Source organism: Onychomys torridus, chromosome 7, assembly GCF_903995425.1.
Source record: "Onychomys torridus chromosome 7, mOncTor1.1, whole genome shotgun sequence".
NCBI classification, from domain to species: Eukaryota; Metazoa; Chordata; class Mammalia; order Rodentia; family Cricetidae; genus Onychomys; species Onychomys torridus.
This window is the reverse complement of record NC_050449.1, coordinates 65,844,925-65,963,079: the sequence shown is the minus strand read 5'-3', so window position 1 is coordinate 65,963,079 and position 118,155 is coordinate 65,844,925. Positions and strand designations below refer to the sequence as shown.

Here is a 118,155-nt window from a genome sequence, read left to right as displayed (position 1 = left end):
CTCACACTGACTAGTGCTGACATTGGAAGGAAGAAGAATGAATGAATGAATGAATGAACGAATGAATGAATGAATGGAAATATCCTGAGAATTGTTTGTTGAAACTATAAAAACTCTTCATTCCTCCCGTATGGCAGATTGTCTTTTGTTATTTTATTTTTCCCTTTGCCCTGGAAACAATTGCTCTTGATTATTGACTACTCATATCAATAGAATGAAAGACAAAGGCGTGTGATCATCTCAACATGGCGGAGAAAGCATTTAGTAAGATTTCTGATGGTGAAAATGAAGCAAAGCAGGAATGCAGTTCATCATTTTAAAAAGCGCCACATCTGATAAGTCAGCATCACACTGAACGCAGCAAAAAGCTGAAAGCTTTCTCAGTGAAGCCTGGAACTGATAGGGATGCGGCTTTCACATCTCATGCAAAACAGAACCGGAAGTGCAAGCCAGAGCAGTCAGGAAAATGGGAAAGAAAGCATCCACGTTGGAAAATAAGAAGTCATGCTGTCACTGCTGTAATTGATGAGAACTCTCAGAACCCCACCAAAGTCCTACAGAACTGATACAGTCAGCAACATTGCCAAGAGTGAACTATCTGGAAAAGAAATAAGAAAAGCAGTCCCATTTGCATCATCTACAAGATATCCAGCTTTAAATTTAACCAATAAGGTGAAAAGGTGTCTACAAAAACATTGATGATTGTTAAGAATATGCATGAAAACATGGAAAGACAATATTCATGTGTTCATGGGTTGGCAATATTATTAACATTCATACCACTCCAAGTGATCTACAAATTCAATGAGATCTCTATCAAAATACCAGCTACATTCTTCTCAGAGCTAGAAACAATCGCTAAAAATTGTATGGCATCCCAGAACACCTCCGAATAATAAAAGCAATCTGGAGCCAAAATAAAGAAGCCATTGCACTATCTGATTTCAAAATACACTTACTATAAGATATGGAAATTGCACTGGGCGGCGGTGGAGTACACTTTTAATCCCAGCACTGGGGAGGCAGAACCAGGTGGATCTCTGTGAGTTCGAGGCAAGCCTGGGCTACAAATCGAGATCCAGGACAGGCACCAAAATTACACAGAGAAACCCTGTCTTCAAAAACCAAGAAAACAAAAAAGGTATGGAAATTGCGGCAGTGTGGTACTGGTGTACAAACACGATAGCCCACACACCTGCCACCGCAGATCTTCAGCAAAGGGGTTAGGGATGTACACTTTAAGAAGGGCAGTCTCTTCAAGCTGTGTGCTGGAAGAACTGGGTATCTAATCTACATGGAGAAGAATATAATTAGGTGCCTATCTCATCACACGTAAAAATCACTTTAAAAACGTTTTAAAGACTTAGAGTTGGGCTTGGGGATTTAGCTCAGTGGTAGAGTGCTTGCCTAGCAAGCGCAAGGCCCTGGGTTCAATCCTCAGCTCAAAAAACAAACAAACAAACAAAAAAGACTTAAAGACCTAAGTAAACGGAACTACCAGGAAAAACAAGAAGTGAACATTTCAGGACATTGGAATGATTAAGAATTATTTTGGATAAGACCCCATAGTCACAGACACCAAAAGCGAAACGACACAAATGAAATTCTTTATCAAGCTAAAACACTTTCCGTGTGGCGGAGTAGGAGAAAACACCTTCAGGTTCTACACTAGACAGAGGGCCAATATACAGCATGAACCGTACTAAACAGCAAAAATAAGAGCAATAAAAAACCAGAATAAATAATTATGTAGAACTAAATAGATACTTCTCAAAAGAAGATATGCAAATGTCCAGTGGGTACATGGAAAACCATGTAAGACCTCCAGTTACTATAGGCATGCAGGGCTGGTCAGTGGGTATTAGTATAGACAGGAGAAATGGGCTCTGGTATTCTGTGGCACAGAGTGATCATAAGCAAATGTCAGTGTGCTGTATATTTAAAATAAAAACGAAATGAAACAACCTAAAAGATGGGGCTGGAGTGATGTTTGGTGATTCAGGGAACTGGTTGCTCTTTCAGAGGACCCAGGTTCAATTCCCAGCACTCTACATGGAGGCTCACAACCGTCTTTAACAGTTCCAAGGGATCCAATGCCATCTTCTGTCCTCTGTGGGCATTAGTCACACATGTGATACACATACAACCATGCAGGCAAAATACACATATGCATAAAAACATTAATAAAAATTTAAAAATTGAGTGTTTTCATCACAAGAGAACAAGGAGTCCTCCTGGAGACAAATGTGTGCCCTGCTTTGAATGGTATACAATGCATACAAATGTTGAAGCACCATGTGGTACCCCATAAATCAAATCAGTTTTATGTGTTCAATAAATTAAAGCCAAGTGTGGTGGCTCATGCTTGAAATCCTATCACCCAGGAGGCCAAGGCAGAAAGATCACAAGTTCAAGGCTGGCTTCAACTACATTGTGAGTGTGAGGCACTGGCTACACACACACACACACACACACACACACATACAAAATAAACACATACATCAGTTATTTAAAAGAGCTGTTGGGTTTCAGTTTGTCTAGTCTTTTTTCCTTCTGTGAACGGGGTGTTGATGTCTACAATAGTTCATGTCTTACCAAAATGCTGCATCTTGAACATTTTTTTTTATGCACTTAGGATCCATTTGCACATCTCTTTTGTTTATATTTTTTAATAAATATGTCCATGTTGCATTTTGATATTGAGCTGTAAAATTTGGTTCATTTTACATGTATTTTTTAGAAGTCCTTTGCCCAGCTTGTAGGAAGGCTTTTTGTTTTTCAAATAGTGTTTCTTAAAGAAGAAAAGTTTAAAACATGGCCCACATGACCTAGTCTTTGCCTGAGCTTCCTTCTAGAATCACACAGTTTTAGTTTTGCATGTAGGCCTCTGCTTCCTTTGAGATGATTTTTTGTGTGTGGTATGAGGTGAGGGCTCAATTCTTTAGCCAAGGAAGGAGGTCGATGAATACAGGCAATAGGTAACCAGCCCAACTCCATTTCCCAAGGACAAAAGACCACCCATTCTTCAGAGAACCGTTTTTAAATGCTGCTCAATAATCAACTGGCAACAGATACACATATCTATGTCTGAACTATCTCTCCCTTCACATTGATTTAAATGCCTGTCTATGCCAGTCCTACACTGCATTGATTTCTGAAATCTTGTAGTAAGTCAGGAAATCAGGCAGTATGATTCGCCCCTCCCCCCAGTTTTGCTCTTCTTTGCGACATTTTATTTTCTTATTTTTGTTTGTTGTCTTGTTTGCTATTTTATTTATTTTTGTTTTGTTTTGTTTTGTTTTGTTTTTTGAGACAGGTTTCTCTGTGTAGCTTTGTGACTTCCTGGATCCCGCTCTGTAGACCAGGCTGGCCTCGAACTCACAAAGATCCGCCTGCCTCTGCTTCCCGAGTGCTGGGATTAAAGGCGTGCGCCATCAACGCCCGTTTGTTTGCTATTTTAAATGTTCTTTATTTTCTTCTACATTTTAAGATCAGTTTGCCTACGAGTACAAATAGCCTACTAGACTCTTCATGGGAACTTTGTTGACTCTAGTTTTAATTTGGGGAGTATTGCCATCTGAACAGCTAACGCTCCCCATTCATAACGTGGTTTATAACTCCACAGTGTCGCTCACTAATTTCTCCTGACAGGGGTTTAAGGTTTTCAGTGTGATGACCTTATTCCTTCATTGATTCCTAAATATTTTATTCTTCAAATGCTATTGTGAACGGGAAGGGTTTCTTAATTTCATTATTAAATTGTCACGTTGGAAAACAAATAGATAAATACATTAAAAACTAAAAGTCGGGGCAGACAGACGGCTCAGCTGTTCAAAGCACTTTGCCACCAAGCCTGATGACCGAAGTTTGAGCCTTGGGATCCACGCAGTGAAAAGATATAACCAGTTCCTCCAAGTTGCCCTCTGACCTTCACAGGCTTGCTGAGCCTCACAGGTATGCCGCATACACATTTACCCACATGGAAGGACCATTAGAATGACCTTATATTCTGTGGCCTTACACACACATGCCTCATGCCCACCCCCACCTCCCCACCCCCTGTGGAAGGACTGTTAGAATGACCTTATATTCTGTGGTCGAGCTAACCTTGCTTCTTGCTCATATTTTTGTTTTGTTTTTCATAGATTCCCTAGGGCTCTTTCAAAGATGAAAGACAGTTAAGGTTCTTCTGGGAGAAAACAAACAAACAAACAAACAAAAACCCCTCTCTATTACAGTGTCAACTAACAGCTTGGAAAAAAAAACCTCTAAACAAAAACAACAAAACCAACCGGGAGTCTCACGTAGCCCAGGCTGGCCTAGAAGGAGGATGAGCTTTGATCCTCCTGCCTCACCTCCCATGTGCTGGAACGACAGGTATGTATACACTTCTGGTTTATGTACAGTGCTGGAGGTTGAACCTGCTAGACAGATGCATCCAACTGAGCTACATTATCAACCCTGAGTTTAATCTTTGTTATATGCTGAGATTCTGTTTTAGAAATAATTTGAATACAAAAATCTATTTTCCCATTTGTTTCCTTGTTTTTGAGGAAACATCTCTCAGTGTGGCCTTAGTAGACCTGGAACTCACTGTGTAACCCAGGCTGGCCCCAAACTGACAGAGATTTACCCACCCCTTCCTCCTGAGGGCTGGGATTATTAAAGGAGTTTTACCTGCCTGTCCTTTCATCTTGAAGATGAAGAGAAAAACTGGTCTCAGAACCCCTGAGTGAGTTTGATCTGTGGTTTGAAATAAACAATACCAAAGCAAAATAAAGTAAGACGTAAGTATACAAAGAAGGAAATGAACCAAATAGTGCTGTCTTGTTCCCATGAAGCGTTTCATTCTCCTTCTGAGTATTAATTCACGGCAAAGACAACTATTCAGAGGTAAGCAAATTGACAGAAGAGAATAATGTAGCTTCCTTGTTGGAAAAACATTGGAAAGGGTAAAAGGCTGCATAATTATACTGTTAGGAAAGGTCACATGGACAGACACCACACAGGTCAGGCCAAGAAGCTGTGTAACGCAAGTGTTATTCCCAACTGGCTTCCCAGGCTCCCGAGGATAGTCTTAGTAGTGCCCCAGCCTTTGGATTTCTTTGATGTTAAGGTCAGCAAGCCTTGGAATCCCCACCAAGCCCTCATGCTCATTCATAGATGGCAGTGGTAATACTGAGACTCTCTGCCACCCATCCATGGCCCTGCTGCTTATTTGTAGATGGCTGTGGGGTTGTGTTATTGAGGCAGAAGGCACACAGTTCTTCATTTCTCTGGGATAAATGGCCAGGACTACAATCACTGAATTGTATCTCCATGCACGTTCTGTTTGTTGAGAAGCTGCCTGGCTGTTTTCCAGAGGGGCTCCTTCACGCTACCTCCCACCGTGCTATTCCCACTAGCAGTGGGGGGAGGGGAAGGGGTCTGTCATGGGCATTTTTTAGCTGTTCTGATCAGGCACACTGTAATGCTTTATTGTGGTTGGAATCTGCAGTTCCCTGACAATGAACGGTGCAGAGCACACGTCATCCATGTATGTGTCTCTCGAGTGAAATGGATCTTTATATGGATATGACAAGGCTGCGGCCTCATGAATTCACAGCAGCGACAGCTGCTTATTTAAGAATGAGTCCGTAAACTTTTAATCATGTTTGGGGAAGCTTATTAGCTGAGGTGGGCTGCTGGAGGAGAGGAAGCCGTTTTCTTTAGTGATGTAGCCACCGCTGAGTTACTCCTACTCGGGTGGGTAGTTCCACACCCACGCCACTGTGGGTGGTTCTGGTTAAACCCAGCAGGTCAAAACCAAAAAACAAGACAAGGAGGGGGGGATGGGGCTGCTGGAGAGGGAGGAGGGCGGGAGGACCGAGGGATGTGACCAGAATGCCTTATAGACATGCACTAAAATATTGAAGAATAAAATGAGGAGAAAACAAAACCAAAACCCCAAAGTGTCTCCTTACGTGTTTTGTCCATTTCTGGTTAGACATGTTGCTGACACTTGAGTATTCTTTACACATTTTAGGCGCGGGTACTCGGGGGGGGGGGGGGGGGTGGGGGGAGGACACTGGGATGACACGAGGTCTGAAAATTACTCTCCCTGGTTGTCGTTTCTTCCTCTTAAGATAGTCCTAAGAATAAAAAGGTTGAATTGTAATGAGATTAGGCTAATTTTCCCATCCTGGGGAAAACTTTGGGTGACAGATCTAAGAACTCTTTGGTCTATCCTACATGCTGAAGGGTTTCTCCTGTTTCTCCTAAAAGTCTTTTAGACGGTGCTTCATATCTAAGTATGTGAGCCATTCTGACTGAATTTGCAGACTTTGTGAATCGGAGGCCAAGGTTCATTGTGTAAACCTTGGGTGTTCATGTGTCCCACCACTATTTAAAGGGCTGATAATTCGTTCATTGAACTGGCTTTGCACATTAGTCAGAACCTTGAGGGATATATTTGTGTGGGTCTATATAGCTGGGTATTCTCTTCTTTCCTCTTAATCTAGATGACTACCACACAGCAATGCCATGATGTCTTCACTAATGGTTGTTTTCACTAATCCAGCCCTTCTTTCCACATAATTTCAGAAGAATCTTACCTGCTTCTAAAACATGTCTTACTAATAAGGACCGGGTACACCTGCACACAAATCCTCAGAGGATGGATGTGGTGGGTATTGTATTTCCTGAAATATTGTGTGTTCCCTGAAATAAACAAATCTGGGGGCAGAGAACAGACAGCCACTAGAACAAAGCCAAAAATGGTGGCCAGAAAATGGGACGAGTAAGCTATAGCAGAAGTTGGGTGGTAGTGGTACATGCCTTTCATCCCAGCACTTGGGAGGCAGAGCTATCGGATCTTTGTGAGTTCAAGGCCACTTTAGATACAGGTAAGCATGGTGACCACGCCTTTAATCCCAGAAACCCAACCTTTAATCCCAGGGAGTGGGGGCAGAAAGAGAAAGGTGTATAAGGCTGAGGACCAGGAACTAAAAGAGTAAAGCATGTAGTTAGTTAAGCATTTGGTTGGTTAAACATTCAGGCTTTGGAGCAACACAGTTCAGCTGAGATTCATGTGGAGGAGGACTCAGAAGCTTCCAGCCTGAGGAAACAGGATCACCTGAGGAACTAGCAAGGTGAGATAGCCATGGCTTGTTCTGCTTCTCTGATCTTCCAGCAATCACCCCAATAACTGGCCTCGGGTTTGATTTTATTAATAAGACTCTTTAAGATTCATACCACAGATGGATAAGGATCAGGTACACCTGCACTCAAATCCTCAGAGGATGGATAAGGACGGGGTACACCTGCACACAGATCCCAGGAGGATGGATAAGGACCAGGTACACCTGCACACAGATCCCTGGAGGATGGATAAGGACCAGGTACACCTGCACACAGACCCCAGGAGGATGGATAAGGACCAGGTACACCTGCACACAGACCCAGGAGGATGGATAAGGATCAGGTACACCTGCACACAGACCCCTGGAGGATGGATAAGGACCGGGTACACCTGCACACAGATCCCTGGAGGATGGATAAGGACCAGGTACACCTGCTCACAGACCCCAGGAGGATCGAGTACATCTTCACGGGGACCCTTGGAGGATGGACTGGGTTACCTCTTCAAGTCAGGGATTGCAAACTTGCTTGTCATTCTTCAGCATTTTCTAATTTTTATCCCCTAAGTTCTATATATACTTTGTTGGGATTCCACGTATTTTTTCCTGTGGTTGTAAATAAAACTTTATTTTTTTAAATTTTTAAAATTTTTAAATGTTTACATGTTCTTTTTTGGAGCATAAAAATAGCTAATTTGTTGATATTACAAAACTTTATTGATCTCACATATTAGCACTTGAGGGGATAAAGATACCCGTGTATGCATCCCACCAACAATGGTACCTACCATTAAGTAAACTTTTAATTTTTGTTATGCTAAAATGTTTTTTAAAAAGTATCCCATTGTGTTTTCAAATTTTAAAAGGTCTTATAATTAAAAACAAACAAACAAACAAACAAAACCCTTGAGCCAGAAATTGAGGTAAATGCTGAAAGATCAGAGAGACAAAGGAGCCAGCCACAGCCACGATTTACCTCCAGGACACCTCAGCCTGAAAAGGCCTCAACTGATAGGCCTCTAGACAAATAAGCTTTCTCAGCCAAAAAGGCTTCTGCTGAAAAGCCTCTAGTTCCTGTCTCCTCACACCTTATATACTTTTCTTCGCCCAGCCATTACTTCCTAGGATTAAAGACATGTGTGCTTCCCAGTACTGGGATTAAAGGTGTGTGCCACCACTGCCTGGCTCTATTTCTCTCCTAGACTGAGTCAATCTCATGTAGTCCAGGGTGGCTTTGAACTCACAGAAATCCAGACAGATCTCTGCCTCCCAAGTGTTAGGATTAAACACAATATATCACCACAACCACTGCCTGGCCTCTATGTTTAACCTAGTGGCTTGTTCTGTTTTCTGCTCTTCAGGCAAAATTTATTAGGGTACACCACACTATTGTCCTTTTAAAATTTCATACTTTATGGATAAACACATTATTATTCATGCCATTTTTACATAGAAAATATGTTAGTTCCCATGTTTCTTTAAGAAACCTGGCTGGGCGGTGGTGGCGCAGGCCTGTAATCCCAGCACTTGGGAGGCAGAGGCAGGTGGATCTCTGTGAGTTCGAGACCAGCCTGGTCTACAGAGATAGTCCAGGACAGGCTCCAAAGCTACAGAGAAACCCTGTCTCGAAAAACCAAAAAAAAAAAAAAAAAAAAAAAAAACAAGAAAAGAAAAAGAAACCTCTGTATGTGCCTGAGTGTGTGTCTGTGTACCATGTGCATGCCCGGCTTATGCAGACAAGAAGAGGACATTGGGTCCTCTGGAACTGGAGTTACAAATAGTTGTGAGCCACCACATGGGTGCCAAGAACTGAACCCAGGCCCTCTGGAAGAGCAGCCAGGGCTCTTCAATGCTGAGTCATCTCTCCAGCCTCAAGATTTTCTTTACTTTTAATTATGTGTATGTGTCTGTCTGTGGCCCACAGATCAGAGGTGCCTGGCACTGAACCTTCTTCCCAGTGTTACCAGCTTGGCTATGGCAAAGACTGAAAAAAAAAAAAAAAAAATGGGTTTGGAATAAGAGCCACTCCTCACCACAGAAACCTTTAGTAAGAGGGGAAAGATTTCTACCGTCTGAAGAGAAACCAGAGGGAAACTGGGAAGTTCTTATAGGGCTTCTGAAACTTTTTCTTACGCTTGAATTAATCTTTCTTGGGGAAAAAGCTGGTTTTATGAAATACATTAAGATTACTCCAAGCTGGGCGGTGGTGGCACAAGCCTTTAATCCCAGCACTGGGGAGGCAGAGGCAGGTGGATCTCCGTGAGTTCAAGGCCAGCCTGGGCTACAGAGAGAGATCCAAGACAGGCACCAAAACTACACAGAGAAACCCTGTCTCGAAAAACAAAACAAAACAAAACAAAAAACAAAAACAAAAACAAAAAAAGATTACCCCAGGAGGACATGGAATGACCTGTTTCTTCCTGTGCTTATGGAGTCTTTATCTTCATTATGTTTTACTGCATACATAGTTTACTTTGGCACAGGTTGTCTGACTAACTGGAGACCTGGTCTTTTCCTTACAACCCACACTCATCCTATACCAAATTCCCGTATCTGTGGGAGCTTATTGAAGGATTTCTTCCCACCCCACTTATCTTCTGTTCGGGTATTACTTCTAAGTAAGTGAGCATGCCTCTATATATCTAAGCATTGGTAAGTGAGCATGCCTCTATATATCTAAGCATTGGTAAGTGAGCATGCCCTGTATATCTAAGCATTGGTAAGTGAGCATGCCCTGTATATCTTCCTCTCCTCTCATATCTCATGAGACAATGAGGAATTTCTCATTAACTCCCCCCCCCCTTTTCCCTTTTTAATTTTTTGAGACATTACCTCACCCTGTAACCCTGGACGGCTTGGAACTCACTATGCAGACAAGGCTGGACTCGATCTCATAGAGATCCACCTGCATCTGCCTCTGGAGCAGCTAGAATTAAAAGTGTGAGCCACCACTCTTGGCCTAGCTTAATATTTAATCAACTCAAATCAAAGAAACAGTCTTTGAAATGTCCTACTCTGCCCATGATTATAGTCATGTTCACAGGAGATGAAAGTATAATCTCTAACAGCAAAAGCTGTAAAAGCGCAGACAGTGGACAAGCACTTGAACGCCTGATGTCAGCAGAACTGGTGGCATAGACTTTATTTAGATTATTTACTTAAGACCTCTAACTTAACCAAATCTTTTGTCGTTTTTTTATGGTTCCCTCCAAGGGATGAGTGGTGATTATGTTTTGTGCAGCAAATGGGGCTTCTCTAATTGCTCTGCCACTCTGGGTCATCAGGACGGGCTAGGACGAGCTCACGTGCTTTGAATTACTCTGGGAGTATGCATTCAAGTAAGTGAACCTCGGCACCTTCTCCAGATGGGTGTGTGAAAATGCAAAGTCGCCTTTGTCTAGAACTGTTCTTTTACATACAAAAGATTAGCCATACCGCTGTCCTTGAGAAAGAGAAGATGTTAAGATGGGAATGCCAGAGAAAAGAATCTTGTTTTTAACAATGGGGTCAGAATACATGAACTCTTTGTCTGAAGATCTGCTGTTTGGGATTTGTTATTGCTTTTAATTGTGGTGATGGGTGTTGCTTGTTTTTTTGTTTTGGCTTTTTTTGTTTTGTTTTGTTTTGTTTTGTTTTGTTTTGTTTTGTTTTGTTTTTTGAGACAGAATTTCTGTGTGTAGCTTTTGGAGCTTGTCCTAGAACTCACTCTGTAGACTAGGCTGGCCTTGAACTCACAGAGATCCACCTGCTTCTGCCTCCCAAGTGCTGGGATTAAAGGCATGCACCACCACCACGTTTTTGTTTTTGTTTTTGTTTGTTTGTTTGTTTGTTTGTTTTTTAAGACAGAGTCTCATGTAGCCCAGGCTGGTCTTGAACTAACTGTAGCTAATCTTGAACTACTGATTCTTCTGGATGCAACTTCCAAGCGCTGGGATTGAGACATGAATAAACCACTCCTGTCTTGTGTAGTGCTGGGGATGGAACCCAAGGCTTTTTGCTTGTTAGGCAAGTACTTTCCCAAGTGAGCCATGCCCCCAGTCCTAGATCTATCACCGAGTGGACTGTTTCCCATGTCCTTACCACCATGGTGCCACTGTAGATAATCCCAGTATCCACCCGAAGTCCTATTGTCCTGTGTCATCCTGTGTTCTGTGGGTTATTTTTATAAAACATATAACTAGACTACATTTTGAAATTCATTTGTCAATCTTTGTATTTCAAAAATAATTTTCAATCTTCATTTCTTTTGAGTGTTCATGTCTTAAATTTCCCCACCACAATCATACTGTTTTCTATTTTATTTGCTTCTATTTGTCTATTGGCTTGTTCATTGTTGTTTTAATTGCTTGAGATTTACTTTTTCTTCTTTTACTGATATCAAGTTACTGAGCTATACATGATTGAAAAACTAAAGTCAGCTGGGCAGCGGTGGTACACACCTTTAATCCTGGCACTTGAGAGGCAGAGGCAGGTGGATCTCTGAGTTCCAGGCCGGCCTGGTCTACTGAATGAGTTCCAGGAGAGCCAGGGCTACTCAGGGAAACTCTGTCTCTAAAAGAAAAATAAAAAATAAAAAGAAGGAAAACCAGAATCAGTCACTATTTCCTCCTTTTACATTATTTTAGGTTGGTTTGGGTGTTTTTGTTTTTTGTTTGTTTGTGAGTTTGTTTTCATGAGGATGAATGTCTTGCCTTCATTTATACATACATGCATATGTGTGTCTGGTGACATCAGAGGGCAGAAGATAGCATCAGATCCCTGGAGCTGGAGTTACGAGTGGTTGTGAGCTGCCGTGTGGGAACTTGGTTCTCTGGAGGAGCAGCCCATGAGCCTCACTGCTGATCATCTCTCCAGCCCTTCCCTGTAGCCTCTTAACAATGGAAGACCCGGTTGCTGTTTAAGCCCACACCAGGCTATTCTTTTCCTGTCCCTCTCCTCCCTCACCTCTCTCTCTTCCTCCAACTTGTGAATAAGACATAAACTACTGTCCAGTGTCATGCCTGCCTGTCTGTGGCCATGCTCCCCCCTCCCCCTGCCCCCCATGATGGTCATGGACTCACCCTCTAAAACTGTTAAGCAAGTCCCCAAACACATGCTTTCTTTTATGCATAGCCTTGGTCATGATGTTTCTTCACAGCACAGAAAAGCAACTAAGACCTAAGTTATAGTAGGTAAATACTGGTAAGAGGGCCTTGGCGAAGTCACTCTTAGAATTGTGAAGGGAACAGGATTTGGGGCTGGGAGAGATGGTGGGGATGGGTAGTTGTTTGATGTTTCAGTTCCCCATGGTGGAAAGCATTTTGGAGATTGGTCACACCACAGGAATGTGGTTAGTACTACTAAATTCTATACTCAAGTGATCAAGATGGCATGGGTATCAATCGTTACTTATTTTTAAATGTTGAGCATAACAATTAACCTTTTAGAGGGGTAGGAAAGGGTTTCAGTTGGAAGAGATGTGTCCATTTGTTGTCCTTTATCCCTTTGCTGCATCTGGAATGACATTCTAGAAGGAAGGCAAAATACGAAGTGCAGAAGTTCACAGGCTTAATTTTTATTTCCTTAGAGATCATACCCAACTACAATGTGTGAAGAAAAGAGTAGGATCAGAAAACCCTGATGACAATGGGGACCTACTTCAGGGACAGCCAAATTTGAATATACAAGGAGGAGGGTCAGTTAGGATATATTGGAATCAGGTAAATTGGCCATATGGCCTTTAAGAATATTTTCAAATTAATTTTTTATGTATCACGGATACCTCACCCACAACCCAATTAGTATCCAATATCGCCCAAGCAATAGGTTTCAAATATGACAAAGGAAATTTGGGAAAGGAGGGGACATGACATGAAATTGCCAGCCACATAGAAGAAACCAAGCAAACTGATCCCTTCTCGAAAGAGGGCTCTACATGTGTCTCACTTGGCAGAGTGCTTACCTAATATGCATGAAGTCCTGGGTTCCATGAAAAACTGGGTTTTGTGGATCACACCTGTAACTCCAGCATTTGGGAAGTGGAGGTGGGAAGGTCAGAAACTCAAGGTCATCTTCAGCTACACAAACCCACTTTGGAATACACAGGTTCTGCCATGTAATATTTGTGATAACCCTCATATATGTGTGTGTGTATGTATTTATATATATATATATATATATATATATATATATATATATATCACACACATACAATTTATATATTATACACACATACTATGTATTATATATTATTTATAATATGTGATATATACAACCATTTCCTTGGAAAGCCTTAATAATTTTCAAAATTAGCTAATTCAAACAGAGTGAGAAAACACTTCAAACTGTACCTGGTTGGTGTGCTCTGATGCTCCTGTCCTGCCTGGAGTGGTCAGTTCTGAGTGGATGACGCTTGGTTAGAACCAAAGACACGTGTGGCATCTGTCTTTGGTTGAGATGAGAATGTACGGTTCCCATTTTGTCGTATCTATCTTCTCAGTTACTATGATGAAGTGGATCTACACTTGACCAGCAGGAACCAGGATTCACTCAACAGCTTGACTTTGGCTCTTACCTTAACATGGATGAGAAACAGATATAAATTCTGTATTTTGAAATTTAGGGTTGTAGAACAAAACATCACAAATTCAGTAACTATGTTTGTGTTGAGTTTATTCTTATTGCCAAATGACAAACAAAATTGTCATGATCATTGAGTTTGCATCAATCCAGACTTGGTGCTTACTTATTCATGAATGCTACATGGAGTTTTCCCCCCAACTCATAAAAGATGTATAAGCCTGCAAGCTGGAACATACTGAAAAGTTTTTTAAATATTTAGTAATCGAATGGCAAGTTTTCAAATTGTGCTGGAAAATTAAAGTCATCTTTCTTGTTTCCTGTAACAAGCCTGCATTAGAATTTTGAAGTGGTTTTTTTGTTTATGTTTTTGGAATCTTTCCTTTCATGAGGCTATGCATCTAGATTCAAGTACAGTGAAACTTCACTAGAGTTTCACCTTCCTCTGATTTCCTTAGCCCAAACGATCTATTCAGTCACTCTTTAATTTCTGTTTTTAAAGAACCCAATCAGGGCTGGAGAGATGGTTTACTGGTTAAAAGTGCACACTGCTCTCCTTGTGAGTTCCAGTCCACAGCTGGCAGCTAGCTTACAACCTTCCGATAACTCCAGCTCTGGAGAATCTGAATCCTTCTGGACTCTGCTGGGCACCTGCACTCAATGCACACATCCCCTACACACATATATACACATTTAAAAATAGTAAAAATACTTTAAAAACATGCACCCGACCATTTGGATAGTTGTTGGCCCCTTGAAGACAGTTCAGAGCTTTAAGCACGTCCTGGTCAGAGCCTTAATGCTGGTTCTCGGCATGGCTGATAGCAAGAACTAGTAAAGAGAACTAGTTAATTTTGGATGTCAACTTTATTACCCATGAGGTACCAAGAACCTTGGCTACACATTATTTCTGACTGAGTCTATGAGAGTGTGTCTGGATGTGATCTGCATTTGGATTAGAACAAGGAGAGCAGGTAGTTTTAAGCCCCATCCAGTGAAGGCATGAACAGAAGAAACTGAATAAGAAAATGTTCTCCCTCATGTTTTCCTCATCTCAGACCAGACTGGAAATTTCTCCTTAGCTCCCTGGTTCTCATCGTTCAGACATACACTGCATCATTGCCTCTTGGGGTTTCCCAACTTGCGGATTACAAATTTTACACTTGTCTACCAATTATTTCTAGTTTCTCAGTGTATGTATGTATATGTATATGTATATGTATATGTATATGTATATGTATGTATGTATGTATGACTGGGTGTATGTATGACTGGATGTATGTATGACTGGATATATGTATGACTGGATGGATGGATGTCTGGATGGATGGATGGATGGATGGATGGATGGATGGATTGTTGGATGGATGTATGACTGGATGGATGGATGGATGGATGGATGGATGGACGGATGGATGACTGGATGGATGGATGGATGAATGGATGGGTGGATGAATGGATGGATGGATGGATGATGGATGGATGGATGGATGGATGGATGGATGACTGGATGGATGGATGGATGAATGGATGGGTGGATGAATGGATGGATGGATGGATGATGGATGGATGGATGGATGAAGTTGTGGTAAGATGGAAAGGAAAGAAGAGCAGTAGATGACAATAAGCACTATATTCATGGTACCATCAGGAATATAAAATCAAACAGGGACACTAGGTGTAGTTTGTGGTAGATTATTTGTCTAACATGCACTGGACCAGGTCCTGGGTTCAAGCCCAAGCACTAAAAAACGTTTTCATTGTGATACTAATATAAGGATAAACATATGGACCAAGGAAATGAATTGTAAGTTCAGAAGTAAGCCATATATCTTTGATTATTTTCAATTTTCAAATTGTGGTTAAATACATATAACACAAATTCACCATTTTGAGGTATAAAGTCCACAACATTTGTTGTTGTTAAACTTTCATAAGATTTATCTATAGAATTCCTTTTATCTTTGCAAAGCTGAACCTTAATACCCTTTAAACAATAATTCCAGAGGCTGGGAGATGACTTAGTGGGTCTAGCAAGTGTCTTCTGTGCTAACATGAGGAACTGAGTTTAGATCCCCAGAACAGACGTGAAAAGCCAGGCACAGTGGTGCCTGCCTGTACCCTCAGGGTGTAACCACAGGGGTGTGTGTGTGTGTGTGTGTGTGTGTGTAGACAGGCAGATCGTAGAGGCTCATTGATCAGTCAATCTGTAGTTTCAGTAAGTGATACTGTCTCAAGACAGATGGTGGAAATGTGATGAAGGAAAAGCATGTGACACCAGCCTCTGGCTTCCTCACTTGGCTGCACGGGTAAGTGAACACACACATACACACACGTATTAATTACAAAAAAATTAATGTTCCTTGCTGTTCTTTTTCCAAAGCTCCTTGACACCACTATCTCACACATTCCCTCTATGAATTTTAATACTATGTTCCTCATACACACAGACTCATAGAATATTTGTATCTTTGTGACTGATGTCTTAATTACTATCCTTTTGTTGCCAAGAGACACCAAGACCAAGGCTGCTTATAAAAGCAAGCATTTAATTGCAGGCTTGCTTACAGTTTCAGAGATAGCCCATAATCATCATGGTGGGGAGCATGGTGGCGGGCAGGCAGGCATGGCATGATATTGGAGCAGTAGCTAAGAGCTTATGTACTGATTCGCAGGCAGAGAGAGATAGAGAGGGAGACAGACAGAGACACTCTAGGCCTAGTGTGGGCGTGACAGACTCCCAAGGCCACACCTCCTAATCCTTCCTAAACAGTTCCACAACTGGGAACCAAATATTCAAATATATGAGCCTATGGAAACCATTTCTCTCTCTCTCTCTTTCTTCCTCCCTCCATCCCTCCCTCCCTTCCTCCTCTCCTTCTTTCTCTTTTTCTTTCTTTGAGACAGGGTTTCTCTGTGTAGCAAACAGCCTGACCTGTCCTGGAACTCACCCTGTAGACCAGGCTGGCCTGGAACTCACAGAGATCCGCCTGCCTCTGTCTCGCAGGTGCTGGGGTTAAAGGTGTGACCGCCACATGGGCTGCATGGGCGCCATTTTCATTCAGATCACCGCACTGACTTATTTCACTGAGCTTTCAAAGCAAGTGCCTTTTCCTGCTGACATCTCCCTAGCCCAAGAGTTCTTTCTTTTAAAGGCTCAATAATATACCACTGTATTTATGTCCACATTTTTATCCGTTCATCTGTCAGTGGGCATGTAGGTCTCCGCCATGTCTTCTCTACTGTGAATAGTGTTGCAATGAACTTGGGAGTGAAGTTAGTTCTAAGACGTGGCTTTGATTGCTTTGTGTGTATGCTCAGAAGTGAGTGTTGGGTCACATGGCGGTTATGTTTTTGATGTGTTTTGAAGAAGTGCCATACTGTCTTCCATAAAGGCTGTGGAATGTTCACATCCAACAGTGTACAAAGAACCCTTTTTCATTTCTCTACAACTTTGTTGGTGCTTACCCCTCTCCCAACAGATGTGAGGAGCTACCTCATGTGGCTTTGACTTGCATTTCCCTGATAATATCTTACTTGTATTTCCTGTTGCATTGATAAAGACTCTGACAAAAAACTTCAGGGCTAGAGAGATGGCTCAGAGGTTAAGAGCACTGACTGTTCTTCCAGAGGTCCTGAGTTCAATTCCCAGCACCCACATTGTGGCTCACAACCATCTGTAATGAGATCTGGTGCCCTCTTCTGTATACTAAATAAATAAATTAAAAAAAAAACAACTACTACCCCCACAATTCAAGGTTACATGTGGTGGGTATTGTGTTCCCTGAAATATTGTGTGTTCCCTGAAATAAACATATCTGGGGTCAGAGAACAGACAGCCACTAGAACAAAGCCAAAAATGGTGGCTAGAAAATGGGAAGAGTAAGCCATAACAGAAGTTGGGCGGCGGTGGTAGCACACGCCTTTAATCCCAGCACTTGGGAGGCAGAGCCAGCGGGATCTCTGAGTTCAAGGCCACTTTAGAAACAGCTAAGCATGGTGACCCATGTCTTTAATCCCAGGGAGTGGGGGCAGAAAGAGAAAGGTGTATAAGGCGTGAGGACCAGGAACTAAAGGAGAAAAGCATGTAGTTAGTTAAGCATTTGGTTGGTTAAACATTCAGGCTTTGGAGCAGCACAGTTCAGCTGAGAGCCATTGGGATGAGGACACAGAAGCTTCCAGTCTGAGGAAACAGGATCAGCTGAGGAACTGGTGAGGTGAGGAAACTGTGGCTTGTTCTGCTTCTCTGATCTTCCAGCGTTCACTCCAATAACTGGCCTCAGGTTTGATTTTATTAATAAGTACCTTTAAGATTCATGCTACAGTTACAGTAAATCATTTTAGTTTAGTCAAGATGGCAGTTAGTCCTATTTCAACCATAGTCAATAGCAGAAAGCTGTGAATTAATGCACACATGCTTGTGCTCAGCTGGTTTCCTCCAATCATATAGTGCAAGATCCATTATCCAGGGAATGGTGTCACCCACAGTGGGCAAGACATTCCACCAATCAAGACCACCCACAGACACAGGCCAACCAAACCTAGACAATCTCTTATTGACTCCCTTTCCCCATGATTCTCGACTGTCTCAAGTTGACAAACTAACCATCACAGCCAGTGATATTGAGTATCTTTTCATTTACCTACTGATCAATCAGATGTCTTTGTTGACAACTTTCTACTCAGTTCTTTTGTGTAATTTTTGGTCACAGGGGCTGAAGAGATGGTTCAGCAGTTAAGAACACTTGGTGCTCTTCCAAAGAACCCAGGTTTGATTCTTAGCACCCACATGGGAGTTCACAGTTCTAACTCCAGTTCCAGGGATACAGTGCCTGCCCTCTTCTGACCTCAGTGAGCCCGGCATTTATGCAGTACACAGACACATGCAGGCAAAGTACCCATACATATAAAACAAAAAAATAATTTTAATTTTCAGTTAATAGTATTAGTGCTCCACTATTGAGTTGCATCAACTTTTTGGCTACTTTTTTTTGTTGTTGTTGTTGTTGTTTTTTGGTCTTTTTCTTTCTTTCTTTCTTTTTTTTTTTCGAGACAGGGTTTCTCTGTGTAGTTTTGGTGCCTGTCCTGGATCTCGCTCTGTAGACCAGGCTGGCCTCGAACTCACAGAGAGCTGCCTGGCTCTGCTTGGGATTAAAGGCGTGTGCCACCACTTCCCGGTACGGGTGTCATTTTCATTTCACTGTTTCCTGTGCTGTTTAGATTTTCAGTCTGATGTCATTTCACTTTTTGTTGTCTGTGCTTTTGGTATCATACCCAAGAAATCACTGTCAAAAACCATGTGAAGAAACTTTTTGCCTTACATCGTCTACTTTAATAGTTTCGGATCTTGTATTCATGTTTTTGAATATTTTATTCTCTGAATATTTCTTACAATGTATTTTGATAATAGCCACTCCCAACTTCTCCCTCATCCACCTACTGCCCTACCTCTATCTGAGCAACAACTTTGTGTCTTTTTAAAATGTAAAACCCATTAACTCCAATTTATGCTGTCCACATTATTCTGGTTGTGGGGCCACCTACTGGAGTGTGTTTGATTTGCTAGGGCATACACCCTTGAAAACAGACACTCTCAAAGAAGCCATCACTCTCAATGAGGTGTGGGAGCTTGCACACTGTGAGGTCAGGTCCAGAGTCATGCCTTTGCACGTGGGTATCCAATCTTCCAAGCACAGTTTACTGAAGAGACAATCTTCCCTCTTGTGTATTCTTGGGGGAAGATCAGCTAACTGTATATGGCATGTTTATTTTTGAGTTCTCATTACACAAGTATTTTGACTGCTGTAATACTTTCTAAACTTAGGGAGTATAATGCTTCTAGCATTGTTCTTGCCCCAAACTGCCTTGACTACTCAGTGATGTTTGTGGTTCTATAGATTTTTTTAATGACATTGAACTATTTGTTTTTAATGTCACTGTGATTTGGCTAGGGATTTCATTAAATCTGTTTGGGGGGGCATAAAGATTTTGACAGCCATTAACTATTGGCGAACATAGGATACCTTTCCAGTTATTTGTATTTGTAGGCTGCAGATGTAGGCCAGTGACTCCAAAATGTCACTTACTGTATGGTATTACCAAATACCCAGAAGAGAAAACAGCTCTATAGCATGGATACTAGTGGTTTCCAAGACTGAGGGAAGTGGGCAACGGGGAGAAGTTGCTTAGTTGGCAAGAGTTTTACTTTGGCTAGAAAGGTTGGGAACTATATAGAGGCAGGGTTGCACAACCTAGTAAACACACTAAGTGCTATTTCCATGTTTCCATTGCTCACCTTAAAATGCTTAATTTCCTGTTATATGTTTTTACCCTAAAAAATTGTAATGGATTTTTTTGTTTTTTAAAATTAAAAACACAGCCAGGAAGTGGTGGTGCATGCCTTTAATCCCCAGCACTCGGGGAGAGACAGGAGGATCTCTGAGTTCTAGGCCAGCCTGTCCTACAGATTGAGTTCCAGGACAGCCAGGGCAACACAGAGAAATCCCATCTCAAAGAACAAACAAACAGTAACAACCATAAAAAAAATAAAACTCTGTATGTGTAAGTGTGTGCAAGTGAGTTTAAGTGCTCTTGGAGGTAAGAGACACAGGATTCCTTGGAGCTGGAGTTAACAGGCAGCTGTAAGCCACCCAACATGAGTGCCAGAAACAGAACTCAGGTCCTCTGCAGGGGCAGAGCACATGCTTGACCATTAAGCAAGCCATTTCTTCAGCCTCCGCCTTAACAAGTTTTGAATGCCACTCATGTTGTTGAGAGATGGCGCTGAGCTTGCAGAGTTTGCATAGGCACTGCCCCCCCAAGAATAGTGATGTGTCATTGTCAAGATTATTGCTTCACCGCTCCTGGTTCATTACCTCAGAGTGATGAAGGAGCACACCTACCTACCTGTCATAATCAAATGCCCACACATCGTTCAAGGGAGCTGGGGAGGCAAGCACTCTGATGTCTTTTTTGCATTCATGTACATAGATAGGCCTCGCATGACTCATAGGTCAAAAAAATTACTCAACAGAAGTCTTTCCCTCCAAAGTGATGAATGTGTACACCTGTCCAACTATTTCAGAGGACCCTTTTTGATACTTAGCACCCTCATCATGTAGCTTACTTACCACCTGTAAATTCCAGATCTATTGATCTGATGCCCCTCTTCTGGCCTCTGGGGGAGCTCACACACACACACACACACATACACACACACACACACACACACACACACACACACACACACTTCTTTTTCTGAATTTTAGAAATTGGCGTTTCATTTTCCAGCTGAAAAGGCACTGGTGTTGTAATAATCTAGTAAAGAAAGGTGTTTGTAATCCCTTTGTATAGCCTGTAGCATACATATACCTGCTTTATAGTTAATACAAGGAAATAGTCTTGAAGTAACAAGTGTGGTATGGGTGTGTGCATGTGTGGGAGGCCAAAGGGCCTTTCAACTGAGCTCAGAGCTTTCTGATTTGGCTAGTCCACCTAGCCAGCTAACTCTGGGGATCCCATCTCTGGCACTCCATCCTGAGAGCTGGAATTCCAGGCTGCGACCATGCCCACCCTGTATTTATGCAGCTGTTGGAACTCTGTACTCTGGTCCCCATCCTCAGGCATCAGATGCTTTCCCATGGAGCCCCAGAGGAACAGAAATAATCATGTTAACCACAAAAATAACTATTTAATGGATGGCAATAAAAGTGTAGTATGTTAAAATTTCAACAAGTTATAGAAAATTGGATCTTTAAATGACATACTTTATTTCCTAAGTGTACAATTATATGCTAACCTCACCCCCCGAGGTAAAGTCCTCAATTGCTATCAAAAGGAGTACCACCAGGCCCTTTTCTTGAAGACCTGCTGCTGCTGTTTTGTAGTCTCACCCTGGAGTCAGGCTGGCCTGGAACTTGATCCTCCTGTATCGGAAAACTAGGTTATAAGGCCTGTGCTACCATGCATGGCTGGTTAAATCTTTGATTTCGTACATATAACTACTGAAGAATGATAAACAAAACTGAATTAATCACCAATAAGTTATCTGAAAAATAAAAGCTCCTTAATCTTTAGTGCTAATAACTGTAGGTGTGGTTTGAAACACCAGCTTTGAACTGGTCATTTGGCCAACTGCCTGGTGCATCGGTTTCTTCTTTTGGGTGTATAGCCAAGGTAACATAGCTCATTAGTTTCTTTTAACAAATGTCTAGAATAATTCTTTACATTTCCATGGGATAAGAATTGGAGAGAGGCCGGGAGGTGGTGGCACATGCCTTTAATCCCAGCACTCAGGAGTCAGAGCCAGGCGGATCTCTGTGAGTTCGAGGCCAGCCTGGGCTACAGAGTGAGATCCAGGAAAAAGGCACAAAGCTACACAGAGAAATCCTGTCTCAAAAATAAATAAATAAATAAATAATTGGAGATGGTTCATCAAGTAGACAGGCTTGCCGCACAAGCCTGGTGACCTGAGTTTATCTCCAGAACCTACATAAAGGTAGAGAGATTTGAGTTTTCCTCTGACTACCACATACCCACCAGCACATTGACATGCCCCAACCCTGCATCATGCACACAATAAATATTTTATTTTATATTCACAGGGTGAAAACCTTACATGGTCTTCCCTAAAACAATGAATGTTTGAATGGATGCAAAGGGGAAGAAATAACACAAGTTATTCAGTTTTAATATAAATTAAAAAGAAAATCCCACAAAACAATGTAATGCTTCTTAATGCCATTGCACTGTACCTACAAGGCAAATGGACCTTCTGAGGTAAAGTCACTTGAGTGCATCACTAGTCTTTTTTAATATCTTCTTTTTTAAAGATTTTATTTATTATTATGTATACAGTGTTCTGCCTGCATGTATCCCTGCCGGCCAGAAGAGGGCAGCAGATCTCATTACAGATGGTTGTGAGCCACCATGTGGGTGCTGGGAATTGAACTCAGAACCTCTGGAAGAGCAGCCAGTGCTCTTAACCCGTGAGTCATCTCTCCAGCCCCAAACTCAGAGCAGGTATATGCGAACTTATGGCTTGCACGCACCCAGTGTCTTCCTATGTAAAGGTTAGACTGGGTCTCCACTGCTGTTTTCATGCTATGGGCCACCAGTCTGCTTCTCGACTGCTCACCACCCCTCCAAGGCTTGCTCTGTGTATCTGAATTGTTAGTTCCTGACTGGGAAGGAGGGGAGAAGGTTGTGTAAGAATGTACAGCATTTGTCTTACCAAGTACAAAACTTATTTCACTGCCTTCCTTCCCTGGCTGCTTTACTTTCTCAAGGAAGCACCTAAGAGTCCAGCACCAGTGCCTTCGCATCTAGGGCCAGCCCGAACAGTTCACTCTTCAGTGACTTTGACTCCCACTGCTCTAAAGGTATAATGGGACGGAAGTACAAGCTCTACAAGACTCAAGGGGTTGGGTAATTTGGAGCCTTACTTTGGTTCTAAGTGTCTTGTATACTAGAGTTATACAGCATAGGGATACAGATTAGACAAGAAAACCAAGTGCTACTGAGAAAGTGGTCTTCATATAGAGGAACTGCCTTCTACGGCCTGGCTCTGCTAAAGGTTATATAGTCCCAAAGTAATTCCCTGGAGCAGATTTGTGTTACAACTTGCCTGGGAAGCAGGAAAGAAAAGAGCAGCTCTCTTCAAATATTCAAGAAAACAATTCTATTATATGTTTTTCTTATTTAACCTCTTTTAAGTTGGTGAGAAGACAATGTATAATAATATTGTTTCTATTGATGTGAAAGAATTAATCTCAGAGGTTCAGAGCACTGGCTGCTCTTCCCAAGGACCTGGGTTCAATTCTCACCACCCACATGGCAGCTCACAACTTTCTGTAACTCCTGTTCCAGGGGATGATCATATAAACATAAATACAAAATACAAATAAATAAATTATTTAACAACAACAAAAAAAGAATTACTCTCTGTAATTATTGGCAGTACGTCCCTTGTATTTTCAGTTCTCAATCTGTGTCAGTAGTGTGTGGAATGGAGCTTGCTGTACATAGAACTACCGCATATGGTGCATGTAACAGCGCCAAAGACAGACTGACCAAGCAGGGATCTGAAAATAAAATGATCCAAAGACAGGTTTTTATTGCAAATATTTACTCAAAAAACTACTATATACAACAGAATTTTAATAGGCGTTGAAAACATTTAACATTCAGTGAAACAGTTTAAGAATTCAAAGCACATTTTAAGAAGTAAAAATGCAGCATTTAAAATAAAAAATTATTAGTACTTCAAAGCAAATTACTGTTTGTTATATTCATTTCTATATCTGAAAAATCAATTTATTAGCTGACTTAGGGATAAATTAGGCTAATTTTCACAACCATTTAAAAAAAATCTGCTTTAGGGTCCAATTTGAATTTTCTACTTTTATAATTAAGTTCCTTAAACATGGTCGAGTACATGCAGAGGCATGTTCTCAGTTCAATGCTTTTCACCTACTCTCTACCATACTTTGGTTTGGCTTCCAGACCATTTTTATGGGTCTACTGCTAAAAATCATTCAAACAATATTAAAAGCATAGTAGCTACAAGAGTTTCAATAACGGATTTCTATTTTATACAACTAGCCCATGGAGGCAGGGTGGGGTTCTGCACAGCTTATACACTGACTAAAAGCACAAATATAAACTTATATTTTCATAATTTCACTTTCACTGAAAGTTTTAGATAGGTAAGCTGACAGCCTGGCCGGCTAACACTTGTATGGAGGTGCACAGATTCTAGAATTCTGTTTGCATGCTTCTGACAGACTGGAATGTTATAGTAAATCCAAACTTAAGTTTATATTCATCCAAATTCTCAACAGGTCAATTTAGCACTCTAGGCATGCTTCATTACCAGGATCAAATTAAAAAGTAAAGCCTTCATTGACAGTAACAATTGATCGGCAGTTTAAAGGTGTTTTCAAAAAATGCATGGTTTCAAATCTCTTCCTTTAAGTTTATTAAAGAGAATATACAAGTGATAAGGATTTTAAGTTCAGGACTAATGAAAGTTTGAAAAGTCTGATTAACATAGCTAATATTCTTGTAATAATTTCATACTGGTGTACAAGATTTCTTCAAAAAGTGCTAAGAGACCTTTGGATGGCAAACTCAGTTTTCGCTAAAGTTCTGTTGTGGTTTTTAAAAACTTAAGAAATCCATATTAACCATGCTATTACTGGCAAACTGACTTAATAAGATTGAACATACAGGTGGAGTGTATGCAGGACCTCCCTCAGTTCTCCCACTGCTGACCTCTACCACGGCACTACTGAGCTCACCGGATAGCACTGCTCTAAGTGCTTTCTGTTGGGAACTAAACTTGGAATGACTACATCACTTCAGATTCTTTCTTCCCTGTCTCCAGGTCTACTGCTGTCTCTGCTCCACTTCCTCCAGGACTGCCACCTGTTAGATCAGACACCATGTCACTGGCACTGGCTGAAGAATCATCACCCTTGTGAAGAATCTCTGTGGCCTCATGCTCAAGTAGTTCTGACGGTGTCAGAGGTTCCAAGCGAACACTGCCTTGCTCACTAGCATCAGAACTCACAGGTTCAGGTTCATCTCTTTGCCTCAGAAACTCATCAATGCTGATGTCCCTTGACGTTAACTGCAAATCCTGACCAGTCTCTGAAGAAAACTCAGCGGCAGGGGAGTCATGCTCTTTATTCTGATCACATGAATCTGTACTTTCTGAATGCTGGTGCACCTTTAGCTCCAGTTCCTGACAGGTGTGCTGTGTCTGTTCTTCCTTTCCCATATTATTATCTGCTCCAACATCTGAATCGTGACTGAAGATGTTCTTTGCCCTGCTTTCATTTTCTGTGTCTGAAACGGTTACGTTCCCTTCACAGTTTGCTGCTGCTGGAGTTTCACATACACTTGCATCACGCCCAACGTCTTCTTCTGATGAAGGAGCTTTATCTTGCTTACTGAAAAACAAAAGCATTTATTATCCATTCATAAAACAATGTAATTCAAAACACAGGCATACTCTAAGAAGTAAAACAAGTTAAAGAGGCTTGCCTGCCCAAAAAGATACAGCCCTGAGCCCTGGCTATTCTCTTATAACTTGGGAGAGAGCTGTTTGCTAGCAAAACTGTAAGAAATGCTGAAGGCACAAATCAAAAGGCACTTGGAACCTGAGTGCCTACTTTGTCATTGCTGTGACTGCTGTTGTCTGCTCAAAGCTCTGCGTCTGTCAAATTTAAATGTTCCCTAATAGTAAGTAAAAGTACCTAACATAATGGATCTACAGAAAAGTTAATTTCTTTTGTTTTATACGCTCTGTGCTTTCCTATATAAAATCAAATGTCTTTCCTATATAAAAACAGCACTCACCAACATTCCCCTGATTTTTGATAACCTCATATACTTGAAAACATGCAAAGCATACATATATGCATGAGTACATATCTATCTACATACACATTTAGGAATGTTTTCTCTGACCTTGGTGTGAAAATTGGAATAATTCAATGACTCCTAAAGTGGTAGATACAACTTTGTGATAAGGAAGATTGTTGTGGAATATTAGTTGAAGATGTCTTACATTTGTTTATGCTGTGGAACATTTGTTTGATGATGAAAGGATGTGTTGCATTCTTTCATGTTGCATTTGTTTAACTCTGTGAAGCTGTGTTACTTTGCCTGTCTAAAACACCTAATGGTCTAAGAAAGTGCTGAATGGTCAACAGTCAGGCAGGAGACAGGATAGGTGGGGCTGGCAGGCAGAGAGAATAAAATAGAGAAGAAATCTGGGAAAAAAGATTGAGAAGAAAAAGAAGAGAAGGAGAGGAGGATATCAGGGAACAGCTACTCAGCTACATAGCAAGCCACACAGTAAGAAGTAAAGAAAAGTATACAAAAATAGAGAAAGATAAAAGCCCAGAGGCAAAAGATAGATGTGATAATTTAAGTTAAGGAAAGCTGGCAAGAAACAAGCCAAGCTAAGGCCAGGCATTCATAAGTAAGAATAAGCCTCTGCACATGACTTACTTGGGAGCTGGGTGGTGGGCCCCCAGAGAGTAAAGAGTAAAAAAACAACCAACTACAGATGATTGCTTTAACAAAAATAAATTAGCACATATTCCTTTCTATAGAATTTACTCTTTCTCCATGTGTGTGAGGCTCTCAGGTGCCATCTACTATGAAACCATTGAGTATATCGCCAATTTCTTTGCAGTTTACTTTGTTTTATTGATCTGCATTCTGACTGACCTTGGGGGAATTCTGTTAGTTTCCAAACCATGCCCCACTGAGATTTTCTACTGAACATTGATTAAAGGAAAAATTCCTTTGAAAAATGTCTACCACGAAAGCTAGCTTAGTAAACATCTGCTTGTCTTCACGAACGTCTCATTTGTGTTGCTACTGTGAAGGATTTTTTTGTCCATACATCATGCAATTACATGTTATTAGTCTCTCAGAAAGATTTTGATTTTTACATCCAACCATCTTAATTAAAACCCAATTACCCGCTCTGAGCTCATTTTCTTATGTTTACTAGTCACAGATAAAAACCTACCCCTTTTCTCCTTTCATATTTGTAAAATTAATTTTTTGCTCAGCTCATATTGGACAGAGTAGAATTCATAGAAAATCTGAGTAATATACAGATGGTACACTTATTTCCTGACTGCTCAGAGCTCTAGGACAAAGGTGTAAGGAGGCTAGATTATCTTACTAGTGAGGACTTTACTCAATATTTATTTTTGGGAGGGAGGAAGATTATTCTCAACAAGTAACCCACTATAAAATATAAAGACAGACATGAGAAACTTACGTAATTTAACTGTCTAACCTCATAATCTGTAGTATCCTATGACTGTTTTCATTTAACAGAGGCAATTCTTTAACAGACATACTATTTAAACATTAACATTTTACTTACAATAAACAGTTTAAGAACTTAAAATTTATAAAATATCACTGACATATTTTAAAGATTTTAAAATCATGAATCTTGTTAAGTTTGAAATTTAAATTAAGTCATTATTAAAGCAGTATCATATACAAAAATTCAAATAGCTCTGCCAGTTGCCAGTGAAATGTAATTTAGGCCAAGTATTCATTTATTTTAGTAAACTGGATCAAGAGACTTACTGGTCTCTTATTCTTACCCTTCAGAATGTGATGCTCCTGCTTCTCCTTCAGCTGTACTATGTCTTGCTGTTTCCTGAAACAATAACACTTTTACATTCATGGTTAAACTTAAGTATTATTATAATAATACTAAACATCCTGGACAGGAGGAACTTATGTGTATAAGCTAGTAACCTAAAAGAACAGGAAATGACCTTTCTGATCTTAATTGTACACTAGAATAATTCTTGTAATATATAATAGGCATTTGTTTTTTCAAATCTGTAACAATTTCAGTGTACCAAAAAAGTTTTGAATCAAAGTCAAGAAGCCGAACCTAACTTTACTGAGAGCTACTTCTCAGCTAAATGTGGTGACTTACATCTTTAATCCCAGCTCTTGGGAGGCAGAAGCAGGTGGATCTCTGTGAGTTCGAGGCCAGCCTGGTCTACAGAGTGAGTTCCAGGACACTAAAGACTATATTGGGAAACGCAGCCTATTTCCCTCACCAAGTTTTCCAAATGTGGACCATCGTTTCTTGAGCAGAAAACTAGTTGAAATCTGAATATAAATAACAAGAAGATGCCCCTAGCATCTTACATAAAATTCTGATACTTACTGAGAAAAAACACCTTTGAAATTTTTACTACAAATTTAAGAATTATGATAAAAATATGATAATCTTCTTCTGTCAAGCCAAAATTGAAGAAATTCTTTGTTTATTTCAGATGCTGAGGAAGCAATACTAAAAACCTCTGTATACTAGAAGCCACTCAGCATTCTCTAACAACCACCCTTCCCAAGCACATATGCTGGGTGGAGTGTACTAAGAACTTGAAATTTAGTTTCATTTAGCCCACAGGTGAGAGATCACAAATGACATCTGTACAAATGAGAACTAACTGCAGAAACACAAAGTCCAAGTGATACAGCAAGTGACGGAGGTAAGTCTAGGTCTTGGTCTTGTAAACCCACAGCAGACTGTGACAAGAGTAATGGTCTAACTACTCACACACAAGTAAGTCCTTATTCTCCCCCAGTTCTGCAAAAATTGGAGCAAAGAAATAACAGATCTTCACTCACAACAAACAACATAGCAAACATGAATTTCAGCCAAGTTTTCAAGGATGGAAAGTGGCTGAAGTGGAAGAGACGTAGGGTGGGAGCGGTGACAAGGCGTCCGCAGCAGGACAGTGCAAAAAGCGAGTCCCTTTGCATGGAGGGCCTAAGACACATTTTCTTTTAGAGAAATGTGCTATAACGATGAGCTCGTAAAAGGGAAAAATGAAGCACAGGACTGATGGGAGTCCAGCTGCTCCTTCTCCAGCGCACACAAAAGGTAGTGACTCCTTTTCTTACCACAGAGACCAACAGTCAGCTCTCAACTACCTAGTCAAGACTAGTGAGTACAAGAAACAGCCAAGGCCAGCATGAGGGACCGAGAAAACAAACAAACAAACAAACAAAAGAAAGATCTGGATTTCTCCTTAGAGAAAATAATCAGTCCCAAAGAAACATTTTTTCATAAAGACTATGGGGAAAATCTCTTCAGAGACTCCCTCAGCTCAGCACAGCACACCTCACTTTACTACAACGAAGTCTAAGCAATATCCATGCACATGTGAAGGTTGTGTGCACACAAATCCAAGAGGCAAACTCGCATTAAAATTTGTATCAGCGGGTCTAAGTGTGATTCACACACCCTCAGGGAATCCAGGTCACTTGTTAGGAAGTAAGTGAAGTTACAACTCTTAGTAGAACACCAGAGCAGTGGGGGCTAAAAGTGCTGGCACTACACCACGAAGCAGGACAAACACCCAAACTGTCCCAGAAGTCACTGTATTCTCCATCACCACACACACAAGCAGAACTTACTATTATTACTGCTGAGGATGAACCCATGGCTATGTGCACTGTAAAGTGGAGGTTGGTGCTCTACTGAGCGGCACCTCAGAGTCTTAGGGTTCAATCTCTGAACTCATGTCTTGTTAATGTTCTGTGCATATGTTTAAATAAAGCACCAGGGTCTAAGACTGAGTTGTGAACTGAACACAGACGTTTCTCCCCATAGATATCACTTTTGTTATAAATGAAAGCCAACCTATACATATTTTGATATTCAGTAGATATTTTCATAGTAAAGTGTGTTTGTCATACAAAGGGAAAAAAATCACGTATTTACTGCTAGCAATTAAAAAAAAAAAAAAAAAAGCAAAGACCTCCTCCTTGTGGCAAACTCCTTTGCATGTCAGCTAAACTTAGTGTCAGTGTCAAGGAATGAGACTGACATTATACAGTGTAACACATCAACATTCTGAAAGTCTAACTTGGTGAACCAACAATCAGCAGCACAAAATTTACTCACAGATAAATTCAAAATATAATATAGGATATCTGGGTTCCAAATAGCAGAGTTCTTAGAACAACCTACACCTGACTCCATGAATGACAAGTGGTTTTAGGAATTAAGAAAGATAGGTTGCTGTAGTGCTGGAGACACGAAAGACCACATAAGGGACAATCCTCACAGGCCTTAAGACCAGGATGGTAATTAGTAGGATAATGACTCCTACTGTGTGGCAGACCAGCAGTAAATGGAGAAGTCCACTGACTACACCCCATATTGTATCACAATAAAGCCATCTTGAGAGGGAACCTACTTTTTGGGCCCGAGCTATTCTGAAGAACTAAATCAAGGGACAATCACAAGCCAAGGTAAGGGGACACTGCCACAGAGAAGAGGATGGACATGCTAAGCAGTTTAGGCATCAGGGAACTCATGTTAGGAAGGGACAAAGGTCAGTGACCCACCCCCCCATACAACAAATTCGGGAACCTGCAATTACTGGGGAGGTGACAGTCCTCCACCTGCAGTTGGCAGATTGCTCAGACTCTAGAGATGCCTCCTTGCTATGTGAGGTCTGATCTATCAAGAACGAGAAACTCATGGCCTCCCTTCCCCTCCCCAGGTGGCACCTCCGTAGGCTCTGAGACTGTTGGGCTCCCTTAGATCTCTTCAGCACAGCAGATCAGTTTGATTGTTTCCTCTACTCTTTGATGCCCTGGAGAGAATTCCATGGAATTCCTTACCCATGGGCACACATGCTGTAAAATCTCTGGAGCAAGTAAGAAAGAGCCTTCCTAGCTTTCAGTCCACAAAGCTAAGCTGTAGCCAGCAGTGGTTCTTAGTACACAAAGAGAGGACGCTTCCAAGGGGAATGAAGCACTGGGCAACACTGCCTCAGGACAGAATACAGAAAAGAGAAGGCACTCCAGAGCCACACCACAGCTAGTCTCCAGTGTCAGAGGACCCAGAAAGAAACTGGCCTTCTTTTCCTGCATTCTACTGTTCTTTTTCATTCTTCTTTCAGTCACCCAATTGTATTTACATCTTTGTTTTATTTTGTGCTCTTTTTGCTTTTTCTTTACATTCATTCTTTCATCTTTTTCTTCTTTTTATTTAAGCCTACCGCTTCTTTTATTTTCCTTTTACCTGTCCATTTTTTATTTATCCCTTTACTTGCCTGATTTTTATTTCGTTTGTTTGTTTATTTATTTATATTTTTATTTATTTTTTGCCAGAGCTGAGGACCGAACCCAGGACCTTGCACTTGCTAGGCAAGCGTTCTACCACTGAGCTAAATCCCCAACCCCGTTTGTTTATTCTTATTAACCAACTATAATTTCTAAGTTCAAGGCCTATTTAATACTATTTCTATGATTTTATTTCATTGTTTATTTGTGTACATGTGCATGCATGTGTGTACCATGATGTATGTGTTGAAGTCTGAGGACAATTTGCAGGTCTGACCCATGGATTAAACTCAGGTCATTTGGGCTTGGTGGCAAGAGCCTCTACTTCCTAAGCTACCTTGCTGGCCTGTGCCATTTATTTTCTACCAGCTACTGGCGGCACAGCAGTGGCTCTAATCGATTTAGATTGTACTTGCAGGCCTGGCTGTTTGCTTCTAAGGCAGTCTGTTTTCTTCTCCTGGAAGAGTACGGCACACTGAGCCCGCCCTCAAAGAGAAGGTTGCCTGCTTCTAAGTAAACCTGGGGAAGACATCCACCCATCCCAATGCACACACAAGCCACAACTCAGAGACAGAAATGTTAAAAAGGCAGCACTAGAAATGAAAAACATGATAAACTAAGAAACACAATGCAACTTATCACAAATAGTAGATCAAGCAGAGGGAAGAATAGCAGGGATGGAAAACAAGACTGAGGAAATACTGAATTCAGTATCATTAAAGGAGAAAATGAACAAACAAAAAAGATAACAAGCTTTATCACAAATTTCAGTAACTCTGGGACATGAACAAGAGACCAAACCTAAGAATCCATAGGTTAGCAATAACTGAAATATAAATAAAAGACAGAAAAACCTGTTTTTATAAAATGAATTTATAGCAGGAAAATCTCCAAATGGAATAAAAGATACATTCAAGTACAAGTTTAGAATCCCAACAAACAAGACCAGAAAAAAAATCTCTTTGTCACATTATAGTTGAAATGCCTAGGCTACAAAACACATAATATTAAATGGCTACTAAAAGAAAAACCAACTAACAAAGTCAAACATATAAGAACAAAGTCATACCTTTCAGTAGGAACCCTGAAGGCTGGGAAAGCATGAGATATTATGCCAAACCCTGAGAATAAATAACTGGTAGCAAAGTTACTGCATAAGATTCATGGGTAAAACAAGAGCCTCCAAGAAATTCCCACGCTCAGCAGTTACAGGTGCGTGCTGCTCTTGGAGAAGACTGGAGTTCTGATCGCTGCACCCACAATGAGTGGCTCTTAAATGCCTCTAAGCAGCTCCAGGGATTCTCAATCTGCCTCCTGGCCTCTGTGGGTGCCCCCACATATGGGTACACACAGACACAAACACACAGAAACAAAATTCTCAATCTGCCTCCTGGCCTCTGTGGAGGCCCACACACATGAGTACACACAGACACAAACACACATAAATAAAAGAAAACTTAACAAAAGATTCAACATGCATATATTATTTAAGCATATTTAAGTAATCCGATTCCTGTATTTCCAAAGTGGCTTCCTTGACACCAAAGCAGGGAAATCAAATAAAATTTATGAGTTTGATGATTTCTTTATTCTAGTTAAATATGAATACTAACAGGGAAGAATAAATGGATGATGCTATTGGTACTGGATTCATAGTTTCTTCATGTTTAGACTTCACATGTTTGGAAAGGAGAGGAACAAAGCCTGTTGCCCTTAAAGGGACTGACTGAAGCTAGCTATGGGAAAGAAGAAAAAAACCCACCCTCAAGACCTCAAGACTCAAGAGTTCATTTAAGAACTCATGCCAATCCCTGCCACCCACCACCAGGCTAACAAAGGTGGTAGGTACTGCTAGAAACAAGTAATAGAATATAGACAGACACTCCAGGAGGCTCAATTTCCCAGAAGCCAAGAGCTGAGTATGTGAGCAAAGAAACTCTACAGCAATGTAACTCTTGCCCTCCACGCCAGGACTTACTAATAAATAAATCTAGTGTGGCCTTACAGTCATCAGCAACGAGGAGAACTCAAATTGAGGCCACTCCTTGACTAGAAGGACCCAGGTCTGAATAAACCGCCTAAAACAGAAAAAAGACATGCAATACACAGACTGTCTTCTTCAGTCCTAAACAGAATGTCTTTCAACCAACTATGTAACTGAAAAACAAGGGGAGGGCGCACTATCAGGAAATGAAGAACTAGACTCCGCACAATCCAGATACAGGATTAGCAGAGGGACAAATTCTACTTGGGTGCGTGAGCACATTCCTGGAGGAAGGTATGTATGAGGAAACATGTGGAGGCAGGAGTCAACATCAAGGGTTTTCCTCAGATGTTCTCTACTGTACTTTTTGAGACGAGGTCTTTCTTTGTGACCTGGAGCTTACTGAGGAGGCACAAAGCAAGTCCCAGGGACCTTACTGTCCCTACCTGCATGGAGCTGAGATTAGAAGTATGTGCCACTATGACTGGCTCTTTATGTGGCTGTGGGTTAGACTAATTCTCATGCAAGCCTGACAACCACTACCAGGTGAACTAGCTTCCCAGTACTTCAGACAGAAAATTATATTCATTCGAGATTTTTAAAAATTTTTTAGTGCATGAATATTTTGCCTGCATGTATATGTATACTGACCACATGCAGGCTTATTATCCAGAGAGGTCAGATATTTGTAAGCTACAAGGTGGATGCTGGGCAACAAACCCAGATTTTCTGCAAGAGCAGTAAGTACTTTTAAGCACTGAGCTATCTCTTCATTCACCGCCACCCCCTATATTTATGTGTATAGGTATTTTGCCTGATTGAATGTGTACTACATGCATACCTGGTACCCACAGAGGCCAGAAGAGGATATCGGATTCCCTAAAACTAGAGTCACAGATGTGGCTGCTGGAAACTGAACCTGGGTCCTCTCCAAGAGCAGCAAATACTCTTAACAAGAGCTGGGCCATCTCTCCAGCCCCGAAAAGTTTAAATCCCTACAACGAATGGGTTAAATGCTTCAGCTGCAAAGGGTTCAGCACGCATGAGCAGACTGTGAATTTCAGTAGAGAATCATGAATGACAATGAGAAAACACTCAAATCAAACACTAACAGTTTTTATAGCTGAAAGTGCACTGATGGGCTCGTCAGATTATGGCACAACTGAAAACTCAGTTGCACGATGGTGGGTGGTCAGGACACAGAGAATGTCCAAACTGGAAAACAAAATGAAAAGAAGAATGAGCTGGGTAGGGGAAAGCAGAACAAGGCTTTTAAGAGTAGAGACTAACATCAAATGGCTTTAATAGATACAAAACTGGAAGCTAGTAGGTAAGGGACAGTCAAAAAAATACCAGTTAGCCTAAATGCCAAAAATAATTGAAGATACACATCAGCCATAAATAAGCAAATGCATCAAACAGACTCTGGCACATCAGATTCTAACAGGTGACAAGTGAAGATAAAATGTTGAGGCAAACAAAAGAAAAATGACAAATTACATATACGGAAATGATCAGACATCTTGTCAAGAAACAGGAGGTAACAAATTCTTTAAACATTTTCTTCAGAAAATGACAGAACTCTCCATTCAGAAATCTATACCCAACAAAAATATCTTCCAAAATGAAAACTTTTCTATAAACAAAAACAGCAAAAAGCTGTATGACATGAGATGTATGAAAGAAAGGTCTTCAAGTCAAAGAGAGAAACAAAAAGGTTTACGAAGAAATGGAAAACATTAGAAATGGTAAAATAAAGAAAAACATAAACTGATTTTTCAGTTTTCAATAACTCTAAAAGATTAATCACGTAAAGCACAAAATTTCATTCTTTGTATTTACGGCGTATAAAAATGTAAAACATGACAACAGAGGGTCAATTTTACTATGAGGAGCAAAGAAGAAACATCAGAGTACCCCCCAGATTCATTAAAAAGACAATCAGAAACACCACAAGTAACACTGTATTCAACACTGTTCAGTATCTTAGCTAAAAAAATGTACCGATCCCTTGAAAACCGCAATACAGAAAGTCACTCAAGAAGTCAATTTAAAAATCTGTCCAATAAAGAAACATATTTGTAGCAAAAACCTTTTAAGCCAAAGAACATTTTTTATGGTTTAAAAAAAAAATGTTGTTCAAACAAATCTTAAACCTGACTTTCTTCCTTCTACTCATACAGAGGCAAAATCATTAAAGGATTAAAAACAAACCACCCCTAAAAAAAGCAAAGGCTAACTCAAAACTGCCTTTAGATGATCAGGAAGATCCAGACTGTCTTGTCTAGCAAGTGATGCTTACATGATGATTCTAGTCTTCTATCCATACTAAAAACATAATATACACGCAAGATACTTTTTTTTCAATATATATTTATGCTTTAATTTAATATCATTTATAGGTGCACAAGATACTTTTATTCTAAAAATGTTTTACCTGCTATTGCCGATTTAAATGTCCCAAAATATTAAGTTAGCTGGAAATATTAATTTCTCATGGTGTCAAATGCCTAAGGTTTTCCTGATGTTGGGATTTCATACAAATTTATCACCTTCACTCAATAGTAAAACTAAGCAATAGACAAAATCAAAATATATGATCTCTTTGTCAAAACAGAAACACCTTACAATTTACTTTAATGAGACTTCTTAGTCTCAATTATTTTATCCTACTAACAGTAATAATTGTTACTGATATTCATTTGCAGTTGAAATTTTTGAAAAATCGTGGCAACAATTCTTTCAAATAAAAAAATTATGAAGTTATGAAATAAAACAAACTTTACCTTAGACACAGATTCTTGTCCCTTAGTGGGAGCTTCAGTTTTTAATCTTAAAAACAAAATAAGTATTGATTATTTTATATTATACTTACAATTAGAAAGTATGAAATAGATTTTTGGCATGCTTAATTAAAATGTAAATCTAAAGCAATGTACAGTCTATAGTAGACCTGAATAACACTGTAAGTACTTAATGTAAAAATAAAGTCCTGAGAACCAATAAGAGGCTGAATTGGTGTGCATAGTAGATGAATGGCATGTACTTCAGGACAAGACCCTGGCTCAGGGGGAGAGTGCTCGCCAACTCACGTGCGAGGCCCTCTGGTGTGATCCCCAGAACTAGAAGAAAGGCATGTAGTTCCTTCCTCTCTAGGAACAACAGAATTTAAGAAATGGTTTCTTTGCTAAGTATAGTTACGAAAAAAAAGAAAACATTAGTAAAACAATTTCTGAGAAATATTCTAAGAATGAAAAGCAAGCAAAGACCTGTATGCAAAATTTGCACTAGTGTTTATAGATCTTAGGGCATAAAAATAGGGATGATTTTTATCTATTACAATACTCAATGTGGCAAACCTACTGCAAAATATATTATAACAACTTATTCTGAAGGCAGTAAAAAAAAAAAAAAAAAAAACAAAGAAAAAAAGAATTTTAAGGGTAAATCCTCATAAAAATCGTCATTCAAAACACATTTTCAAAATTCTTGACTGCTAAAAATTTTAATTATAACATTCTAATTTTAACAAAGACACGTGATATCTCTATCATCTCTAAAAAAATCAACTTATTGGAAGGCAGAGGCAAGCAGATCTTTGTGAGTTCAAGGCCAGCCTGATCTACAGAGCAAGTTCCAGGACAACCAGTGCTATACAGAGAAACCATGTTTGAAAAAAACAAACAAAAAAAGTAAGTTTTTCTAAAGGACCTTTGTTTTAGAAACTCTGAGGACACTGAATTTGATTTTAAATTGCATGAGTAGGGTACCTACCTGACCTGAAATACATTATGAAGAGTTAAGTGATTTGTAATTTTATAAAGACTAACTAGTTATATATAATGAATAATATACTTAACATAAAGCTATTATGACAAACTTCATGTGTAAAAATGAAGGTATCTAATAGAACTATCAATTACCCTAATAGCCTTTTCCATGGTTAATCAATGACACATGGAGTTAGCATACACCATCCTTTGTAAGGCTACAACTGAACAACCAGGTATATGCAGATGGGTATAGCTAAGTGCTAAATAATCTGCCTCACATACACAAATCTCTGCACTTAATCCATAGTCCTACCACACACACACACACAAAAAAAAACACAAACAAAAAAACAAAAAACAAACAAACAAACAAAAAAAAAAAAAACAGAGCGAGACAGAAAGCTGTAATTGTTTCCCTAGACATTAGTAATGAAGTATCGAAATTACGAGATTACTTATCTATATTATACTTAATAGATAAAATTGTAACAAAATGGATATTGAATGTTTTTTAGAAAGTGTATTATTTAGAAGTATATTATAACAATTTATAATTAGTTCAAAATTGAAAAAATAAAATTTGAACAAAAAAACGAGAAACTTAAATTTCTATTTTTTTGGGTTAAGATTATTTAATTGTTTTAAATATTTAAACGTTAGCAACAACATGCATAGATATTATGTAAACTATATAGTACAACTTCATTGTTTTAATGAAGTACATAGGAGAATTTAAAAAGCTTTAATACTATGTATAAGAAAATAAAACAGTTGCCTGAGAAAGCAAAAAAATTATATTTATGAAATTTTGAAATTAAATTTGTCTATTGCAATTAATTTCCATTTCTAAGCATTTAAACATCTTGAATTCAGTCTGAAAAACTGCAACAAACCACTCAGAAAATATTTAAAAGTACTAAGATTTTTTTTTCCCAATTGTACTCCACTATTGAAAATGCTAGCAAATCCTACTGTTAACCACACTGACATGTCTCTAGCATTTCACTGGGTCAGGTGAGTCCTCTCAATACCTCTGAAACACGAGGCTGGTGAAAGACCTTCGCTATTCATTTTACTAGCTACGACGAGACTAAGAGGTCAGAATACAAGAAGTTACTGAGATAACTAGCACTAAGAGGCTTATTACCTCAATGCTACTTTGTGCCTTTACCATACTCGTAGACTATAGGACAAAACTGACAATGATTAGGATTCAGAAAGCCAACTCTAAAATAAATTAGAAATGTACACTGTAAATTTCATCAATATGAACTTGTCAATGAAAAGCACACTATGATTTTACAACAAAAGCATACTTTAAGATTCATAAACTTAAATACATACTACTACATTATTCACACTTATAGAAAAAGAACTGTACCTAAATTAAATATATTAAAGATACTTGCTGAAATAGCTGTAATTTGAGATATAGTCATTTTCCTAAGCTCAAAGTTCGGAGCTAACGACCTGCTACTAGGCAGTTACATGGCTCAGCTGTGAATGTGTACTATGATTTTATAGAATGTAGAACAAACATTAAGATTTCACTACAAGGAACAGAAGCGTTGATTTCAACATCAGTAACCAGATTTGCAAAGTAATTTTTATTCTCCATGGAAACCCACTGAAATAGATTTGTGATACATTTCTACAGGTTAACCCCCTTTCTTTGTTTTCTGCAGAGCATGTGCTCAACACAAGGCTACACATGAAGGGAATATTCTGGTTCAATTATAGTATTGTGCTCCTCTGAGATTTATTCATACTATAAACATGCCAGGAGGCAAGGGAGGGCCTACAAGGACAAGAACCCTCAGGTTCATTTTAGGTGGGCCACACTGTTTCTAATAACGTTTAAAAACCCACGACTTCTACACTAGTTTTATAAAATGTAAATTTCAATGTAAGGATTTTTGTTAAAAGAGGGGTGTGGAGATGGTTCAATGAGGAAGATGTTTCTGCCCACGAATGAGGGAAATGAACTCAGATTTCCAGCACTATGATAAAAGCAAAGAAACACACATCAGTAGTGAAGTGAAGCACGTCAGACAGTCAGGACTAAATAGGACAGCATCAGACTATGGATGGAGAGCAAAACAGCAAGAACATCTTTCTGACCATTTTCTCTGAGATGTGTCAACAAACTGATGTATGAACTAGATGCTTGCACTAGACATTTACCATATTGTGCATAAACCTGTGTGTTCTGGTCCCAAGAAACAGTCTCTCCTTGAGAGGTCATTGTCAAGGAAATCTACTGAAACAAATACTTAGAAAACTGAAGTATTAGAAAAGAAACATCTGTGTCTATACTGGCTTCTTCTTCTTCTTCTTCTTCTTCTTCTTTTTTTTTTTTTTGGTGGAGCTGAGGATCGAACCCAGGGCCTTGCGCTATCCCCAACCCCTTATAGGGCTTCTTAAAGGACCAAGACACTAGGATCAGTAGACAGGAAAGGGGCAGCAAAGAGCATAATGAAACTTGGTTCTTTAGGAGGAACAGAAGTTAGCAAAGCAGAAGACCAACCCAAAAGAGAGGAAGCAAAAAGATTAAAAAAAAAAAAAAAAAAAAAAAAAACCATGAAACAAGCTAGCAGTGACAGAACCGAACCAGTAGAGACTCGTCTCACAGAAACATGGGACAAAACACAAATAAAACAGCAGTCAAAAGACAAAATCCAGCAGAGGCTACTCACTTCAGGGAAGACCATGACGGTTAAGTGTCCATACTAAAACTAAAACTTCAGGACACAATAAGTAAATTGGAAACAACAGAATTTAAGTCTGCCAGACAGAGGTATAGGAGGAAAAAGAAATACAACCTTGGACTAATCAGAACAATGACAGAGGCATTCACTAAGATAAGAAATTCAGGCGGGGCGGTGGTGGCACATGCCTTTAACCCCAGCACTCGGGAGGCAGAGGCAGGCGGATCTCTGTGAGTTGGAGGCCAGCCTGGTCTACAGAGTAAGATCCAGGAAAGGTACAAAGCTACACAGAGAAACCCTGACTCAAAATACCAAAAAGAAAAAGAGAAAAAAAGAAATTCAGAGGATATGAGCCATTTCTGCAGAAGATAAATTCAGTTTGGGGCACAGAGAAGTTGTGATGCCTGCAGAACATCCATGTGCAACCATCAATCACTCCCAACATTATTTCTATCCAGGTAACTTCAAAATCAACATCCAGAGCAAGATGCCTCTATTTTTCTTAGTTTTCCAATCAGCTAATAATTCAATTAAAAAAATACAGGCTATTCCCCTGGAGTCCTAAGATTTCACGATACAACTGCCTTAATCTCACAGATGAAAAGAATCTGAGGCCTGAATGCTAAGCTGGAAGCCACAAAGGCAAGTTAAACACACAGAGCTGCACACCCCACTCCTACTGCACTGTTACCAGCAATCCCGCCCTCTTCCTGATAATCAGGCTCTTAGGACCATGCCAGGAAAAAGGAAAAGATAATTTCTCTGCCTCAGAATGTCTTCAACCCTAAAACATGAGTGTGGCTGTCAGATTAATCTTGCCAAAAGACTGACTCCATGTGATCTTGCTCTGTTTTGTTGACATGCATCTGAAACGCTGTCCTCAACCTGGGGGATACATTAATGTCCCAGTGCTATAAATGCGTCACTTGTCGCCTGTCCTTCTGTTGAAAGAGAAGCTGGGTCTGTCTTATCCAGTTGCTTGGGTAATAAACCAAAACAGAAGAAATACACCTGGAATCATAGGTACAACCAAATAAACAACAGTACTTAATAGTTTTAATTCTGAAGCAGTCAGTCAAAACTGAAATGAGATTATCTACTTCGAAGTCACATGACCAATGGCAAACTATTTGGCCAGTTTTCTATAAGCTCAGGATAATGAGAGCACTTAACAATTTCTCAGAATGAATGAATAAATAAATGCAAAATACTTAAAAGACTCCCTTGCATGCCTAATGCCATCAATAAATGCTACCTATTATTACTGCCATGGAGAAATTCTAAAACGACTTTTCTGGTTCAGAGCCTGCATGTACTACTAGGGCTACTTTATCTCCACTGACTGATTCTTCTGCCATGTTCCCAACACACCTCAAACACACTGGGCATTCATTTTGACTGATATTCCTTAGGACTAGCCTTATTTTCTCTAGTACAAAGTGATCTATCTATTCTCAACATGAGGGTTTGATCTGATCATCTAAAGTTAGACCAGCACCTCAGCTATCCAGTATGCAGGGAACATGGTCAGTGGTGGGACACTTTCTCTGGTATGTGCTGGGCTGAGGCTACTGCTCAGTAGTAGAGACATGGCTCTGGTACTTGGCTGGAAAACAGTTGCAGAAGTAGCCAGCATGTTCCAAACTCTAGGTTTGACTCCCAGCACAGAAATAAATACATGTCAAGGAGCAGAAATATCATTCTGGATATACTTTTTTAAAGTAAGTGACATAAGGAACAAACAAAACAAAATGTGCACAAAAATGTAAAAAATTAAGATCACCACTGTAGGCACAGCTAATTCCAGGGCATAGCTCCAAATTATTTTACCCACTGTTGATATCCCATTTATCATCTATAACAAAGCCTCTACCAGGAGGCTGAAAGAAAGGTATTGACCTCAGAATCAATGGTAGAGATTGGTACAGACTGTCTAAAACAGACTGACTACAAGGAAGTTAATTTATCTTTCCATCTCACTTGGTATCTCACTCTTCCCTGCTTATCACAGGATGCCATGGCAGAAAACTAAGCTGCAGAAACCATTTTATGTTCATGCATGTTTCACACTATTTCATGCAAAGCCCATATGCATTATATCTACTCTGATAAGGAAACATAGCTTGAGTTCCTGAAGATTTGGTTTGAGATCTTAATGACTGAGATCCAGGAGGAAGATCTTCCAGTATCTCCAATCAGTCACCACACAGAGGTTCACAGAAGAGAAGAGCCCCAAATGACCTCACAGACAAGTCTGGTTTGCATTCCCCCCCACCACCACTAATTTAAATACATGAAATGAATATAACATTTAACTCTACAACTTGGATTATGACCAGAGTCAGAAATTTCTGACCTCTAACTGGGGTTAGAAATTAACAAGAAATAATGGACTAGCTCCTTACATATTATTTAACACTCATAGATTCAGTAAGAGTGTTTTTTAACCAAAACAGTATTTTCAAGTGTAAGGCTTAAAGAAAAAGGTTGCCTCCACCAATAAAAGTTTATTTACTATTCCCACACATGAAAAATGATGATAACTGATTTAGTTGACAATAATATAACAAAATGGCATTTCACTTTGGGTTCTTTCTGATGTAGTATTATACAAAAATCATATACTGTGACTTATATGTGGTATAAAATATTTGAGTAATTATGAAATCAGCTGACCATGTGTCCCTGTGAGGACATGGATTCATTGCAGACTTCCTGTTTACTGTTCTGGCTCCCTTTTTCTTTTCTTTTTTTTTGTTTTTCGAGACAGGGCTTCTCTGTGTAGCTTTGCGCCTTTCCTGGAACTCACTTGATAGCCCAGGCTGGCCTCGAACTCACAGAGATCCGCCTGCCTCTGACTCCCGAGTGCTGGGATTAAAGGCGTGCGCCATCACCACCCGGCTTGCCTTTCTCTATATTACCTTTGGTGCCACAGACCACACCCTTCAGTTATGTTTCCAATTCCAATTCCTGACACAGTCTTGTGGGTCATTAGCAACAGTGTCACGAGTATACAGGAAATCACCTATATCAAACCATGAAAGAGCTACTGAGTACCATTGGTGCTAAGTATAAAACTCAGTACTTAGTAATTCTGAAACCAGAGAAAGGAATTGAAGAAAAGTCAGTTTTTAATTTTCATTCCTTCCTCATAGTCTTTATATGAGGGGTTAATAAAGTATAATAAACATATTTGTATCTGAAAATGCATCTTACATCAACCTAATTTGAAGAAGCTAGAGCAGCCTTCTCACAGCGGTAAGACAGCAGGCTTTATACTTAGCACAGACTTAGTAACCATGCTCAGAACTAAGCAAGTCCTGAAAACTATTTCAAAAGGTACTTTGTAGGATATTTTATTCACTAAACTAGATTCTCTTTACAAGCTTGAGTTATAGATAATATTTTACTACAGGTTCTTCTGCTGTGAAGAAGGCTAAAAGTCTTTCTTTCTTCCTTTCTTTCTTTTTCTATTTTTGAGAAAGAATCTCACTATGCAGTCCTGGCTTGCCTGGAACTCGCTCTGTAGACCAGACTGGTCTCAAACTCAGCAATCTGTCTGCCTCTGCCTCTTGAGTACTGGGATTAAAGGCATGCACCACCACACCAGGTAAGAGACTCATCTTTCTGTTCTTAACATTTTTAGGAGGACAAGCATCTCAGAAAACAAAACAATAGTTAACTTCAGTTCTGTTTTATAGTGAGTCTATATAGGCACACTGGAGAACACAGGAGGAAGAAACAGAGAAAAGGGAAACAGCAACTTCATACCTAAGTTCAGCATGAACTAACACTGGAGAAACACGTACTACTTTCCAAAATTACTTCAGTGCTACAAAAGAAAGAACATTACTGCTAACTAGTACAATAAATGTATTTTATAAAACTGGGTTGTATAAACAGAATTTTGAAAATGCCTACTTGAAGTCAATTAATAAAAAGGTTGTCTGTAAGAAGAAAATGTCAGTTTAAAAGGACTGTTGTCTTTCTAAGCAGAGGGCTCTGTACTAGACTTCAATAAGGCAATGTGGCTCCATAGTCTTCAGACAAAGCAGGCAAAATCACACTCTATTCTGGTGTTAGAAAATTTCATAATATTTAATTAAAGCACTATGATACCATTCACCAGTAGTTGAGAAGAACATATTGCAAGACTGAACTGTAAGTCAAAACTGTAAATAACTACAGTACAGATGGACTGTCACTAAAACTCTCAACCATAAGATTCCACAGATAGCAGTCGCCAAGGTCTCGTCATCAAGAAATAATGGCAACAGCAGAAGAAACAGCTGGAACAGCAGCAGGAGCAGAAGCAGAGACAGCAGCAGCAGAGGTGGCAGTGGCAGCAATGTACATTTACTAAGGGCCTAGTTTCTCCAGACTGTGCCAAATAATGGAAATGTTTAAGCAAATTATTTGAATTAGTAACCCACAGATTTCCACACATTGTTATAGCTGTCCTACAAAGAATTACTGTTGTTTCAAGTGATGAGAAACCTGAAGATTGCAAGGGTTACATTTTACTGGAGCCACAGCCTATTTAACTGGGACCCAAGCCTGTATCTTTCTATCTCAGCAGACACTCCTTTCATTAGCACCATCCGTCACAGTGGTGTGCATCAACAGATTCTCAGTGTGGAAGACCGAAATCACTAGGTCTCCTATTTCAGTCAAAGCCTCTCCAAGTAGTCAAATACCAAGTTGGTAAGAGTAAGGCTGAAGGACCTCAAAAATCACAAGTGCCTGAATGTATGAGATGGGCTATATAAAGTATTAAGTTACAATGCAGTATAATTTAGTGGAAGACTGTGATAAAATTTTAAAAGATAGTATTATCAAAATGAACCTTGGATATTCATAAATATTCCCTCAAAATATAATGTAGTGCACTTAAATACCAGAATCTGATGGTGTGGCTGACACATTCTGCAACATTAACTCTGTGCACAGGTAAGAAAAGAGAAGTAACAGCAATGTTTTGTGAAATGATATGGGCTAGAATGAAAAAATGAGTTGAAAATCAGGGTGATTATAATTCAGTAAAATGTGCTAATGTCACAACAATAACAATCACACAGTCACTTTCACACTGTCTCCTGTACACTATGCACTTTCAGAGACCATCAGGATATACTAATTCCTTGAAATCCCTCAGCCTTTGAACATAGCCTCTTTTGTGATTTACATTTTAAGAATGAGTAATTGGGGCAGAGAGGCCAGGTAACCTAACTAGAGACACTCATACCTAGTAAACAAGGCAAGAATTCCAAACTGCAACCTACTACAAAGCCTACACTCCTACATCATAGAATGTGTCTGATGGTCTGAGAAAGTTTAATATGGAGCTGGGCACCAATTCTGGAAGCCATTTAGGGAGGAAGCAGAACTTTATAAAGTTAAAAAAAAAAAAAAATTAAAGAAACTTCTTAACAGATGATGTAAAGTCTAGAAATAATAACAGTCTCAAATAGTTACTAAGGTAACCACACTCTGGAATAACAGCATCCTTTGTGCCTACAATCAGAGGCAGAATTAGCTAATAATTGCTCTGCCTCTGTTATGTACTACTTTGATTTTATAAATGAGGATATTATTTTTCCTGATATAAGTGGGAAAGTGCACATGTACTTAATTATACACTATACCTTATGTGATTCAGGAACATTTTCTAGGAATCCTGAGCCAACTATTTATACAAATTATTTTTTAGATCCATTTAAGAAAAATTATAAATCTATATATTAGGATTTTACATGACTTATTAGTTTTTAACATCTAGAGACTAATGTCAAATAAATATTGAAGGAAAAGTGGGCCAATATTCTTTAAGACATTCACTATAGAATTAAAAACAATACATTAATTAATCTTTTCTCACCTCTTTTCTCTTTCATTTCTTTTTGAGACAAGGTCTCACTATGTAGCCCTGGAACTCAACAGAGATCTACTTGCTTCTGTTTCCCAAGTACTGGTACTAAGGATATGTGCCATCACACCAAGCTAATTTTAACCTACATTTCCTTGATTTATCTGACTCTAGGCTGATTTTCCCCCAGATCACGTATAATTATGGACATTAGTTATACGGTTCACATATGGAGCCAGTCACCTTTTATAAATATATAAGAGGATACTTTTTGTAAGAATACATGTAGTATTGAACTGATCAAAGACTAAAATGAGCATTTAATTTCTCAACATCAAGCATCCTGTTACTATTTTTGGGAAGAGGGATATATCGGATTCTGAATTCAACTCCTCTTAAGGAAAAAAAAAAAGACATGTAGGCATAACCAAGTTAGTGCCCAGACCTTATACTTCCTCACTCACTTTGTGTCTTTACTCAAATATTGTCTCTCAGTGGGGTCTTTTCTGATTATCAAAACTAAAATGGCACCCCCTTCCAAATCCCACTTCATATTTCCTTTATCCTCTTTACCCTATTTCACTTTTCTTCCTAATACTAAGGACATTCTAGCAGGTTGTTTATTTTACTTTTTAATTGCCTGTTTTTACCACTAAAGTGTAAACTCCATGAGAGCAGCAACTCCAGTCTCTGTTTCTAGCACACAGAAAATAACCAGGCATAAAGTACATATTCAATAAACATTTTATGAATGAATAAATGAAGTATAAGAGATAGGATGCTGTTCCAGAAACATTAAGAATTCAAAACTAGGGGGCTGGAGAGATGGCTCAGAGGTTAGGAGCACTTCCAGAGGCCCTGAGTTCAATTCCCATCAACCATATGGGGGTTCACAACCATCTGTAGTAAGATCTGGTGCCCTCTTCTGGCCTGCAGTCATACATGCTGTATACGCATTAAATAAATAAATCTTAAAAAAAAAAAAAAAAGAATTAAAAACTATAAAAATCGGGGTTGGGGATTTAGCTCAGTGGTAGAGCACTTGCCTAGCAAGCACAAGGCCCTGGGTTTGTCCTCAGCTCTGGCAAAAAAAAACCCAAAAACTATACAAATCTAAGAGTGGCAATGGATTCAGTGTACAAACTATGTTTTATTCAGCAGTAACTACAAAGCACATAGGCATGAGATGGCTTTATGTGACCAGTATATAAACTACTTTTTAAAACTTAACAGTAAAGTCTGGTTAGAGTTAAGGAGCTGACTAGTACTAAACAAATTTATTAACTGCCTATAAAGTTTTATGTTGCTTTAAAGCATTTTTTTTAAAGTTACATTTGTCAGAACTTTGCGAGAAAAATGTAGCAGAGTATTATGGCCATGCCTGTAATCCCAGCACTTGGAAGGCTGAGGCAGGACCATGAGTTCCAATAAACTACATAGCAAAACTGTCTCATTTAAAATTGGGAAAAATGGGAAGAAAAAGAAAAAATGCAGATAAAGTGAACTTGGTGCACATTATAAAAACCAGTTCTGTGAAAGAGGAGATAATATGCAATACTCAACCAAGATCAAGGAAGAACAGATTCTCTAGTCTGAAAATGAGAGACAAATTATTGTTATATGAAAACAAGCCATTTTTTTTCTGGTCAATTTTTTTTAAAAAATTATAAAGTAATAAAGACTAGTGTATCAAATCCACTACAAAACACCAAACTGTTGCTAGGGATTTTAGAAATGCTTTCCTGTATAGTATAAAATTGTTCAGAAGTTTAACTCTAATATGGAATTCACCTCTTTACTGTTAACTGAAAGGAAACAGAAAACAGAAATGCCGCTCTAAAAGCACATATAAGGCTCTGCTGTTGGGGTGGGTAAATACATATTCTTAAAATGCAAGAAAAATAGGCCTTCAACTATAAATTCAGAGCCTGCTGATTCTACCTGTTAAGACCACAAAAAGCACTTCATTTGTTTCCAAAATCCACCAAATCAGTGCTGCAAGAACAGAGGCCTTTTAGTTGGGCTGATGGGAACACAAATGTACTACATGGATATACTCTCAGTAGACATGTCAATCAACCAGACTCCTATACAGCAGTTAATGCTCTTAATTTGCAGGATAAAATTTAGTTTTATTTGAAATTATTCATTAGGAAATAATTTCTGAGACTAATATAAGATTTATTAAAATAATAGATCAAAACAATTGATTTGAACTCAATGTAACTAAGATAAAAGTTACAAGGTTAAGTAGGAAGAAGCTCATGGATACTAGTTACACTGTATAAATAGTATTACTTTTACCCAAAGGGATATGATGTTAATGACTCAGCAGAGATTTCTTATCAATTAAATGTTACTTTAAAACTTGTTTTTATAATCTTCAAGAAGTCTCACCAGTTTGTTACACCCTAAAACTCACAATTACTTAGATTAATTACCCTCAAATAGGGAAGAGGACATAGTGGTCTAAGCAACCCCTTAATTAAAAAGCTACAAACAAGCAGCCTCCATGAACTTTTGAAGTTCCGGACAAAAGGAAACAAACATTCAAGTATTAGAGAATAGAAAGACAGACATCAATAAATTCAGAGAACAGAAAATCAAGCTATCAGAACTAACTTAAATTTTAAAAAAGAATCTGAGAATTATATTAAAATTACATATTAATATGGGACAATAGATTTTCAGTGTTAGTAAAAATAACTGCAATTTTAGAACATGTCACTGAGAAATGTTGTCTGAGGAGTAGACACAGCCATTATCTCCCAGCAACCAAGGTGTCTCAGTGTCCTGGACTGCCTGCCTTTGTGCTAGAGGAACATGTAAGGGCAGCAGCCCAAATGACCAAATTTTAATTTGGTTATCAAAGCATTAATTTGATGGGCTTTTCTTGTTCACAAATGGCCCACAAGATTAAGATTGAGAGCCAAAGCCATCAATGGAGCCATGCTCAATTTGGTGGGCTTTGAGGCTGCCTCTGGCCAAATCAGCCTCAGCCCGATGGGAGGCCAGAACCTAGAGCAGGTCCTACAGTAAGTTCATTCTCATTCCTGGGAACGAGAACAGGTAGCACTTGTGTCCACTGAAGGGGACACTGTCCAGATACACCCTGGACATATTTTGAAATCTCGGGGCTGCTTCTGCATCTGAAAAATAAGAAAAACAGCACAATGACAGACAACAAATGAGGGAAAGACAACAACCATCTGGCTAAAAACTCAAGGCATAAGGTATGAAGAAAGCAGACAAAATAAAAAGCTATATTATTTGGAATACATTATTCTGGAGGCAAGTACAGCAGAGAAAACACAAATTATTTTAAGCAAAGAAAAGAGCACATTAACAACAGTTATTTTTAGAGATCCAACTGGAGGATAAAGGTATGTTAAGCCATGTGAATCTGACACAAGGTAAGGCAGAACAAGAATTTGGATGCCTGCAAAAGCTGGGAAGAGCTGAGTAACGAGCACTGGTGTCGTGGGCTGTGTAACTGCCTGTGTGATAAACATCTCAGAACTGTGAACTTGGGAAATTCCAACCTCTCTTGCACCAGGTCATGAGCTCCATAGAGCAGGAACCAATTTCAACAAGCAGCTTAAAATAAAAACCAAAAACCTTCAGTGTTCTTTCACTCCTGTTAAAGGCACACTTAGAATGCAATTGTGCTAAACTCCACCAAAGAAAAACACACTTAATAAAAATTACACTTACTCAGAAAGATGTTCAGAAGTTGGGATACAAACAGAAACTGAAATCAGAAGAAAAGTTTCACATTTACAAGAGTATATGAACAATGATCAGTGAAATCAAATTACTTAGTAATGAGCCCCTATTTTAGCTGACCAAAATAGTAACAAATACAAAATATCAGAAATAGTAGATATGTAAACGTACCTTTCTCTATTAGAACTTGGCAAGTATGAGTTTCATGTTGACTTAAGTGTGTAGCCATATTATCTAAGCCAGAAACATCAGTTAGGAAATCACAATTAAGGCACACTAGAGAAATGCCCCTATTAAAAAAAAAATAGCAATAAAATAAAAGGTTTTATTTTTTATGAAACCATACACAGGTTCAATACTATTTCCATTTTTTGTCATAACTTACATTTTGTTATATAAATTTGATATAACCTTTAGAAAATGGCATAGCCACATCCAAATTACAAAGTTATTTATTTATATGAAGTACACATGTTTAAAATATAGAGACAAGGATTAGTGCTAGAGTACAGGCCTAGAATGCCCAGTACCACCTCTTCCCCCCAAAAGGATTTGTTTTAGGAACATTCACCTTTTGTATCAGCTGAAAGAAGCTACCAATAGGTAGTCATGGCTCCGCTAAGAGCTTGCATTAATATAGTTAAGCCATACTGTTGCTTTGCCTTGAAAAGTGAGGATATAGCATTCATTCACTTAATACACACTGAATAAGGCTCTTTTATATACTATACCACTAGGTGTTATGCATATATAATAGTGAACAAAAAACAAGTGTAGTTCATGTTCTAATAGAATTTACAATCTAGGGTTCCATTTAGTCAAAGATAAAATTAGAAAAACAATGCAAAGGCGCTAAAAATGGATGACATGACAGTCACTCTCAAATGCGGGCTATGCATTAACGTTCTCACTACAAATGGTGCTATCTTCACTTAATACTGAATTAACTAAAGCAGCTAATAAAACACTGGAGTATGCATGCCTAAATATCTTTTCATGGCAGCATCATTAACTAGCCCACCTGCCTATCTGCCGAAGTCATTAATGAAATGTGTGATAATTATAAATATTTAATGTCTAAACAAATTTCTTCATTTGAGAAAGCATGGGGGGTTTGAAGTGTTACATTTGGGTATTTATAATAGAGAAAGTTGGTATGCTGAAGGTAAAGAAAATCTAGGCACAGAAAAAGTAAGACAATACTCAGTAGGTCAAACTAGAGAAGACTAACGTTGGTTCCTAATGACTTTCTCTTATTAGTTCTGGTTGTAAGTCTTCTGCTTTGAGAGGACTGTAAGGTTCTTTTTGGTTTATTGAGACAGAGTTCCTCTGTGTAACACAGTCTTGGCTGTCTTGGAACTTACTCTGTAGACCAGGTCTGCCTCTACCTCCTGAGTGCTGGGACTAAAGGAATGCGCAACCATGCCCAGTCAACTGTGAGATTCTTTAGAATCTCTTTAATAAATTATTTTTGCTTAGGTAAAAAAGCAATGATCATGCAATGTGATCATTATTATTGTCAGTTAAACAACAAAGCATGCTTATTTGAAGTTTGTTACAGCATAATGTTTTATAATGAAAAACTAGCCAGGTGTGGGGGTGCACACCTTCAGTCCTGTCACTCAGGAGGCAGAGGCAGTCAGATGTGAGTTTGGGGCCAACCAGGTCTACAGAGTGAATTCCAGGACAGCCAGGGCCACACAGAGGGAAAAAGGTATGTTAAGCCATATGAATCTGACACAAGATAAGGCAGAACAAGAATTTGGACACCTGTGAAAACAAAGAAAAAAACTTTAAAGTTAAAAAGTGAAGCTAGGGGTAGGAGGCAGGAGAGACAGCTCAGCAGAGCTACTCTCTGGAGGACCTGGATTCAATCCCAGCACCCATATGGAGGCTCACAACCACCTGTCAAGCCAGTTTCAGAGGAGCAGAAACCATCTTCTGGTCTCTGCAAGTACCAAGTATGAACATGGTGCATAGAAATATATGAGGGTAAAACATCCATATACATTATAAAATATATTATTTTTTTGAATGTGAAAATAGGTCATACTATCTCCCCTGAAATTCTAACATACTGTGTATTCCACCAAAAGGCTGCACTGATAAAACAAACTAAAAGTCCCCAAATTAGTTCTTCCTGACTGGTCTCTTTTAATGTCATTTCACCTGACATTGAGGCTCCAAATAGTCTCTGACTCTGCTTTCCTAAAATATTTACTGTGAAGCACTTCATAATATCAGTAGTGTATAGCTGGTTATAGACATGTTAGCTCATCTAAATTTTACAACGTGAATAACTAGATTCTATAATTACCATCTCTTTAGCTAGCTGATAGGGGTCAGAATTAGATTTTAAATAAAGGCCATATTCAGTGCATTAATTCATATGATGACAGCCCCAAGCTACATGGTTCCAACTCACCTCTTATACAGTTGAACTCAACTTCCTTCAGTATTTGAGTAAGAAAAGTAAGAAGACTATGTATTGATGTAAAGCATTCCACTGCTTTAAAATTACTAAAAATTGAAGGGGGTTGATGAGATAGTTTAGCAAGGAAGAGCATTTGCCATGCAAAGCTGATGACCTAAAGTCAACCCCTGGAACCCACAACAGAAGGAGAAAACTAACTTCTGAAAGTTGTCCTCTGACCTCTACATATGTGCTATAGTATTTGTGCATGCAAACACACACAATAATACATAAAATTAAAAAAAAAACTCTTGTATTATTTAATTTCCTATATAGCTTTTTTTTTTTTCTTGTGGTTTTTTGAGACAGGGTTTCTTTGTATATCCTTGGTTGTCCTGGAACTCACTCTGTAGACCAAGCTGGCCTAGAACTCACAGAGATCCACCTGCCTCTGCCCCCGAGTGCTGGAATTAAAGGTGTGCACCACCATCACTGTGCTCAAACTTTCCTACGTATCTTAGCTGACTCTGCAATATTCAACTATTGGAAAGCTTTATTTTTGTTCTCATCATACAATGCAAATGTCCTTCATCTGGTCCCCATCTGTCACTACTAGAACTTACCATGAGTACTATGACATTCCTCTGATCTAATGATAGTAACACAACCCTGAGACATCTGGTCACAAGCACTGACATTGGGTTAATTAGAAAGATATAGCAAACCACAATGACAAAGCACTTTGTATCTATTAGAATGCTTGTAATATCAATTCTGGCCTTTTGGCTAATATCAACTACAGAATGCCTATAATAAAAAAATTAAGTAACAAGTGCTAGGAATGATAGAGAAAATTGTAACTCTTACACAGTACTAGTGAGTATGTAAAATAATGAAACTATGATGAAAACAGTCTACCAGTTTCTAGAAGGCTTACCAGGGAATGAGAATGTAACCAAGCAAACCTAATCCTAATTACACACAAAAGAGAAATGGGTGTTTGTGAAACCTTATACAAAAGTGTTCAGAGCAACATATCTATAATGACCTCAAAATACAAAACTAACCAAATGAATAATATGGTTATTCTATGCTATATCCATAAAATTAAATAAAATACTACCCATCAATTTAAGTAAGTACTGCTATATTCTACACCATGGATGAACCTTGATAGGCAGTCACTAATGACCACCCCTTTATTTACAAAATACCCAGAATGGACTAGTTTATACCAACACAAAGTACATTTACAGTTGCTTGGGGATGGGCAGAACTGAAAGGAAATTGGAATGATTACTAACAAATGGGATTACTTTTTAAGTACTAAAAATGTACACATATTAACTCTGATGACTGATAAACAACATACTAAAATTTATTAAGATTAACTTGTTAAACACATGAAGAATATGGCATGTGTAATGCTTAATCTTGATTATTAATCTGAAAGGTTTAAAAACAGCCAGGTGGATCTCTGAGAGTTTGAGGCCAGCCTGGCCTACAGAATGAGTTCCAGGACAGGAACCAAAAGTACACAGAGAAACCCTGTCTTGGAAAACCAAAAAGAAAAAGAAAAAAAGAAAAAGAAAGAAAGAAAGAAAGAAAAACGAACAAACAAACTAACTAACTAACTTCCAGCATTTCTGTGAGGGAGTTTCTAGGTTAGGTGAACTGGGACGACCCACTTCTAAATATAGGTATATCATCCCACAGGTTGGATCTTGGACAGAATAAAAAAGAAGGAGCCAAGTGGTAGTACTCATCAGACTCTGCTTCCTGACTGCAGACATAATATAACTAGTCACCCCACCTCCCCATGACAGATTGTACCTTCAAATTGATCCAAAACTAAACCCTTCCTTCTTTAAGGTGTTGCAGGTGTTAATATCATAGCAACAAGAAAGTACCTAATACAGTATGTGAATTCTAGCTTTAGAAAGTTATCACATAAGGCAAAAATTATACAATCAATCATTGTACCACAGAAAGACTTTACAGAAGTCACTCATTTACCTGAGATTTTCTGAATGCTTCTTAAATATACAAAACCTTTTACTTGGACGGTTACTATGAAAGCTGGAAAGACAAAAAATGATTACAATACTTTTACTGGACAGAAAGCCACACTGATTTATAAATACATTTAAAGCCTATACTTTTAAACAAAATAGCATGATGAGAATACCACTTTCATTTGTGCTTAAGTCACTATCGCCCCCTTCCTCAAGATGGGACCTCGACACACTGGTCTTGAATTTATGGGCCAAGGGCGCTTCCTCCTTTGACCTCTGAGTAACTGGAACTGAAGGTGTGTACCACCATGTGTGACTACATCCTTTGTTTCACTTTGAATTTGTACTTTAGTTTATGTCTATGGACATTTGGCCTATAGGTATGTTTGTAAGGTATGTGTGTGCCTGCTGGCCATGGAGGGCACTGAATCTCCTGGAAAGGAAGGCACAGAAGGTTGTAACTGCTGCATGGATCCTGGGAACAGAATCCTAGCATTCTGAAAGAGCAGTGAGTGCTCCTAACTGCTGAGACGTCTGCCCAATCATGTGGGTGACATCCTTGTGTTTTCTCTATTGACATCTATTCTCACTAATCATATTCCCAATCAATACCTCATTGTTACAGAAAAAGGGAAATAAAAAAAGTACAGATCATTCAACTAAATTTTTATCTATTAAACACTGAAAACAATTTTAAGTTTCTGCTAATGATATATTTTCACTATAATATGAATGATTACCAGTAATAATTTACCACTTTGAAGTCTTAGCATGCTTATACAGATGGAAGGGTATTCAAATGAATTTCAAAAAATTTAAAAGATACAGAAGTAATAACTACTTGAACTTAAGGCTACTGTTTATATTTTTAAAGTCAAACATTTCAATAGATGCCTTTGAGATTACCAAGAGCAGTTTAAAAAACAAAATGAAAATAAGGACTTCTAAGTTAAAATGATGCCTCTTTTCCACATAGAACAGAAAAGGTTACTAACTACACTTTTAGCCCCGTGATCACAGGTCTTATAGGTCCTTTAACTCTGTCTGTACTAGAAGCCAGGACTGGTTTAGCACAGTTATTTCTAAAAGTGAAGTCACACACAACAGTACCAATATCACCTGAGTACTTATCTAGAAATGTAAACTCTCAGGTTACCCACAAACCTACTGAATTAATCTCTGGCAGTGGGGGCTTTAACAAAGTTTGATTATAATGCACACCCAGGCAAATGGTTATATATAAAACAGGCTATGTATACAGAAAAATAACTATTCTGGCTAGCTGCAAACTTGGGAAATATTCTTCAAAGATTTCATATTCTCAGGAGAGTTCAAATTTCTTCAATTTGAGTAAAAGTATTAGTAAAGAATTTACATGTATCTGTATGATGGTATCACAAAAACAGCTTTTTTTATATCAGTAAGTTGAGAAGGATCAAAATTATTAGGAAAAATTTGCATATGATTGTTCCTTTGAGGAACTAGTCTAAGATTTTATCTGATTCATAAAATACATGAATCAAATATTATCTTAAAAATAAAATTCAAAAGTTATCTTTCTTCAGCTACAAATACCATTTTTGTTTTATTACCTATTAGGAAAGTGAGATTAAATTACACTTTAAGGTCTTTAAGGTCTTTCAGGTGGCTTTCAAATATGCCTACAATTTGCACCATTAAAATATTGATAACAATTTTTAAGTTATCTGACCCCCAGCTATAAATAATTTATATTACCCCTCTCTGTATTATCTAGATTTAAAACAAATTCCACAATTTTGTATATTAATAAAAAAGGGGGGAAAGTCAGATGTGGTGACACACACCTGTAATTCTAGTACTTGGGAGGCTAAAACAACAGAATTTTAAGTTCAAGGCCCATGTGGGCTATACAGTAAAACACCTGCCTTAAATAAAAAAAATTAAAATTAAAAATTTTTTTTTAAAAAGGAAAATGTGCTGAGAAAGAAAGAAATCAAGCACAGGAATAACAGTCTTAAAGAAACTAACAAAAATCTTGGAATAACCGTAACAAAAAAACTGAAAGACCTCTCCAATGAAAACTTTGAAACACATAAGCAGTTGAGGAAGAAACCTGGAGATGGAAAGACTTTCCATGCTAATGAATTGGAAAAATTAATATTGCGAAGTGGCCATTTTACCAAAAGCAACATACAGATTCAATGCAATCCCAATAAAAATTCCAAAACCATTCTTCAGAGAAATTAAAAAAAAAAAAATCTTACGATACATTTGGAAACACAAATAACCTCAGAGAGTCAACTAATGCTGAACAAAAATAGAAAGGCTGACTGTATCACTACACCCTCACCCATGTTCTTGTGTACAACCTTAGTACACTCCTAATACATCCATGCATGTGTGTGTGCATACATACACATACAATTAAAATGTTCTATTATGAAATAAGACTGGTATGAATGACACATACATTTCAGAACTGAACATAATATAAAGAAAGGGGAAGGAGAAGAGATTCGAAGTTATGTTGTCCTTTATAACAATGAACATGACTAAAGAGGAAATGGGAAGATAAAACAGGACTGAAACTAATGGCCCTGATCAGAACAGTGACAACAGAGCTAGGCAGAGACTGAGCACCACAGGCTCATGGGTACTCAAAGGAGTGAAGCACGGGCAGGTGTTCAAATGCTTCTAGTGGGTGAGAAAGAGGACATCAACGCGGATGCCAGCACTGGGGCTGTATACGACAGGGCACAGGAGGCCAGGCTGGTCACCAAGGACAGAGAACTGGGAAAAGTACTGAAGCCACCTTTAAGGTAGGATGACATCTGAAAGCAATATCTGGCAATAATAAAAAAGCAACAAGAAAGCCAGGCTATGACTTAAAACATGAATTTTATCCAAAAAATCTCCGAACAGTATCATTTTGGATAAGCAATATATCAGGTTTATTTATATGGGGACAACCATGACTGTTCTTTAAAAATAAAAATCCATGGTGCTTCTTTCTCTTCAGAGGACCCAGGTTAAGTTCCCAGTGCCCATAAAGGCAGTTCACAACTGCCTATAACGCTAGTTCCAGACACCCTCTCTGGTAACCACAGGCACCATATACAAGTGGCATACACTCACAAAGACAAACACACATATGCATAAATAAAAACACAATCTTAAAAGACATATACTTAAAAAAAAATCTCCCCAGGAAGAAGACTGGGTTCAATAACAGGAATACCAAGTGCAGCTCCTGAGAACTCATCTCTCGGAGCACAAATGACAGGTGCAGAGTGGACACACTATGGGAAAGAATGCCGAGAGTGAGTGCATCATGACATTCACTGACTGGAGGGAGCACAGCACACTTTAGAGACGGACGCATGGCTGACAAGTAAAGGACTGTAGACAAAGATGTCAGGGAACAAACCCAATGCAGTTCTAGCAGCACTGGAAGTTCCCAAGTCTCTGACTGCTTGGAGGAGGACAGTCACAAGAGTACATGGATTTGTCAGTTAAACATACTTAAAACATTTAACTTATGTTTGAAAATAACCATTTTAAACATTTTCAGGGAATTCATACAGTAATTTCTTGATTTGCTTTGGTATAACAGAAAAGACTACTAGGCTTCTAATACAGACAATTTGTTTTCAAAACAAAAGGTTCTTCAATTGTAATTATAATATGCAAAACACTGACTGAACTCATCTTACCTCATCATATGATTTACATAGGCTTTGCTACAGCTAGTGTTGTATCTGCAAAAACTACAGTGGACATATGTAGGAAAATGGTTTGCAAAATCTTTTATTTCAGAACAACACTCAATACACTCGTGAACACCTCGACGTAACCTTGTGGAGACATAAAAAAGATATTTTAAAACAAAAATAGTCAGACAAGGCTATTACTAAACATAAAATTGCTATACTGAGTTTAAACTGGGAGTGTCTATCAGGAGTACAGCATTACCTTAAGTTCCTCAGTGCTGTATTCACTTGGCTTTTTCTATTACTATTAGCCACTGTGCTCTGTCTCTTCTGTGTGTTACAGACTTTTGACTTGTTCTTAGATTTACTTCCATTAGGCTTGCTCTCATTAGGTTTACTGGAGTCAGATGCCACTGTATTTGGTGTACTTGTATTCAATTTAGCAGGAGTTTTAGAAGTTACATTTTCAGTCCTGGTAGGGGAGAGCTGGAGGGTAGAAGTGCTTGCGCTGAAGAAAGGTGTAGTTGAAGGTCCTGACTGAAGAGGTCCAACTGAAGCCCGAATAGTAACCTACAAAAATGAAGACACTGTTTACTTAAAAAAATTAACCACCATATAAAATAAACTAAATCTCAAGTAGTTTTTAAAAAGCACAGATAACTAACTAGGTTTAGTCATCTATTTGCTGTAAATATTCAACCAGTTAAATGAATTCAATTCACTTAAATTATCTATTCATATATTTCAAATTATAATCAGTTGTATGTTAACATATTAATTATAAGATTAATACAAATTGTAGGACCTGAAGACCACATTTCATTGCTATTTTTATGCTCTGATGTACAAACTAAAAGTAATTTCCAAACACAAGAACCCAAAACTCAAGCAATAAAGACTGAAAAGAGTAACTCTAGAAAGGCCTGCTACTCTTTGAATCATGAGTATCAAACACATATCGGCTTGTTCTTTCTGGATCACACTGCCTAGGATTTATGCAAGTGGTTTTATCAATTCATTAAACTGTAAGGAAAAATATAACATTTAAAATTCTTTAAAAGAACTAATAAGGCTTATTATTTCCTGTTCAGAAACATATTCTGTTACATCTGTTAGTTGACAATGAAAATGCATTCATCTACCAACATTTTCATTAATCATTTGACTATACTCTGCTCACATCTGAGGGACAGCCAATGACGTAAGTCCTATTAACACATGCTTGTGTGATGTGTCAGAACAATAGACCAAGAATCAAAAGACCTGAAGTTAAGTCTGCCTTCCTAACTCTATGACCTTGCAAAAGTAACTGAATCTTAAGCCTTTTCACATCTGTCACATAGGGTGATACTGGCTTTATGTATATCATTTACTGCTGTATGAATTAAGTAATAAAATATATGAAAAAGTACACCTAGAATTAGGTAATTCTAAGGTGCTAGAAAAACATTTAGTATCATTAATATTATTACTATTAAGATGGAAAGAAATGAGAGGACTGCACTGCTTACATTAGTATTCTGCATGTGTAGTCCCAGCATGAAATGAATGAACTGCAGGGAAGGATGCTGGCTAGCTCCTCTTGCTCTAAGTCTTCAGAGCATGGCTTTATATTATTTAGTCAATTCAAATAAAAGACATACCCACATTCAAAGGTAAGTACCCAAAGGCAAATATAAATGTTTTGGGGATTGTTTCACTTTGGATTATCCATGCCTCTGTTTTCCCTCCACTGGAGCAAATATTCAAGAGCTGACTGTATATAAAGAAGTCAGAGAAAACAGATGTATATAAGGCAAAAGGGGAACAGTAAATTACAATCATCAATTTACAGTCAGACAAGTGTTTGTTCACAATGCTGTCCAGCAGCAGAATTTGCGTCTTTGAGAGCAGACTCAGCAATAACAACTTCAACAAACATCTGAGAACCTGTAGCATTAGGCACTCTAAAAGATGCTGGAGATACAAAGATAAATGAAAGAGTATGATTCCTGATCAAATGCCTTGGTGTACAGCTATTAAAACTAATACAAATACTACTAACTAGAAAAGCTCAAATAGCCATACAGTATTGAAATACCCCACTGATCAAGGGAGTTTATTCAGCTGCACTTTTTATGAAGGAATACTCCCACCACTGAACTCAAAATAATGGCTGGATGTTTTTCTAAGTATAAAAGCAGTAAAATGTAAAATTAGTCTTAATAAAAATCAGAAGTCATTTTTCTAACATAAATTTTGTTAGTCATTTTGTTCCATAAATAAAACTAGGCAGGAGTTAGTTTTCAGTATACAAATGAATTAATGCCACACATTTGAACATACTTTTGTTCCAGGGGGAAGTCCTTCTAGCTGCTTAGGTTTTACAAATGTTCGGTGATGTTGCGTCTTGTGATCCATTTTCTCCTTGCATGTCAAAAACTGTAATCTGCATTTGGTACAACGATGTATTCCCTTTTTCTATTAGAAAAAAAGAAAATAGTTTCTATAGCCACAAATTCTGTTCTGAAACTCTTAGTTTTAATGATACTTTACTACAATAAATAATATCAAAGAATCATCTCATTTCCAACTGGATCTCAAGAGTATCTGTTACACAGTAATCAAAAATGAGGGTTGAAGAAATGGCTCAGTGCTTAAAAGCACTGGCTGCTTTTCTAGAAGTCATGGGTTTGATTGCTAGCACCCAAATGGTGGCCAGCAACTGTCTGTTAACTCCAGTTCCAGGGGACCCAACACCCTTTATGGCCTCTGCATGTGGTGCATAAACATATATGAGAGCAAAACACTGATACATATAAAATAAAAATAAATAAATCTTTAAAACAAAATTATGAAAGTTGTATAAACAGGTTCTGATGAGAATCCTAGTCAGGTGTGGTGGGGAACACCTTTAATCCCAACACTCAGAAGGCAGAGGCAGGTGGATCACTGAGATTGAGGCCAACCTGGTTTACATAGTGAGTCCTAGGACAGCCAGAACTACATAGTGAAATGCTGTCTCAAAAACAAACAAACAAACAAACAACTACAACACCCCAAAGGGAGAATCTTAAAAATTGTGATATGAAATGTCTTTTAGTCATAAGCCAAACATTTAAAGATCTGACACTGTAAAAATTAGTTATTCTATGTTTTTATGTAGAAAAATGTTATTTGGAGGCTGGAGAGATAACTCAGCAGTTAAGTGCTCATACTGCTCTTCCAGGGGACCCAAGTTCAATTCCTACCATGTGCACATAACCCACACACATACATCATTTTTTAAATGTTATTTTTAAATTTTTGCTATTTCCCATTGGTCTGTTTGTAGATAAAATTACCTCTCTAAAAACCAAATAAATTTAACTGGCCATTTCTAAGAAATGAAAGCAGTGTTATTCAATAAACTTCCTGCAGTAAGAAAATATTCTGTGGCTGTGCTGTCCACAATGATTACCATTAGTCACCCATGATTATTGAGTAAAAAGAAGTGGTAATATTAAATGTCTGGGGAAAATGGCAAAACTCTGATCTGCTTATTGCACACTGTATAATTGTACCAAATTAGCACTCCAGAACTAGGTAAAGTGTTTGAGCAAATACGATTAAAAGCCTTATAATGAAATAAGAGATTTCTTTATATCTATTCTCCTTTTAAAAATTAAAACCCAAAGATGAAATAGAGTATCAAGAATAGTGTCTCTGTTTATGAAGATTCAATAATAGCTATTCCTCAAATAAAGAATCCAGTAGTCAGGTAAATTGGAGAATGATACATACTATACTTTTTTTTTTTAAGTTCTGAAAAATCCGGTTTTAAAAGACAAAACTCTTCAATTTTGAAAACCTGGCATTTGTCAAAGTTACCAGTTCCTCAATACGTGAGGATAAACCAATGGAACAATGTTGAGAAAACTCTAGAATAGAAGAACTTGCTGGGACTTTTCAAAGATGTGTAGAATCTCAGCCACAACACAGCTGTACCAAAATTTACTGGAAAATTCGACTTTTATATTCTCTACCAAATAAAAACACAAGTTAATTTCATGCTTTATCTAACTGAACCTGACAGACAAGGAAATAAATAACAATGGGAAATATGTGGTGTGCAGACTTAATCAAGTACAAACACACTGAGCTTTGTAGTGAGCTGGCAAAACCGAACCACACCATCAGATCCAGTGTAGACACAGGTTTCTGATTCCAACAAAGGCACTGTGCTAAAGACAGGTTTCAGTGTTGCAGCAACATTTTTAGCTCAAAGGATGGTTTAATTGTTCCAGGAAAAGAACCACTAAGCATCACATCAGAAATCCAAGGAAGGATCCAACAACTACTAAGAGTTCCAGAAACTAAAGCTACAAGTCATTCGGGAAAGAAGCCATGCTCTGGTACTTCAAATACTGGCTGAGCACTTCTTTCCTCTGACATGTGACTATGAAACATTACTCTAGGTCAATAATGACAACATGTCTTATAATAGCAGGGCTCTGGGCAGTGGGGGACCCAAGACAAAGAGGAAACAAGATTAAGAGTTCTCTATCTTGAGACTTTCTCAATCTAACTCATTTTTCTCCTCCTCTTGAGAGTGCACTTCAAAATCATTCCCATGTCTACCGAGACCCTGTGGTAGCCAATCTTTCCTGTATTCCATTTGCCTTCTGTTCTGTCTCAATTGTAGACTTCCTATTTCTTGTTATCTTTGAGACTCATCACTATTGATATGCCAAGAATCACTAGAAAAGAAGCAAGGAAAGTAGTAGAAGTTTTACAAATGATTCTGTACACACTCTAAATCCCCTGTATATGTGGAACAACTTCAATCCCTTTGAAGAACAAATTTAATATTCTGAGTGATAATCAGGTAACTTGAAAAAATAAGAATTATTAAACTCACCTGATGCTTCATGTAATGATGCATATAGGGGGTGGCAATTTTAATAACTTTGAGGCAGAATGGACAGAGCAAATTCTTAGTGTTTTCATGCGATGTTCTAAAATGAGATTCTACATCAGAAAATAATGATGATCTGTAATTGCAAACCTAGGAATAAAAGTGTTATGTTAAAATAGAAAATTTGTAACCAATGTGCAACTATAAAGTAACAATGATGAATCTTTTTTTTTCCCCCAAGACAGTTTCTCTGTGTAGTTTTGGTGCCTGTCCTGAATCTCGTTCTGTAGACCAGACTAGCCTCGAACTCACAGAGATCCGCCTGGCTCTGCCTCCTGAATGCTAGGATTAAAGACGTGTGCCACCACCATCCAGCAATGATGGATCATTTGTTAAATTATGTACTTACTAAGTATCTAGCTCTGATGCCTATGCATGCAAGAAGCACACTAATGAAGGCACCAAAAAGCAGAAAAAGGTAACCCTTCAGAGCTCAAGACTGCTTCCCAAAATAATAGGTAACTTCTTTTTATCAGATCATTCTCTATTGCCCTATTTATCTTCAATTTTGAAGCTCTGAAACCTTCTGGAGGTTTGAGTTCCATAAAATACTTTATCTCTACATAAAACAGCACTCGCCATCAGATTATAAATACAGCCTCCAAGCTGTGACAGTGGCAATTCATCTTTCTCTTGCCTTACTATTCCTTCAAATTCTGAAGAAATACTTGTCCCAAGCACTTGACAGAGCTCTGTATAACTAAGCATTTGCACACTGGTCATATGGGTGCATTATTCCCTCTAGAGAAAGGTAAATCCACATTTATTTTTCTGGCAGGGTTCCTCTCTTTCTAGTGCTTAGGAGCAAACAGCAGCCTCTGGCTAAATCTAGTTCACTATTTTCCCCTCATATAATATATGAGTTATGCCAAGAAACTTTACTTGAGTAATAAGTAGGAGGGACTTTAATTTTAGCTACCACTTTTACCTAAATGGCAAAAAAGACCAATATCTTTCACCACACATGAAAGTTATATAAAATTCAAAACTCAGAATCCCGAGAGCTCTGTGGGAACACGAACACATCCATCCCTTCTCTCACTCCCGTTGCTGCCTTGCCACCAGGGGAGTTGACTGGCTGTGCCAGAGACTGCACTCCCTCTAAAACTATATGTTTACCATAAGAACAAATTCTAATAATTTATCTAATGCCTACAAATCTTGACACCAAAACAACAAACAGTTAATAACATTGTAAAACATGGATTACCTGGCAGATGTATGGCATTTCACCAGGTTTATGATTATCCTTCATATGTTGTAAAAGAATCTGTTCAGTTTCAAACGATAGCTCACAGATTTTACAAATGGCTATAAATAGGAGGAAGAAAGTTATTACAATACTTTAATACATAAATAGAAAGGTTCATTCTGGATATCAGTATCAACAAGTGTATCAGCAGAAGCAACAGTCAGAAGTCGTGAGCAGCACACACACACACAGCTCAAAGCAATTCCTCTAATTCCTCGTCTAGCACTACCACAAATGCATGGTCATCATTCTATTGTCTCAGTACCAAACAACCCGCCTGAATTCAGGTAGCTATACCAAGACACGCAGCTGCGATTTGAACGGAAGCGGTTGGAGTAAGTTAACTTTTTCAATTTTGCCCCCCAAATTCAAAGTCTATTCTTATTTCTATTCAAAGTCTTGGTCTTATTTCTGTAACAATGTTCTCCAGATCTGCTCAGCTTCAACAGTCGAAGCAGGAACACTGGACACTGAACCGCAGCTGAAACTTACTGGAAAAGTCAAGGAGCGTGTGCGTGCTCTCAATGTGGCACTGCAGCTGGAAAGGGGTGGGGAACTGGCGGTAGCAGTGCTGGCAAGTGGTGTGCTTCTCCCAGCTCTCACTGCTCTGCTTCTCAAGTTCTAAATGGTGTTTCATGTGGTTCATAAACCTGGGAAGAGTGTCAACAGGTGCAAAGATCCAAATTAAAACACGCAAAGACAATCCCAAACCCCACAATAAACAGTCTAGTCTTCAATATCTCTAAAAAAGTGCATGTTTTAAATAATGACCTAAAGTGGCTAAGTAGACATCTTTTTTCATCTTTGTTTTCAAATTTCAAGTTTAAGTTGACTGTTTTTAGATAAAAGAACAGGGTTCTTTGCCATGTGAAGTACTATTAACATTGTAAAATTTAATACTGGAAGAGAATCCTATCAGCAAGAGCAGCTATTCTTGGGAAAAGTCCTTTAAGACCTTGAAGATACACAATGAATTCCAGCTACTAGTATTTTTACTTGTGTCTATCTTTTTTTTCCCTGTGGAGCTGAGGATCGAACCCAGGGAGCGCTCTATCACTGAGCTAAATCCCCAACCCCATGTCTCTGTTTTTAAATGCATTTAATAGCAGTTTTAATGCCCACAATTACAAGAACTTTTCATTTTATTTACTGACACTGTACACTGTTAGCATAAACTTTACTTTGCAGACTGTACCCTTTGGAAGGCAAGCTCCACTTTTCAGTTTTACGCTTTGCTATTTCAACATCCCTACAAGGCCTCTGATGAGCAGAACCCTCAGCTCAATATGATTTCAATGGGAATACCAACTTAAAAGAACTTACCGAAGCTTTTGGCTGAATTAGAAAGTAATATCACTTGATCAAATAATTTTTAGACTGGGTCAACTATTAATAACATTATTCAGTTGGAGGCTCAAAGGAAATGATCATGAAACTATATGATAATGTTATCAATCCAGAGAACAGCCGTCATGAAGGCTGTGACATCTATCTCTTTTTCCTATCTCTAAAGAACGTCTCTTCAAAGCAGGTTGTAATACACTTTTTGAAATATCCTCTTTCCTTTGGTTTTAATACTAGCTTTACAAAGACCTACAGAAAACCCTAATCTTGATTAATTATTTACATGTAGGCAAATACCACCAGCCAGTAAACTTTCAGCTCACACCTTGAAGCTAAATGTACTAAAGTATATTTATATAAAGTAATGCATTAACTAGCTGGTTAATTTCTCTTAATGTTTACATAAGACCTAATTGGAATGCATAGTTCTCGATCAATGTATGGGAACAGGGGAAAAAGGCAAACTTCTTACAATGACCTGTTTTTAGTGACACCCAATAGGAGACAAAACAGTAATGGAAAACTGTAATAACAAGTCAGGACAGAAATTTTGATGTGTTTCTCACCATTATAGAAATTATAAACAACTACAAGGCCACAGGCATGGTGACACATACCTATCCTAGCACTTGGGAGCCAAAAGGCAGATCTCTGTGAGTTTTGGGCCCGCCAGGGCAACATAGCAAGCTTTTATCTCAAAAATAAAAGCAAAATAACAAAAAGCCCAGATTTTAGAGAGAAAAATTGGGGCAAAATACTATGTATTTAATTCCTTTGATCATGAGGTATTTACCATTAAGGTTACATTTCCTAATTAATAGTTTTCAATGTTCAGTTTCTCTGTGTTAGTAAAGGTAATAGGCATAAATTTTCTAATAATATAAACATATGGAACTAATGTTCTGAAATAATTCCTAGAAAAAGTTACTTTTCATGTTGAATATTAAATGGGCTAATCTTAAAAAACACTCTACTAAATAAATTGCAGCATGTATCATATTTAGCAGGGAATGAAGACAGTGAATCACACTTGTACACTATAACCTATCTCCTGACTGAATCTTGTAATGGTAAGACTATGGAACTAAGTGGTGGAGCTTCGGTATTACAACCAAAGCACAATTTCCCTGTTAAACCACTGGGACCACTAGCTCTTAAAGGAGGCGAAGTAGTGTAGTGTAAGAGCTTGGGGAATGTACAAAGCATTATCTCAAAGAAACTTGTGAGCATCATTGTAGCAGCAAGCCACAGAAGGCAGAGAAATGAATGAACTCTGGAGCCTAAGAGGTAATTGTTGGTGTACAAAATGCTGCTAATTCCACAAGATCTTTAGTAAATGTAAAAGATGTGTATGTGTGTTTGTATACAATATCTTCTTTTAATTTGTTTGAGAGTTGAGTTTTGTATATGTTTTTATTATATTCTCATCTCTCTCCAAATTCGTCCCACATCCACTCCCGAAGTACAACTTAACTACAAAGAAGTACACTCATGTCTGTAACTTATTTAGAAATGTACATAAAAAGAAAAGTCCATTTTTACCAACAGCTTAATTAATTTTAAAAAATCAGATAGACACCGGACAGTGGTGGCACACGCCTGTAATCCCAGCACTCAGCAGGCAGAGGCAGGTGGATCTCTGTGAGTTCAAGGCCAGGCTGGTCAATAAAGCGAGTTCCAGGAAAGGTGCAAAGCTACAGAGAAACCCTGTCTCAAAAAACAAACAAACAAACAAACAAAAAATCAGATTGTTTAAAAGAAGGGAAAAGGAAAAGAACAAAACAAGTCTAATAAATACGGGCAGAAAAAAGATGGCAAGTGCCCAATGTAAAACTTGAAAATTTTTGATGAATTTATTTTAAAGTTTTTATTAAAAAGAATTAAAAAATCTTACCTAATAAAAATTTTAGACTATATAATAAATGAAAACCATCATTCATTATATCTTCTTGTTATTTTCTTTTTTTTAGAAGCATAAATATTTATTTGTAAGAAAGGAGTTTGTGTACAGTGTTGAAAATCTATAACTTGTTAAATTCACATATGCATTTTACCTTTTTTAAGCAAACATTTACAATTATTATTTTATACAGATATATATGTAAATACAACATTGAGTTCAGTGGCCTTCAGCATTTTCCACTTAAAATTTTTTTAACATAAAAACAGGTTATAATTCCAAAGTCCAGAGTTATTTGAATTTGGAAAATATTTTCTCTGTAGAAAATAGTAAAAATGATAACATTTCCTAATAAGCCCTTTTGAGCCAAATATTAGCTGAATTATACACACAAATATTGATTGATTCTGGGATACAGAAGAAACCTATCTTCACCTGTTCAGAGAGCTATGTTTTACTTAAGTTGTGTGAGATTGCTATTCATCTTTCCCTTTACTGTTTGATTTACAGCAGACATTTTTCTATAGGCAAATCCATAATCTAAAAAGGTTTTAGCCTCTCCTCCTAAAAGTACAGCCAGCATATTCTTTCATCAGCTTGACATGTTACAAATTTTTATCCTAATAGTGAAATGTTTCACTAAAGTATGCCCATTGATTGGGCAAAATCAAAACTTATTATAAGCCACAGGCATCCTAGGGTCCTCACTGTTAGGTAGCCTCCCTGGATCTGTGGGTTGCAGTCTGATTGTTCTTTGCTTTATATCTAGTATCCACTTATGAGTGAGTACATACCATGTTTGTCTGAGTCTGGGTTACTTCACTCAGGATGATATGTTCTAGTTCCATCCATTTGCCTGCAAATTTTATGATGTCATTGTTTTTCTCTGCTGAGCAGTACTTCATTGTGTATATGTACCACATTTTCTTTTTCTTTTCTTTTTTTAAATACTTTTTGTTTTTTTGAGACAGTTTCCTTGTATAATTTTGGCTGTCCTGGAACTCTCTCTGTAGACCAGGCTGGCCTCAAACTTAGAAAGATCTGCCTGCCTCTGCTTCCCAAGTGCTGAGATTAAAGGTGTGGACCACCACCACCACCTGGTGACTACTTGTTATTCTTATAAGATTTTTTATTTTATTTTATTTGGTTTTTTGAGACAGGGTTTCTCCATGTAGCTTTGGAGCCTGTCCTGAAACTCACTCTGTAGACCAGGCTGCCTCAAACTCACAGAGATCCACCTGCCTCTTCCTCCCGAACGCTGAGATTAAAGGTGTGCACCACCAAGCCTGGCAAAGGTGATATTTTTATAAACTGGAGCTGAGGACTGAACTCAGGGCCTTGCACTTGCTAGGAAAGCACTCTACCACTGAGCAAAATCCCCAACCCAAAGGTGGTATTTTTATAATATATGTCTCTCAAACACTGGAAGTAAAAATTCTTAAAATTTAAAACATTTGTATATAAATTTTTTTAAGTTCCATTAAGAATAAAATACCTAATTTTTAAAATTTAAATTAAAACAGACATGTGTTCTGTGATTAGCACATCTCTAAAAAGATGACAATTCCCATAAGATATGTATTATAAAGATGGTAAATATAAGCTGAGAAGTGGTGGCACATGCCTTTTAATCCCATCACTCGGGAGGCTAAGGCAGGTGGATCTCTGAGTTCGAAGCCAGCCTGGTCTACAGAGCGAGTTCTAGGACAGGCTCCAAACCTACACAGAGAAACCCTGTCTTGAAAAACAAAACAACAACAACAACAACAACAACAAAAGATAAATATAAAATGGAAGATTTGAGCATCAAATAGTAATAGTAAGGAGGAAATCAATCCGGGAACTTTTGAAGAAGTACTTCTAGCAATTGTGAAGAAATTATAGTATTGAGAGACATTAGAAAATTAAAAATACAAAAATATCTAGAAAACTAATAGATTCATTTTGCTCCAAATAAAACTAATCTTAGTCATTTCTTAAGCCATATGAAGGAAAGAGAATCAGCAGACTTAAAAGGGGAATCTGGAACTATAACACAAGAGAAAGTCCTGGAATTGCTTCTCTGGAATGGCAAGACAGCGTATGATAAAGACACAATGGTCACTTTCATGAAGTAAAAATACATATTTACATACCTAATGTTATTTTTGAGAACTTTCAAACAACTGAAGCACTTAAAGGTTGTGTGAGTCTTCTGTTCTTCCTGAACATCTCCTTCATGTTTTCCATAATAAAAGTCATTAACTAACATAATCAATTTTCCTTTCTCTGAATCAATAGTCTTGGCTTCGTTTGCTGTATTTGAAATTTCTATTTTAGACAATCCCCAAAAGTTATTTATCATGTCTGGACAACAATACTAGAAGAGAAAAAAAGATGCCTTATTTATTCCAAAATAATAGCAAAAACAATTATGTTTTCAACTAAAGTTAAACCACATAAAACTATGCTTGATAAGAAATCTAGGAGAAATAGTGAAATTCTATGGTGGATATTCTAAAAAGTTTAGAAAAGTAAACATCTTTTTAAAGTAGATTATTTATTTGTTTAGAGTATGTGTTATGTATGGGCGTGTAAGTGCTACAGTGCACTTGTGGAAGTCAGAGGACAACCTGTGGACGTCGGTTCTTTCCTTCCACCATGTGGGTTCCAGGGATCAAACTCAAGTCGTCAGGTTTGGCGGCAAGCACCTTTAACAGCTGAGCCATCTCGCCAGCCCATAAACATTATCTTAACAAAACAAAAATTTAAAAAGAGATGAAAAAAACCTTAAGACTAGGACGTGGCTATAAACTTTTCCCATGCAATTTGCCTGCTTAGATACATGTTTAATAGTCATTTGTTTCTTAACCAAAAATCATTCTTTCATAATCATGTCAATAACACAGGAGGAAGGTTAGTGTTACATGCTTTGATGTATCAGGCTATATATGAAAACTTCCTGGTGGATGGTAGTGGTGCACACCTCTTTAATCCCAGCACTCAGGAGGCAGAGGTCAATCCTGGTTGACAGAGTGAGTTCCAGGACAGCCAAGGATACACAGAGAAAGCCTGTCTCAAAAACCCAAAAAAGCCACAACTTCCTAAGCCATTGAAAACTAGACTTTTACACAGCTAAACAACATTCCCTAGATTCATGGTACTAAAAAAACATTTGGGATACAAAGACAAATGCATCTGGTACATCTTGGAATCCAGAATGCTTAAACATTTGAAGAAGAAATTTACTTCTCAGTGAAAAAAAATCAAGTTGTCACAAACTGATTGTAATATGAAATTCTCCATATATGCACTTTGTAAATAAATATATAAGTAATTTATTTATTGCATATAATTTATAGTTGTAGGGCTTTTTTAGTAAGTTTTTCTTTGAGGGCAAACCTAGAAAAATCTACATTAAAAAATCCAGAAGTGCTTATTAAAATGGCAATTTCTTCCAGGTAGTTGTGGCACACACCTTTAATCCCAGCACATGGGAGGCTGAGGCAGGTAGATCACAGAGTTCAAGGCCAACCTGATCTACAAAGTGAGTTCCAGGATAGCTAGGGCTACAAAGAGAAACCCTGTCTCCAAAAATCCAATGAATAACTAAATGACTGGGAGGGAGGGAGGGAAGGAGGGAGGGAGGGAGGGAGGGAGGGAGGGAGGGAGGGAGGGAGGAAGGAAGGAAGGAAGGAAGGAAGGAAGGAAGGAAGGAAGGAAGGAAGGAAGGGGAGAGGGAGGGAGGGAGGGAGGAAGGAAGGAAGGAAGGAAGGAAGGAAGGAAAAAAGGAGGGAGGGAGGGAGATTTTATATATATATATTCACACATACATACATATACATATGTACACACACACACATACATTAAAGGGGCTGGTAATTTGCTAAGTAGACCAGTCTGACCTTGATCTCACAAAGACTTGCCTGCCTCTGCTTCTGAGTGTTGGGATTAAGGGTCTAGCCTTATTTCTAGATTTTTTCTGAGTTATATGTTAACATATATGAACTCAAAATTAGGAAAATCAAGCTATTTCTAAGAACTTTCATAAGACTAGTAGAAATAATGCTACTCTTAATTTTAAGGAAGAGAAGCATGGTATGGAGCAAACCCACTCTACTATAGAAAACCACTCCAGAGCTATGGCAGGTCAGTGACAGAGCACTTGCCCAGCATACACAAGGCCCTGGATTCAATCAAAGAAAGACAAGTGTCTGTCTGGAGGGAGATTGGAGGAATGAAATTACTTATAATTTATGTATTAAGTATTATGCATCAATGGCATTATTTTAGCACTCAAAGCATTATCATTATTTAAAACCCTCCTATGGGGAAAGATATTCACAAGAATCACAGGGAAACTGGAATTTATAAAATACTTTAATGCAGCGTCTTCTAATGTTATGGCCTAAATGTTAGGCCTGACTTTCAGCGGAAGCCACTCCATGTTCTACTTGGCATGGGATTCTCTTCTGAACCTATGAAAAGACTTATGGAAAGGTGTGGTGCAAGGCTTGTGTTCTCCAAAAATGCTTACTTCACTATTTATGGAAGTTAATGGTCACACTAACATACTCAGAAATTATGATATACGTAACAGATGATAAACTACTTGCTATATTTTCTAACACAAGAAAAGACAGGATCAGAGTTCTAAAGTTAGCCCAGAATCCTTGTTCACAATTCCTATTCCATAATATTTTAGATTTAGGTCCCCAGGAGCAATAAACAGATGAAAACACATGACAAGTAAAAACAGACAAGCTATAATAAAAGGAGTAGGGTTGTTCTTGAGCAAGATCAAAATATCCTCAAACATTCAAAAAGCAAGTACAATGTTAGAAACAAGGATTAAGTTTAGATTTTGGTTTTAATGTCAAGGATAGTTAAGATATGGAGGGCACAATACTAGGATCCAAAATCAACTAAACAACTTTATCTGACCATAAAATAACTTTGGCTCTAAGCCCTGTTCTACCACCTTTCACTTACACCTTATTTTGATGAGTTAAGCCCTCCTGTAAATATTCAATACCTTCAGTGTTATAGTCTGTGTAGATGAACAGTCTGTAGTTTAACAAGTTACCAGACACCATTTATAATTCGTTCTTGTCAAACTAGAAAGTTAAAAGTTCCTGTAACTGAAATTTTTATTAAAAGGATTTTTTTTTTTTTTTGAGCTGAGGATGGAACCCAGGGCCTTGCGCTTGCTAGGCATGTGCTCTACCTCTGAGCTAAATCCCCAGCCTGGTTTATTTTTATTTTATGAGTATTCTTTTCCTGCATTTTATGTATGTGCACATGTGTGTGAGTCCCCCTAGGGGCCAGACTAGAGAGGCAGGGTCCTTATAGGACTGGAGTTACGCATAGTTCTGAGCAGCCATGTGGGTGTGGGAACCAAATCCAGGTCCTCTGCAAGAGAGCAAATGCTTTAACCACTGACCTCTCTCTCCAGCCCCTAACCCTTTTTCTTAAAGTGGGGACTAGAACTGGAACTTTTATAAAGTTTAGTGTGATGTTTTGACTCATGTTTACACTGGGTAATGATCAAATAACAGTAATAATTATAACCATTACCTTAACTTTTATCATTTCCTTATTAGCACATTCAAAAAGCCTTTCCTTTTTTTGATAAAATGTGTTGCTTTTAATTATATTCATCCTACATGCTATGTTCTTATACAACGTAGAAACCTCCTATCTAGCTATATAACACAGTACTGTTAACCTCTCCATCCTCTTCTTTCTTAATCTCCTTGGCCTCAAATAAAATATTTTACTTTTGAAATAGCTTTTTTTAGATCATGGACTGTTTGTCTTTCTGTGCCTAAAGAATTGCCCAATGGTTTTAAAATTACCCTTTCTAGATTTGATTACTGTGTATATATATCCACTATGAAATAAAGATTATATATAAGAATAAAATACATACATTCACATATGAAATGTTATTTTAATAAAATGCTATGGGGTTCGATTATTTGAATACTATATAATATTTTGGCAATTTCCAATAAAAGTAATCATAAATAACACTAAAAGGTATTTTTAAAAAACCCACATTCAGGACAGGGGTCACCAATCTCTCCAAGTGCAAAAGTGTCCTGATCAGTTTTTTGTAAACTTGACACAAGCTAGAGTCATCTGGGCAAAGGGAACCTCAGTTGAGAAAATGCCTCCATCACATGACTATAGATGAGTCTGAGAAGCAATTTTTTTTATTAATGCCTCATGTGGGAGAGCCTAGCCTAGTAGGGTCAGTGCTATACCTGTGCAAGCAGTCCTGTGTTGTATAAGAAAGCCAGCTGAGCAAATCATGAGAGGCAAGCCAGTAAGCAGCATTCTTCCAAGGTCTCTGCTTCAGTTCCTGCCTCAAGTTCCTGCCCTGACTTCCCTTCATGATGGACTTACTGTAAGCTGACATAAAACCTTTCCCTTCTACGTTGCTTTTGATCATGATGTTTCTATCACAGCAATAGAAAGTCAATTAGGCCAAGAAGACTATACAGTATAATACAATTTGTACACATAAGAGGGAAAATAAGGGGGGCCAGAGAGATGGCTCAGTGGTTAAGAGCACCAACTGCTTTTCCAGAGAGGTGAGTTCAATTCCCAGCAACCATGGTGGCTCACAGCCACCTGTAATGAGATCTGGTGCCCTTTTCTGGCCTGCAGGGACACATGCAGGCAGAATACTGTATACACAATAAATAAATAAATCTTTAAAAAAAAGAAGAAAAATAAGAACATCCATATTCATCTGTAAACACAAAAAAGAAAACCAGAGAGTACATAGAAGTTATTTATTTTGAGAGTTGTGGTGGGTATTGTGTTCCCTGAAATATTGTGTGTTCCCCGAAATAAACATATCTGGGGTCAGAGAACAGACAGCCACTAGAACAGAGCCAGAAATGGTGGCTAGAAAATGGGAAGAGTAAACCATAACTGAAGTTGGGCGGTGGTGGTACACACCTTTAATCCCAGCACTTGGGAGGCAGAGCTAGCCAGATCTCTGAGTTCAAGGCCACTTTAGAAACAGCTAAGCATGGTGACCCACGCCTTTAATCCCAGGGAGTGGGGCAGAAAGAAAAAGGTATATAAGGCGTGAGGACCAGGAACTAAAGAGGAAAAAGCATGTAGTTAGTTAAGCTTTGGAGCAACACAGTTCAGCTGAGATTCATGTGGAGGAGGACTCAGAAGCTTCCAGCCTGAGGAAACAGGATCACCTGAGGAACTAGCAAGGTGAGATAGCTGTGGCTTGTTCTGTGTCTCTGATCTTCCAGCAATCACCCCAATAACTGGCCTCGGGTTTGAGTTTTATTAATAAGAACTTTTAAGATTCCTGTTACAGAGAGTCACCTTAGGAATCATGTAGATATGACTTGGGGCCAGACTCCTCATTTGCATCCCTCTGTAGGCTTTTATGAATCATGTGGTTACAACACTTAGTCAAAAAGTGAATAAGCCAACTAATGTATTCCCTTTTGCCCCTCTATCTCTAATGTCAAACATATAAACCATCATAAGTCTCATTAAAACATTACAAGAAAGTGGAAATCACTTGAACAGGATAATTTTCCTGTATGAGCAAAGCACAAAGTACAGTTCTCAAGGCTATACTCTGGGAGCTACAAGTAGTATAAATCAAATACAATTCTGAATAAAGAGACTAGGTTTGGAATTTTTCAGTTTTTTTTTTTTTTTATTCATAAGCACGGTTCCACCAGGACATTTTCATATCTGTACATAATATATTCTGATCACATTCAACCTTCACCATCCTCTCTTGTCCTGGCTCCTATTCTGCCTGCTCCCAAGAAGTAGTAAGTCCTCCTGTCTTCAGCTTGTGTCCCCCACCCCTTTTTTAGCTCAATCAGTTTGACTGTGATTATGTTGATTACTTTGATGAGTGAAGGGTTATTTACAAGAGTATGGACAACTTATCCAGTGGCAACACCACTGACAGAAATGTTTCCCCTTTCCCCACAAAATGCCAGTGAGTTCCTGTTTTCGCTTTTTGAAAATGATGAGTTAAAAAAAGTCATTCTCTGAAATAGCAATAGCTACTTAATTCTTTTCTTTCATTCTCTTCCTTTTATATTCTATATTGCTCCTGCCCTCTTGCCATTTATAGTAGGAACAAGATCACAGAACGTTTTTATTTTTTTTGGTTGTGAGCCTAGCCTTTAACGGCTGAGCCATCTCTCCAGCCCATATTTTTATAAAGACACAGCAAAGCACAGTAAAAGCTAATATTTGAAGGAATGTGTTAGCTAGCCTTCATACTTCATAAATACTTAAAATCTAAACCAAAAGCTTCCTACCCCAATAAAAACTTTAAACTAATTTGTAATAATTGTAAAAACTATATTCTGGACATTATCAAAATAATTATTTCATATGAAAAACATGAGCATTTGAAATTTTATATCTGAATACTGACAGTTAATATGTATATCTTAGATCATCATCTAATGAGGAATGGACAAATTACCATACATACATACACTATAGAATTTTTAAGTTATAAAAAGATTAAATTTACACTAAAATGTTTTATAAATCTGAATATGATTTAATCAATATATTGTTTATAACCAGAATATAATAAGCAAATATTGTAAAATATATGGGCTAAGGAATTTCACTATCTTCTTTTTTTTTTTTGGTTTTTCGAGACAGGGTTTCTCTGTATAGCTGTGACTATCCTATAGACCAGGCCTCAAACTCACAAAGATCCACCTGCCTATGCTTTGCAAGTGCTGGGATTAAAGGCGTGCGTTACCTTGCCCGGCAGAATTTCACTACCTTATAGATCCATTTTGAATATAAACTTTTACCTAAGCACTATGGATATATCCAATATGAGATTTAATACCTAACTCGTTAGAATAAACAATCCTTTACTATAAACCAGTCATTAACATTTTTAGATATATTCAAACTTTTTAAAATTAGATCTTAAAAATTTTACCGTCATGTGATTTTTCAGAGGATCCAAAAGATTGAAGTGAATATTACATTTAGGACATGCTCTTGGAAAAGTTGTTCCATTTTTAGATTGATTTGATGAGCAATTTACACCTAAAAATAAATTCAGATCAATTATGAAACAAAAAGCACTTTTCAGGGTTTTTTTAAATTATTTTTAATTATTACTTTATTACTCAGTGCAACAGAACGCCATATTTCTGTTGGTGGCTGTGGGGCCAGATGAGAATGTCAGGCCTCATGGAGCTCAAGTTAGCTGGTGTTAGTAAGCCACTCAGTGTGGGTGCTGGGGTTCTCTGCAAGAGTTTTAAGGCTTTTCACTACTAAGCCATCAATTCAGCACTTTTTATCTTTAAATAACCACGATTAGTTTCTAAATCTGTAACAATTTGCAAACCTCATCTTTAAATACCACAGTAATTTTGTCCTCGTTTACCTTGTGATGTCACCACCTGCAGAGACGATGGGGGCTTTTCTGAGACTACAGAAGAGGCGTCTGCTCCAGGAATACTGTCACTGGCTTTAGGCTTTTTTGGGTTAACACTGCTTATGTCAGAACCAGATAGACGTTTTGATGAAAATGAACTTTCATTCAAACCTACAATGATTTAAATAGTGGGAAAAAGATTTTAAAATATTATAAAATACTGCTCATAACTAGTTAAGTCTATGTGTGTGAACTAAAGTATATAATTATCAATGACAAAAATTAAATGATAATGCTGGGCATGGTGGCACCCACCTTTAAGCCCAGTACTTGGGAGGCAGAGGTAGGCAGAGCTCTGTGAATCTGAGACCAGCCTGATCTACCTAACCAGTTCCAAGCCAGGCAGGGCTACATAGTAAGACCCTGTCTCAAAAAAAGCAAACAAATCAAATGATACAAACTTAGAGAATATAAAGAAATAGTATTAAAAACTTACGAAGGACTGTATTTATTTGATCAATCTGTGAAATTACCTTTCTATGCAAGAACATTCTCAATATGGCTTGAAAAAAAAAAAAAACTGTTGAAAGATATTCTGAAGTTCCTAAGAACCAATAATCTTCAGATGCTTAAATACATTTAAGTTTGTACTACACTCACACACATACAACACACATACACACACATGCACGCACACACAATGTGTTCCAAACATTTATAGATTCCAAAATTTTTTTCATTTCCCCACGGCTCCCCCCACCCAGAGTTTTTCTGTGAATCCCTAGATGTCCTGGAACTCATTCTGTACACCTAGCTGGCCATGAACTTGGAGATCTGCCTGCCTCTGTCTCCTGAGTGATGATCAGATTAAAGGCATACACTATCATGCCCAGCTAAAATTTTGTAACTACTTAAAAAGCCTAATGTGATATTAGTCCTTTTCCATCTAATGAAAAAAACTGATCTCTTTATAACTTGTGACATTACACACTTATTGCTATGTACAAAATAGAAAATTTTATGCCTGAATAATATTTTACTCACTCAAATGAAAGGGCATATAAGAGCAGAAGTTGTGTCCCATTTTAGGGAATATATTAAAGAGTGTCTGGCCAAAAACAAACAAACAAAAAACTCTTCCATTTGATTTATTAGACTTTTGCATGAATCTTTGTTTATATAGAGGTTTCATTCTTAAAAATAATTTTCCAGGGTTGGGGATTTAGCTCAGTGGTAGAGCAAGCACAAGGCCCTAGGTTCGATCCTCAGCTTAAAAAAAAAAAAAAAAAAAGAAGTTAAAAAATAATTATCCAGGGGTTGGAGAGATGGCTCCGAGGTTAAGAACACCGACTACTCTTCCAGAGGTCCTGAGTTCAATTCCCAGCACCCACATGGTGGCTCACAACCATCTGTAATGAGATCTGGCACCATCTCCTGTAGACATAATAAATAAATAAATCTTTTTTTAAAAAATTTTCCATTTGAAAAAAAAAAATCACCATAAAGATTAAACAGACTATCAGCAAGAGAATGAGGGGCAGTTAGACTATAACTAGGCCAAACAAAGCACTTTTTTAATAACACATAATGTACATTGTACAAAGGACTCCCAGTGTATTAAACAGTCCCATCTGTACATTAAATATAAAAACAACAAATGTTAAAGATATTCCAGGCAGCTGGGCGGTGGTGGCACCCGCCTTTGATCCCAGCACTCAGGAGGCAGAGCTAGGCGGATCTCTGAGTTCGAGGCCAGCCTGGTCTACAGAGTGAGATCCAGGAAAGGCACAAAGCTACACAGAGAAACCCTGTCTCAAAAAAAAAACAAAAACAAACAAACAAACAAAAAAAAACAAAAAAAAAACAAAAAAAAAAGAAGGATATTTGAGGTATTTAAGTCAAACCCAGACTTCTGTCAGTTTCTCTTTATGTATTCTTATTTAACTTCTCTAAGTTTCATTTTCTATTTTGTAAAGTATGTTATACCTTATTTTACAGTTACTTTAAGGTCAAACAATGTATTCAAAGAACTGTAAAATACTTGGTACATAGAAAAATGATAAATAACAATTATCATTACTAACAAAACACTTTATACCTTAACTTGCTTTAAAGGGTAAAATTATTCCAAAAGATTTGGCTATCATTACTTTTAATGAGGACAAACTTGCCAAGAAATAAGAATTATACTAGCTCATTTCACTGTTTCATCTTTCAAGACAAAGTAATAATGATTTTTCCTGATCTTCAAAACACTTGAAGGCCAGGCGGTGGTGGCGCACGCCAGTAATCCCAGCACTCGGGAGGCAGAGGCAGGTGGATCTCTGTGAGTTCGAGGCCAGCCTGGTCTACAGACCAAGATACAGGACAGGGAACAAAAACTACACAGAGAAACCCTGTCTTGAAAAAACAAAAAACAAAACAAAACAAAACAAAAAAATTACCATTTGATCGGAGACAGACACACCGCAGGTACATGAAAAAGATCTCTGGTAGTGTAATCGTATTAACATGTTTATGTTACTTGGAAAACAAATGAGTGATAGCATTTTTAATTAATCAACTAATTACAAAATAGACTAGATGGTAAAAATAAACGTCTTCAATGTAAAAATTTAACATGAGAAATCTCAACATTAAATAAAACCACTTTGTATTCATTCCAATCTTTTTTACATTTATTTATTGAGTGAAGGGATGCACAAGTCATGGTATTTCAGTGAAACTCAGAACAATCTGTCAGTCTGTTCTCTCTTTCTACCATGTAGGTTCTAGGGATCAAACTCAAGTTGTCAGACTTGAAAGCAAATGCTTTTACCAACTAAGCCATGTCAACTAGTCCTGCATGTGTTTTAAATGCTGACCTTCTATCTGTTTTGTCAGGCTTGTGCTACTCCCTATCCCCAAACAATTCTAGCTCTGCCGATAAAAAATGCTACTCTCTTTCAAAGTCAAACTCAAACCTCAAATCTCCAGACAGTAGTCTGTCAATCATGCTACTGATATTTGTTATCAAATCCTTTGAACCTTATAAATTTATTTTCACATTTCACTTATTTTGTTTGGGCATCAAAAAAGCCTTGTGTGAACTAAAGCAAGTGTCAAAATGATATCTTCAGGTGCCTTGCTCCAGGTGTGAGAACTAAATGAATTACAAAAATAAATGAATAGCCCCATCTCTTAAAAAGAAAAACTGAAAGTATGAAGAGGTCAACTGATCTGATAAAAAACTAAACATTCCTAAGAGCAGAGGTTCAAACCTACAGCTTCCTAGTTATCCCACTTAATGAAGTTCCACTCACTGTAGCAGAAAGCTGAGAGGGAGGATAGGAGTCTTTATTGGTTCTGTCTTCCCAGAAGTTTCAAGACTGAAGACTTTTCCTATGAGTAAAGTCTATGAGCTTCCTAATGCCAGATTTAATACAAATACTTTTCTCCGTTTCTTTTCGCTTGTACCTATTTTATTAACAAGATATTAGTAAACATTTTAGTAAACTATGTATTTAAGTGACATTCAGAGACGTGTTTATCAAATAAGGTATTTTTTAAATGGAAAAGCACTTTAAGCCCTATTATGAAAAAACAAAGTGCAGGAAATCTGGTAAATACCTCATTAACCTATCTAGTAAACAATCTAAACATTCCAAAGTACCTTGTACATCTTAGTTAAAATACTTAAATAAATACAAACTGCTACCATCCAAGAATTAACTTGCCTTAATTATGAGGAATTTTCAAAAGACAAAATTCCTCCATGGTACACTAACATATTTTAAATTAATGAAGAATACTTATCATATACACTAAAGGAACTTTAAATCTTCAATAGGTAAATTTCATTACTCTTATTAGGGTCCGAGAGAAGCCCCCAAGAAAGACCATCAGTCACATATGAAATCAGCAAGAGCATTTATTATTTCCAACATGATGGGGTGGCAAATAGCGCCCCAGAACGAAGGTGGCAAGCTCCTTTTAAGCGGAGTTAGGGATTCCAGGGAGGAGGGATTGATCTGGTGCTGATTGGTGGAGGACAGATTAGTCTAGGGCTGACTGGTGGGAATGGTTAGGGCTAGTTGTCGGGAGGATAGGAAAAGCTATCTTCAGCTAGCAGAATGTTGGGAGTTGGGGAGCGGGGGTTCCTACTGAGTCAGCAGAAGGCTGTGGGGCACCTGCTGATTGGTTGGTTGCCCCTGAGTTGTGATCTCCCCAAGAACTGCTTGCTCAGCTCCAGCCAGTTCCAGTAAATGGAAACTAAGGTCTGGTCCCTGGCAGGAATTTTAGAAACCTGTCATGGATCTGCTCTTGCTCCACGGCCCTCTCACTCTAAAGACCATTTTTTCTACTATGTTTAAGTTACTAATAATTTGTTTGGGGGACACAGTCCCACTATGTAGCACAGAATGGCCTTGATATCATTACATAGTCCAGGTTGACCTCAAACTGACAATAATGCTCTGCCACAGCCTCAAATGCTGAGATTGCAAGTGTACACCACCACATTCAAGAACTACTTCTTTAATTACCTTTTCTTTATAAGAAGAGAGGGGGAAGGAGGGTATGGTAGAAACACACATGTGGAGGTCAGAGGACAACTTGCTAGGAGTCAGTTCCCTCATCCCACTATGTGGGTCCCAGCAATGGAGCTCAGGTCATTATGCTTGGAAGCAAGTCCCTTCGCCTGCTGAATCACGTCACTAGTCTAAAAACTATTTAATTGTGACCACTTTATAGCACCATAAAGTCATACTTAACTATATACTGAAATCACTTATTGGACTAGAGACATTAACCTAATTAAGAATTCAATTACAACCACATACCTTTTTACACTAGTGACCACAGAAACTAATTTTTCTTAACAACGTTTATAGTATCTGAAGCTATCCCTAATTCACTGATGTTTTTTAAGCATTTTTAAGGTTGGATCCACGAGGTGGGGGTGGGTGGCGGGTGGGGGGATGTACAATGTGGTTTAGTGAAGATTTTACATAGAACTGTCTCAAAAAGACACTAAAAACTATTTACAGTAGTCCACATTACAATATACAAATACTTTCACACAAAGGTATGAGCTTCAAAACACAAAGTTAATTCCATATGATTATCCACCAACTTTCTTTTAACTATTTTAAAGAAAAAAAGTAACAACACAAACCTGCAACGGAAAGTGCTGGTCCCCCTTGGTAATGTGATAATCCTGTGTCCTGGGTCAGGTCAAACAGTAACTCTGAAGAGTTATTAGACAGAACTCGTGGAGAGTTTGTTAAATAACCCTGTTAGGTTCAAAGAAAGAATATTACATGAACTGGACATAAAACTATTGTTTTAAACACATGTATAAAAGTAATTTAATGACATACCTATATCATTAAGATAAAAACCTTTGATGATTCAACAAGTTAAAAAAACACAAAAGTAGTTGGACAAAATTATCAACTCTCAAGATTGAAAGCCAGCTAATAGAGCTCATTTATTCCTGTATGCCCAGCTAACACCTGGGCAGCAAGTTCTAATCCACTGTTTTCAAAGTAAAAGAAATGCAAACTTACTTTATATCTGTAAGACCAACACATGCTTAGAGGTTCTAAAATTGCAATATATCATCAAGAGGTAAATAACAGAACTGGGTAAAAACTCTGCATAAACAAAGAGGAACAATGAAAACACAGTGGCATGGATGTAAAAACTAAAAGCTTCAATGACTCATATCCTACTCCCAAATATAACAGTTGAGGGTGAATTTTTTTAATATGAAATGAATTTCAAGCAATGATTTGGAGAACATTATAACTATGTAGTCATAAAGAAAAATAATGCATCCTTACTTTTCTAATTGTTCCACAGAAACCTATCCTAAGCCAAAGAATGTCAAATGCCACAGGGGGGGGGGGGGGGAAGCAACTTAGGCCATAGAATGAAGTACCAGTGCCAATCAGAAAGAGATTAGGACAGAAGCAGCTGATAAAATACTGCTCCAAGAGACCTAGAGTGTTGTAGAATATTATTTTAAGATGTGTTACATTTGTTTATGCTGTGGGACATTTGTTTAATGATTCAAAGATATGTTGCATTCTTTCCTGTTGCATTTAATCCTGCGAGGCTGTGCTACTTTGTCTAAAACACCTGACTCGGCTAATAAAGTGCTGAACGGCCAATAGCAAAGCAGGAGAAAAGATAGACTGGGCTGGCAAGAAGAGAGAATAAGGAGGAGGAGAAATCTAGGGAGAGGGAGATCTAGGAATGAGAAAAGAAAGAGGAGGACATGAGCCACCAGCCACAAAGCCAGACATGGAATAAGAAGGAAAGAAAAGATATACAGAAAAGAATAAGCTACCGTGTATATTTATTTGGAAGCTGGGTGGCGGGCCCCACAAAGAGAAAAAGAGCCACAGATCAAAGAGTAAAAACAACCAACTACATACACTAGAGCTCAAAGGAATTTTTAGCCAAGCTAGCAAGATCTTAAGAGCATAGTGAAAAGTATGAGATGGACTGTAATGTGGTCAAGAATAGAGCAATCTAAGTTTCTATGTAACTGAATACATATTCAGTATAATTATGAAGTGGTCAATACAATTGGAGATATAACCTCCAATACTATATAACAAGTTTACTAATACATGTACACACACAAATATAATCCAATATGACTCATAAGGAACAATAATCACTCTTCAAAGTAAGTTCTGACTGATTTTTGAACCTTCCACATGCTAAAATGTGTTAGCATATGGGTTTTAAGTTAAACAATGCTGGAGGGGGGGGCAGGCACCACATTGCACACCTGGAATTCCAGCACTCAGGAAGTGGAAATAGGAAGATCTGGAATTGAAAGCCTTCCTTGGATATATAGCCTGCTCAAGGATTGCCTGGGCAACCTTGTCTCAGAAAAAGCTGTTTTAACAACAAAAAATATAAAAGGATATACACTAGTTCAAAAACAAAACGCTTAAGACAAATATAATGGATATACCCTCTTTTTTAATTTACTGGACAGAAAGATGCAAATAAAAATATTTAACAATTACAAACTAGTATTGTTTAAAATGATGTCTACTAAAAAATAACTTACATACAATGTTTAGTTGTCATAGTCATGAACAGAAAACTGTAACTGTAAAAACTATGAAGAGGTAAGAGTAACTGCAAGGTAGACTCAAAAACAAGATCTAAGAACATCAGTAGAAAATGTGGTCACGTTCCAATGATGAATCTGAAGTTTGGTTAACATTAATTGTTAGTCCTAACAGGTAAGATGTTAACATGAGGGTAGCTAGATGAGAAAAATATAGGAACTGTCTCCTACCTTTTCTGCAAGACTAATATTAATTTTAATAAGGTTAAAAGAAGGATAATATTCACTATTGGCAAACTAGGTTATATTTTGGGATGACTTTACATAAACACTTTATCAGTTAACTATAAAATTCTCTAAAATGTCCTTTATTCTACTTTCAAGAATTTATGGTAAAGAAATCTTAATGAAGATTAAACTCTATATGTTTAATAATAAATAAAAGAGTTAAACACAGCCGGGCGGTGGTGGCACACGCCTTTAATCCCAGCACTTGGGAGGCAGAGGCAGGCAGATCTTTGTGAGTTTGAGGTCAGCCTAGTCTACAGATCGAGATCCAGGAAAGGCACAAAGCTACAAGAGAAACCCTGTCTTAACAAACCAAAAAAAAAAAAAAAAAAAAAAAAAAAAAATTTAAAAAAAAAAAAGGTTAAACACATGAGTTATCATATAACCATTACTATCAAGCTTTTGAAAAATAGGACATGTTCCTCACAGAGTGTTTCGTGAAAAAGTAAAAGTGCTGACCTGCATATTTAGCTCCTTATGGCACATAAACTGACTTTATCAATAAATTCTTCTTTCTTTTCTAAACTCCCCTCAGATATGTTTATCTTTCAAAAACATAGAGGTTTTGTTTTGTGCTTATAAATTAAAGGATAATTAAGAATTTCATTTTTTACTAACTTTACTGACATGGGTTTGTTGTAAGATCATAGGAATAATTTATAATCCTATAGCAACACCATACTTAGAATTTGGGAGGTTGGGGATTTAGCTCAGTGGTAGAGTGTTTGCCTAGCAAGCATGAGGCCCTGGGTTCGGTCCTCAGCTCAAAAAAAAAAAAAAAAAAAAGAATTTGGGGCAGACATGAGCATCTGAACCTAAGATGTAGTGTAAAGAAAAATAAAAAACTCATTAATTCCATGACCTAACAGTAACCAAGTATGATCTTACTTCATTAAAGCAAACACTTTCTCCAAATATTTGTACTTTCAAATATTCACTTGCTCTGTCAAAAAACAAAACAAAAAACCAAAACTCTCTTTAACAAAACAGTAATAGTTAATCCTACTAAACACATCCCTAAAAAGTTACTTATTAAGTATCTTTAGTATTACAAAGAAGGCAACTTATTAGTCAACAAATAACTAGCTAAAAAGAGTTTTCAAACAGAGACTTTTTAAGTGTCTTATGACAGTTCAGAATAACTAAAAAATGGACTACCTGAAAACTGTTTGCTAAATGCAGTAATAAGAGTAAAGTAGGGGCTGGAGAGATGGCTCAGAGGTTAAGAACACTAGCTGTTCTTCCAGAGGTCCTGAGTTCAATTCCCAGCAACCACATGGTGCCTCACAACCATCTGTAATGAGATCTGGTGCCCTCTTCTGGCATGAAGTAATAATACATGCTGTATACATAATAAATAAATCTTTAAAAAAAAAAAAAAAAGAAGAGTAAAGTAGATACTACAGCAGACTTAGGGTGACCAACACTTATTTAACCACTTAACCTGTCAAACTAAAATGTCACATCGTGTACATGAAGCTCACTTGCTCGTCACAGTAAATGTGTACGATTAGTTATCACAGTGGTATTAATGAAGACCTAACATTCTTTCCCAATATACAAACAGGTAGGCTAAGGTGAGGTGTGGTTGAGGAAGTCTCTCAAAACAGTATCATTTGTTACTGATGGTATTGAAACTAGAATCCAAATCTAAATGAAGACATAAAATTCATACTCAGAGCAGGGTGGTGGTGGCACACACCTTTAATCACAGCACTCGGAAGGCAGATGCAGGTGGATCTCTATAAAATTCAAGGCCAACCTGGTCTACAAAGTGAGCTCTAGGACATCCAAGACTACACAGAGAAACCTTGTCTCAAAAAAACTAAAATTAAATAAATAAATAAGTAAATAAATGAAATGAAGTAATTCATACTCAATAGTCATATATCATATTGACTTTATCAATGATATTCATACCCATTAGTCATACATATTAACTTTATTGATGATATTATATGGTAATATATTCCATACCTGCCTGAATAGTGTTGAGATACAAAGATAGTCCATGAAAAATTAAAAACATGACATAAAACATCAAACTATTAATTATAATTTATTGAATTAAAAGTTCAAAACCAATAAAAATAATAATTTATTAAAGTCAATGTAGCTTCCAATATTCATGGGGAAAGCCCCTAAAATAAGATGAATCACTCCAGAACACAAATTTGTGCTTTTAGCTTCGATCACACGGACAACTGAGATTGTGTGATTTCTAGGCACCATACAAACCAACTGGCCAATCTGCTCTTTCCCCATAGGATTCCAGGAGTACAAACCGTCAGTTGAGGTGTCTTCTGTCCACAGACAGGAAACACTCTGAAGTGAAAGGACTCCAGTCTCTAACTTTTCTAGAGATGACATGCCACCTTTTGCCGCTTTCTTCCTTAGAGTAGGGTTTGTTTCTCTAACTGTGTTAGTCAGCTTTTCCCTCTCTAGTTTTCTCCTCTAAATGCCGAACAACTAATGACAAGTCTAAGAAAACAAGTTCACTACAACATTTACTGTATTTTTGAAGTACGTGAATAATAGCCTTTGGAACCTTACAGGATCCAAGATAGAAAGGCAGTAGTCTCTCCTGTTTTTTGTCTAAAGAACTATTACTATTCACTAAGGCAGTACTAACCTAACTTTCCAGCATCAAGTTGATCTTAAACATTTAAAAAATAACTAAACCCCAAAACACTTTTCACATCGGTAAATCTATAGATGTTTACCAAACTGGAACTTAAAACAGAAATTTATTAAACATTACTTCATTTTAAATTATATTAAATGCATTGTGGATCAGCATGAGTAGCATTTTTATTAAAAATTACTTGCAGATACATAAAAATACTGGTATTTTATATCTTTGCAATTTTTGTTTTCATTTTGGGAGCCAGGGTCTCCAGTATCCCAGGTTAGCCTCAAATTCACTAGGATGGCCTTGTACACCTGATCCTCCAGCTTCTACCTCTCCAAGTGTGGGGATTAGTTGTATGTGCTTGAACCCAGAGCTTTGTGTGTACTAGGCAAGCTCTCTTCTCTAATAACTAAGCTAAATGCTCAAAAGAGAATATGGACTCATGACAACATGTAATGGAAAGGAGCATTTCAGTAGCGTGAATTACCACTGTTGATATACTACTTTGATCCTACCAAAACTCATCAGGCAGTACTTTCTTAAAAGTTTATCACGATGAAATCTGAAATTTTCATCTGTGGACTTTTGATACCGTGTGCCATTAAAATTGTTAGCCTACAATATACTTTTGTTCATACATTTCAGTAACATATATACTTTGGTTAGTTACAAACTATTAGTTTCACTGAACTATCTTAAATATTGAAAAAGTTCACTACACATCATCAAAAAATCCACTTATTTATACCACCCATCAGAAAAGTCTCAAAATACTAGGGAGCTGTCAAGATCAAAATAGCAGATTAAAGATTTCCAACATTTTAATTTTTTTCTTGACAGCTCAAATTTTATCCTTGGTAAGAAAGAACACAACTATCAGCCGTTTCCCATAAATGATGAAGTGGAAGGCACACTATGTTCAATATTGATGAAATCTGTACCAAACTGAGGACTGAATAACTTCACTCTAAAGTGGCCTCCTTGGTACTATCTCCTGATATTCATATCCTGTTTGATTCCCTTCCTTTTAATGTGGCTAGGACAGCTGACTTGATTGTTAAGGACAGCTGACTTGATTCTTAACAAAATACGATAAAGATGACAAAGTATATAACATCATTTTATGAACATAATTATTTCTTAAGACTAAGAAAATTGGGCCGGGCGGTGGTGGCACACACTTTTAACTCGGGAGGCAGAGCCAGGCGGATCTCTGTGAGTTCGAGGCCAGCCTGGGCTACCAAGTGAGTTCCAGGAAAGGCGCAAAGCTACACAGGGAAACCCTGCCTCAATCCCCCCATCCCCCCCCAACTCCCTCACCCCCCCCCCCCCCGCGCGCAAAAAAAAAAAAAAAAAAAAGACTAAGAAAATCAAGTCAGGCAGTAGTCTCAAACTCGGGAGGCAGAGACAGGCAAGTCTCTGAGTATGAGGGCAGCCTGGTCTACAGAGTGAGTTCCAGAACAGCCAGGGCTACACAGAGAAAAGCTGACAAAAAACAAAACACCACCACCACCAACAAAAAGGAACTCTCCCTTACTTTATGGAGTTAAGTAGTCATTTTGGGAAGAACCACATTGCAAGGAATAAGTGTAGTGAGTAGCCATCCCAGCATTGGTCTGGAAGTTCCAACCCCCATTGAGGCTTCGGTAATGGTCATGCCCACAAGGCGGGGCGGAAGACCCAGGATCAGAGGAAGTCTCTCTTGGTTCTAGGACCCTGGACGCTGGAGGTAGACCGAGCAGAGTTCTCCAGAGAACACCACCAGACTGCACCATACCTTTGCCAGACCCTATAACCTATCCCTTCATTTGTAAGTTACCCCACAAAATAAACCTCCCTTTAACTACGTGGAGTGGCCTTAATAATTTCACCAATAAATAAGTCAAAACCTAGAAGGATCCTGAGACTCACTCTGACAATCTTTTAAGAAACCAATGCTACAAACAAGCATCTGAACTTGGAAGACACTTCCCCAGTAACGCTTTTGATGAGACTGCTTTGAGGACCGAATCTTGAATGGTAGTCCTATTAGGCCCTAAAGCAGAGGATCCAGTTAAGCTACAATCTGCCTCCCACCAACATAAACTGTAAGACTATAAGATAATTAATATATGTTAGTTTATGGCAATAAGGATATGGGGAAATAATATACTACAGCTTGTCAGTTATTATTTCAAGTAAAAATGCATTCAATTAAAATGCATCGGTATTTCAGCTTGCTAATTAATCATGCTAATGCTTTTCCTAAAGACAATCATCAAGTTATTTCAGACACAGAAATGCTTTATGTACACTACTCGCTTCGCCACACAGAACATTTAAAAAGACACATATTCAAGGGTATAGTTAACAAAACAACATGTTTAAAACATTGCAAAACTTTATTGAAAAACTGGCTATAACTGGAGTACTTCATTGGGCATGCATGGAGGGTGGCTAACCCCCAAACTTTGGTGCTTTTTTTTGACTCACAATAAGCCATTAGCAGCTTGGTCAGCAGTTTTTGTGTCGTCAATGCAAAGGTCAAACAGTGAAAAAGAAAGTGTCTTCAATTATCTTGACAATGGTGTTGAAATCAAATACCTGAAAGTGTCTTAAGGAACTCTCCAGAACTGCACACCATCCTTAGAACTTCCATTTTTCAAACAATACATTCATATACAATATATACATATGTATATATGCATATACTTATAAACTATGGATTAGCCTATACTAAGATCCAAGATCCACTCAGCTATGAGTCCTGAGTAAATCATTTAATCACTAAACCTCAGTATTTATTTAACTATAAAATGAAAGAAGTAACAATACCTGCTTCCTAGGTATATTTAAGAATTAAATGAGATTATTTTATGTACAGCATTTAGTACAAATATTTGTCTATTAGTAGCTTAATAAATTTAATTATTACCATTATCTATTACTTTTTACTAAGGATTTTTAACTAAAGTATGAAGGTATATTTCTCAGAATAAAATGCTATCAAGGCTTCTTAATAATTTTTCAAAATTAAAAATACCTGGTCCAGTTTGCAAGCATAAATATTTTGCTATCATCTGATCTTCATAATCTTTTTATTCACATTTTGAAAGTCTTCGTTTTTAAAGCTATACCTGACCAGTTTAAGCATATTCCCCATCTGACTAAACGGTCATAAAGATGGTAACCTTTTCTGGTACCCATTATGATAATAGATGACTACTTGTTGATAATCTATAATTTTAACTGGGTATTGTTAATATTCCAAGCTGACTAAATAGTTTTGAAAACACTTACAGGTTTAGAAAATGGTTGAAGAATAACAGAGCTATCTGAAGATCGAGATTCAGGATGAAAACTGACTGGCAAGGCAGCCACAGGATTTGATGCTGGATTCGGGAAGCGTTGACTTGTAGGCTTGAATGAAGTAGTAAAACCTGTATTTTAAAATTACACAACACATTGAATGCATTTCTATATAATCAACTTTTTCAAAATATTTTAGTTTAAAATTAAAGTAATACAATAGTATTATACCTCGATTAAGTGCACCATTCTTTAGTCCTCGTGAATGGGAGCTGGGGTTAACTCTGTTCAAAATATCTAAAAAAAAACACAGATATTTTAAATTTGTTTGAATGAAATAGATATTAAAATTATGAACTGAAAACAGATATTAGAAGGAATATTATCACTAATTTGAAAATATTTTATCAGCATTAACTGTTTTATAGAATAAGCAATCTTTCTCATTATAACTAAATGTCTAAAGGCCAGAAATATAATAAATCCAAATGATAAATCCAAATGCATATAAGCCAAACATGCTGCAAGGCAAAGAAATTTTTGTTCCTATAAAATCTTTCATAAACCACGCCTGGTGGTACATGCCTTTAATCCCAGCATTCAGGAAGCAGAAGTAACGGATCTCTGAATTTGAGGCCAGCCTGATCTAGAGTTGCAGGACAGCCAGGGATGTCACAAAGAAAACTTGTCTCAAAAAGCCCCCCCCCCCCCCAAAAAAAAACCTTCTAAACACATATGTAAATATGGTTGTTTGGAGTTGAAGTCTATACTTCCCTTGGGATGGCAACAGAATTATATATATATTTGGATTCCTATGATTTAAAATCAAACACCGATCCATTCTCCATATTCTATTCACAGTTCTAAAAGCAGTGAAGTTGTATAAAGAAGAATTTCCACGGACTATTTATCATTATCTTTGAGTTGCAAAAGGGAAACTACTAGAAGTTACAGACTAAAATGAATCTACAGTTTACTGGAATATCTTATAAGTTAAGAGGATTCAAATCTATCATCATATCAGAAGTTAAGATTGGCATGACTCTGAGGGACTGATTTAAAGTTCTTACTCTTACATGCATATGAATGTGCATTGTTTTTAACATCTAGCTTACTCAGTAACTAAACAAAAATTTGAAAGAATGAAAATTTGCTCTTGCACAGAAACACAGGTTCAAGTCCCAGCACCCACATGGTATCTCACAACCACCTGTAATGCCAGTTTGAAGGGATACAATACCCTCTTCTGACCTCTGTGAGCATCAGGTACTCATTGAATATATACATACATGCAGGCAAATACATATACACATAAATTAAAACTAAATAGATCTTTTTAAAATAGTCGAACTAGCTAATATTTTTTCAGTAATGTTAACACAGTGCTTACTAATCAAGTACTACATTATTTTATAAGAAAAAGAAGCTACTCAAACAACTTGACTTTTTTCAATCAGAAAACAAAAATTAATATTTAAACTCTCACCTGTCAGTGATGGCACACACCTTTAGTCCCAGCACTTGAGAGTCAAATACAGGTGGATCCCTATGAGTTTAAGGCTAGTCTGGTCTACAGAGCAAATTCCAGGCTCCAAAGCTATACAGAAAAACCCTGTCTCAAAAAACCAAAACTTAAAAAAAAAAAAAAAAAAAAAAATCAAACTATCAAATAACTACTGCTTTACTATTTTAGTGGTTGTGATCTATAAAAGACAAATTCTTAAACATTTAATTCATATTTCATATGTTGAAACTCCTATGGCCTCCAGATAAAATAATACAATCATTTTAATTTTTCATCTTCACAGTTCAGAAAAAAAATCTAATGTCACTCTCTTTCTTACAGAATCATCTTAAAACTAATATACAGGCCGGGCAGTGGTGGCGCACGCCTGTAATCCCAGCACTCTGGAGGCAGAGGCAGGTGGATCTCTGTGAGTTCAAGGACAGCCTGGTCTACAGAGCTAGTCCAGGACAGACTCCAAAGCTACAGAGAAACCTTGTCTCGAAAAACCAAAACAAAGAAAAAAACAAACAAACAAACAAAAAACAACAGAAAAAACTAATATACATTGTTATAGTTGAGTACAGTTAACAGTCATCTCTAATCAATATAAATTCAACTTGAATCCTGTCATATTTTCATTGAGATTTTGAATAATAATTTTACAATATAGTAACATTCAAGTGTAAGATAATCAATACCTAAGAAACTATAAATAAGAAAAAAGACCATTCTGATATTAGCCACATGCACACTATCATACTAAACTTATCTTATAATCCAAATAGCATCTTACTTAGCATTCCATGGGAAATTATCTATCTATCAAAGGAAAAAATACTGACATTTCATTTGGTTAAATTATTCTATTATAAAACTATATAAAAGTACCAATCCAATCCTATACAAGAAAAGCAAGAAGTATGCTTTCAGAAAATTTCATGGTACTCTCTCACTGTTAACCAAGGTAAAGTAAGAAATACTAATATGCTAGACACATTAGCAATCTTTGATAAATTTTTCTGTCTTAAACATGTAATTAAAATGAGAAAGAATCGTTTTATCTTTGAAATTTATACATTCTGGATTTTTTTCCATTGAGACAGGTCTCACCATCTAGCCCTGGCTGGCCTGAAAGCCAGAGATTCACCTGCCTCCCCAAGCATCTCCCTAGTGTTGAGAAGCTACCATGCCTGGCTCCCTTTAGACATTTCTGAGTAGGCTGCTTAACAACTATCAGTTTTCTTACCTTAACACTGTGACAATGTTAGGTCCAAACATTCTAACTGAAAGCTAATAATCCAAAGGCTATTCTACTAAAAAGCCTGAGATGGAAGTGTACTAACTGTGACACAAGAAAACCACATGGCTTGAGGCACCCCTCAGTATCACATACATAAGGTGATGCTGAAACACAGCCGCGGCCATCATACACTCTCTCTTCCCTTGTAGCCGAGTGGAGACGGCATACAGTGGGGCCTGGACATGAAATTCTCATCTCAAATGAACACAACATTTATTTACTACAACTCAAAAATTAAAGCTAAGCATTCTAAATTTTTCCTTTAAGCTACTATGGGTTTAAGAGAGAAAAAGGAGGGGTTGGGGATTTAGCTCAGTGGTAGAACGCTTGCCTAGCAAGGGTAAGGCCCTGGGTTTGATCCTCAGCTCTGGGAAGGAGAGAGGGAGAGAGAGAGACAGAGAGAGAGAGAGAGAGAGAGAGAGAGACAGAGAGAAGGAGAGACAGAGAGAGAGAGACAGACAGAGAGAGAGACAGACAGACAGACAGACAGAGAGAGACAGAGAGAGAGAGAGACAGACAGAGAGAGACAGAGAGAGAGAGAGAGACAGAGAGAGACAGAGAGAGAGAGAGAGAGAGAGAGAGAGAGAGAGAGGAAGCAGATAAACTGGTTTAATCAGCACCACTAAAATTTTAATTCATGCTCTCAGAAGAGCTCCAATGCCACCAGCAAATCCCGTGCATTTCCCTGTTTGCTCTGCTGGTACTTGACATCTACCCCTTCTTAAAGCTCCAGTCAGAGTCAACCCTGACCAATTTTCCAGTAGGTATCTCATTCCTAACTTCTAATGGTGGGATGAGGACATTTTCACAACAACCCTAAGAAATAACCTTATCCAACTGCCTTCACTCAAAGTAAATGCTTACTTGAAATGGCTGGTTTTGAACTTGCTATCTCTGCAACAAAGATGGGCTCGTCGTCATCATCCTCTTCAACTTCTTTCACTTTCTTCTGCCATGGTTCTAGCTCCTCTTCTTCACACTCCATGAAGAGTTCCGCCATTTTTAGAGTATCTAGTTTTTAAAAGAAGCAACTGTCTTTTAATTAAAAGTTATTTGTTATACATAACATACTAGAAATCTACTTTAGTAATCTTAGTAACAATTTCTGAATTGGTGTTTGTGATGAATACATGATAACAGTAAGAAACTGAGATCTTACTTTCTAAGCTCTAATAAACTAGTAGATTTCAGACAGATGATGGTTATTTATTTACAGCAGCTAGAAAATCCAGTCAAAATGAGTTTCAGTCATACATATAGAATGATTATCTCCACAAGAAGGATTATATCCTATCTATTGCCTAAAAAAAAAAAAAAAAAAAAAAAAAAAAGACTTAACAAAAGGGAGGTAGACTGTAATAAGAAGCCACAGATGGGAAACAAATTATAATTAATGAACAAGACTCACAAATGCAAATGCAAGGCACAAGACTTAAAAAAAATAAAGGATATGGTGTTAGAGAAAAACATAGAAAGGACTGAAGCTTTATCTCAAGTAGAATGAATTACACATTTCTCCCTAAAAAATTCAATAAAGCAATGCACATAGAAAAAACTACTTAGAAATTCAAGTAACACCTCTCTCTTAAAGGTGGATGGATAAGCACCAGGAATTTTAGGAAGGAAAATTTCCTTTGTAAAAGATCAAAAGATAGTAAAATAAACTAAAAGGATTCTAAGAAAGAGATAACAAAAAGCAAGAAAAATAGAGAAAGGAAACAGGCACCAAACAAAAAAATTAATGTTTGAATAGGAATAAAACTGACAGGGCTTAGTGGGTAAAGACGCTTGCTGCCAAGTCTGATGATGACCTGAGTCTGACCCCCAGTCCCTAAGTAGTGGAACAGAACCAACTCCCACAAACTGTCCCCTGACTTCCTTCCCTATGCATCTCAGTACATACGCACAGTCATGAACATGCACACACATACATACACATACACAGACACAGACACACACATACACCCAGCATAATGAACAAAAAGTAAGACATAAGGAGCAAAGGACATAGCATTGGGTACAAAAGAAAGTCTCAGAAGAGAGTAACTCAGTAGGTCTAGAGAACAACTAAATTGGATAGATGCAGGATAGCAGCACTTTTAGAAGACTTCTCCAGGAACTAACAGGATTAAAAAGTTAAACTTCAAGCCGGGCAGTGGTGGCACACACCTTTAATCCCAGACAGAGGCAGGTAGATCTCAGTGAGTTTGAGGCCAGCCTGGTCTACAGAGCGAGACCCAGGACAGACACCAAAACTACACTAAGAAACCCTGTCTCAAAAAAAAAAAAAAGTTAACTTCAAGATCACCTCACAGGCCAGGTGGTAGTGGTACCAACTTTAATCCCAGAGGCAGAGGCAGCGATCTTTGAATTCAAGGCCCAACAAGTCTAGAGAACAAGTTTCATGACAGCCGGGGCTACATAGAGAAACCCTGTCTCTAGAAAACAAAACGAAAAATATAAAAATTAAAACACACTGGAGAGGTTGTTCAGCAGTTAAGAGCATATGCTCTTGAAGATGGCCCAACAGATCTGGCACCCTCCTCTGGAATTTGTGAGCACCTACATTCATACATGAACATAGCCCCTCTCCCCCCCCCCACACACACACACTACACATAATTAAAAACAATAAAATAAGCACATATATAAAAAGAGAGAAATGGCTCAGCAGTTAAGAGCACTTGCTGCTCTTCCAGAGGACTCCAAGCTCTAGTCTGACTTTTTTTTTTTTTTTTTTTGGAGCTGAGGATCGAACCCAGGGCCTTGCATTTGCTAGGCGAGTGCTCTACCACTGAGCTAAATCCCCAACCCCCAAGCTCTATTCTGAATATCCACACTGGGTGGCTCACAATTCCCTGTAACTCCAGCTCCAGGGAAATTCAATGCCCTCTTTTGGTCTCTTCAAGCACTACATACACAAGATATAAACTCAGACACACACATACCACAAATAAGAAATGAAAAGGATACTTTAAAAAAAAAAAAAGCTAAAACATCCACCTTTAATTATCTAACATTGTTAGTAAAATTGATGCAACAGTATACACACACACATGCACACAAAACTTCATGAAACTTTGGCAGTCAATTAAAGCCTTTTTCAGACTGTTTGGCTCTTTAAATTACATGCATATACTGATTAACATTGTAATGGACAAAGATGGAATGCCAAAAACAGAGGGAGGCAAGTTGGGGAAGGAAACCAGTATTAAGAGCCTCAACTATTAGAACAGCTATGTACATGAACATCAGTGGAGCTTGTCCAGACATGAAGATAATAAGTCTACCAAAGAAATAATCTGAGGTTCTACTTTAAATAGTATCTTTATCATTTCTAAGCATTTTTTCTATTATACAAAAAAGGTGTCATTTCTACTTTTAACTCAAAATTAAGGCAATATTCTACCATGTTCTTAATAACATGGCCATAAGTCACAAATTTAATGTGGCCATTTATAAGAGGCCTGGAGCTTTTCTCTTACTACTCACAGAAGACATCAAGCCTAGCAATACTCTGATCCTGACTTTCAACACTCAAAATTTTTGGAGCTCAAGAGATGGCTCAGAGGTTAAGAGCACTGGCTAATCTTCCAAAGATCCTGAGTTCAATTCCCAGCAAACATGTGGTGGCTCCCAACCATCTATAATGAGATCTGGTACCCTCTTCTGGCATGCAGGTATACACGCAAGCAGAACACTATATAAATAATAAATATATAAACATTTTTAAAAATTGTCCAAAAATAAATTTCTACCCAATTGAACAAGCTAATTTATAATATTTTGTTATGACAACCACTGTAAATTAACAGAGTATACAGCACATGAAAGCATATATATACTTGTGTGTGGGTATAAATAACAAGGCTCTGCCATTGTTAATATGAAAGATTGTTAAGAAAAAGCTAGCCAGGTAGTGGCAGCACACACCTTTAATCCCAGCACTCGGGAGGCAGAGGGAGGCGGATCTCTGTGAGTTCAAGGCCAGCCTGGTCTCCAAAGTGAATTCCAGGAAAGGCGCAAAGCTACATAGAGAAACCCTGTCTCAAAAAATAAAAAATAAAAATAAAAAAAATTTTAAAAAAAAGAATGAGAAAAATAATATTAATTAATTAAAGGGGGGCTGGAGAGATGGCTCAGAGGTTAAGAGCACCAACTGCTCTTCCAGAGGTCCTGAGTTCAATTCCCAGCACCCACATGGTGGCTCACAACCATCTGTAATGAGACCTGGCACCCTCTTTTGTATACATAATAAATAAATAAATCTTTAAAAAACAAAAAGAAAGAAAAGAGAAAGCTATTAATTCTTTTCTATAACTTTTTATAAATGCTTGTACAAGCATAGAAGACATATGTGATAATGTATACCAAACTTGTTAAACAGTAGCTATTTCTGTTCATTTCTACTTGACTTGTTAGTTCATTTGTTACTTAAACAGCTCCAAGACTGTCAGTTGTGCCCACTTCTCCCCTATCACAGAGTATAACTGTCATCAGCCGCACATGAGTGCCAGTTATTGAAGCAATGCTCACCCTTTGGTGGAAGGGAGCTGTCACCCATCAAGCTGCAGATCTGACTTTCTACAAGTTGTCACCTAAGTATTGAGATATGACATCAGTCAATTTTTAGTCATTTTAACTGCAAATGTTGAGATATAAAACTTGGAATTAGGAAATTCTTAGCCAGGCAGTAATGGCACACACCTTTAATCCCAGCATTCAGGAGGCAGAAGCAGGTGGATCTCTGTGAGTTCGAGGCCAGCCTGGTCTACAGAGTGAGATCCAGGACAGCCAGGGTTACACAGAGAAACCCTGTTGAAAAGCCACCACATATACTCGGGGGGGGGGGGGGGACGACGACCCAAAGGAAAAAATTCTTTTTTTTCTTTTTTTTCTTATTAAATACATTTATTAATTTTTTTTCCATTTTACATACCAACCCCAGTTTCCCCTCCATCCCTTTCTCCCGCCCCCTTACCTCCCTCCCACTCTGCCCCCATCCACTCCTCAGAGGAAGAAAAAAGAAATTCTTGATGAAGGAGATGGAACAATGGCTAAGAACATTTGTTGCACGAACAGGAAGACCTCAGTTTGAATCCCCAGCACTTAACACAAAATGCCAGGCATGGAAGTATGTGCCTGTACCCTCAGTGTTAAGGCACAAAGACAGGTATATCCTGGTAGCTTGCTAGCCAGGCAGTCTAGCCAAAACTGAGCTTCAGGGCCAGTGAGGCCCTGTATACAGGGAGTAGGGCAGACAGTGACAGAACAAGATCCCTTGTCATTCTCTGACCTCTGCCCAAATGCACAAAGCATGCACCCACACTCACACAACACAAACAAATGCATAAAAAAGAAATTCTTGAATCAAATTTAAATATTTAAACTTACCATGTGACCACAAAAAGCAGCAAGTTATATCTCAGTTTGCCTTTCTAGAAAATAAAGATATCAACTATTAGGGCAGATTTTATCAATGTATATACAATTTACCCTCTCTAATAATAAAAAAAAAAACTGTTTAAGTTGGATGTTTGTTATGCATATAATTTATTTAAAATAACTGGTTCATTCCTGAATAATTCCAAATTTTGGAAATAAAATAATATCAAGTACTTCCAATTTCAATAAATCCGATAAATTAGTAAATTAAACTAAGTTATTTGTGACAAGCATGTGAAACATATCTGTAATCCAGAAGCTTGGGAGGCTGAGGCAAGGTTTGATACCTAGAATACTCAGTGAGACAATATCTCAAACAAACACAACAAAATAAATGCACAAGTAACACCCTTTCATAAAAAAGGAATAATTTCCTCATAATGCACTGTTTTAGTAAATGTCACTTTTCAAATGCTAAATGGCACTAATCTGTTACCTATTCACACTCAAAAATATATTTCAGTAATAAGACATAATTTAAAATATATTTTTGTATTGCAGAATATTTGTGCACTTTGTGAAGATGTGTTGTGATTGGTTTAATAAAGAGCCATTCGAATGTTCAATGGCTAGGCAGGAGAGAATAGGCAGGTCTTCCGGAAGACAGGAACACTTGGAGGAAGAGGAGACACCAGCAAGATGCAGAGGAAGTTGGACATACAGAATGCAAGAAAGGTAAAAAGCCACATGTCAGAATGTGGAATAGAAGCAGGTTAATTTATAATTTTAAATTATAAGAGCTAGTTGGGAGCTAGGCATTGGTGGCGCACGTCTTTAATCCCAGCACTCGGGAGGCAGAGGCAGGGGGATCTCTGTGAGTTCGAGGCCAGCCTGGTCTCCAAAGTGAGTTCCAGGAAAGGCGCAAAGCTACACAGAGAAACCCTGTCTCGAAAAACCAGAAAAACAAAAAACAAAAACAAAAACAAAGGGCTAATTGGGAACAAGCCTAAGCTAAAGGCCAAGCTTTCCTAATAAAAAGGTCTCTGTGTCATTATTTGGGGGCTGGCAGTCCAAAAAAAGTCCAACAAGAAAGACCTGTGTAGATGTAACCGTCTTGTTAAATAAGAAACATAGAGCCAATTGCAGAGTTAAAAGCCAAGAGGTTAGAGCAATAGCTGAGAGCTGAAAACCTTACCCTTCACTGCTCTGTCTTTCCTCTCCACAAGAGACCTACTTCCTGTGTCCTGTCTTTTATATAGACTTTCTGTTCTGCCTTCTCATTGGTTGTAAACCCAGCCATATGACCTCCTCGTCACTGCCTGTCCTACAGACCTCCAGGTCTTCTATGGCTGGTATTGAGATTAAAGGCATGTGTTGCCATGCGGGCTGTATCCTTGAACACACAGAGATCTGCCTAGCTCTGCCTCCCAAGTGCTAGGATTAAAGGCGTGCACCACCACTGCCCAGCTTCTGCTCTGTCTTGCTCTGACCCCAAGGCAACTTTATTAATATACAAATAAAATCACATTTCAATACAAATAAATTATCACTATAGACCTGCTACATCTGTCACCCCATTTTGGGCACCAAATGATGTTTTTCTGTCCACTCAGTGGCTGTACATGAATCTACTGATATTTTACTTATCAGCAGATTGAGCACCAGTCTGGCAGCCCCAGTAAACTAAGTCTCTATCATTTTATTTACCAACAAAGACTCGAGAGTCAGATGTTGGGGTGAAAACCTGCTAGATCAGAGAAGCTAAGAGGCAACCAGCTGACTGTGATTTTTGGCTAGAAAGACAGCAAGAGACACATCTCTTCACTCGTCCCAAAAACTAAAAACGTGACAAACTCTAGAATTGCCCTTTCCTTCCTTTTCTATCCAAATTCCTGGCTTTTTTATGGCTAATTCTGGTCAGCTAGTCACTGGCTCCACCCCGATTCAAGGTTAACTTTATTAACAGTCTCGGAGTGTGTCACAATGCAATCAAATATCCTGCAACATTTTAATTCATTATTTTTCTGATTTTATCAACTAAGAGACAGAAAAACAGTTGGATATAGCTTCTTAGAGATTTATTCATTCAAAATATAGGTGGTCTTGGCCAGCTACATAAAAGGCATGTTAAAGTTTTAGGTGAAAATAAAGATTTGTAAGAAGTTTACAATTAACCACACTTTATAACTCAATGGTCTTCAAGAAAAAAGTTACAATAAACATTACCAAAAATTCATAATTAGCCAGAAAGATGGCACATGCTTATAATCCTAGCATTTAGAAGGGTAAAGCAAAAAGAAGATCAAGTTCAAGGCCACCCTGGATTATACAGTAATTTCCAACTATCTTGGACTTCAAACATTTCAAGACCTATTTCATAAAACCAAAATCGAACAAACAACTGAATGGCTTCTTAACTTCTTTAATTCAATTATTTATTGGCTTTTGAGACAGGATTTCTCTGCATAGCCAGCCCTATCTGTCCTGTAACTAGCTCTGTAGACCAGGCTGGCCTCAAACTATGTAATGCTCATGACAATTCTTGTTCAACATTAAGGACTTACCAATATTCCGTATCACACGTATACTATCTGTTGTGGAATATTACTTTAACTAGGCAAAGATGTGTTACATCTGTTTATGCTTTGTCTGCCCAAGACACCTGACTGGTCTAATAAAACACTGAACAGCTAATAGCTAGGTAGTAGAGGGATAGGTGGAACCTGCAGGCAGGCAGAATAAGTAGGAGGAATCTAGAATGAGGAGAACAGGAAGAAAACAAGGGAGAAAGAAATAGAGATGATGATGCCAGGGCCTGCTAGGCAGCAGCCAACAAGCCAGACATAGAGTAGGACATATAAAATGAAAGAAAGGTAAAAGGCCTTGAGGCAAAATGTAGCTAAAGAAAATAGGTTAAATTAAGTTATAAGAGCTAGTGGGACAAGCCTAAGCTAAGGCCAAGCATACATAACTAAAACTAAGTCACCATGTCATGAGTTGGGAGCTGATGAGCAACCCAAAAGAAAGTATGCTACAACTATCAGACTAATATACTAATATACTAACATTAAGTGGTCATATGAATTCCATGAAAAATGCTTCACAATTTTGGAGTGAAGGTATATAATTCAATGAATAACTAAATCACCTGAAAGAGAAACAAAATATTCAACAAAGAGATCAGCTTGCATTTCACAGCTCCAAGTTTTCTTGCCTCTTCAAGCTGATTTTAAAATAGCCAGAAAAAGAAAACTCTACTTCAGCTACTGAGTCAGGCACAGATTGCATGCTCATGTTGATTACAGTGTTTCTATTGGGAAAATGAATTCAAATAACTGTTTTAGTGAAGACCCTTCAGTAGCCATCAAGTTGGTAGATAGATGGTTTGGTGCATAAAAGGACTTGGAGCAAGCCTAAAAACTTGAACTTGATCCCTGGAATCCACATGTGCAAAGAAAAGAACTGAGTCCTACAAGTTGTCCTCCTACCTCCACAACCTTTTGAAGATTAAAAACAATTACAATTTCTATTTTATTAATATTTTTAGCTTTTACCTAAATAAGATTAAACTATGCCTTAAAAGGGTTTTTTAATTAGAAATCAATGGAAAATTTAAATGCACATAATTTCTTATTAATGTTTGGCAATTTATGAAATTCTGAACTAGAGAGATAGCTCAGGGATAGAATGTTAGCCTACCATGCAGGTGGTTCTGGATACAATCAAACCAAAAGAACCCAAATCTCTTAACTATGAAAAATTACCACAAACACTGAGTTATGAAAAATTTTATTTGTTGTAGCTGAGAAGTAAAGCTTCAGGGTAGAGTGCATGCTTAGCGTATTTAAGACCTCGTATTTGATCTCCTGCATCTTCCTTTCTTCTCAGCCTTTAACAGCAAGATAAACTCTGAAATCAGTACACTTCAATGGAGTTTTAAAACACAGGGTGCCTCAGAAAGCAGAGTGCTTGCTATGGAATACCGGCAACCTGAATTAAAACTCTGGAACTCATATAAAGGTGAGAAAGAGAACGGACTCTACAAAGCACGTGCATGCTGTGGCATGCGGCACACACCGTACACACACACTAACAACTAATTTAAAAAATAAGAGTATCGCCGGCCTGCGGTGCTGCACGCCTTTAATCCCAGCACTCAGGAGACAGAGCCAGGAGGATTTCTCTGAGTTCGAGGCCAGCCTGGTCTGCAGAGTGAGATCCAGAACAGGCACCAAAACTACACGGAGAAACCTGTCTCAAAAAACAAAACAAAACAAAAAATGCTGTCAGAGTCCTCTTGCTCTCTGCTTCATACAAATAAATGAGAGACAGAAACTGATTTTTTAAAAAAAGAATATCGGGGGTTGGGGATTTAGCTCAGTGGTAGAGCACTTGCCTAGCAAGCGTAAGGCCCTGGGTTCAGTCCTCAGCTCTGGTTTAAAAATAAATAAATAAATAAATAAAAAAATCATAGTTTTAAGTTTTTAAACAAACCAAAAACAACAAATGTCTTTTTTTTTTTTTTGAGCTAAGGATCGAACCCAGGGCCTTGTGCTTGCTGGGCAAGCGCTCTATCACTGAGCAAAATCCTCAACCAACAAATGTCATTTTAAAAAGATTCTACATTTGGAGATCTTAGCAGTGACAAGCAAACAGAAAAGAAGAAAAGTTGGGACTTAGTCCTGACAGAATACATATATATACAATTATGCACTACCATAATACTTGACAATGACATTAAGCAACTATGTTATATTTATTTGTATATATTCAAGCATGGGATTTTTGTACATTTGTATGTTTACTACATGGACTTTTTAAAATCATTATTTTAGAATACTCTACTTATTTAAAAAAAAAACTTGCTATGAATGAAATAGCGTCCAATGTTAGGCAACCAGCAGCCACATACGTCTGTGTTGACGAAACCCCTTAGCTGCATGGGAAAGTCGTACCAAATAACTGACAGCAGTGGAAGAGCCTAGATAAAACTCCTCAGAAGGACCCCACAGCCACTGTATTCTAAAATGTATTATGAGGGGAAAAGGACAGGGTGATCTGTTCTTATTTCTCACATGGGATTGAGACAATTACAAATTAAGTTCAATGCCAAGCCTGAGCTACAGAGGAAGGCCCTATCTCAACAACAAACCAGTATCATCTTTGAGTAAACTATACAATTTCATTCTTAATGTCAAGTTTCAACACAACTACTTCCATTCATTATATTTTACTACAAATTAACATTCTAATTTATAGTTATAAATAATTATAATCACTACACAATTATAGTTGCCCTAATTAAAACATTATTTCATCTAATGTTCAAACCATATCACGATAAAAAATGAGTTATAGAGGCAGGTAAGTACTTGCTCTAAAGAAATACAACTAAGTGATGGGGGGAAAATTCAAGGGTTGAGGAGATTGCTCAGTGGTTAAGGTACTTGTCTTGCAATCGGGAGACCTGAATTCCAATCCCCAGAACCCATACCAGTAATTCTTGAGTAAGCTGACCATGGACTAGCTTAATCAATGAGCTCTTGGTTTGGTTGGGAGGCTCTTCCTCAGAAAATAAGGTGGATGAGCAAGCTAGTAGATTACCAACATCAACCTCAGGCCTACACACACATTTGAGTACATATAGACCACACCCCCACACACACACCCCCACACACAAATAAATAAAAATAAACAAAATTCAAGCCCATTCATTTCAGAGGCTAGAGATGTCAGACACAGCACTATTTCAATATTCACGAGGAATAAAAGACCAAAATTACAGGAAGGAGGCAGATTTCATCCTAATGTTACAGTTTCAAAATGTAAGAGGTTTCAAAAAAGATGAATTCTAAAGAACACACATCACCAAATGAAAAGAAATGGAAAATTTCAACCATTATGGAATTGGAAATTGCCACTTTGAAGATCCCCCCAATGAACATGCCAATTCTAATCTCCTACAGGAATAGAAATTTCTGCCTACATTGGCAGATGAAGGAGGATCTTTCATTTGATCACTTTTTTTAATGCCATACTTAGAACTTAAACATTTTGGTTATCAAGCTTCAATTTTTTTTTTCTAGAAGCTTCTAGGTACAATATAATGAATGAAGAAGTTGGGTTGAAGTCCAACACTATACCTAAGTCTATTCAAAACAAGCAAATTCCTAGAGAAGAGTAAAGAAGAGTAATTCATAATCCTTTTGTTGTTGTTGTTGTTGTTGTTTTTTTTGGGGGGGGGGGGTTGAGACAGGGTTTTTCTGTGTAGCTTTGGAATCTGTCCTGGAACTTGCTCTGTAGATTAGGCTGCTATCACAGACATCCACCTGCCTCTGCCTCCCAAGATTAAAGGCATGCACTTCACCACCTGGCAATAATTCAATCTTAAATAAGCAGCAGAGATTTCATTTTAGCAAAGCTGCATGATGGTTTAAATTAGAACTCCCAAAAGAAACAGAAGTAGATCAGAGAATTCTTCCATAGGGCATGGCTAGGGTTAATGGCTTTTATTAAACACTTTAGAATATTAGCTGCTGAGGTCCTGTTGCAAGCACCACTTGGGAATTGGAAGTAGGGGTTCCGAGTAAAACTGTTAGCGCTTAAGCCCTTACTGACAGCCATCAGATCCTTCCTTTATGCTTCTCTACAGCCACCCACCCACTTTCTTGTTGTTAAGTGCTAAGACCCTGCTAAGGGCTGTGAACCATGTGAACCTGAGTCACTCTACTGAAAACCGCTCTAACAGCAAAAGCCGAGGTCTCAATGCTGCTGAAGCCACACCAGCTTTGTGTCAAGACTTGCTCCAGCCATGACTACCCCAGGTAATCTGCTCTAGATTAGAATTTTCCACTGCAGAAACAAGAAACCTCAGTGTGCTTTAGAAGACCTTGCTCGTTCTGCAGTTATTCTCACTTGGGATGGGAGATGTACTACTCCTGTGATTCGATAAAAAGCCTATCATTGGCACAACGTGAGGTTTGTGCCTAGTGGAACTGGTATCTATGCACATGCAAAGCTGTATTTGATGAAATTACAATCTGAGCATGCACACGCTATGCCCTGTCTCTAACTATATAAGCAGGCTAGGTCTTAGTTTGACAGGCTGGTCTGGGACATGTCTTCGAGGTATACTTTGCCTATAACCTACTCCAGTGTTTTAACATTAGACCCAATTATCATATATATATAAAATCTATTTCATCAAGGGTAGATCATGCCAGGCATAGTGGCATACACCTTTAATCCCAGCACTCAGGAGGCAGAGGCAGGCGGATCTTTGTGAGTTCAAGACCAGCCTGGTCTACAGAGTTGAGATCCAGGAAAGGCGCAAAGCTACACGGAGAAACCCCGTCTCAACCCCCCCCCCCACCCCCCAAAAAAAAGAGTTCCAGGACAGCCAGGGCTACACAGAGAAACCCTGTCTGGAAAAAAACAAAACTTTACAAAGGAACTTCTTCACAACAGAAAAGGAAATCCCTTTGTATCACCTCATCAACAACAACAACAACAACAAAAAACCTCGCAAACTTGATCTAGGCTATAAGCCATTTTGTTCTTTATTGCTACGCACTTAACAGCTAAACTGAACTGGGCATAGCAGCCCAGCTACAATGCTTTCTGCTGCACACTACTCTGCTAAAAGTAGCCACCTGAAGATCCCCAAAACTTAACAGCCAAACCACCTTTTAATGCTCATGTCTTATCTGTAGCTAGTTTAGCTCCATTTCTTGAAAACAGTGTACTCAACTCTCATTCAGCTGCTCCTTTTGAGCTCCTTACAGATTCTCCATATCTTACCCCTAACGTCATGTAGAAATGGGTTTTCAGTCACATTTGAGACCTCAGATTGATTCCCCCAAAGACAGTGAATAAATTCCACAGCCTCAGGTATAAAATTATCAAGTATGAACCCCTAACCCTGGCATCTCACCTGTGGTTTAGTCCCTACTGAAAACTGCCATCTAGATTTTGTTTGTTTGTTTGTTTTGGAGTTTCTCTGTGTTGTTCTGGCTGTCCTAGAACTCACACTGTAGACCAGGCTGGCCTTGAACTAAGAGATCCGTGCCTACCTCTGCCTAAAGTGCTAGTATTAAAGGCATATGCCACCTCCTGGTTTGCTATCTAGATATTTAAATTCACTTGAATTCCATATTGTTGGTTAAGGCGGCGGTGCTCATGGCTGGCCATGCCAATGGAGCAGAGTGCTGGATATATCACTCACTGACAGAAGAATCAGTGTGCCATAGTTACCTTTCTAGAGCTTTATTGAGAAAGAGAGGGAGGGGGAAGGGGGGGGGAGACAGACAGACAGACAGACACAGGAGGGGGTACATGGAAAGAGAGAGAATGTGGAAAAGGGGAGAGCACACAGAGGACACACCATCTTTTTAGGTGGGGACGCCATCGCAGGCTGGTGACGTAATTAAGGACAGAATGCTTAAACATATTTCTAAATCCTTCCCTCAAAATTGAGGTCTGAGGTCAATTTTATTGTTGTTGCATTATTTACTCATAATAATCAAATAAGTGATAACTCCAATGTTCAACTGATGATTTCTAAAACTGTGGCATTCCATACAATCTATTATCACTCAGCAATTTTTTAAAAAGTACTGGTATAGGCTACATGAAACTTTGAAAACACACTAAGGAATAAAAGGACTCCTAAGGACATATTGTTATACCCAGACACCAGTGCATTGCTGAACCCTCAGAGGTTTTTCTTCTAGCAGATGACAGTTAACAAAGACCCATAACTGACACTGTGTAGAATGAAACTTTTGCAATACTCAGTCAGTCGTAAATGGGATATCCTTATCACATCTCTCCCCTCAAGGATCAGGATCTATGCAGAAGAGGAAAGGAGGCAGAAAGACTGTAAAGGCCAAAGGTAGTGGACTATGTCAAGAAACAGCATTTTCCAGAAACAACAATTTGCACAAGATCTATACAAACGCAAACCCAACAAAATCCCAGCTTAGAGAAGGGGAACTAAAGACTGAGTCCTACCTGAGGAATTGCAATTGATAGCTGCTGGGAGAGGGAAAATCAGTTTTCATCAATGGAGTGTCACTGGGTATATCAACAACACCCCTGGGCAGACCCCATGATCAGTAATTAACCAACAAAAATCAGACTCCTTGTGTTTATGGAATTTTTTGTGGGCGTTGTTTCCCTAAGAGAAAGAACATGAAGGAGCCAGGCGGTGGTGGCCCATGCCTGTAATCCCAGCACTCAGGAGGCAGTGGCAGGTGGATCTCTGTGAGTTCGAGGCCAGCCTGGTCTACAGAGCGAGTTCCAGGACAGCCTCCAAAGCAAAAGAGAAACCCTATCTCGAAGAAAAACCGGAAGAAGAGGAGGAGGAGGAGGAAGAAGAAGAAGATGAAGACGAAGGTGACTGAGTGGGATGTGGTGGAGAATCTAGGAGTTGGAGGAGGGAAAAGAATACAGTCAAAATATACTGTAAGAATTTTTAGAGAACAGAAAAAATACTAAGTAGTTAGTCAGATATATATATATTCCATTTATCTAAAATAGTAAAACTAGGGAAATTTCAGAGACAAAAGACCAATTAATGGTTTCCAAGAATGGGGGGAGGAGGGGAAATGAGGAGACTGCTTAATGGGAAGCAAGTTTCCTTTTGAGGACTTGAAAACATTCTGGAATCAGATAGCATTAATTGCTGGATAACATGAAGACTACACTAATGCCACTGAACTGTATGTTTATTTCCCCCCAGGGTTGAGGACCGAACCCAGAGCCTAGCAAGCAAGCGCTCTACCACTGAGCTAAATCTCCAACCCCAAACTGTACGTTTTAGAATGGTTACTTTTGTATTATATGAATCTAACTACACTTGACAGCAATTAGTTTCACCTCTGCATTTCCCTTTTTCTACTACTACATCGTGATAAATCTCTGAAGTTTTACTTTTTCTCAAAGTATCTCTTTTATGCCTATCTAGTAATTTTTCGATTTTTTTTTAAGACAGGGTTTCTCTGTGTAACCCTAGCTGTCCTTGAACTCAGAGATCCACCTGCCTCTGAATGCTCCACCCAGCTTCAATTCTTCAATCTTACAGCTTTCCTTCAAAATCTGTATTCACTCAGTCATATCCAGGTGCTTAGAATCTTCATATAAAAGTAAACAGGATTTACTTCCTAAGATTCACTTTATACTTTGTCTCTTGACAGAAGATCACTCTGTGTAGCTTTCAGTCATTTAATACAGAATCTTAACCTGTATCTAACAAGAATAACTTTACACCAACCCAGGCACAGCTGGCCTGTCTTTCTGCTGTCTCCAGCGTGCAGTGAGTAGAAGGACAGACCACACATTCAAAAGACCAAATTTTCAAAGGTGATTTACACTACTAGACCACTAGACTGTTCTGTTGAAATGCAGAAAATCCAGCCTCTTAAAACGGATGGAGGGCATGATGGTTAATCTTCATTGTCAACTTGACTGGATTCAGAATCTCCAAGTATGTCTGGTGTCGGACAGGACTAGCTGAGTAGGGAAGACCTATCCAAGATGTGGGTGACAACATTCCAGGTGCTGGGAAGGAAAGGGAAAAGTAGAGCAAATGAACTTGAATAAAGCATCCGCATTCCCTGTTCTCAATTTCCTGGCCTGCCATGAAGTGAAATGTTAGTCTCTGCTACACTCCCTGCCATGATGGACTGAACTCTCTGAATCAACTGTTCCTGTCTTGTTCTTGTTGAGTATTTGGTCACAGACACAAGTAGAAAAAGGAAAACAAAGCAAATCCCTTCCAAGTGCCTCAAGCTTGCACACCTGCTCCATGTAAACATTTGGTTTTTTTTTTTTTTTTTTTTTTGGTGAAATAAAGAAAGTGAGCTAAATTACTGTAGTGAGTGGTCAAAAATCCAAGGAGTAAAACAAATAATGTTGTTAAATATTAGAAGGGTACATAAATTTAGTTAATTCTCAAATAAACAAAGACAAGTGGTAAGATCAATACTCTTTACTGAGTATTATCTGTATAAAACTCTGTGTGTGTATCCAAATCATTTGTGTTCATCATTTATGTTAAGTCAAAGAACAGTATTGTTTAAACTAAAAATGACTTTTAAGAAAGATATTTTGGCTTAGTCTCATTAATCAAAAAAACTAAATATAACATCTTGATTCTAAGATTTCAGTTAATCATCTTTCCCTATGGAGGACCTCTGAAGGGAAGGAAGAACTGCTCACAAGAAAAATACTTCAGAACAACAGATCTCTCAAGAACAACTTTCTAATACTACCTAAATTTCTTAGAGATGTAATACAGTAAGTTAAAAAAAAAAAAAAGCTAACATAGAAGGTCAGACAGACAGGTTTAATTCATGCATTAGAGAGGTAGAACTCTGTACAACTAACTACTAATTATTCCCATACTATTAGTGTCCACTCAACACTTTTAGGTTTTTTTCCTTCTTCAAGCATTTCAATTCATGACTTTTGTTGTTTCCTAGAGATTTTCAAACAAGAAGGGGACATTTGCTTACTGATTTAAAATAAAATTGATTACATTGTTTGTGGCCATGCATCATAACAGAAGACAACATGTAGGGTCAGATCTCTCCTTCTACCATGTTGGCCCAAGGAATCCAAATCACATCAACAGGCCTGGCAACTACACGTTTACCCCCTGAGCCATCTCACCGCCCTTACTGCTTTTACACAGAATCAAACTCACTCTAGCTTACACGGTTCTGCAGAAGTATCCTTTCGCATATTAAAACACACCGTGGGACCTTACTGATTTTCATCTTTCCTACATCTGGAATTTTTCGCTACTTCCACCATTCTAGGTTACCATTGCTCACTCTCAACTATGCTAAAAACAAAACCAAAGTTGAAGAATGATTCAACTGCCTTGAAAAGGGACACAGAAGTGAAGTGAATCTGACTAATGCAAGATCTTTCCAGCTTTCTTATGGGTTTTCACAAAATATTACACTGATTTTTAACAGTATAGAAGACAGACATCCTTGTAGTCTGTGTCAGGGAACACAAACCTTCTACTCACACACAAATTCAGTACCTAGTGGCCTGTGAATTAAACTTAAAGAAAAGGCACACAAATGCGGCTAAATTTGGAGATCTGCGTATCATTTTAACAGAACCGAGCTTAGGATTTGAGCAAGAATAAAGTACTAGAAACTGGATATGGAGTCATGTGCCTTAAATTTCAGAACTCAGGAAGCAAGGTCATCGTGGCCATAGTACCAGTACTAGGCCAGCCTGAGCTACATAAAATTCTGTCAAACAAAACAAAAACTAAAACTAAAAGACTGAAAGGAGACTAACAAAGAAAAAGAGCTATTTTAGCAAGGTATGTTTATGCAAATTAACCTTTCAGACAGTGAAATTCAAGTCCTGTCCTAAGGCGAAAACAGCAGAATTCTTCCTCTATCTGTTGGTTCTCAATTGCCTTTAACTCAAAACACTCTTTATATCAAAGTGACATATTTTGTGATGGTATGTCTCGAACTTCATCTGCTTTTAGTTTTCACTGAGTGTGGTTAAAATTTCCGATTTTTTTTTTTACTACTCTTTGCCTATATAATGAGAAAAAACTGACAATTCACAATTACATAAACCAGAAGATAATGAAAGATAGCAGCAAGACAGGATCTGACAGTGATGTGTGAGTGTGCCCAATAAAGGAATCTTGGAGGCTTCTTAAGAGGCGTCCAAGATAAACTTTCTCAAACTCTTTAACTATCAGTGAGTAAATTAATATTTGTTTTTGTTTTGTCTCTTTTCTCAAAGGCGTGCACCACCAGCACCTGGCTTTTGTTTGTTTGTTTTAAAGATTTATTTATTTACTATATATACAGAAGAAGGCACCAGATCTCATCACAGATGGTTGTGAGCCACCATGTGGGTGCTGGGAATTGAACTCAGGACCTCTGGAAGAGCAGTGGGTGCTCTTAACCTCTGAGACATCTCTCCAGCCCCTTGTTTTTGTTTTAAAGTGAGGGAGAATTGCCAAGAGCTGGTGGTGAATGCCTTTAATCCCAGCACTGGGGAGGCAGAGGCAGACAGATATCTGTGAGTTCAAGGCCAGCCTGGATATACAGGATGAGTTCCAGAACAGCCAGAGCTATTATAGGGAAACCCTGTCTCAAAAAACAAACAACAACAAAAATGTATAGTTATAAATTTTCTATTGAATACAAGAGGCATGCTAATTACTTATTCTTCTACTTACTCTTCTCTACTAAAAAAAGGTAACGTTGAGAAGGAAAACACTCCACTGATGGTGTGCACACTAGGCTTAAACTAGAGAAGTGAGATACTAAGATTTATAGTTCTCTCACAGCAAATCTCCTTAGATTTTAACTCATCATAGCTCACTATTGCTACAAAACTCCAAACTTTCAAAGATGTTTTCCAACTGTTCTCTGCTTACCTCTTACAGTACAGGGTAGAAACAATTGCAAGGGTTTTTGTTTGTTTGAGACAAGGTCTCACTACACCACACTGCTGGCCTAGTCCACATAGGAAGATCCACTTGCTTCTGCCTCCCAGAGTGCTGGGATTAAAAGCATACCCCACCACACATAACCAATTCCAAGTTTCTTTTTTCTTTAGTTTTTTTTTTTTTTTTTTTTTTTTTTTTGAGACAGGGTTTCTCTGTGTAGCTTTGGAGTCTATCCTGGAAGTCAAAGATCCGCCTGCCTCTGCCTCCTGGGTGCTGGGATTAAGGGTTTGCACCACCATGCCTGGCCAATTCCAAGTTTCTTTCTTTCTTTCTTTTCTTTTCTTTTTTTTTTTTTTTTTTTTTTGAGACAGGGTTTCTCTCTGTGTAGCTTTGCTCCTTTCCTGAAACTCACGTTGGAGAGCAGGCTGGCCTCCAACTCACAGAGATTTGCCTGCCTCTGCCTCCTGAGTGCTGGGATTAAAGGTGTGCGACACCACTGCCCGGCAATTCCAAGTTTCTTAAATTGAGCACATTCTACTCTCCAAAACTGTTCCTCTTCTTCCTAATTATCCTCATTCCTAGAGAACGTCTCTATTTTATCAGGCAGATGCAGGTAAATTCATACTAAGCACTAAAACAATGCCACAGATTACATGCTAACTTCAAAAGAAAAGTTTCAAGAGTCAGCATTAACTAAGAGACCAAAGCAAGGATTACTAACAGTCTTCCCATGTTAAGTATCCCTCATGATTTATGAAAGAGTGTAAAAAAAAAAAATATGCACTACAGACATTTATCAAATTATAGCAAATATTCTTATCCTTCTGGGGTATGACCATGACATTGTATTATAGTATACAGGAAAATGGCCTTTCTCTTTTATTCACTGATATACACATCCAGTACTTAGGGGTGAACTGTCACATCCGCAAACATTCACATATTCAGCAGACAGACAAAGCAACTGTGGCAAGATGGTTACAAATATTCACATTAGGTGGTAGGCATCTGAATGCACTACATTCAAATTTCCATTACACTTGAAACAACATGATCACTCATAACATCCAAAGATACATATGATCTCAAAAATTAAAATCTGAAAGGATGGTAAAGTGAAGAGAATTTCTTAAGTATGGAGGCCTATGCCTCCTCATCTATTCTCACCCATTTCACTGTAATGGAAATGGGGCACACAGTGAGGTGAGCACTGAACAGGGAATCCTAAAACCCAAGGTTCTGTAATTGGCCCTGGTGGCCAGGGTTTCCCATTGAAGTCATCTCTGAGGCTGACCTTCAAAACAGCTCTCCCCACTGGAAAGGGGCCCAAAGGAATACATCAAGTGACACCCATGGCAGATACAAATGCAAGAAAAAATTACAATGACGTTAGGGCAGATGTTGGACAACCACAAGCACAAGGTGCTCAAACCAATCCCTTCACCGTGCTATTATTTACATCCCGACAGCCTGAGTGGGTACAGCCATCTCCCAAAGCAGGAGCCGTTACAAATGCCAAGAGGGGGCTTTTGTACTTCCTACTTCCCTCGCGTGGTTTTCTGCGAAAGGGCACTAAAAGACGTCCAACTATTCAGATGATTCATTCCAAACTTGGAAACAATGAAGCCGAACGTTTTAAGTACGGCAGACTTAATGGAAAACTAGATCTTCGCAAAGTCAAAGGTCTCCACGCTCGGAGCAGGTTAACGTCCATCTCGCTCTCTAGAATATGTCCTAATGCTTTACCACTGCAGGTGAGTCGTGAAAACACCATCTCTGGAGCAACCTAAAACCTCAAAATGCAATCACTCCTTTGTGGTTTTGATCAAGTGAAACCTGCAAAAGCAGGCTGGGGGGGGGGGTAATCTATCCGACTCGCTTCTCCTCAACGCGTGTAGACAATAACGGGAGTTGTGTGACAGCGCGGGGACATCCCTTTGACAAGAGACAAGGAGGCGAGGCTGCCAAGGCGCGGTCGTCCAGCAAAGGCCGGCCCTCGGTGGCTCTTACTGCGGACGCCATCGGGGTTCAGCTCTTGCGTGAATTAGAGTCGCGGGGACTGTTTTTGTGAGGAGCTCGGGTCTCCGCCACACACCGGGGTACAAAGGACCGAGGGGAGCCGTCTCCCAGAGAGCCAAGCCCGGCGGAGGGGAGCGCGACGCGCGGGGGCCTGCGCTGCGCCGAGGCGGCGGGCGGGCGGGCGAGCCGAGGCGGCGGAGGCCCGGGCCGGCCTGGACTGTGGGCCGCGCCGCTCAGCCGTCCGCCTCGCCTCGCCTCGTCGCGCCGGGATCCCTCCCGCGCCAGCCAGGCCCGGCAAGATGGCGGGCCAGCCCCACGCGCAGCCGGCCCCTGCCCGGCCCGGGCGCTCCCGCCGACGCGCTGCGGCCCGAGACCCCCCACCCTGCGCCCCCGGAGTGCGGCGGCGCGGCCGCGCGGGAGGGCCTTCGCGGGCGGGCGGGCGGGCGGGCGGCCGCGCGGGGCGGGGGGCGCTTACCGTGAGCGGAGCGGCTCGGCCTGACTGGAGCCCTGAGGAGGAGGAGAAAGAGGAGGAGGCGAGGGAGGAGCGCGGGCCGTGCGCCGCCACCGCGGCGGCTCCCATCGCGGAGCTGGCTGCCGAGCGCCGCGGGGCGGGGAGGAGGGAGGGGGCGTCGCGAGCCGCGGCGCGCTGCCTCATGGGTAGGCTCCGAGCCGGCCTCACGCGTCCGCGCTCCCAGCCTTCCCGCCGACGCGGGAGGCGAGCGCGGCCATGTGCGCCGCGCCGCGGGCCTAAGCTCGAAGGCCACGGGGCCGGCCGTGCCCCGGCAGCCGAAGAGGAGAGGCCGCCAGAGGAGCGAGCGGGCTGAGGTAGGCCCCGTGAACTCCGGACGCCCGTGTGCGAGCGAGGCTTAAAGGGCGCGGAAGAGTGAGCCCGAGAGGAAAAGGAATTCAGTCTCTGTGATGTTGTTGACAGATTTTTTTTTTTTTTCTTTTTAACGTACGCTTTTGTTTGGATATCTTTTTCATTCCTGTCGAATGAATAGGGTAGCCTGTGGTTGGAAAAGAGGGCCCGGGTTGGGTTCTCAGCACCCACATGGCTGCTCACAACTGCCCGTGGCTCCCGTTCCAGGCGATCGGACGCCCCCTTCTGGCCGCGGCAGGCACCGGGCACTAAAGTGGCGCACAGACCATTATGCAGACAAAACGCAAATACACAAACTCAGATACTATGAGGGTTTCGTTAGCTACTTTCTGCCAAGCAGCCTGTATTTCTCCGTAGATGGCGGTCTGTTGGCAATCCCAACTTCTTTTATTCCGGTCTTAATTACTAACACAATACATTCCACACATAGAGAATGGCTACAGAAGATTTAAAGAGGCCACAGCAGATTTCAAAGGAGACAAAAGCAGAAAGCTGTTATCGATGCAAACTGAGTCACTGCAGGTGGTTAGAAAAGGTATCTGGGAACCCAGCAGGAACCCCGCAGAGCTGGGGCTGCAGAACCAGTCTACAGAGGCCTAGAAGCAAGCAAGGAGCAAGACCTATCAGAAAGGTGGAAGGGATGACATTTGAAGTCAGGCAGTGTGAATAGTTAGGAGTTGTCTGTCTGTCACTTCCTGGAAACAGACACCAAGTGGTCAGGTGACAGGTGGCCAATGCAGTCAGCATCTAAGTGTTAGGTGCCTGTATTAATCAGGGTTCTCTAGAGTAAAGAATGAATCTTGTATAAAGAAAGGGGTTTTACTAGAATGACTTACTAAACAAACTAATCCAACAATGGCTGGCTATGAACAGAAAGTCCAAGAATCCAGTAGTTGCTCAGTCCAGGCTAGATGTCTCAGATGGTCTCTAGTATACCCTGGAATCCTGAAGAAGCAGACTCTAATGCCAGTGAAGGAATGGAATTGTTAGCAAGGTGAGAGCAAGCAGGCGAAGAGCAAAAGCTTTTTTCTTCCATGTCCTCACGTAGGCTTCCAGCAGAAGGTGTGATCAGGGTAGAGGTGGGGTTCTCCAACTCAAATGATCTGGATTAAAGATGTGTCTTCTTATCTCAAAGATACAGAGTAGAAGTAAATCTCCCTACTTCAAATTAAGCAAAAATCCCTCACAAATATACCCTCCATTTAGAGGTTTTAGTTAATTACAGATGTAGTCAAGTTGACAACCAAGATAGCCATGATCCAGGTGAGATTGTTGCCTCCTTTTGACATGGTTGTGTTCCAGTAATTCTCAGGACTGGTATTTTTTTTTTACTGACTTTTAATATGCTCATCTGTCCACATGTTCCTAATCCAATTTATAGGAGCTGCCTTTGTTTGTTTGTTTAGTTGGTTGGTTGGTTGGTTTTTTGAGACAGGGTTTCTCTGTGCAGCTCTGGCTGTCCTGGAACTCACTCTGTAGACCAGGCTGGCCTTGAACTCACAGAGATCTGCCTGCCTCTGCCTCCCGAGTGCTGGGATTAAAGGAGTGGGCCACCACCAGCCAGCTATGGAGATGCCTTTTTATTTGCATGTGTAAATTATTTATCCTTTTTTCTGCCACAGTGGGGCAGTGGTAAGGCACACCTTTAAGCCCAGCAATTGGGAGGCAAAGGCAGGTGGAGATCCAAGTTCGAGGTCAGCCTGGTCTTAAGACTGAGTCCACTCTGTCTAAAGAGGACAGCCAGGGCTACACAGAGAAATTCTATCTCAAAAAACCTAAATAAATAAATAAACAATAATAAAAATACAGTAAAAAGATCCTGCCTTACAACAGTGACTATGTGTACAAATTAAATGTGGCGTCATTCTGCTTCTGCACTTGTACTCAAGATGGAGTCAGTCAGGACAAGGTACAGCCTGATCAGAACAGCAGTTTTCCTGCATTGATAGCCCTTGAAAGACCAGGGACAATCGTGACCTCAAGTGTGAACAATACTTAAATTCTTGCCTCCTACATATTTAATTTCCATACTTATCAAACACCAGATCTTATAAACCTGTCTTCCTATGTTGATTAAGTTTCTTCTCTACAACTCCAAAGTTTTTGCAGGTATTCCTCATTACTGTACCCAACATGCTGATTACCTTTCCAGATTAATCTTCCCTAGAAACAACATTTAAATGATTTTTGATTACTGCATCCTTTAAAACTCCTTTTTGGCTTCTAGTGGCAGTAGCAAGGGGGTGCTAGGGATACAGTTAGGTTAAGATGTGATTGTTCAACTTGCCCCAAAAAGATTTTGGGATGGCCAGGCAGTGGTGATGCATGCCTTTAATCCCAGCACTCGGAAGGCAGAGCCAAGCAATCTCTGTGAGTTCAAGGCCAGCCTGGTCTACAGAGTGAGTTCCAGGAAAGTTTCCAAAGCTACACAGAGAGACCCTGTCTTGAGAGAGAAAAAAACGAAAGAAAGAAAGAGAGAGAGAGAGAAATGGAGGGAGAGAGAGAGAGAGAGAGAGAGAGAAAGAAAGAAAGAAAGAAAGAAAGAAAGAAAAGCTGGCTAGCTGAGGCCAGGCATTCATAAGCCTCTGTGTGTGAATTTATTTGGGAGCTGGGTATCGGGCCTTTCAAAAGAGAAAAAGCAACAGCAGCTATGGAAGGAAGGTCTTGTTGGAGACAGACTATAACAATCTATTTCTTACAGTAGTATGTATTATGAGCCCCACACTCCAATGCTAGGAAAGGAAGGGTATTACTGGGAGCTGGGATTGAAAAGAGGAGTTGCAGGCAAATAAGACAACTTATTTACCAACACACAGGTCTCTAGATATGCAGATACATCAAACACTCAGGCACACAAATGCACACATGACCAAGCACAGACACACACACACACACACACACACACACACACACACACACACACACGGAGAGACTTACATAAAGGCCTACAAGACAGAAGACAGGCTGGCCTAGGCAAAGGCCAATGCTCAGACATCGAGACAATATTTATGCAGAATCACACAAAAATGGCGTTCTGCCAGGAATAGTTCTGACAGATTACATCACTGCATTACTGTTTACATTTGGGTTCCCCATACATCTGATTTGAGTCATCTTGTGCTGACTCACTAACACCCACACCTCACACCCCTTGCCAAAGTATAGCATTCAGCATCTCGGCCCATACTGAATATCTATACCAGTGCTATATGGTCTAAACATAAACTGGCTTATACAGTCCTCTGTTCCTAACACACAGACAATGAGCATTTTACAGAAGTTATATGTAGCATTTTGGTGAAGTTGCTCTCAAGAGTTTGCTTGCTAAAGAACCTTTCTTCTTTTGGTTTCTAATAGACATTGGGTGGGATCACAGCCTATAAGGTGAGCAGGTCATCTGGTTTGTAGGAAGCTGAAATATTTTTACTGTAAACAAAGGATTACACTTGTTTGTGAGATGCCAGAAAATCCCCAGGAAAGGAATGAGCCCTCACTCAAAGGTCAAATAGCCTTTGACCTTGAGTATGGCTCATTCCTACTTGAACATTCCAAACCTGAAAATGTGTTACTATAAGAGGAATATTATATTTATGTTGACAGCCTTCACAGAAAATTTTGTTGATTTTGTGGAAGTCTTCAAGCTCAGTTGGTGAGAAGCTTCAGACTCTGAAGTCCTCCCCTACCCCTCATGCCCCGACATCTTGCTTCACTAGAATACCTCTCTCTTGGCTCTCTTGACCCACTTCCCACACATTCCTTTTGTTTTTAAGCACTTTGCTTCCTCTAACCTCTCTTACATTCTGTGTATTCAGCTCTGGTTACCATCATAGTAACCTCTCTTTACGCGAGGTCATGCTGGACACCATTCCCTAACTGATTGTGACAGATACAATTTCCCGGCTTCCATCCCACAATTCTGTCTTCCCCCATGTAGTTTTGGCACAGAATCAATGCTATCCTCCTAAAACAGGTTCACAGATGGCCCTGCTATCTTTAGGGTAAAAACCTGGCTGGGCCA

At 38.6% G+C, this 118,155-nt stretch overlaps 1 protein-coding gene across 4 annotated transcripts; it reads right to left on the bottom strand.

The window, feature by feature from the left end:
- Positions 1 to 23,765: 23,765 nt before the first annotated feature.
- Positions 23,766 to 113,957, bottom strand: Znf280d (zinc finger protein 280D). Of its 4 annotated transcripts, XM_036192126.1 has the most exons (22): positions 113,733 to 113,951; positions 97,807 to 97,850; positions 96,949 to 97,010; positions 93,277 to 93,423; positions 89,837 to 89,902; positions 89,597 to 89,736; positions 81,478 to 81,595; positions 76,332 to 76,493; positions 75,879 to 75,988; positions 69,061 to 69,284; positions 64,174 to 64,331; positions 63,640 to 63,740; positions 62,373 to 62,519; positions 59,819 to 59,953; positions 57,756 to 58,063; positions 57,497 to 57,637; positions 53,803 to 53,865; positions 49,545 to 49,663; positions 49,362 to 49,398; positions 36,087 to 36,132; positions 27,821 to 27,876; positions 23,766 to 25,630 (listed from the first exon to the last, which is right to left on the bottom strand). In XM_036192126.1, exons 3-22 carry the CDS (start codon positions 96,974 to 96,976, stop codon positions 25,027 to 25,029), a joined length of 2,910 nt encoding a protein of 969 aa, XP_036048019.1. In that variant the 5' UTR covers positions 96,977 to 97,010; positions 97,807 to 97,850; positions 113,733 to 113,951; the 3' UTR covers positions 23,766 to 25,026. The 4 variants fall into 4 exon arrangements, with proteins under 4 accessions (XP_036048019.1, XP_036048021.1, XP_036048020.1 ...); XM_036192128.1 differs by lacking the exon at positions 57,497 to 57,637 and having other exon boundaries at positions 113,733 to 113,952; XM_036192127.1 differs by lacking the exon at positions 96,949 to 97,010 and having other exon boundaries at positions 113,733 to 113,952.
- Between the last annotated feature and the right edge of the window lie 4,198 nt (positions 113,958 to 118,155).

Coding starts and splice junctions, on each gene's coding strand:
- Znf280d (XM_036192126.1), bottom strand. CDS start 96,976: ATGGGTGACAGCTCCCTTCCACCAAAGG. Junction 49,399..49,544: donor CCAAGTTCTAATAGAGAAAG/GTACGTTTACAT, acceptor TTCTGATTTCAG/TTTCTGTTTGTATCCCAACT. Junction 36,133..49,361: donor ACTTCTGAACATCTTTCTGA/GTAAGTGTAATT, acceptor TTTGTTTTTAAG/ATTAAAAACTGAAGCTCCCA.